Source organism: Salmo salar, chromosome ssa13 (genome assembly GCF_905237065.1).
Source record: "Salmo salar chromosome ssa13, Ssal_v3.1, whole genome shotgun sequence".
In the NCBI taxonomy this organism is placed as follows: Eukaryota; Metazoa; Chordata; class Actinopteri; order Salmoniformes; family Salmonidae; genus Salmo; species Salmo salar.
Window position 1 is genome coordinate 74,101,899 of NC_059454.1, and position 144,179 is coordinate 74,246,077.

General features: G+C 43.5%; 3 protein-coding genes across 4 annotated transcripts in view; 2 read left to right on the forward strand and 1 right to left on the reverse strand.

The window, feature by feature from the left end:
• The first annotated feature begins 2,462 nt into the window (after positions 1-2,462).
• LOC100380745 (AP-2 complex subunit beta) lies at positions 2,463-75,374 on the forward strand. 2 transcript variants are annotated; one of them, XM_045693533.1, is made up of 22 exons: positions 2,463-2,744; positions 3,310-3,361; positions 3,647-3,752; positions 4,260-4,395; positions 4,676-4,921; positions 6,725-6,915; positions 20,898-21,119; positions 23,337-23,457; positions 24,607-24,702; positions 24,876-24,991; positions 25,168-25,333; positions 25,814-25,912; positions 26,114-26,373; positions 27,043-27,238; positions 45,234-45,275; positions 45,828-45,974; positions 46,744-46,889; positions 50,931-51,060; positions 59,008-59,092; positions 59,262-59,348; positions 68,051-68,205; positions 73,363-75,374. In XM_045693533.1, the coding sequence occupies exons 2-22, from the start codon at positions 3,325-3,327 to the stop codon at positions 73,435-73,437; spliced, it is 2,859 nt and encodes a 952-aa protein (XP_045549489.1). In that variant the 5' UTR covers positions 2,463-2,744; positions 3,310-3,324; the 3' UTR covers positions 73,438-75,374. The 2 variants fall into 2 exon arrangements, with proteins under 2 accessions (XP_045549489.1, XP_045549490.1); XM_045693534.1 differs by lacking the exon at positions 45,234-45,275.
• A 4,411-nt stretch (positions 75,375-79,785) lies between these two features.
• LOC106567739 (ras-like protein family member 10B) lies at positions 79,786-97,667 on the forward strand. The gene is made up of 4 exons (XM_014137403.2): positions 79,786-80,034; positions 81,432-81,826; positions 87,465-87,589; positions 96,792-97,667. Exons 2-4 carry the CDS (start codon positions 81,605-81,607, stop codon positions 97,060-97,062), a joined length of 618 nt encoding a protein of 205 aa, XP_013992878.1. The 5' UTR covers positions 79,786-80,034; positions 81,432-81,604; the 3' UTR covers positions 97,063-97,667.
• A 39,433-nt stretch (positions 97,668-137,100) lies between these two features.
• Positions 137,101-144,179, reverse strand: part of LOC100194641 (malate dehydrogenase 2-2, NAD (mitochondrial)) — a 7,484-nt gene continuing 405 nt past the window's right edge. The window contains 8 exon segments of the mRNA NM_001139726.1: positions 137,101-137,599; positions 138,558-138,709; positions 139,578-139,677; positions 141,723-141,800; positions 142,056-142,181; positions 142,565-142,674; positions 142,781-142,864; positions 142,966-143,134. Of these exon segments, the coding sequence (NP_001133198.1) occupies positions 137,468-137,599; positions 138,558-138,709; positions 139,578-139,677; positions 141,723-141,800; positions 142,056-142,181; positions 142,565-142,674; positions 142,781-142,864; positions 142,966-143,134 (951 nt within the window). The 3' untranslated portion in view covers positions 137,101-137,467.

Here is a 144,179-nt window from a genome sequence, read left to right on the forward strand (position 1 = left end):
TCGTTAAAGAAAAAAATATTTGTCCAGTACGAGGTGAGTAATTGCTGTCCTGATATCTAGAAGCTTTTTTCGGTCATAAGAGATGGGGGCAGAAACATTATGTACAAAATAAGTTACATATAATGTGAAAAAACACTTACAATAGCACAATTGTTTAGGAGAACGTAAAACGGCAGCCATCTCCTCTGAAGCCACTCCTAAACTGTATTGGCTGTGTGCCTAGGGTTGTTGTTCTGTTGAAAGGTGAACCTTCGCCCCAGTCTGAGGTCCTGAGTGCTATGGAGCAGGTTTTCATCAAGGATCTCTGTGTACTTTGCTCCGTTCATCTATGCCTGGATCCTGACTAGTCTCCCAGTCCCTGCCGCTGAAAAACATCCCCACAGCATGATGCTGCCACCACCATGCTTCACCGTAGGGATGGTGCCAGGTTTCCTCCAGACATGATGCTTGTTATTCAGGCCAAAGCGTTCAATCTTGGTTTCATCAGACCAGAGAATCTTGTTTCTCATGGTCTGAGCGTCTTTAGGTGCCTTTTGCAAACTCCAAGCGGGCTGTTATGTGCCTTTTACTGAGGAGTGGCTTCCGTCTTGCCACTCTACCATAAAGGACTGATTGGTGGAGTGCTGCAGAGATGGTTGTCCTTTGGAAGGTTCTCCCATCTCCACAGAGGAACTCCAGAGCTCTGTCAGAGTGACCATCGAGTTCTTGGTCACCTCCCTGACCAAGGCCCTTCTCCCCCGACTGCTCAGTTTGGCCGGGCAGCCAGCTCTAGGAAGAATCTTGGTGGCTCCAAACTTCTTCCATTTAAGAATGATGGAGGCCACTGTATTCTTGTGGACCTTCAATGCTGCAGAACTGTTTTGGTACCCTTCCCCAGATCTGTGCCTCGACACAATCCTGTCTTGGAGTTCTACGGACAATTCCTTTGACCTCATGGATTGGTTTTTGCTCTGACATGCACTGTCGACTGTGGGACCTTATATAGACAGGTGTGTGCCTTTCCAAATCATGTCCAATCAATTGAATTTACCGCTGTTGGACTCCAATCATGTTGTAGAAACATCTCAACGATGATCAATGGAAACAGGATACACCTGAGCTCAATTTTGAGTCTCAGAGCAAAGGGTCTCAATACTTGTGTAAATAAGGTATTTCTGTTTCTTATATTTTTTTGATAAATTTGCAAAAATAAAAACAGTTTTTGCTTTGTCATTATGGGGTATTGTGTGTAGATTGCTGATAATTAATGTTTATTTAATCAATTTTAGAATAAGGCTGTAAAGTAGCAAAATGTGGAAAAAGTCAAGGGGTCTGAATACTTTCTAAAGGCACTGTATTTGCCACTATTTCATAAAAATTAAAAACCTCAAAACATCTTGTAAGTCTTCTGCAGCAAAATCTCGTACACAGAGGTACTTCTCTGCAGCTGCCTCCTCCTCGTTAAAACACACTGCACAAAACACACCCTGTAACTCTTCTGAAGTCAAATCTCGTATACCCAAATACTTCTCTGCAGCTGCCACCACATGTATTTTCTGTGATTTAAATTACATTTCTGCGGTACAGTTGATAACCATTGCTATGGACGCTAAGAAGTCAACCTTACTGAATATATCACTCGTTGGTCTATCCCTCTGTGCTGGCACAAATATACTGCTCATTGGGATCCTCTCAGGATCCCTCACCCTTAACCCATCCACCTCTACTTTTTTCACTGCCTCAGCATACGACACCTGCGCTACTCTGGCGACTTCAACCTGCTTCCACGTGTTGCCAACAAATTTTCAGGGCAAATTGCTAGAGGCAGGTTGATTTGTTGCTAAAAGTTGCTACATTACGTTGTGATGTCATTGCGTGATGACGTAAAACTGCGTCATTACGTAGAATACACAATAACGTTACTCAAATTGACTGGCCACCTCGGCAAAAAATATGATTTGACATTTGTTCAGGTACAGACTCCCAATCTTTTCTGTGCAATTTTCATTGAGACATGCTGATTGATGTTGTAAGTTCTGTTCAAGATCAAACATTCACGACCAACTATATTCATTGGGTTTGGCTCGTCGAACCGGTACTACTGCTGCTGCAGTAGTCAGCCAACTTGCAATTTACTGAAATTGCTGTGCACGAGCTGACCGCCTGCTGCCGACGTCACGCACAATGCACTTTTGCAGCCAGGCACGTGTGTTGTGACTGAGTGTGACAGAGAAAATCGTTTTTGTGTCATTTGGAGGGAAAATGCGTGCGTTTTAGCGTTTGAGTCACTTTTCAAAAGTTCCAAATAATTTTTTTAAAGTAGCTAAATGCTGTTTGAAAAAAACGTTGCTAAATCTAGCAACAAAATTGCTAAGTTGGCATCACTGCCTGCCTCTCTCTCACTGGACAGTTCCGGTCCCCAGCAACATGGGCATCCCTACAGTTGACACACAACTTTATCCACCGAAACTACACAGGCATAGCTAGTTATCGCCAATTATTTAATTAAAACGTCTGTGTGACCTACTCCGTGTCCCTCTGTAAACATAGTCCGGCTATTTCCGGTCGAAATGAACTGTTTTCCGGTGTTACGCCTTTCTGGCTCCGATACCCTTCACTCATTTTGTTTTTCCGGGAGTGCTCCATCTTTCCACGGCTAGCTATCGCTCTGCGGCAATCAAGGAGCAAAAACATCTTTCCAGATCTGGAATAGCTTCACTCACCCTAGCGACGCAGTTTCTTATTGAAATTACCTCTCAAAACAAGTTTGTACCTTTCAATTTGTAATGATGATTTGTTGTGGTTTTAACGTTAATGTTATCTAGCTAGCGCTAGTTAGCTGGAAGTACAGAGGCCTTACAATCATCCCTAGCCAGCTAACGTTAGCTAGCTTAGTAGGACAGATATTTTCCCTACTCCACGGGCCTGGGGTCACACCCAAGACAATAATTGCCTTGTAATTGGAAACACTTGGCTCTGTTGTGAGCTTTTAGCTAGCTAACTACATATGTAATAACAACTAGTCTGTTTACAAACCTCTTTTCCCAATGTAACGTTATTATAAAAGGAAGTAAACTGCCTTACAGACTAGCAAACTAGCTAACGTTAACTACCGACATTAGCCAGTGAAAGTGCTGCTGTTGTGACGTACAACTGATGTCTCGTAGTGGCATGGGATGCTGTTATAGTTCTGCTTAGCTTGTTCCCTTGCATTCAACTATATAAAACATATTTAGAAGCCAAGAGTAAAGATGTAGCTATAATTATTTGTATCATAGGCCAATGATGTGTCCTTTCTATCCTCTAATGCTGGATGTTTCCCTGTAACAGATTTGAAGAACAACAATGACTGACTCAAAATATTTTACAACAAATAAAAAAGGTGAGTCTTAAAACGTTTATTGGCATTGTCTTCTTCAATGACACATTGTCCCCTTGATCATAAGTGCATGCCTACCATTAGGAAAGTGCAACATAACTCTTAATGGAAATAGATTGGCTCCTACTCTCCTCACAGAAACAGGATGCATGAAATTACCACTAAGGCTGAACTGTTCATGCCAAAGCTGACAACTGAGCTGACGGTTCAACCAGTGTTGCTGAATGAGAGCATCATACTGTTGTCACACTGGACTCTTGCTAATGCTGCATCTGTGTCCTGTTACAGGGGAGATATTTGAGCTGAAGGCAGAGCTTAACAATGAGAAGAAAGAGAAGAGGAAGGAGGCGGTGAAGAAGGTCATTGCGGCTATGACTGTGGGCAAGGATGTCAGGTACCGTACAGCTGATTGCTTCCTGTGACACTTCTGTGTGTTGACCATTCATCCCTCTGACATTATCTAATGACCTTGGAATTGTTAGATTACTTGTTAGATATTGCTGCACTGTTGGAACTAGAAGCACAAACATTTCGCTTCACTCGCAATAACATCTGCTAACCATGTGTATGTGACCAATACGATTGATTTGATTTGACCTGCCTGCAGCTTCTGCTCTCCAAACACTTCTCAGCAATTATTTTTACTTTAATGTAAAAGGGATTGCCTACTTGTCTATAATTAGCAAGTTATGTATTATAATCTCTATTATTTACGTTATACTCCCTGATATGGCCTTAATGCACAACGTAAACAGCATTGTGGGTCAATTTCCGCAATAATTGAAGTGTTGAAGCGCGAAGCTAAACTTCTCTGTTTTGGTCCCATTGCTACCACGTTGTAACAGCGTGAAGTAAACCCGTGCACATGCGCAGTTATGACCTAAAATTGTCTGTCCTTTAGCTCTCTCTTCCCAGACGTGGTGAACTGCATGCAGACAGACAACCTGGAGCTGAAAAAGCTGGTCTACCTGTACCTGATGAACTATGCTAAGAGCCAGCCTGACATGGCCATCATGGCTGTCAACAGCTTTGTCAAGGCAAGGCCTTTTCTTTTTAAATATGTTTTTAAAGGTATTTTATGAGAGAGAGATATCAAAGGGTAGTAGGTTGGATTCAAACCTACGTTGGCACTAGACATGTGTGCCAGAGGCTGCAGCATTACCTACAGACCAGCCGGGAGGCAAGGCATTTTATTTGACATAAAAATACACATTTACATGGTTTTCCACTTACTTTGGCTGTTAACATATTACACAGCCTAGCCATTGCAATACTGCACTTCCCCAACCATAGATATCTCACCTCTCTCTCCCTCAGGACTGTGAGGACCCTAACCCCCTGATCCGGGCCCTGGCCGTGCGCACCATGGGCTGCATCCGCGTGGACAAGATCACAGAGTACCTGTGTGAGCCGCTGAGGAAGTGTCTAAAGGACGAGGACCCATACGTGAGGAAGACGGCAGCGGTGTGTGTGGCAAAGCTCCATGACATCAACGCCCAGATGGTGGAGGACCAGGGCTTCCTGGATTCCCTCAGGGACCTCATCGCCGACTCCAACCCCATGGTAGGATAGGCTGGCAGTAGGCCCCTAGGCACAGCCCAGACTATGTACACTACCGGTCAAAAGTTTGAGAACACTCAAGGGTTTTTCTTTATTTTGACTATTTTCTACGTTGTAGAGTAATAGTGAAGACATCAAAACTATGAAATCACACATATGGAATCATGTAGTAACCAAAAAAGTGTTAAACAAATCAAAATATATTTTATATTTGAGATTCTTCAAATAGCCACCCTTTGCCTTGATGACAGCTTTGTACACTCTTGGCATTCTCTCAACCAGCTTCACCTGGAATGCTTTTCCAACAGTCTTGAAGTAGTTCCAACATATGCTGAGCACTTTTTAGCTCCTTTTCCTTCACTCTGTGGTCCGACTCATCCCAAACCATCTCAATTTGGTTGAGGTCGGGGGATTGTGGAGGCCAGGTCATCTGATGCAGAACTCCATCACTCTCCTTCTTGTTAAAATAGCCCTTACACAGCCTGGAGGTGTGTTGGGTCATTGTCCTGTTGAAAAACAAATGATAGTCCCACTAAGCCCAAACCAAATGGGATGGCGTATCGCTGCAGAATGCTGTGGTAGCCATGCTGGTTAAGTGTGCCTTGAATTCTAAATAAATCACACAGTGTCACCAGCAAAGCACCCCCACACCATAACACCACCTCCATGCTTTACGGTGGGAAATACACATGTGGAGATCATCCGTTCACCCACACCGCGTCTCACAAAGGGACTGCGGTTGAAACCAAACATCTCCGATTTGGATTCCAGACCAAAGGACAAATTTCCACCTGTCTAATGTCCAGTGCTTGTGTTTCTTGGCCAAAGCAAGTCTCTTCTTATTAGTGTCCTTTTTAGTAGTGGTTTATTTGCTGCAATTCGACCATGAAGGCCTGATTCACGCAGTCTCCTCTGAACAGTTGATGTTGAGAAGTGTCTGTTACTTGAACTCTGTGAAGCATTTATTTGGGCTGCAATTTCTGAGGCTGGTAACTCCAATGAACTTATCTCTCTGCAGCAGAGGTAACTCTGGGTCTTCCATTCCTGTGTCGGTCCTCATGAGAGCCAGTTTCATCATAGCACTTGATGGTTTTTGTGACTGCACTTGAAGAAACGTTCAAGGTTCTTGAAATGTTCCATATCGACTTAACTTCATGTCTTAAAGTAATGACGGACTGTTGGTTCTCTTGCTTATTTGAGCTGTTCTTGTCATAATATGGACTTGGTCTTCTACCAAATAGGGCTATCTACTGTATTCCACCCCTACCTTGTCACAACACAACTGATTGGCTCAAACACATTAAGAAGGAAAGAAATTAACTTTTATGAAGGCACACCTGTTAATTAAAATGCGTTCCAGGTGACTACCTCATGAAGCTGGTTGAGAGAATGCCAAGAGTGTGCAAAGCTGTTTCAAGGCAAATGGTGGCTATTTGAAGGATCTCAAATATAAAATATATTTTGATTTAACACTTTGGTTACTACATGATTCCATATGTGTTATTTCATAGTTTTGATGTCTTCACTATTATTCTACAATGTAGAAAATAGTAAAACATAAAGAAAAACCCTTGAATGAGTAGGTGTTCTAAAACTTTTAACTGGTAGTGTAGATGTCAGGTGAATTTCTCAGACTTTGTTTACTTTTCTTGTATACTTCGGGGGCCTGGGGTAATTTTAAAAACAGCCTGTAAGGGTGTTGTTCCAGGACCTGTTTTAACAGTTTCTCATGATTGACCCTATTTCCCTGATGAAAGTCCATTGGCAGACAAGACAGACCACTGATCACTGTATCTGAACCTCCAGGTGGTGGCCAACGCGGTGGCAGCTCTGTCTGAGATCAGTGAGTCCCACCCCAACAGCAACCTGCTGGACCTCAACCCCCAGAACATCAACAAGCTTCTGACGGCCCTCAATGAGTGCACTGAGTGGGGCCAGATCTTCATCTTGGACTGCCTGTCCAACTACAACCCCAAAGATGAGCGCGAGGCCCAGAGGTACGCACACATCTTTTGTCGTCACCTCAAACAAAGTAGATTCATTGAGTTCTGTTATAATTCTGAAAACCTTTTTCCCGGTTTATATAGAAACTGCACTAAAACCTGATTTAGTTGTCAGAGTAACATATAATACTCATCTAAGTTTTTTTCTTGTGGGCCATATTTTGTATGTTAGTTTGCAAACTTCTAAATCTTGCTGCATGGTACTATGCTGCCCAAAAAGCTGTCTTGTGAAATTACATTTTCGTCTACTTTGTGCTTGCCATCCAAGAAATGTCTCATCTTGGACACACGAGTGACACATGCATACAAGGGAAACACACCGACATTGCTGTGCACCACTGTTTATTTACCCTCGCAGTGTATTTACATGTGGTTACAGAGTATCACGTCAATCATTCCAAATAGGTTATAGAAATGCACCAAATTTCATATATACATCCCAATATGTTTATACGCATACATACACTATATGACCAAATGTACAGTGGCTTGCGAAAGTATTGACCCCCTTGGCATTTTTCCTTTTTTGTTGCCTTACAACCTGGGATTAAAATACATTTTGGGGGGGTTTGTATCATTTGATTTACACAACATGCCTACCACTTTGAAGATGCTAAATATTTTTTGTGAAACAAACAAGAAATAAGACAAGAAAAACTGAACTTGAGCGTGCATAACTATTCACCCCACCAATGTCAATACCTTGTAGAGCCACCTTTTGCAGCAATTACAGCTGCAAGTCTCTTGGGGTATGTCTCTATAAGCTTGGCACATCTGGCCATTCTTGCCCATTCTTCAAGGCAAAACTGCTCCAGCTCCTTCAAGTTGGATGGGTTCTGCTGGTGTACAGCAATCTTCAAGTCATACCACAGATTCTCAATTGGATTGAGGTCTGGGCATTGACTAGGCCATTCCAAGACATTTAAATGTTTCCCTTTAAACCACTCGAGTGTTGCTTTAGCAGTATGCTTAGGGTCATTGTCCTGCTGGAAGGTGAACCTCCGTCCCAGTCTCAAATCTCTGGAAGACTGAAACAGATTTCCCTCAAGAATGTCCCTGTATTTAGCGCCATCTATCATTCCTTAAATTCTGACCAGTTTCAAAGTCCCTGCCGATGGGGGAAAACATCCCCACAGCATGATGCTGCCACCACCATGCTTCACTGTGGGGATGGTGTTCTCGGGGTGATGAGAGGTGTTGGGTTTACGCCAGACATAGTGTTTTCCTTGATGGCCAAAAAGCTAAATCTGAACAGAGTACCTTCTTCTTTTGGCGAACACCAAATGTGTTTGCTTCTTTTTTTCTTTAAGCGCTGGATTTTTTTCTGGCCACTCTCCCGTAAAGCCCGGTTCTGTGGAGTGTACGGGTTAAAGTGGTCTTATAGACAATTGCTCCAATCTCCGCTGTGGAGCTTTGCAGTTCCTTCAGGGTTATCTTTGGTCTCTTTGTTGCCTCTCTGAATAATGCCCTCCTTGCCTGGTCCGTGAGTTTTGGTGGGCAGCCCTCTCTTGGCAGGTTTATTGTGGTGCCATATTCTTTCCATTTTTTTAATAATGGATTTAATGGTGCTCCGTGGGATGTTCAAAGTTTGATATTTTTTTTAGCCCAACCTTGATCTGTACTTCTCCACAACTTTGTCCCTGACCTGTTTGGAGAGCTCCTTGGTCTTCATGGTGCCGCTTGCTTGGTGGTGCCCCTTGCTTAGTGGTGTTGCACACTCTGGGGCCTTTCAGTGTCATGACTCGTGTTTTGTCCTTAATTTTATTTTAAATCAAATGACCACAGGTCATAAACCTGAAATAAAACAAACAAATAATGACAATATATTATTAAGATATAATATATAATATATTATTCAAGTAATATAATAATAATGTAAATAATAAATCAAATAAGCCTGCAACACCATCAAAGATGTGGCAGATCTGGTTTAAAACAGCACCGACTACATCACCCAGAATGCCCAGCGCCAGAGGAGCATGCGCACAGTGACTCTGCCGTCACAGGTTGTTATGGACGCTGTCACAGGACACAGAACCCATGCCACCACATGCCTCGTCCAAAGGATTTACACACGCACAAACGCAACATAATGCGGCACTCCACCATGGATCACCGAAGCAAACCACCGCTATCGCCACCAGAAACCAGCAGAGTGCTCTGAACAATCAGCACAATTCAAATGGCTGATAATAATAGCCTAATGCTATATAGCATCTGGGTCGCTGAGCTACCGCACCCAGCGAGCTACAAGTTACTCCCGGCCAACTAACACTGACACAGTGAGGTAAACGTTCAGTGCACAAACATATAAGTGACTTAAACATTAACGCTAGACTGAGTAGTTCGCAGTTACATACCAACGGGCTGTGTGCTCCTGATGATTGTCTGCGGTCAAGTGATTACCAGGTGCTGTAGTTTAAGTCTCTAGTGAAGCTGCGCATGCGCACATAACGTAACATATCTGAGCATCTGAGAAACTTAAAGAAATCACTCGTTCCCCATTTAATTGAACACATCAGACGAATTTGCTCCTCTTTTATCTATATATATATATATATATGTGTATGTGTATATATATATATGTATTTTATTTCTTTTCCTGAGTGAGCTAGAAGTCTCAACAACGTGTGTGTGTGTGTGTATATATACTGAGATCATGTCACAAATCATGTGACACTTAGATTGTACATAGGAGGACTTTATTGAACTAATTATGTGACTTCTGAAGGTAATTGGTTGCGCCAAATCTTATTTAGGGGCTTCATAGCAAAGGGGGTGAATACATATGCATCCACTACTTTTCCATTTTTTTTTTTTAGAATTCTTTAGATTATTATTATTTATTTTTTCATTTCTCTTCACCAATTTTGACTTTTGTGTATGTCCATTACATGAAATCCAAATTAAAATCAATTTAAATTACAGGTTGTAATGCAACAAAAAAGGGAAAACGCCAAGTGGGATGAATACTTTTGTGGACACCTGCTCGTCGAACATCTCATTCCAAAATCATGGGCATTAATTTGGAGTTGGTCCTGCCTTTGCTGTTATAACAGCCTCCACTCTTCTGGGAAGGCTTTCCACTAGATGTTGGAACATTGCTGCGGGGACTTGCTTCCATTCAGCAACGAGCATTAGTGATGTTGGGTGATTAGGCCAGACTCGCAGTTGGCGTTCAATTCATCCCCAAGGTGTTCGATGGGTTTGAGGTCAATGCTCTGTGCAGGCCAGTCAAGTTCTTCCACACCAATCTCGACAAACCATGTCTGTATGGACCTCACTTTGTGCACAGGAGTATTGTCATGTTGAAACAGGAAAGGGCCTTCCCCAAACTGTTGCCGCAAATTTGGAAGCACAGAATCTTCTACAATGTCACTGTATGCTGTAGCATTAAGATTTCCCTTCACTGGAACTAAGGGTCCTAGCCTGAACCATGAAAACAGACCCAGACCATTATTCCTCCTCCACCAAACTTTACAGTTGGCTCTATGTGTTCGGGCAGGTAGCGTTTTCTTGGCATCCGCCAAACCCAGATTCGTCCGTCGGACTGCCAGATGGTGAAGAGTGATTCATCACTCCAGAGAACGCATTTCCACTGCTCTAGAGTCCAATGGAGTCAAGCTTGACACCACTCCAGCCGACACTTGGCATTGCGCACAGTGATCTTAGGCTTGTGTGGGGATGCTCGGCCATGGAAACCCATTTCATGAAGCTCCCGACGAACAGTTCTTGTACTGACGTTGCTTCCAGAGTCAGTTTGGAACTTTCTAGTAAGTGTTGCAACCACAGACAGATGATTTTTACACGCTTCAGCACTTGATGGTTCCGTTCTGTGAGCTTTTCAAATGAGATCAAATTTTACATTTACATTTTATATTTTAGTCATTTAGCAGACGCTCTTATCCAGAGCGACTTACAGCATACATTTCATACATTTTTTTTCTTCTTTTTTTCCCCCATACTGGTCCCCCGTGGGAATCGAACCCACAACCCTGGCGTTGCAAACACCATGCTCTACCAACTGAGCCACACGGGACCTCCTCCATTTTATTGGTCACATACACATGGTTAGCAGATGTTAATGTGAGTGTAGTGAAATGCTTGTGCTTCTAGTTCCGACCATGCAGTAATATCTAACAAATAATCTCACAACAACTACCTTATACACACGTGTAAAGGAATGAATAAGAATATGTTCATATAAATATATGGATGAGCGATGGCCGAACGGCATAGGCAAGATGCAGTATATGGTATAGAGTACTCATCTCATATGTGTATACTGTAATGTAGGGTATGTAAACATTATATAAAGTGGCATTGTTTAAAGTGACTAGTGATACATTTATTACATCCAATTTAATTATTAAAGTGGCTAGAGATTTGAGTCAGTATGTTGGCAACAGCCACTCAATGTTAGTGATGGCTGTTTAACAGTCTGATGGCCTTGAGATAGAAGCTGTTTTTCAGTCTCGGTCCCAGCTTTGATACACCTGTACTGACCTCGCCTTCTGTATGATAGCGGGGTGAACAGGCAATGGCTCGGGTGGTTGTTGTCCTTGATGATCTTTTTGGCCTTCCTGTGACATCGGGTGGTGTAGGTGTCCTGGAGGGCAGGTAGTTTGCCCCCGGTGATGCGTTGTGCAGACCTGGAGAGCCTTACGGTTGTGGGCGGAGCAGTTGCCGTACCAGGCAGTGATACAGCCCGACAGGATCCTCTCGATTGTGCATCTGTAAAAGTTTGAGTGTTTTTGGTGACAAGCCAAATTTCTTCAGCCTCCTGAGGTTGAAGAGGCGCTGTTGCGCCTTCTTCACCACGCTGTCTGTGTGGGTGGACCATTTCAGTTTGTCCGTGATGTGTACGCCGAGGAACTTAAAACTTTCCACCTTCTCCACTACTGTCCCGTCGATGTGGATAGGGGGGTGCTCCCTCTGCTGTTTCCTGAAGTCCACGATCATCTCCTTTGTTTTGTTGACGTTGAGTGTGAGGTTGTTTTCCTGACATCACACTCCGTGGGCCCTCACCTCCTCCCTGTAGGGCTTCGTCTTTGTCTTCGTCCTCCTCCAAGAGGAGGAGGACATGATAACAGAATTAGCAGAGGTCCTGCTTTTCTGAACAGTATGGTCTTGAGTTGTCCCTTAAAGGAGGACAGAGACTTTGCAGCCCTATTAGTGTCTGGAAGTGCGTTCCGGGGCCGCGCAACTGAAAGCCCTGTCACCGATAGTTTTTAGTTTGCTGCGGGGCTGCCGAAGGGAGACGAACCTGGAGGAGTGAAGGGTGCGTGTGGGGCAGGAGAGTAAAACGAGGTCAGACCGGTACTTGGGTCCAGAGTTGTGGATAGCTTGGTAGGATTGAACCAGGATTTTGTAGTCGATACGTGGGCATATTCGGAGCCAGTGGAGGTTGAACAGCACTGGAGTGAGGTGCTTGTGGGAGGAGGTGTGGGTGAGGACACGTGCATCACAGTTCTGGAGATATTGTTGCCTGATTAGGCACTTGGCATATGCGCCACCAAAAAGGCCATTACAATAGTCCAGACGGGATGAAATAAAGGTGCTCCAGTTTGTGATGGCATAGGTCGTAACCTGTCAATGTTCTGTTGATGGAAAAATTTGACTTTGGTCATACTGTTGATGTGGGCCTCAAACGAGAGGTGACTGTCAAATATCACACCCAGGTTGTGAACCTCACTGGAGGGGGGGACCTTGACACCAGCAATATTGAGGCTGTAGCTGCTGATGTTTATAATTGTGCCTGTGCCAGTCAGGACGTCCCCACTCTTTTTGCAGTTTAACTTTGGGAAACTTCACTGCATCCACGCTTTGATGTCCTGCAGGCTGCTGACCAGGAGTGCAGTGGCATTGTCAGTGTTTGTGGAGACGTACAGCTGAGTGGCGTTAGCATAAAAGTGAAACCCCAGTCCGTGTTTCCTCAAGATCTTTCCCAGTGGCAGCATGCCGATACAAATCAGTAGTGGCCCCAGGACCGAGTCTTGAGGGACCCCTGTCAGACCACAACTGTGTCTGCCCTACTAGGACAGATGGCTACAAACTGGTAGCGATCAGTGAGATAGTCCCAGACAGTGTCTGACAGGCCCAGGAGCTTCTCCATGCGATCCAGTAGGATGGCATGGCTGACCGTGTAATGCTGCACTGAGGTCCAGCAGTATGAGGATGCTGGCAGCACCAGAGTCAGCATTCATGAGGTCGTCATTGGTGACTTTTTTTATCAGGGCAGTCTTGGCACTGTGTCTAGCTCTGAAACCTGACTGGAAGGGCTCAAGTAGGTTAGTTATGTATCTCTTTTTTCCAAGATGGCGTAGCAGTTCAGACGTCCTCTACCCTCCTCTTGTCGTGTCCCGTGTATATATATATTTACATATTTTTTTTCTTCACTTATCTTTTTATATATATATATATATATATATATATATTTTTTTAATTCTAAAAACTCAACCTCAAAGCACTCTCCTGCAACCCGCCTCACCAATTTAAAAAGAAAGTATTATTTACCTCATCTGAATTCCACAACAGAAGCTAGCAAGTGTTTAGCCATTTTCACTGGCTAACCTTGAAGTTCAGCTAGCCACGGTTAGCTGTCCTCAGCTATCCATTAGCTCGAAAAGCTATCGCCAGTTTTTGTACAGCGCGACTCAGACCAGAGCATACCGGACCTATTCTCTCTCCTTTCCCCGATTTCTACCGCAGGCTCTGGACATTTACACCTGGATCTTGCAGCTAACTAGCTGCTACCTGAGTGACTATTGGCAACGTCGGTCACGGAATTAACACACATTATTACGGAGCTAGCCAGCTAGCCAGCTGAAGAGTTCCGTCAGCCACTCCTGGGCTATTCCTGAGCTAGCCAGCTGAAGTGTCTCCTGGGCTACAACTCACCTATCCTGACCCGTTTTACTGCCGATGCGGAGCCCCATCGGGTCTTCACGACTGGACCACCGACGTTATCTGCCCGAGGGAGTTATCCAACTGGCCCCTCCGTCGCGACGTAACCTGATCGCCCATCTGCGGCCCGCTAATCGTTAGCTGTCTTTTCGGCTGCGATCTGAATAGGTCTATCGGACACTTTTCTTGGGCCACTATAACTAACTATTTTGCCAACTTGGACTGGTCCCCCCTTCCACACGGAACCCCACTAACCCACAGACGGAAACGCACGAGGTGGCTAAAAACAGACCTCCCTCCCATCTTCCACCAGCTTGCTACCTATGGCCCGGCTAGCTGTCTGAATCTCACTGGACCCTTTGATCACTCGGCTAAGCATGCCTCTCCTTAATGTCAATATGCCTTCTCCATTGCTGTTCTGGTTAGTGTTTATTGGCTTATTTCACTGTAGAGCCTCTAGCCCTGCTCATTATACCTTATCCAACCTCTCAGTTCCTCCACCCACACATGCTATGACATCTTCTGGTTTCAATGATGTTTCTAGAGACAATATCTCTCTCATAATCACTAAATGCCTAGGTTTACCTCCTCTGTACTCACATCCCACCATACCTTTGTCTGTACATTATACCTTGAAGCTATTTTATCGCCCCCAGAAACCTGCTCCTTTTTCTCTCTATTCTGGACGTCACAGACGACCAATTCTTATAGCTTTTAGCCGTACCCTCATACTTATTCTTCTCTGCTCCTCTGGGGATGTAGAGGTGAATCCAGGCCCTGCAGTGCCTGGCTCCACTCCTACTCCCCAGGCGCTCTCTTTTGATGACTTCTGTAACCGTAATAACCTTGGTTTCATGCATGTTAACATTAGAAGCCTCCTCCCTAAGTTTGTTTTATTCACTGCTTTAGCACACTCTGCCAACCCGGATGTCCTAGCTGTGTCTGAATCTTGGCTTAGGAAGTCCACCAAAAACTCTGAAATCTTCATCCCTAACTACAACGTTTTCAGACAAGATAGAACGACCAAAGGGGGCGGTGTTGCAATCTACTGCAGAGATAGCCTGCAGAGTTCTGTCCTGCTATCCAGGTCTGTACCCAAACAATTTGAACTTCTACTTTTAAAAATCCACCTCTCCAAAAACAAGTCTCTCACCGTTGCCGCCTGCTATAGACCCCCCTCGGCCCCTAGTTGTGCTCTGGACACCATATGTGAACTGATTGCCCCCATCTATCTTCAGAGCTCGTGCTACTAGGTGACCTAAACTGGGACATGCTTAACACCCCAGCCATCCTACAATCCAAGCTTGATGCCCTCAATCTCACACAAATTATTAATGAACCCACCAGGTACAACCCCAAAGCCGCAAACACTGGCACCCTCATAGATATCATCCTAACCAACGTGCCCTCTAAATACACCTCTGCTGTTTTCAACCAAGATCTCAGCGATCACTGCCTCATTGCCTGCACCCGTAATGGGTCAGCGGTCAAACGACCTCCACTCATCACTGTCAAACGCTCCCTGAAACATTTCAACGAGCAAGCCTTTCTATTTGACCTGGCCCTGGTATCCTGGAAGGATATTGACCTCATCCCGTCAGTACAGGATGCCTGGTTATTTTTTTTAAATGCCTTCCTCTCCATCTTAAATAAGCATGCCCCTTTCAAGAAATTTAGAACCAGGAACAGATATACCCCTTGGTTCTCCCCAGACCTGACTGCCCTTAACCAACACAAAAATATCCTGTGGCGTTCTGCATTAGCATCGAACTGCCCCCGCGATATGCAACTTTTTAGGGAAGTTAGAAACCAATACACACAGGCAGTTAGAAACGCCAAGGCTAGCTTTTTCAAGCAGAAATTCGCTTCGTGCAACTCCAACTCTAAAAAGTTCTGGGACATTGTAAAGTCCATGGAGAATAAGAACACCTCCTCCCAACTGCCCACTGCACTGAGGATAGGAAACTCTGTCACCACCGATAAGCCCACTATAATTGAGAATTTCAATAAGCATTTTTCTACGGCTGGCCATGCTTTCCACCTAACTACCCCTACTGCATTCAACAGCACTGCACCCCCCCACAGCTACTCGCCCAAGCCTCCCCCATTTCTCCTTCTCCCAAATCCATTCAGCTGATGTTCTGAAAGAGCTGCAAAATCTGGACCCCTACAAATCAGCTGGGCTTGACAATCTGGACCCTTTCTTTCTAAAATTATCTGCCGAAATTATTGCAACCCCTATTACTAGCCTGTTCAACCTCTCTTTCGTGTCGTCTGAGATTCCCATAGATTGGAAAGCAGCTGCTGTCATCCCCCTCTTCAAAGGAGGTGACACTCTTGACCCAAATTGCTACAGACCTATATCCATCCTACCCTGCCTTTCTAAGGTCTTCGAAAGCCAAGTCAACAAACAGATTACGACCATTTCGAATCCCACCGCACCCTCTCCGCTATGCAATCTGGTTTCAGAGCTGGTCATGGGTGCACCTCAGCCACGCTCAAGGTCCTAAACGACATCGTAACCGCCATCGATAAGAAACAATACTGTGCTGCCGTATTCATTGACCTGGCCAAAGCTTTTGACTCTGTTAATCACCACATCCTCATCGGCAGACTCAGTAGCCTTGGTTTCTCAAATCGATTGCGTCGCCTGGTTCACCAACTACTTCTCTGACAGAGTTCAGTGTGTCAAATCGGAGGGCCTACTGTCTGGACCTCTGTCAGTCTCTATGGGGGTACCACAGGGTTCAATTCTTGGGCCAACTCTTTTCTCTGTATACATAAATGATGTCGCTCTTGCTGCTGGTGAATCTCTGATCCACCTCTACGCAGACGACACCATTCTGTACACTTCTGGCCCTTCTTTGGACACTGTGTTAACAACCCTCCAGACGAGCTTCAATGCCATTCAACTCTCCTTCCGTGGTCTCCAACTGCTCCTAAACACAAGTAAAACTAAATGCATGCTCTTCAACCGATCGCTGCCTGCACCTGCCCGCCTGTCCAGCATCACTTCTCTGGACGGTTCTAACTTAGAATTTGTGGACAACTACAAATACCTAGGTGTCTGGTTAGACTGTAAACTCTCCTTCCAGACTCACATCAATCATCTCCAATCCAAAGTGAAATCTCGAATTGGCTTCCTATTTCGCAACAAAGCATCCTTCACTCATGCTGCCAAACATACCCTCGTAAAACTGACCATCCTACCAATCCTCGACTTCGGCGATGTCATTTACAAAATAGCTTCCAATACCCTACTCAACAAGCTGGATGCAGTCTATCACAGTGCCATCCGTTTTGTCACCAAAGCCCCATATACTACCCACCACTGCGACCTGTACGCTCTCGTTGGCTGGCCTTCGCTTCATAATCGTCGCCAAACACATTGGCTCCAGGTCATCTACAAGACCCTGCTAGGTAAAGTCCCCCCTTATCTCCGCTCACTGGTCACCATAGCAGCACCCACCTGTAGCACGCGCTCCAGCAGGTATATCTCTCTGGTCACCCCTAAAGCCAACTCCTCCTTTGGTCGTCTCTCCTTCCAGTTCTCTGCTGCCAATGACTGGAACGAACTACAAAAATCTCTGAAACTGGAAACACTTATCTCCCTCACTAGCTTTAAGCACCAGCTGTCAGAGCAGCTCACAGATCACTGCACCTGTACATAGCCCATCTATAATTTAGCCCAAACTACTACCTCTTCCCCTACTGTATTTATTTATTTTATTTATTTTGCTCCTTTGCACCATATTATTTATATTTTATCTCTGAACTTTCTTCAAACTACAAATCTACCATTCCAGTGTTTTTCTTGCTATACTTTATTTATTTTGCCACCATGGCATTTTTTTGCCTTTACCTCCCTTATCTCACATCATTTGCTCACATTGTATATAGTCTTATTTTTTAATTTTTTTTCTTCTACTGCATCATTGATTGTATGTTGTTTTACTCCATGTGTAACTCTGTGTTTTTGTATGTTGTCGAACTGCTTTGCTTTATCTTGGCCAGGTCGCAATTGTAAATGAGAACTTGTTCTCAACTTGCCTACCTGGTTAAATAAAGGTGAAATAAATAAAATAAATAAAGGTTGTGAGTGGCCAGATGGTTTTTGAGTTAGAAACAGTATATCTGAGGAGCTTGGAAATAGGCCTTTAGTTCTTGAGGTTGTCAGGGTCAGATCCAGGCTTTTTAAGTACTGGTCTGACTGTGGCCAGTTTGAGCTGAGGAGGGACACATCCAGTGATGAGGTACTTGATCATTTCTGTGAAGAAATGCTCCAGAGCAGGTAAGCAGGTGGGGAGCAAGTGGTGGGCCTCATTGTCCTAACTAGCTTGGTTACATCAGCTGCAGTGACTGTGGTGAAGGTGGAGAACCTTGACTCAGGGAGCGTAGGACTGGATAGCTTAACTACTGGGGCTGGAGAGGACAGTATGGTGTTATTGATGTTTTCAATTTTGCTTTGGAAGATGCACAGGTATTGATTGCACCTTGGGGAGGCTGGGGTAGCAGAATTCACTATAGGTTGGAGGAGCTTGCTCACAGTAGAAAACAGGGCGTTACCAATGCCGTTGCTGATCAGTTAGGACCAGTAGGATGCCCGAGGTGCATTTAAGGCCTGTTTGTATTCTTGCTGATCTTGCTCATACGTCTACGCATGTACAGTTAGACCCAGTTTTCTTATACTGTTGCTCTAGACGACGGCCAGTTGCTTTCAAAGAGCGTTGCTCTGCTCCTCAGTGTACCAGGGAGAAGATTTGGAGAAAGACACCATTCGGGTTTCCGAAGGATCAACTTTATCCATTATGGAGGCCAATGCAGTGTTGTGTTGAGCCACTAGTCAGTAACTTGCATGTAGGAGATGGATTCAGTAAGCTGGCCAGTGTTTGTTTTTAGACTCCTGAACTGAATGGAGCGTTTCTTTGGCCGAGTGGGTAGAGGAATAGCTAGGGTGAAGATGATGAGTTTATGATCGGACATCCCTGACACGTTTCCTTCCAATTTGGCGAATTCCACGCCTGTAGTACAGACCAGGTCTAGTGCATGGCCTTTGTTGTGGCTGGCAAAGTCCACGTGCTGTTGGAGTCCAAAGATGTCCAGGACATCAGCCAGGCCGGTAGAGAGTCTGCAGTCGACATGTATGTTGAAATGACCAAGCACTAGCATAGCAGGGCACAAGGGGGTCAGGAGTATTAGTAGCTCAGATAGTTCATGCATTCATGAATTCAAAACATGAGACAGCTGGTACTGGAGTAGACTTCACAGTGCCGTCAGTCCTGCAGATTACATCCAATCCGCCACCATGTCCAGATGTGTGAGAACAGTCCAGGTAGGTGTAGCCAGATGGAGTGCATTGTTTGAGGGATATGTACTCATTGGGCTGATGCCAAGTCTTAGTGAGGCAGAGAAAGTATAGACCTCTATCAGTGATGTCATTCAGTAGTAACCCTTTGTTGTTTATGGATCTTGCATTTAAAAGGCCCAGTTGAATAACTTTGGAAGTTGCTGAATATTTCTGATTCAAAAGAGAGACTTTTAGATTTCTTCAAAACAATCAAACTTTATTATTAATTATTGCAATAACGGAGTGGTCAACGACCACCCTTAAGTGATTGCTGAGAGCCCAACGAGCAGATTTGGGTTACAGCTCTTTATAGCAAAGTACATCCTCCTGAATGTTCATGACAAACCACAGATGTATAGAATTATACAAAGGTACATTGTGATATCAAGCAACAGACAGCAAGATTTACATGGTGCCAAATGTCTGTCTCTAGGTCATTTACTACATGTTTATACAGAAATACTAATGCAACATAGGACACTAGGTCCTTCCCTCAAATTATGAAGACAAGTGTTTATCTGCAATGCGGGAGAAATAAACTGGAAGGAGGGTTTGCCTAGCACTGGCAGACAGGCCAACATTTCACACAGACACTAATCATGGAATGGAATGCAGTCTAGGTTTTATCACCAAGGCATTGTAAATCGTTAAGCCTCAGAGGCTCCTCTCAGAAGAACAGACAAACTGTGAAAGTACTAATACAAGAATACATTCTAATATAAAGTAATGTGAATAACATAATGTTGTAATTTCCACCACAGGATTCCATATTGCATAAGGCTGTTCTTTATCTCCCTGCACAGGGTTATTTTAACATGTCAAAAACTTCTGAGGAATCTTTGGGTGTAGTGAGTGATAGTTTCTGCCATTTCTGTATCTTTTGGTCCAGCCTTTGATCCAATAAATGGGAGATGAGATGAGGATCTTGGAGGATCTGAGCTGGTATTTGAATCCAAACAATTAGCTGTTTGGTTGGAGAAGTAGTCAAATATGTTAACTAATTTAATGCTGTTGAGGGGGAAAAAATACACTACTTGAGTAGCTATATAAAAAAATAAGTTGAGAAAAACAATGCACAAACACCGAAAACAAATTATTAAGGATAAGTTTGCAGGAGTGAACTACCAAGGTAATTCAGTATAGCATTGAGATCGATACAGGTAATTGCCAAAATAAAGGAACCACCAACATATATTGTCTTTATAGGGCATTGGGCCACCACAGCTTCAATGTGCCTTGGCATAGATTCTACAGGTGTCTGGAACTCTATTGAAGGGTTGCGACACCGTTCTTCCATGTGAAATTCCATCATTTGGTGTTTTGTTGATGGTGGTAGAAAACACTGTCTCAGGCTCCGCTCCAGAATCTCCCATAAGTGTTCAATTGGGTTGAGATCTGGTGACACACACACGCACACACTTTAAACCCCCCCATTCTCCTTTGAGACCCATCTTTCAAAGTCACTGAGTTCTCTTCTAGCCATGGTAGCCTAAATAAAAAATATCTGAGCTATTTGTTATGTACCAATTAGTTATGTCCTTTAAAGGGAGTTGTGATAAATCTCCACAATAAGTCCTGTGTACTAAATCTCTACCAGACGTTTATTGCATCTAAAGTAAACTGCTGCGTTTGTGCACTAAAATCACTTATGGTGTTGTCAACTTTTAAATCCTTTGTAATATAGATTGCACTAATAAATCCACCTGTTCTCTTTCTTTTCCAGCATCTGCGAGCGGGTCACTCCCCGTCTCTCCCATGCCAACTCGGCGGTGGTGCTGTCGGCCGTTAAGGTGCTGATGAAGTTCCTGGAGCTTCTGCCCAAGGAGTCGGACTACTACAACACACTGCTGAAGAAGCTGTCCCCACCGCTGGTCACCCTGCTCTCTGGGGAGCCAGAGGTCCAGTATGTGGCCCTCAGGAACATCAACCTCATCGTCCAGAAAAGGTCAGTGGGAAATTTACACTCAACATTAATGCAAGGTTATTGCTAGCCTCCAAGGGATCAGGGCTGGAACAGAGCAATCCATCAAAATGTGTTTAGTTCATCACTTTCTAAATGAATCCTCAGTGATGTGGAATGTTTGGTGTTGGATAAGGCCCAGTGAAGTAAAAAATATGATTTTTCTGTGTTTTATATACACAGTGCAAGTTTTCAGACCCCATTGACTTTTTCCACATTTTGTTAGGTTGCAGCCTTATTGTAAAATGAATTAAATTGTTTTTTTTCTCTTCTCATCAATCAAATTTTTATTCCAAACTCATAGTGTGGTAATATTTGTATTTATTTATTTAACCTTTATTTAACTAGGCAAGTCAGTTAAGAACAAATTGGCCCAGTGTCATCCGGGTTAGGTTTTGGCTGGGGTAGGCCGTCATTGTAAATAAGAATTTGTTCTTAACTGATTTGCATAGTTAACTTCTCAGGGCTACGTGGGACACTAGCATCCCACCTGCGGGACACAGCCAGTGAAATATCAGGGCGGCAAATTCAAAAACAACAAAATGTCATAATTCAACTTTCTCAAACATACGACTATTTTACACCATTTTAAAGATACACTTCTCCTTGATGTAACCACATTGTCCAATTTCAAAAAGGCTTTACAGCGAAAGCAAAACATTAGATTATGTTAGGAGAGTACATAGACAAAAATAATCACACAGCCATTTTCCAAGCAAGGACATGTGTCAATAAAACCCAAAACACAGCGAAATGAAGCACTAACCTTTGACGATCTTCATCAGATGACACTCCTAGGACATTATTTTACACAATACATGTATGTTTTGTTCGATAAAGTTCATATTTATATCCAAAAACAGCATTTTACATTGGCGCGTGATATTCAGAAAATGTATTCCCACCAAAACGTCCAGTGAATGTGCACATCAATTTACAAAAATACTCATCGTAAACATTGACAAAATACATAACAATTATTTTAAGAATTATAGATAGACTACTCCTTTATGCAACCGCTGTGTCAGATTTTAAAATAGCTTTACGGAGAAAGCACATTTTTCAATATTCTGAGTACATAGCTCAGCCATCACGGCGAGCTATTCAGACACCCGCCAAATTCGGGGTAACCTAAACTCAGAATTAGTATTAGAAATATTTTATTACCTTTGCTGATCTTCGTCAGAATGCACTCCCAGGACTGCTACTTCAACAACAAATGTTGTTTTTGTTCCAAATAATCCATATTTATGTCCAAATACCTCCGATTTAATTTCTTCAGAAGGGGTTTCACCATAGTAGTTTTGAGTGCAGTGGGAAAAGTGCCTGTGAACAGGGAGTGGTTAACAATAGCTGGCACTTCAGATATGCAATTAAAAACAGTTTTGAAAAAGGTGGTGGGGATAGGATCTAGAAGGCTTGTGTTATCACTTTCCTGAGCATGTTGGTGTCAACAATGGAAAATAAATCCATAGTGCCTTTGCGTGGTATGCTAAGGCACATATCATCAAACTTCTCATCAGGTCTTGCTTACTGACCCAGCCTAGTGTTTGTTATCTTGTCTCTGAAATATGCCGCAAACTCATCACGTTTGGAAAGTTCACATAGGTTTGCGGGGGTAGGATTTATCAGGCCATCAATGGTGGAGAAGAGCACTCTTGAATTATTCTGATTATTAGTGATCAATTTAGAAAAATGAGCCCGTCTGGCATTTCTAATTGCCTTGTTATATATGCTAAGTTGCTCTCTCAGAACATCATAATGGACCTGCAACTTTGACTTAATAGACCAATAACCAAGTTAGTTCCAAACTTCTCTGCCAATAACAGCAAGTTATTGGTTTTCCCCTCCCACTCAGACCACTCCCAGACAGTCCTAGCAAAATTCTTGCTTGCTCTATGCTAAGAAGCACTTTGTATAGCTTTTTTTACAAATGTATTTAAGGCAGTCACAGTAAGTTACTTAATTTTTTACAGAGAAATTATTTGATGTTGAGATAAAAGCGGCTGCATTGGACCATTTTATGTCTTGGCACCATGTTTTCGTTTTGTGTCCTCCTCACTTCCTAGCCACTAGATGACAGCATTTCTCTTCCTATGTACCTTTCCCATCTCTCAGCTCTGTGGGTTCAGATCAGGACTCTTATAGATAGACATATAGAGTTGTTCTGTTCCCATTATAAATGTCATCTCTATTATTTAGGCCTGAGATCCTGAAGCAGGAGATCAAGGTGTTCTTTGTCAAGTACAACGACCCCATCTACGTCAAATTGGAGAAACTGGATATCATGATTCGCCTGGCCTCCCAGGCCAACATAGCCCAGGTACTGCTCATGGAACCCCATACCTCAGTGAATGGAAGTCTATATTAGGGTGTTCATTTCTTATGATTTGCTGTACATCATTTTATACTTAGTCACTCTACACAGAAAACCATCTTTGGGGAAGATAGCTCCGTACTGTATATGTTTTGTTTGTTTTTCATACTGTATCCGTTTGACTTATAATAATGTTATTGGCCCACAAAAATATACAGTTTTGTTAACATAAGAACATGGCCCTTAGAAAACAACAGGGGCTAGCCCAGATTTGCATTCATCTGTTCAGCTGCACCAAAACACTGAGTATACCAAACATTAGGTACACCTTCCTAATATTAAGTCCCCCCGTCCCCGTCTGGGCATGGACTCTACAAGGTGTCAAAAGCGTTTCCAAAGGGATGCTGGCCCATGTTGACTCCAATGCTTCCCACAGTTCTGTCAAGTTGGCTGGATGTCCTTTGGGTGGTGGACCATTCTTGATACACCCAGGAAACCGTTAAGCGTGTAAAACCCAGCAGAGCTGCAGTTGTTGACACAAACCGGTGCGCCTGGCACCTACTACCATACACTGTTTAAAGGCACTTACATTTTTTTGTCTTGCCCATTCACCCTCTGAATGGCACAAATATACAGTCCATGTCTCACTTGTCTCAAGGCTTAAAAATCCTTATTTAACCTGTCTCCTCCATTTACACTGAAGTGGATTTAACAAGTGACATCAATAAGGGATCATAGCTTTCACCTCGATTCACCTGGTCAGTCTATGTCATGGAAAGAGCAGGTGTTCTTAACGTTTTATACTTAGTGTATATTGAAGACTTATTTCGCCAGACTTATTTCGACAGACATGTTCACATCCCAATGCGTCACTCCTAATCAGTCTTAGCTGGTACTCTGACAGGCATGCTGTCAGATGATGCCTTAATGAACACACATTTTGGACAGTGGATGTGCTTCCTTCCTTTGCTGTTAAAAGACGAGCTTTGCCTTGGGTAGTTTAGCCTTGGATGCATGCATAATTCACCAACCTTAACCATGTCTCCTCAAATCATTCTCTTACAATGTCAATACGCTTGCTTGTCCTCCCACTGTGACTGTGTGTGTAAATGTGTGTGTCATGTTTTTCACTCATATGCCCTGCTCTCTCCCCAGGTGTTGGCTGAGCTGAAGGAGTACGCCACCGAGGTGGATGTTGACTTTGTGCGTAAGGCAGTGAGAGCCATCGGACGCTGTGCCATCAAAGTAGAGGTAGGAATCTGAGACCCCATCATAGATGGACACAGCGAGGGTCTCTGATCAGATTTGATAGCTGTTCCATAAAAGTGCCATCCAATCCTATGAAGTTGTTTGAAGGAGTTTAAACGAGGTACTTTGGCCACTTTGGGTCAGTGTTGACTTTGTTCCTGTTGTCTCTCTGTTAGCAATCTGCTGAGCGCTGTGTGAGCACCCTGCTGGACCTCATCCAGACCAAAGTCAACTATGTGGTGCAGGAGGCCATCGTGGTCATCAGGGACATCTTCCGCAAATACCCCAACAAGTAGGTGTCCTTTTCCCTCCATCCCCGATAATTATCAATGAAGATGGAGATTTATTTTCCTCAATAGGACCTATACCGCCACTGTCTGTGTATATACATGACCTGTGTATAGCCCAAGGCCCAGACAGACACTAGTATATTCCCTGACCCTTTGTGTTCTCTCTCTATCTCCTCAGGTATGAGAGCATCATCGCCACGCTGTGTGAGAACCTGGACTCTCTGGATGAGCCGGATGCTCGCGCTGCCATGATCTGGATTGTGGGCGAGTACGCTGAGAGGATCGACAACGCTGACGAGTTGCTGGAGAGCTTCCTGGAGGGCTTCCACGACGAGAGCACCCAGGTCAGTTGTCCCAGAGCAGAGCACCCAGGTCAGTTGTCCCAGAGCAGAGCACCCAGGTCAGTTGTCCCAGAGCAGAGCACCCAGGTCAGTTGTCCCAGAGCAGAGCACCCAGGTCAGTTGTCCCAGAGCAGAGCACCCAGGTCAGTTGAGGTCTGCAATTTATAATCTAATTCTACCCCGCAAGACCATTAATATAAATCTGAAAAGATTGGATCAATGTTTCACCTTGTTGGTTTCATTTGACAACCTTAATGTCAGATGGCCTCGTTGTTGCCTTTGGGACTATTACGCCCTGCTTGGAAATGAAACTAGGGCAAATATTGGATTGAATATGGTAAGAGCTCCACCTTGCCCTCATCTGTAATTTCTGCTATATTGTTTTCATTAAAGCCATCCTTTCAGATCTACACGCGCCTTGTGGCTAGGAGTTGATTTGGCCATTCAGACCATTCACAGTCTTTGGGGTGTGTTGTGTTTCAGGTCCAGCTCACTCTTCTGACGGCCATCGTCAAACTATTCCTGAAGAAACCCTCTGAGACTCAGGAGCTGGTGCAGCAGGTCCTTAGTCTGGCCACACAGGTGACATTCTCACACACACACACACACACACACACACACACACACACACACACACACACACACACACACACACACACACAGAGAGACACACAAAGAGACACACACACCAATATATCTCCCTCTTTTGCTTCAAACTGTCTCAAACTTCAACTCAACGCTGTCTATTCACCACTGTGATTCCTTCCCCTTGTGTCCTCCTAGGACTCCGACAACCCTGACCTACGTGACAGGGGTTACATCTACTGGCGCCTGCTGTCCACCGATCCGGTGACTGCCAAGGAGGTGGTCTTGTCTGAGAAGCCCCTGATCTCGGAGGAGACGGACCTGATTGAGCCCACCCTGCTGGATGAACTCATCTGCCACATTGGCTCCCTGGCCTCCGTCTACCACAAGCCCCCCAACGCCTTCGTGGAGGGTAGCCACGGCATCCACCGCAAGCACCTGCCCATCCAGCACGGCAGGTAAGACACAGTTATGAGGAAGTTACTCGGTTACCTAAGTCCCAGGAAGACAGACACTCACCTAACCCCCAAATAAAGCTTCCCTCCCACTCTAGCACAACACAAAGGCTTTCATTGCTTACACACAAATACCAACATCTGTTCTCCCATAGTGGGTGTGGCAATGGGGCTGTCTCCGACCTAAATTTAGAGGCCCTCCTCTTGGATGCAGATACATAATGTTTCTGTTTTAAAGCCAATTTCCTGCAATTCTTCACGTTTTGCCATGGGGCGGAGAGAAAATTAGTTTAAAGCTAGTTTCCTACAATTCTACACATTTCGACGTAGGGCCGAGAGAACATTTATGCCGTCTTCTTATGCTTTCTGAGTGACTCAAACATAACAAAATCAACGGGGGCCCCATGCTATGACATTTTTTACATTTTAGATTCTCCCTGACGGTCTAGTTTTTATTTTGGTGATTGTTAGTTCTAAAAAAATCTTATTAAAGCATGTATATCTCCAGTATATTTTCTCCTATACTTTATATCTGGTTTGAGTCGTTCCCCGGGGGTGTGTATCATATTTCTGGGGGTGGCGGCAACTATTTAGAAGTGCTGCTAAATGAATATAGGGGAAACACTGACATGCATGCATCTCTCTGTGTCCTCCTCTCTTCCCACCTCTCAGCATTGATACAGGCGAGAGCCCGGTGAGCGCAGGGCCAGCGGCCCCCATTGAACAGGCCCAGTCAGTCATCCCCTCCCAGGGAGACCTGCTGGGAGACCTGCTCAACCTGGACCTGGGTCCCCCCGTCAACGTGCCCCAGCAGTCCTCCATGCAGATGGGCGCCGTCGACCTGCTGGGCGGAGGCCTCGACAGCCTGGTGAGTGACGGACACTCACACACAATTGCAAACAACTGAGTTTATTTATTTGGGTTGGAATGGTGGGGATTGTCAATGTAGTCCATGAGGGATCAATAGGACCGCACTCTCCAGATTGTTTCATTGTGCCATGAACAATAAAACGTAGTATGATGTTGTGTGGAGATTGTGGTCTCATTGATGGTTTCCTAAGCAGGGTAGGCTTTTCTTAGGCTTTTCACCTGAGATGTTGTAGGCACGCAGAGGAATTCTAGAGGGCATTTTAATTGCATCTGCGTATTACTAGGATAACTGCAGGTTTTGGAATGCATCAGTGACAGTGGTACATGGTGTTCCTGTCAAATATTATGAAGTTGTAGGCCTAAGCTTTAGTGTGGAGTGAAAAGGCATAGTTTGTTTGCTGTGGTGGGTCAGTGTTGTCAGATGTCAATGCTCTGGTCAGGCTGTTGGAAGTCTCCTTGGCGACGTCAAACTCGTCGATGTACAGTGCCGTGAAAAAGTGTTTCTCCCCTTTTTGATTTTCCCTATTTTGCATATTTTTGATACTGAATGATATCAGATCTTCAACCAAAACCTAATATTAGATTAAAGGAACCTGAGTTTACAAATAACAAAAACATTTATACTTATTTTGTTAATTAAATAATTTTATGCAACACCTAATTCCCCTGTGTGAAAAAGTAACTGCCCCCTTACGCTCAATAACTGGTTGTGCCACCTTTAGCTGCAATGACTGCAACCAAATACTTCCTGTAGTAGTTGTTCAGTCTCTCACATCACTGTGGAGTAATTCTGGCCCACTTTTGTATGCAGAACTGCTTCAACTCAGCGACATTTGTGGATTTTCAAGCATGAACTGCTCGTTTCACATCCTGCCACAACATCTCAATTGGGATTAGGTCTGGACTTTGACTAGGCCATTCCAAAACTTCAAATGTATATGTAAACTTGATTGTGTGTTTTGGATCATTGTCTTGCTGCATGACCCAGCTGCGCTTCAGCTCACAGACGGATGGCCTGACATTGTCCTGTAGAATTCTACAGGAGAAGTGTAAGGGGGTGGACCTTTTCACACAGGGGCATTGGGTGTTGCATAACTTTGTTTATAAAATAAGTATGTAATTGTTTTGTTACAGTTGAAGTCGGAAGTTTACATACACCTTAGCCTAATACATTTAAACTCAGTTTTTCACAAATTCCCTGTCAGTTAGGATCACCACTTTATTTTAAGAATGTGAAATGTCAGAATAATAGTTGACAGAATTATTTATTTCAGCTTTTATTTCTTTCATCACATTCCCAGTGGGTCAGAAGTTTACATAGACACAATTAGTATTTGGTAGCGTAGCCTTTATATTGTTTAACTTGGGTCAAATGTTTTGTGTAGCCTTTCACAACCTTCCCACAATAAGTTGGGTCAATTTTGGCCCATTCCTCCTGACAGAGCTGGTGTAACTGAGTCAGGTTTGTAGGCCTCCTTTCTCTCACAAGCTTTTTCAGTTCTGCCCTCAAATGTTCTATAGGGTTGAGGTCAGGGCTTTGTAATGGCCACTCCAATACCTTGACTTTGTTGTCCTTAAGCCATTTTGCTTGGGGTCATTGTCCATTTGGAAGACCCATTTGCGACCAAGCTTTAACTTCCTGACTGATGTCTTGATGTTGCTTCAATATATCCACGTAATTTTCCATCTTCATGATGCCATCTTTTTTGTGAAGTGCACCAGTCCCTCCTGCAGCAAAGCACGCCCACAACATGATGCTGCCACCCCCGTGCTTCACGGTTGGGATGGTGTTCTTCGGCTTGCAAGCCTCCGCCTTTTTTCCTCCAAACATAACGATGGTCATTATGGCCAAACAGTTCTATTTTTGTTTCATCAAACCAGAGGACATTTCTTCAAAAAGTACGATCTTTGTCCCCATGTGCAGTTGCAAACCGTAGTCTGGCTTTTTTATGGTGGTTTTGGAGCAGTGGCTTCTTCCTTGCTGAGCGGCCTTTCAGGTTATGTCGATATAGGACTCATTTTACTGTGGATATAGATACTTTCGTACCTGTTTCCTCCAGCATCTTCACAAGGTCCTTTGCTGCTGTTCTGGGATTGATTTGCACTTTTTGCACCATAGTACGTTCATCTCTAGGAGACAGAACGCGTCTCATTCCTGAGCGGTATGATGGCTCCGTGGTCCCATGGTATTTATACTTGCGTACTATTGTTTGTACAGATGAACGTGGTACCTTCAGGCGTTTGGAAATTGCTCCCAAGGATGAACCAAACTTGTGGAGGTCTACAAACAAATTCTGAGGTCTTGGCTGATTTCCTTTGATTTTCCCATGATGTCAAGCAAAGAGGCACTGAGTTTGAAGGTAGGCCTTGAATACATCCACAGGTACACCTCCAATTCACTCAAATTATGTAAATTAGCGTATCAGAAGCTTTAAAGCATTTTCTGGAATTTTCCAAGCTGTTTAAAGGCACAGTCAACTTAGTGTATGTAAACTTCTGGCCCACTGGAATTGTGATACAGTGAGTTATAAGTGAAATAATCTGTCTGTAAACAATTGTTGGAAAAATTACTTGTCATGCACAAAGTAGATGTCCTAACCGACTTGCCAAAACTATAGTTTGTTCACAAGAAATTTGTGGAGTGGTTGAAAAATGTGTTTAATGACTCCAACCTAAGTGTATGTAAACTTCCGACTTCAACTGTATGTTCACTCAGGTTCCCTTTATCTAATATTAGGTTTTAGTTGAAGATCTGATAACATTCAGTATAAAAAATATGCAAAAGTAGAAGAAATTAGAAAGAGGGTAAATATTTTTTCACAGCACTGTATGACTGATTTAGTATCTTCATGTATGGTGCAAGGGAACTCTGATTAGCTTTTTGACAAAGTATCTGCTAAATTTGGAAGCTAAGTTTATTACATTGTCAGGATAGCTATGTTATCATCATATCCACATTAAACATATTGGCTTATCGATTCAGCTCTTGTCATACTGTATGCATCAACAGTTCAAATAGTGTACGCACATTCTGGCTGACACATCAAGGGTGATGTATGCTGGGCTGCGGCAACAGAGAGACACTCTGTCTGTCAGTGAGAAGCCTGCCTCCCTGTCCCTGATTTCATCTGCCAGACACTAGTACAAAGAGGCATGCAGGCCAGGGATGTCACGATGTGGCTTCACTCTGAAATCTCAATACAGAAGAGACACGAGGCGGAGGCTTGGCATGCCATGGTGGCTCTGGCACACACACAGGACCCCGAAGTTTGATCCTAATGGTGGACGGTGGATACTGATAGCGTCTTATCAGGTTGTTTGCTGCTAATATTATTGCACTGTCAAGATTGTTTTAGTCTTCATGCAGATGAGTTGTTTTGTTTGACAAGACGGTGCATACTAATTAACATTTCAGTTTTGCATCTAAAACGTCCTAGTTAGCTAGCTCTACACAGCACATTTGAATCTCTAGTGTAACAATGTGATAATGAAGGCTCATTTGCTCATAGGTCTTGTTGTTTTGTGGCTGCTCATCTGGATAACCATTATAGTCCGTGCTTAGCACGTGAAATGAGCAGCAGCTTTATCTTATGTTATCTTGTGTTTTAGGGAGACTTTCTCCTCTTGACAGACAGTAATAATAACTTTTTAATGATACAGTGCATTCGGAAAGTATTCAGACCCCTTGACTTTTTCCACATTACAGTACTATTCTAAAATTTATTAAATCATAATCATCCCCCTCCTCAATCTGCACACAATACCCAGTAATGGCAAAGCAAAAACAGTTTTTTTGACATTTTTGCAAATTTCTTAAAATGAAAAATGGAAACATCACATTTCCATAAGTTTGCAGATCCTTTACTTAGTACTTTGTTGAAGTACCTTTGGCAGCGATTACAGCCTCGAGTCTTCTTGGGTATGACGCTACAAGCTTGGCACACCTGTATTTGGGAAGTTTCTCCCATTCTTCTCTGCAGATCATTTTAAGCTCTGTCAGGTTGGATGGGGAGCGTGTCTGCATAGCTATTTTCAGGTCTTTCCAGCGATTTTCTATCAGGTTCAAGTCCGGGCCCTGGCTGGGCCACTCAAGGACATTCAGATACTTATCCCGGAGCCGCTCCTGCGTTGTCTTGGCTGTGTGCTTAGGGTTGTTGTCCTGTTGGAAGGTGAACCTTCGCCCCAGTCTGAGGTCCTAAGCACTCTGGAGCAGGTTTTCATCAAGGATCTCTCTGTACTTTGCACCATTTGTCATTCTCTCAATCCTGACTAGTCTCCCAGTCCCTGCTGTTGAAAAACATCCCCACAGCATGATGCTGCCACCACTGTGCTTCACCGTAGGGATGGTGCCATGTTTCCTCCAGACGTGACACTTGGCATTCCGGCCAAAGAGTTCAATCTTGGTTTCATCACACCAGAGAATCTTGTTTCTCATGGTCTGAAATTCCTTTAACCTGTTTAGGATAGGGGGCAGTATTGACACGGCTGGATAAAAAACGTACCCGATTTAATCTGGTTACCACTCCTACCCAGTAACTAGAATATGCATATACTTATTACATGTGGATAGAAAACACCCTAAAGTTTCTAAAACTGTTTGAATGGTGTCTGTGAGTATAACAGAACTCATTTGGCAGGCAAAAACCTGACAAGGTTTCAGGCAGGAAGTGGCCTGTCTGACAAGGTGTCGTTCTTCTTGTCTCTGTTTATTGAAGAGTGAGGATCTTAGCTGTCCCGTGACACTTCCTACGGCTGCCATAGGGTCTCAGAAGGCGGCAAAAAGCTGAATCGTGGCTTTGCAGGCTCTGGCTGAAACAAAGTAGCGCGTTTGGGTAGTGGCTGGTTACAGTACTGTGAGACTCAGGCGCGTGCCCTCGTCGACCGAAAGCTTTGTTTACTTTCCTCAGTTTAGCTAAATGGACATTCCTGGTCGGAATATTATCGCTTTTTTACGAGAAAAATGGCATTAAAATGGATTTTAAACAGCGGTTGACATGCCTCGAAGTACGGTAATGGAATATTTAGATTTTTTTTGTCACGAATTGCGCGCCCCTGATTGCGCGACCCTGATTTACCATTTCGGATAGTTTCTAGAACGCACGAACAAAACGCCGCTATTCGGATATAACGATGGATTATTTTGGACCAAACCAACATTTGTTATTGAAGTAGCAGTCCTGGGAGTGCATTCTGACGAAGACAACAAAAGGTAATCAAACTTTTATAATAGTAAATATGATTATGGTGACTGCTAAACTTGCCGGGTGTCTAAATAGCTAGCCCGTGATGCCTGGGCTATGTACTTAGAATATTGCAAAATGTGCTTTCACCAAAAAGCTATTTTAAAATCGGACATATCGAGTGCATAGAGGAGGTCTGTATCTATAATTCTTAAAATAATTGTTATGCTTTTTGTGAACGTTTATCGTGAGTAATTTAGTAAAATGTTAGCGAATTCCTCCAGAAGTTTGGGTATGCTAGTTCTGAACGTCACATGCTAATGTAAAAAGCTGTTTTTTGATATAAATATGAACTTGGTTGAACAAAACATGCATGTATTGTATAACATAATGTCCTAGGGTTGTCATCTGATGAAGATCATCAAAGGTTAGTACTGCATTTAGCTGTCTTCTGGGTTTATGTGACATTATATGCTAGCTTGAAAAATGGGTGTCTGATTATTTCTGGCTGGGTACTCTGCTGACATAATCTAATGTTTTGCTTTCGTTGTAAAGCCTTTTTGAAATCGGACAGTGTGGTTAGATTAACGAGAGTCTTGTCTTTAAATAGCTGTAAAATAGTCATATGTTTGAGAAATTGAAGTAATAGGATTTTTAAGGTTTTGAAAATCGCGCCACAGGCTTCAAGTGGCTGTTACGTAGGTGGGACGAATTCGTCCCGCCTAGCCCATAGAGGTTAAGTGCCTTTTGGCAAACTCCAAGCGGGCTGTCATGTGCCTTTTACTGAGGAGTGGCTTCCGTCTGGCCACTCTACCATAAAGGCCTGATTAGTGGAGTGTTGTAGAGATGGTTGTCTTGGATCGTTCTCACATCTTCACAGAGGGACTCTAGAGCTCTGTCAGTGACCATCGGGTTCTTGGTCACCTCCCTGACCAAGGCCCTTCTCCCCCGATTGCTCAGTTTGGCCGGGCGGCCAGCTCTAGGAAGAGTCTTGTTAGTTCCAAACTTCTTCCATTTAAGAATGATGGCGGCCACTGTGTTCTTGGGGACCTTCAATGCTGCAGACATTTTTTGGTATTCTTCCCCAGATCTGTGCCTCGACACAATCCTGTCTCGGAGCTCTACGGACAATTCCTTAGATCTCATGGTTGGTTTTTGCTCTGACATGCACTGTCAGCACCACTATAAGGTCCCACGACCTTATATAGACAGGTTTGTGCCTTTCCAAATCATGTCCAATCAGTTGAATTTACCACAGGTGGACTCCAATCAAGTTGTAGAAACATCTCAAGGATGATTAATGGAAACAGGATACACCTGAGCTCAATTGAGTCTCATAGCAAAGTGTCTGAATACTTGTGTAAATAAGGTATTTCTGTTTTTTATTTTTAACACATTTGCAAACATAATAAACCTATTTCCGCTTTGTCATTATGGGGTATTGTGTGTAGATTGATGAGGAAAAAATTTAATTCAATCAATTTTAGAATAAGGCTGTACCGTAACAAAATGTGGAAAAAGGGAAGTGGTGTGAAGACTTTCTGAATATGCTGTATTAGCTGGTGATTGTGTTCTCAACTCTAGCCTGAAGGGACAGCCACAGCTGTTGTTCTACTATACTGATAGTGTTGTAGCTTGTAGTGTTGTAGGCACCATATGTGGTTAATAATAATAAGTCATAGAGTAAATGGACTACATCTTCAAGTAAATGGAGAGCTTGTGTGGAAGCACTTCATCTATTAGTTCATCCAACCCACCTTAGCCTATAATTAAATGTTCTGCTCTGCTTTAGTGAAGTGAACACTTGGGAGGCAGACTATCGTATAGTCATCAACCAATAATAATAATCATTGTATCTTACCACTATATCCTTTCTGCTAAGCAAGTCGCCTCGTCAGTGAGATGGGAGAGGAGAGCACCAGGGGCTAACTGGGTCCTGTACATGCCTGCTGCTGTTTACCATTCCACTACCTTACTAGTCCAGACACTATGCCACAGGAGAAGGAGGGTTCAGAAGGTAGTGATTGGCACTGAGTTGGGAAGTCCCTGCCCCAGATGTTAATTTGATTTAATTTGTTAGGTGACATTTTCAAGAGACTACACCTTCGACTGAGTTAAAATGAAGTGTAATCTCAACCATGAGAGATCATATTGCCCTAGATACACCACCTCATTCCATAGCTTTTTCCAATGAACAGCACATTTGTCAATTGGTATTCTCCAGGCCAGGGCTTCTGAGGTTGGGGCGGGGAGTTCAGTGTAGCGAATTAGGGGTTGTGTCTTGTCGGCCGTGTAGAGCGTGGCCTCCTTGTGATAAGTGTTATTCCGACTGTCTCGATGTGCTCCTCGTCCCTTTTTGGTTGGCGCTCCCAGATTATAAAATGCTTTAATCAAATCTTAATTAGGCGGTCATTAAAACTACAGTGACTCCAATCCAAGTCGGAGAGTCCAATCGAGGACATCTTACCGTTGTGCTGCTACACAGAATGTTTAAACAGATCTGCTGAGTAATTACAGTGGGGAGTGAAAGCTACTTTCTTACCAATTATGATCAGCCATTCTGCAGGCCTACTTACTCTAAGCCCATTCGACCAATTAAAGGAATCGATATGGGTTTTAATGAAAGGCAAAGAGCCGTGAACTGAAACAGCCCTCAGTCGGTAGTAACAGTTTAGCACTGATAAATTCTAAGGGTACCCTGACCTTCTCGCAGTCTGGGTTCAAATACTACTGATATTGTGGCTCCTCCAGATTGAACACAGAGAGCAATGCTAGTTTTATTTGCTATATATTACTAAAATAAAAAGCAGGCCTAAGCTTAATGTTGGGAGACCAAGATTTAACGTTGTTATAGCCTTTGATGATAATGGAATATGACATTTGAGTGCGGAGTCTGTCTGCACTGAATTCTCCTCTGGGCTTGTTCCTCAAAATATACCATTTGTAAATCACCATCAAGAGATTATGTGGAAATACTCATCCAGAAATTGTATTGCAATGTAAAATTAGTAGTCTTTCATTTAGACTCTAATCGTTTTCCCTGTGTATTTACTAACCGGTTGTCATCCACCTTCAGAAACTGGGAGAGTGAGTAAGATGCCGATATTCTGAAGTAATTGGATTTAGGATCCCACTGCTGGGCACTTCTGGGGAATGGAAGGCTGCCCTCGTTGGGGAAGTAGAATGGTATCAGGGAACTGCCTAGGCTTCTGTTCACACCTGAACCCAGGAGGACTTCGTTAGTGAGAGACTCGAGAGTCATCATGGCTTTAGATATTTCTACTTGGACCCTTGTAAAGGGCTATAAAGTGTGACCAATTTGGTATTTATTTTGACACCAGGAGTTTTATTTTGGGAGCAGATAACTGTTCTAATGAAAAGGCTTCTGATTGCCCTAGAGAAAAAGGTGAGTCAATAGCATCATGGTTGCACCATTACTACAGCGAAAACGGCTTGCTTCTAGCGCAACCAAGTCAAAAGATCTGACCCATTATTACCGGAGCAACATTTGTATCTTCCTATAGGGGATCACCGGACCGCATTTTACATTCATAAATCATGTCGTGGGCAGTTTTAAAACTGCTCAGTGGTGTAAAGTACTAAAGTAAAAGTACTTGAAAGTACTACTTAAGTAGTTTTTTGGGGTATCTGTACTTTACTATTTATATTTTTTCCAACTTTTACTTATACTCCACTACATTCCTAAACAAAATAATGTACTTTCTACTCCTTACATTTTCCCTGACACCCAAAAGTACTACTTACATTTTGAATGCTTAGCTGTCTAATTCACGCACTTATCAAGAGAACATCCCCGGTCTTCCCTACTGCCTCTGATCTGGCAGACTCACTAAACACAAATGCTTCGTTTGTAATTGACGTCTGAGTGTTGAAGTGTGCCCCTGGCTATCCGTTAATTTAAAAATCGAGAACATTGTGCGATCTGGTTTGCTTCTATGGGCTAGGTGGGATGTGACCGTCCCACCTGCTGGACACACTATTCAACAGCCAGTGAAATAGCTTGGCGCAAAATACAAAACAGCAAAAATCTCAATTTCATTTTCTCAAACAATCAACTATTTTACACCATTTTAAAGATAAACTTCTCGTTAATCTAACCACATTGTCCGAAAGCATAAAATTAGATTATGTTAGGACATAAACTCCACAAGAAAAACCACACAGCCATTTTCCAAGCAAGGACATGCATCACAAAAACCAAAAATACAGCTAACATATTCACTAACCTTTGATGATCTTCATCAGATGGCACTCATAGGACTTCATGTTACACAATACATGTATGTTTTGCTCGATAAAGTTCATATTTATATCCAAAAACCCCATTTTACATTGGCGCGTGATGTTCAGAAAATGTATTCCCACCAAAACTTCCTGTGAATGTGCACATCAATTTACAAAAATACTCATAAACGTTAATAAAATTTACAACAGATATTGAAAGAATTATAGATATACTTCTTCTTAATGCAACCGCTGTGTCAGATTTTAAAATAGCTTTACGGAGAAAGCACATTTTTCAATATTCTGAGTACATAGCTCAACCATCAAAGCAAGCTATACAGATACCCGCCAAGTTCTGGGGTCAACTAAACTCAGAATTAGTATTATAAATATTCTCTTACCTTTGTTGATCTTCGTCAGAATGCACTACTAGGACTCCTACTTCCACAAGAAATGTTATTTTTGTTGGAAATACTCCATATTTATGTCCAAATACCTCCGTTTTGTTCGTGCGTTCAGATCACTATCCAAAGGCATAACACGCAAGCGTATATCCAGACACGAAAAGTCAAATCGTTCCATTACCGTTCGTAGAAACATGTCAAACGTTGTTTACAATCAATCCTTATGGTATTTTTAACATAAAACGTTGATAATATTCCAACCGGACAATAGCGTATTCATTCAAGAAGAAAAAGGAGGGGCGCGCGCGCTGGCGGGCTCGCGCATCACCAAGTCCTTTGTCCTCAGGCAGTCCACTCATTGACTGAGCCCCTATTTTCTGCCCAGTAACAGGAGAAGGATGAAACACGTTTCTAAAGGCTGTTGACAGCCAATGGAAGCCTTAGAAAGTGCAACATGACCCCACAGACACTGTAGTTTCGGTACGGATTCAAAAGAACTACAATTCTCAGATTTCCCACTTCCTGGTTGGATTTTTCTCAGGTTTTTGCCTGCCATATGAGTTCTGTTATACTCACAGACATCATTTAAACAGTTTTAGAAACTTCAGAGTGTTTTCTATCCAAATCTACTAATAATATGCAAATATTTGACTCTGGGCCCGAGTATTAGGCAGTTTACTCTGGGCACGCTTTTAATCCGAAAATGAAAATACTGCCCCCTATACCTTAAGTTAATATAAGGAATTTGAAATTATTTATACTTTTACTTTTGATACTGAAGTATATTTTAGCGATTACATTTACTTTTGATACTTAAGTACATTTAAAACCAAATACTTTTAGACTTTTACTCAAGTAGTATTTTACTGAGTGACTTTTACTTGAGTAATTTTCTTTTAAGGTATCTTTACATTTACTCAAATATGACAATTGGGTACTTTTTCCACTACAGAAACTGCTTGGGCGTCATTAACCATTTGTTTACATTTGTTCGGTAATGTTACATCATTGGCTAGCTAGCTAACTTTACCAGTATATCCAAACATTTGAGGGCACATAAAGAAAATAATAGCTTCTTCGGGAGATCAATGATCATAGCATAGCAATGAAGGAATGACAGCTCGCTTGCACGTCATCATATATTTCACATTTTTAAAGCGATGGTGTACAATTTTCAGTGTAATGCACCAGATAACTAGCCTGTTCATCCTCATGTCATTCCGTATTACAGCTTTCTGGGCCACTGTAAAAGGAGCTCAGCCAGTTGATTTAACATATAAGCTGCTTCACAGGACATTGCCTTTGTCCACCGTCTTAACAGTGTTAATGAAGTGTAAACTACTCAATTCACACCATCCAAGCAAGGGTTGGGATTATGCCAGGTAAAGCACCCTGCCTTTTAAGTGTACTTGCTCAATGTCCATAGAAATAGAATCGCATTGATTCTAGTTCTATGTCCCATACCTTGGAACATGCTCCCAGACACCCTGCAGAGAGACAGTGTTGCTGGAGGTTTGAGGCTGCATCACCAGATCAGATAGACAATGACCTGCTGTCATCAGAAGGGCAAAATCTGTGAATGATTAATGCAATAGAAAGGGCTGAGTCAGCGCCCCAAAACTGAATATTAAAGCTGACCTTCTAGATGAGGAGGCCGAGCCAAGTTAACCTGACCAAGCTGTCAAAGCTCTGTGTGCTAGCCATTTTTCAATGCAAATAGACTGGGTTCTTCTCTTAAACCTGCCAATAGCAGACCGCTCTAAAACTGAATGACATATTTGGTCAGGCTTTATTTCTCATTGGTCATAGTCATTCACTCATCTATATGGATGGAATTTTGAACACTCGCTGAAATTGCGAAGGACTCTACGTCCGTCTCCCAATAAAAATATAATGTGACCGTTAACTGCCCCATTAAGGTTTTATTATTGAAGAGCCTGAAACTTCCCTCTCCAGCAGTATGTAAATGAGCTGTCCTGTTTATATTTTGCATTCCTGAAAGGCCCTTGTATCATCAGTATAAAACTTTGGCAGTATTTCCAGACACTTCCCTCCCACTTTAAGACTTCTCCAACTTTGTGACTTGCATCTCTTGCCGCTGGTCAAAAGCTGGTACTTCAACCCTGTGTAAATATCAAGAATATTCATATGCTTGAAGAAGAAAAATGTTCCGCTAGCGGAACACCGCTCCAATATCCAATGATAGGGCGTGGCGCGAAATACAAATACCTCAAAAATGCTATAACTTCAATTTCTCAAACATATGACTATTTTACACCATTTGAAAGATAAGACTCTCGTTAATCCAACTACATTGTCCGATTTCAAAAAGGCTTTACAGCGAAAGCAAAACATTAGATTATGTCAGGAGAGTACCTAGCCAAAAATAATAACACAGCCGTTTTCAAAGCAAGCATTTATGTCACAAAAACCAAAACCACAGCTAAATGCAGCACTAACCTTTTGATGATCTTCTGACACTCCTAGGACATTATGTTATACAATACATGCATGTTTTGTTCAATCAAGTTCATATTTATATCAAAAAACAGCTTTTTACATTAGCATTTGATGTTCAGAACTAGCATACCCACCGAAAACCTCCGGTGAATTTACTAAATTACTCATCATAAACGTTGACAAAATACATAACAATTATTTTAAGAATTATAGATACAGAACTCCTTTATGTAATCGCTATGTCAGATTTTAAAATAGCTTTTTGGCGAAAGCACATTTTGCAATATTCTGAGTACATAGCTCAGCCATCACGGCTAGCTAATTTGACACCCACCAAGTTTGGGGCAACCTAAATTCAGAATTACTATTAGAAAAATTGGATTACCTTTGCTGTTCTTCGTCAGAATGCACTCCCAGGACTTCTACTTCAACAACAAATGATGTTTTGGTTCCAAATAATCCATAGTTATATCCAAATACCTCCGTTTTGTTCGTGCGTTCAGGTCACTATCCAAAGTGTAACGCGCGAGCGCATTTCGTGACACAAAAATTCGAAATATGCCATTACCGTACTTAGAAGCATGGCAAACGCTGTTTAAAATACATTTTTATGCTATTTTTCTCGTAAAATAGAGCTAATATTCCAACTGGACAACGTTGTATTCATTCAAAGAGGGAAAGAAAAAAAATGGCGAGGTCTCGTGAACGCGCATCTCCAGTCTCACTGTCCCCAGGCAGACCACTTACAAACTCTGCTCCTGTTATCTGCCCAGAGACAGGAGACGCGTCATTCCGCTTTCTGAAGGCTTTAGAGAGCCAATGGAAGCCTTAGAAAGTGTCACGTAACAGCACAGATACTGTAATTTCGATAGAGATGCAACAGAAGGACTACAAATTGTCAGACAGGCCACTTCCTGCTTGTAATTTTCTCAGGTTTTTGCCTGCCATATGAGTTCTGTTATACTCACAGACACCATTCAAACAGTTTTAGAAACTTCAGTGTTTTCTATCCAAATCTACTAATAATATGCATATTCTCGTTTCTGGGCAAGAGTAGTAACCAGTTTAAATCGGGTACGTTTTTTTATCCGGCCGTGAAAATACTGCCCCCTATCCCAGACAGGTTAATAACTTCTTTGGAATAGGTGGGACATTAGCGTCCCACCTGGCCAACATCCGGTGAAATTGCAGAGCGCAAAATTCAAGTTAAATTACTATAAATATTAAACTTTCATGAAATCACAAGTGCAATACATCAAAATATAGCTTAGCTTGTTGTTAATCCAGCCAAGGTGTCAGATTTCAAAAAGGCTTTATGGCGAAAGCAAACCATGCGATTATCTGAGGACCGCGTCCAGCACACAAATGCATAACAGATCATTTTCAACCAGGGAGTTGCGACACGAAAGTCAGAAATAGCCATATAATATATGCCTTACCTTTGAAGATCTTCTTCTGTTGGGACTCCAAAATGTCCCAGAAACATCACAAATGGTCCTTTTGTTCGATAATGTCCTTTTTTATGTCCCAAAAATGTCCATTTATTTGGCGCGTTTAATTCAGAAATACAACGGTTTCAACTCGCCCAACATGCCTACAAAGTATCTAAGTTACATGTAAACTTGGTCCAAACATTTCAAACAACGTTCCTAATCCTTCCTCAGGTATCCTACAACGTAAATAATCGATAAAATTTAAGACGGGATAATCTGTTTTCAATACCGACGAAAAATACCACGCAGTGCGCTCCTGTGTACGCGCAATAAAATACTTCAGCCCTTCACAGTGACACGAACAATTTACAGCCGTACTTCTTCATTCCTCAAAAGAAAAACATCAACCAATTTCTAAAGACTATTGACATCTAGTGGAAGCCATAGGAACTGCAACCAGGGCCCATATAAATCAGGATTCCCAATGAAAATTAGTGGAAAACACAATGAGCTCCAAAAATGTTTGCCCTGGATGGATTGTGCTCGGGTCTGTTCTGTTATACTCACAGACATTATTCTAACAGTTTTAGAAACTTCAGTGTTTTCTATCCAAATCTACTAATTACATGCATATCCTAGCTTCTGGGCCTGAGAAACAGGCAGTTTACTTTGGGCACGCTTTTCATCTGGATGGGAAAATACCGCCCCTATCCCAAAGAATCTCTTAACATAACACTGTGAAAAGGCCACAGCATTCAGCCATTTTGTTCTGAGTGGCTCACCTTCAACATAAACCACATCATCAAGGGAGGGCGGAACACAATGCACTTTTGTGCAAGCTCGCAAAACTAGGTATATCTTGTGGTAAACACTATCGAACAGTTCTATCAAAGTTTGTCAAACCTAAGCATTATTGACCTGTGGTACATGAGTGGCACAGCGGTCTAAGGCACCGCACCACTTCTGCAAGAGGCGGCACTACAGTCCCTCGTTCGAATCCAGGCTGAATCACATCCGGCCGTGATTGGGGGTCCCATAGGGCGGCTCACAATTGGCCCAGGGTCGTCTGGGATAGGTCGTCATTGTAAATAAGAATTTGTTCTTAACCTCCCTGGGCAAGGCGGGACGCTTGCATCCCACCTAGTCAACAGCCAGTGGAATCGTGTGGCGCAAAATACAAATACCTCATAAATGCTACAACTTCAATTTCTCAAACATATGACTATTTTACACCATTTTAAAGACAAGACTCTCGTTAATCTAACCACACTGTCCAATTTCAAAAAGGCTTTACAGCGAAAGCAAAACATTAGATTATGTCAGGAGAGTACCCTGCCAAAAATAATCACACAGCCATTTTCAAAGCATGCATATATGTCACAAAAACCAAAACCACAGCTAAATGCAGCACTAACCTTTTGATGATCTTCATCAGATGACACTCCTAGCACATTATGTTATACAATACATGCATGTTTTGTTCAATCAAGTTCATATTTATATCAAAAACCAGCTTTTTACATTAGCATGTTTTGTTCAGAACTAGCATACCCACTAGCAAACTTCCGGTGAATTTACTAAATTACTCACGATAAACGTTTACAAAAAACATTACAATTATTTTAAGAATTATAGATACAGAAATCCTTTATGCAATCGCGGTGTCAGATTTTAAAATAGCATTTCGGCGAAAGCACATTTTGCAATATTCTGAGTAGATAGCCTGGCCATCACGGCTAGCTAATTTGACACCCACCAAGTTTGGCCCTCACCAAACTCAGATTTACTATAAGAAAAATGTGATTACCTTTGCTGTTCTTCGTCAGAATGCACTCCCAGGACTTCTACTTCAACAACAAATGTTGTTTTGGTTCGAAATAATCCATAGTTATATTGAAATAGCTCTGTTTTGTTCATGCTTTCAGGTAACTATCCGAAGGGTGACGCCCGGGCGCATTTCGTGACAAAAAATGTCAAAATATTCCATTAGCGTACTTCGACGCATGTCAAACGCTGTTTAAAATAAATGTTTATGCAATATTTTTCTCGTAAAATAGCGATAATATTCCAACCGGGCGACTTTGTATTCGTTCAAAGACTAAAAGAACAAAATGAAGAATTCCCCAGGCAGGCCAGTAAGAAACAGAGCTGCTGTACTTAGCCCAGAGACTGCAGAGCTCTCATTCCACTTTCTGGCGCCTTCTGAGAGCCAATGGAAGCCTTAGAAAATGTCACGTTACAGCAGAGATAACCTAGAAAAGGACAACAAATTGTCAGACAGGGCACTTCCTGCATGGAAATCTTCTCAGGTTTTGGCCTGCCATATGAGTTCTGTTATACTCACAGACACCATTCAAACAGTTTTAGAAACTTTAGAGTGTTTTCTATCCAAATCTACTAATTATATGCATATTTTAGTTTCTGGGCAGGAGTAGTAACCAGATTAAATCAGGTACGTTTTTTATCCGGCCGTGCAAATACTGCCCCCTAGCCCTAATAGGTTACTGACTTGCCTAGTTTTAAATTAAGGTAAAATAAAAAAATAAATGTTGGGTTCAAACATTAAGACAGCTAATTGATTACACTTCATTACAATGATAGATATACAGTGCCTTCAGAAAGTATTCAAACCTCTTGACTTTTTCCACATTTTGTTGTTTTAGATCCTGAATAAAAAATGTATTACATTTATTTTTTTGTCACCGTCCTACACACAATTGCCCATAATGTCAAAGTGGTATTAGGTTTTACATTTTTTATTACAAATTCATTACAAATGAAAGGCTGAAATGTCTTGAGTCAGTAAGTATTCAACCCCTTTGTTAATCCTAAATAAGTTCAGGAGTAAAAATGTGTTTAACAAGTCACATAATAAGTTGCATGGACTCTGTGTGCAATAATGGTGTATAATAATAATAATGTAACATGATTTTTGAATGAGTACCTTATCTCTCTACCCTGTGCGATACATTCACCTTTCAGCAGGACAATAACCTAAAACACAAGGCCAAATATACACTGGAGTTGCTTACCAAGACGACATTGAAAGTTTGCAAAAATGACTGTTTCATAATGATCAACAATCAACTTGACAGAACTTGAAGAATTTAAAAAAGAATAATGGGCAAATATTGTACAATCCAAGTGTGCCAAGCTCTTAGAGACTTACCCGGAAAGATTCAGCTGTAATCGCTGCCAAAGGTGATTCTAACATGTATTGACTCGGGTGTGAATAGTTATGTAAATTAGATATTTCTGTTTTAAATTTTCGATAGATTAGCAAAAAATCCTGAAAACATGTTTTCACTTTGTTATTGTGGGGTATTGTGTATAGATGGTTGAGTGGAAAAAAATGTAATTCATTTTGAATTCAGGTTGTAACACAACACAATGTGGAATAAGGGTATGAATACTTTCTGAAGGCACTGTATGTTTGAAAGTAAGAGAATTTGATACATTTAAATTCCCCAAGGTCAAATATCCTCAAGATGTCTTGAACATTGCTTCTAACGTTGCTTGCGCCAATGCTTTTCTATCTGCCTTTTAACAGCCAAATACGAGCGTGTGATTTGTGCCTTGCTGGGTCTTAGGCTATAAAATAGTTTTATGTTATTCCAGTCTCACTAAGTGGCTGTCAAGGTGACTTCGCACTTCTCACAGTCACAATGCATTTAACTAAGAGTGCCAGGTCTCAAAGGAAGTTTTGTCCTGAATATCACAATGGTTATCATTACATACATAATTACATTTTTTCATCCAGCCTCTGAGATGGATATTTTGCATCTCAAATACAAAATGCTTTTAGAGATTCTAATGAGGATGCGTCTTTGAATCTTTTGTGTAGACCTAGACTTGATTTCTTTAATTACTTTATCTTCCCCTTACACCCCTGTAAAAATTCAACTGGAGAGATGAAAGGAGCCCAATACATTTAAAGCTATTATAGTATCATTTTTGTGAATTCTCAAATAGATGTATCGAATGAATTTCGCAATGAGCTATTCTTCCATCTCAATGTTTATGTTTTGGCAAGGTTTTCTGGTCTCCTGACTGACTGACGCTTCTTCCTGGTAACCATTTCACTGTCAAATTGACTATCTTCATAATAACCTTTGCCATTTTCTAGGCAGTATATGGGTTGTATTGCTTTTGGGGGGGTTGGGGATGGGTTGCTATTGCTAAGTACCTCTGTCTCTCTAACTCTCTCTCTCTGTCTATCTGTTGTTTGGATGCGGGTGCTGGATATGGGTCCTCTCTTCTCTCACCTGTAGTTGGGGGGAGACCTGGGAGGAGGTGTTGGGGGAAGTCCAGCAGTAAGTGAGCCCTTCCGTTTCTCCATCTGCCTGCCCCCATCTGCATGCTGCATGCTCTTAGAGGTTCCAGCTGGGGTCAAAACTTCACTGCCACACAGTTCAAAGCTGGACAAACTATTTTTTTCCCCGCACACTCACGCCTCACCTTTTGACCTTGCTTGCCACTGATGGGGAAAAAATATCACGTATTCCAGTGGAGGATTGCTCAAATTGCGAAATCATAGGCTGAAATTCTGACTGAAGATATACTAACTAGTTTCGACCTATGCAAATCAGAGCATTAGAGAATGTATTTCTCGTGTCAGGATTTCAGCTTTAGTGAATGTACGAAATCACATTTGTCGATCATGACATTGTCTTTAAAAATAAATCATTAAAGGTGCCACCATTGTTATTTGAAACCCACTCTGAGCACTTGTCAACAAAAATGAGTTTGGAACCTGTCTCTTCATCGAAGGTTGCTAGAGAACCGTCGATGATGTACATTCTGGATTCATAGTTGTGCTGATGTCCTGTATGATGTTTTTGTGTGTGCATGTGTGTGTGACTCAGGTGGGACAGAACTTTATCCCCTCGTCAGTTCCCAACACATTCGCCCCATCGCCCACTCCTGCAGTGCTCAGCAGTGGCCTCAACGACCTGTTTGAGCTCTCCACAGGCATGGCCATCACCACAGGAGGCTATGTCACCCCAAAGTCTGTGAGTACCCACAGCTCGATGCTTATGTTGATGTTCAATGCTAATGCTATCCAGAGCTTAATGTTAATGTTAGCACTGTGTTGGGATAAAGTCGATTTTCATTGCTGAGTTAGCACACCAGCAAGGGCAGAGAATAAAGCTCAGATAATGCTAACTCATTAGGACCTAGCAAGCAGTGAAATGCATAATGAAAGGGGAAAGGGGGATACCTAGTCAGTTGTACAACTGAATGCCTTCAACTGAAATGTGTCTTCCGCATTTAACCCAAACCCTCTGAATCAGAACCTTGAGCCCTGCAGCAAAGTCATTCTTCATGTCGGACAGTGCATAAATATAGTTATGACATTGTTTGGCAGGGGCGGAAGGAGGGGTGTGTTAAGTCCATGTTGGCATCAACAGGCTCCACCCTAGATTCCTGTTCAAAATGGTTAATTTAGATGTATCATACAGTTGAGTCATGCAGAAGAGGCTCACAAAGTCCTGTGTGCTGTTGATTGGTACGTGTTGCTATGTAGCAGCAGGACATAGCATCCTGTCCTAGGCATCCATCTTAATTTACAGGTTCCATTCTCCATCTCCCTTTGTGTCTGACTCAATCAAATGAGTGGGCTACACAGCACAGACACGTAGTTCAGCACTTGTTGTGCAAATCCTGTATGACTCAGGTTGCCATTTTCAAATTACCTTGTGTGCTCTCTCTGCTCCCAGGTATTGGTGAAGTAGTTTGCATGTTCATATTTCTTTATTTACTGTCTATCTCTTCCCCCAGATATGGCTGCCTGCAGTGAAAGCTAAAGGGCTAGAGATCTCGGGCACATTCTCCCGCCGACAGGGCCAAATGTACATGGACATGACCTTCACCAACAAGGCCCTGCAGCACATGACTGACTTTGCTATCCAGTTCAACAAGAACAGGTGAGAGAGGGTGCAACTGGTATCAAATCCTATATACCATCTCTTGCTCTTGCCTTAGTCACAGTGCGGTCTAAGAGGTTGACACAGTGTCTCAGGGTCTTACAATAACTCATCTGTACCAGCATTCAAGGTCCTCTGTGGCCTCACTGTAAAACACTTCTCTCTGCCTTTTGTTCACACCAACCTTGTATTTAGTTGCTCATCGCGACTCTCCATTCACTATAATCATGGCCATTCACTAAACACATTGTTAATAGATAATAGGTTAGTTCTCAGAAACTATCCACTGAGTGAAAGGGATATGGCTATTTATTGTCATGTACTTCACAAAAATAGTACAATGAGTGTAAATGTGAGTCTTAGTCCCTGGGCATACATGGAAAGGTATGTACAGTTGAAGTCTGAAGTTTACATACACTTAGGTTGGAGTCATTAAAACTCGTTTTTCAACCACTCCACAAATGTCTTGTTAACAAACTACAGTTTTGGCAAGTTTGTGCATGACACAAGTAATTTTTCCAACAATTGTTTACAGACAGATTATTTCACTTATAATTCACTGTATCACAATTCCAGTGGTTCAGAGGTTAACATACAGTAAATTGACTGTGCCTTTAACCTCTCTAGGGTAGGTGGCACCAAATCGTCCCACCTACGCAACAGCCAGTCTAATCCCGTGGCGCGATATTCAAATACCTTAAAAATGCTATTACTTCAATTTCTCAAACATATAACTATTTTACACCATTTTAAAGACAAGACTCTCCTTTATCTAACCACACTGTCCGATTTCAAAAAGGCTTTACAACGAAAGCAAAACATTAGATTATGTCAGCAGAGTACCCAGCCAGAAATAATCAGACACCCATTTTTCAAGCTAGCATATAATGTCACATAAACCCAAACCACAGCTAAATGCAGCACTAACCTTTGATGATCTTCATCAGATGACAACCCTAGGACATTATGTTATACAATACATGCATGTTTTGTTCAATCAAGTTCAAAGGCGATAATGTGTTTCAGCCTGGGGCTGGAATGACGACATTCAGCTTTTTCCCGGGCGCTGAGAGCCTATGGGAGCCGTGGGAAGTGTCACGTTACCGCAGAGATCCTTTGTTTTGGAAAGAGATGTCAAAGAAAGCCAATAAATGGTCAGACAGGCCACTTCCTGTAAAGGAATCTCTCAGGTTTTTGCCTGCCATATGAGTTCTGTTATACTCACAGACACCATTCAAACAGTTTTAGAAACTTTAGAGTGTTTTCTATCCATATCTAATAAGTATATGCATATTCTAGTTACTGGGTAGGCGTAGTAACCAGATTAAATCGGGTACGTTTTTTATCCGGCGGTGTAAATACTGCCCCCTAGCCCTAAGAGGTTAAACAGCTTGGAAAATTCCAGAAATGATGTCATGTCTTTAGAAGCTTCTGATAGGCTAATTGACATCATTTGAGTCAATTGGAGGTGTTCCTGTGCCTACCTCCAAACTTTGTGTGACATCAGAAAAAAAAATTGTAGATCTCCAGAAGTCTTGTTCATCCTTGGGAGCAATTTCCAAACGCCTGAAGGTACCACGTTCATCTGTACAAACGATAGTACGCAAGTACAAACACCATGGGACCACGCAGCTGTCATACCGATCAGGAATGAGACGCGTTCTGTCTCCTAGAGATGAACATACTTTGGTGCGAAAAGTGCAAATCAATCCCAGAACAACAGCAAAGGACCTTGTGAAGATGCTGGAGGAAACAGGTACAAAAGTATCTATACCCACAGTGAAACGAGTCCTATCGACATAACCTGAAAGGCTGCTCAGCAAGGAAGACGCCACTGCTCCAAAACCGCCATTAAAAAAAACACTACTTTGCAACTGCACATGAGGACAATGATCGTACTTTTTGGAGAAATGTCCTCTGGTTTGATTAAACAAAAATATAACTGTTTGGCCATAATGACTATCGTTATGTTTGGAGGAAAATGGGGGAGGCTTGCAAGCCAAAGAACACCATCCCAACCGTGAAGCATGGGAGTGGCAGCATCATGTTGTGGGGGTGCTTTGCTGCGGAAGGGACTCGTGCACTTCACAAAATAGATTGCTATTTGAGGAAGGAAAATGATGTGGATATATTGAAGCAACATCTCAAGACATCAGCCAGGAAGTTAAAGCTTGGTCGCAAATGGGTCTTCCAAATGGACAATGACCCCAAGCATACTGCCAATGTTGTGGCAAAATGGCTTAAGGACTACAAAGTTAAGGTATTGGAGTGGCCATCACAAAGCACTGACCTCAATCCCATAGAAAATATGTGGGCAGAACTGAAAAAGTGTGTGCGAGCAAGGCCTACAATCCTGACTCAGTTACACCAGCTCAGTTTAGGAGGAATGGGCCAAAATTCACCCAACTTATTGTGGGAAGCTTGTGGAAGGCTACCTGAAATGTTTGACCCAAGTTAAACAATTTAAAGACAATGCTACCAAATACTAATTGAGTGTATGTAAACTTCTGACCCACTGGGAATGTGATGAAAGAAATAAAAGCTGAAATAAATCATTCTCTCTACTATTATTCTGACATTTCACATTCTTAAAATAAAGTGGTGACCCTAACTGACCTAAGACAGGGAATTTTTACTAGGATTAAATGTCAGGAATTGTGAACCTGAGTTTAATTGTATTTGGCTAAGGTGTATGTAAACTTCCGACTTCAACTGTATGTTATGTGCACTCGACTCCTTATGTTGGTACAGTATGGGAGCATACTGTATGATAACTAAACACGACCACTACTCTGGAATACAAGGAATTGTGAAGAGCAGACTTATACACTGTATATACAAAAGTATGTGGACACCCCTTCAAATTAGTCGATTCAGCTATTTCAGCCACACCCATTGTTGACAAGGCCATGCAATCTCCATAGACAACGATTGGCAGTAGAATGGCTTTACTGAAGAGCTCAGTAACTTTCAACGTGGCACCGTCATAGGATGTGCTACTATTCCAACAAGTCAGTTCGTCAAATTTCTGCCCTGCTAGCGCTGCTCCGGTCAAGTGTAAGTGCTGTTATTGTGAAATCAAAAAGTGAAAGTGGTAGGTCACACAAGCTCACAGAATGGGACCGCTGAAGCACTTAGCACGTAGTAAGTCATCTGTTCTCTGTTGCAACACTCACTACTGAGTTCCAAACTGCCTCTGGAAGCAACATCAGCACAAGGAACTGTTCGTCAGGAGCAAGATGAAATGTGTTTCCATGGCCTCACACAAGCCTAAGATCACAATGCCAATCGTCGGCTGGAGTTGTGTAAAGCTCGCCGCCTTTGGACTTTAGAGCAGTGCAAATGCATTCTCTGGAGTGATGAATCATGCTTCACCATCTGGCAGTCCCACGGATGAATCTGGGTTTGGCTGATGCCAGGAGAATGCTACCTGCCCCAATACATAGTGCCAACTGTAAAGTTTGGTGGAGGAGGAATAATGGTCTGGGGCTGTTTGTCATGGTTCGGGCTAGGCCCCTTAGCTCCAACGAAGGGTAATCTTATTTCTACAGCATACAATGGCATTCTAGATGATTCTGTCCTTCCAACTTTGTGGCAACAGTTTGGGGAAGGCCCTTTCCTGTTTCAACATGACAATACTCCTGTGCACAAAGTGAGGTCCATCTAGAAATGGTTTGTCGAGATCGGTGTAGAAGAACTTGACTGGCCTGCACAGTGCCCTGACCTCAACCCCATCGAACACCTTTGAATCTTAACGCCGACTGCAGGCCTAATCGCCCAACATCAGTGCCGACCTCACTAATGCTCTTGTGGCTGAATGGAAGCAAGTCCTTGCAGCAATATTCTAACATCTAGTGGAAAGCATTCCCAGAAGAGTGGAGGCTGTTATAGCAGCAAAGGGGGGACCAACTCCATATTAATGCCCATGATTTTGGAATGAGATGTTCAACGAGCAGATGTTCATACTTTTTCTCATGTGGTGTATTTAGCTCCAGTCACCTGAAGCACTTAAGACCCTGTTATGCAATTTATGTTGTCTAGTTTCGGAGTGATCCCCACCACCCCTCTGCCCATCCACACTCCACTGATGCCCAGCCAGAGTATCGAAGTTTCCCTGCCTCTCAACACCATTGGGCCAGTCATGAAGATGGACCCACTGAACAACCTACAGGTAAACTCCTACATGTATTTTCTGGTTAAGTAAAGCATGCTAGGCAACAGCAGCCTACCTGGTCTACAAAATATATCATGATTAAACACTCTCAGGGATATTTCTGCCATTTTAATCCTTGGGTTGGGCAGCCAAAGCTTTTTTCGGATTACCGAAGTCCAAACAGTGTACATTTATTTCAATACATTTTCTGGATTGGAAAAACACTTTCAGTGTAAACTTAAACCAGATGTAAAGTAAGTAGAAAAGATAATGGGCCTACAGTGCCTTCAGAAAGTATTCACACCCCTTGACTTATTCCACATTTTGTTGTTACAGCCTGAATTCAAAATGGATTACATTTTTTTGTCACCCATTTACACACAATACCCCATAATGACAAAGTGAAAACATGTTTCTATATTTTTTAGCAAATGTATTTATATAAGGATTTACACCCCTGAGTCAATACTTTGTAGAAGCACCCTTGGCAGTGATACCAGCTGTGAGTCTTTCTGTGTAAGTCTCTAAGAGATTTTCCACACCTGGATTGTGCAACATTTGCCCATTATTCTTTTCAAATGTCTTCAAGCTTTGTCAAGTTGGTTGTTGATAATTGCTAGACAACCATTTTCAAGTCTTTCCATATATTTTCAAGTAGCTTAAAGTTAAAACTGTAACTCTGCCACTCAGGAACATTCACTGTTTTCTTGGTAAGCAACTCCAGTGTTTTAGGTCATTGTCCTGCTGAAAGGTGAATTCATCTCCCAGTGTCTGGTGGAAAGCAGACTGAACCAAATTTTCCTCTAGGATTTTGCTTGTGCTTAGCTCTATTCCGTAAAAAAATGTATCCTGAAAAACTCCCCAGTCCTTAACGATTACAAGCATACCCAAAACATGATGCAGCCACCGCTATGCTTGAAAATATGGAGAGTGTTACTCCGTAATGTGTTGTGTTGGATTTGCCCCAAACATAACACTTTGTACTCGGGACAAAAAGCGAATTGCTTTGCCACATTTTCTTGCAGTATTATATTACTAATTTCACCAATGAACCAATGATTGACAAGTACGAAAGGAACGAACCCTAACACGTGTCAATACTGATAGGATTGAAAGAAAGGCTGTGCTGCTCTCGGATCAGCTTTCTCAATTCAAATCTTACCTTAACATTATAATTATTTCACAATACTGACGACGGATCAGCTCCTAGAGATATATTACCACTTACGGATGCAAATATTGAGGCATCTTATTCTAACGCTTACCCAATAAATCAGATTGTGGCACGTTAGGCTACACATCATGAAATATATTGAGACAAATTACATATGCCTACAGTATAGAAGTAGTGAATTAGAACTACATTTATTGAACATGAAATGTATTTCAATATGATTTGATATAGGCCTATATAGCCTACAGTGTTTATATTTTAATGCAGTCATCTGAGTTTTCATTTAAAGCATATTTTTATAGGTAGCTAGCTTGTTTGTATCAATTGCAAAGACATTTGTATTTGCATTTGTATTTATTGTGAATCCCCAGCAGCTACTCTTCCAGGAGTCCAGCAAAATTAAGGCAGTTTATACAATTTTAAAAACAGTACAATACATTCACAGATTACACAACACACTGTGTGCCCTCAGGCCCCTACTCCATCACTACCGCATATCTACAGTACTAAATCCATGTGTATGTATAGTGCGTATGTTATCGTGTGTGTGTGTGTGTTGTGTATGCATGTGTCTGTGACAATGTTTGTGTTGCTTCACAGTCCCCACTGTTCCATAAGGTGTTTTTTAATCTGTTTTTTTTTTGTATCTAATTTTACTGCTTGCGTCAGTTACTTGATGTGGAATAGAGTTCCATGTACTCATGGCTCTATGTAGTACTGTGTCCATCCCATAGTCTGTTCTGGACTTGGGGACTGTGAAGAGACCTCTTGTGGCATGTCTTGTGGGTTATGCAGTGGTGTCCGAGCTGTGTGCCAGTAGTTTAAACAGACAGCTCGGTGCATTCAACATGTTAATACCTCTCATAAATAAAAGTAGTGATGATGTCAATCTGTCCTCCACTTTCAGCCAGGAGAGATTGACATTAATATTAGCTCTCTGTGTACATCCAAGGGCCAGCCGTGCTGCCCTGTTCTGAGCCAATTGCAATTTTCCTAAGTCCTTTTTTGTGGCACCTGACCACACGACTGAACAGTAATCAAGTTGTGACAAAACTAGGGCCTGTAGGACCTGCCTTGTTGATAGTGTTGTTAATAACCTCTTACATCTACATGTTCCGCTAGCGGAACACCGCTCCAATATCCAATGATAGGGCGTGGCGCGAATTACAAATTCCTCAAAAATCCCAAAACTTCCATTTTTCAAACATATTACTATTTTACACCATTTTAAAGACAAGACTCTCCTTTATCTAACCAGTTTGTCTGATTTAAAAAAAGGCTTTACAACGAAAGCAAAACATTAGATTATGTCAGGAGAGTACCCAGCCAGAAATAATCACACACCCATTTTTCAAGCTAGCATATAATGTCACAAAAACCAAAACCACAGCTAAATGCAGCACTAACCTTTGATGATCTTCATCAGATGACACTCCTAGGACATTATGTTATACAATACATGCATGTTTTGTTCAATCAAGTTCATATTTATATAAAAAAACAGCTTTTTACATTAGCATGTGACGTTCAGAACTAGCATACCCACCGAACACTTCCGGTGAATTTACTAAATTACTCACGATAAACGTTCACAAAAAACATAACAATTATTTAAAGAATTATAGATACAGAACTCCTTTATGCAATCGCGGTGTCCGATTTTAAAATAGCTTTTCGGTGAAAGCACATTTTGCAATATTCTGAGTAGATAGCTAGCCTGTGATGGCCGGGCTATTTTGACACCCACCAAGTTTGGCACTCACCAAACTCAGATTTACTATAAGAAAAATTGGATTACCTTTGCTGTTCTTCATCAGAATTCACTCCCAGGACTTCTACTTCCACACCAATGTTGTTTTTGTTCCAAATAATCCATAGTTATATCCAAATAGCGGCGTTTTGTTCTTGCGTTCAAGACACTATCCGAAGGGTGACGCGCCGGCGCGTATCTTGACAAAAAAATGTCAAAATATTCCATTACCGTACTTCGAAGCATGTCAAACGCTGTTTAAAATAAATTTGTATGCAATTTTTCTCGTAAAATAGCGATAATATTCCGACCGGGAGACGTCGTTTTCGTTCAAAGACTGAAAATGTAAAATGGACTCTTCACGCGCACGCGTGCGCCCGTTTCATTGTTCTCAGATCGACCACTATCCAAATGCGCTACTGTTTTTCGCCCAGGGACTGCAGAGTCATCATTCCCCGTTCTGGCGCCTTCTGAGAGCCTATGGGAGCCTTAGAAAGTGTCACGTTACAGCAGAGATCCTCTGTTTTCGATAAAGATGCCCTAGAAGGCCAAGAAATGGTCAGAGAGTGCACTTCCTGTATGCAATCGTCTCAGGTTTTGGCCTGCCATATAAGTTCTGTTATACTCACAGACACCATTCAAACAGTTTTAGAAACTTTATGGTGTTTTCTATCCAAATCAAACAATTATATGCATATTCTAGTTTCTGGGCAGGAGTAATAACCAGATTAAATCGGGTACGTTTTTTTATCCGGCCGTGAAAATACTGCCCCCTATCCTAAACAGGTTAAGAAGGCAGAGCATCGCTTTATTATAGATAGACTTCTCCCCATCATAGCTACTACTCCCTCAATGTTTTGACCATGACAGTTTACAATCTAGGCTTACTCCAAGCAGTTTAGTTATCTCAACTTGCTCAATTTCCACATTATTTATTACAAGATTTAGTTGAGGTTTAGGGTTTAGTGAGTGTTTTGTTCCAAACAATGCTTTTCATTTTAGAAATATTTAGTGCTAACTTGTTCCTTGCCACCCACTCTGAAACTAACTGCAGCTCTTTGTTGAGTGTTGCAGTCATTTCAGTTGCTGTAGTAGCTGACGTGTATAGTGTTGAGTCATCCTCATACATAGACACTCTGGCTTAACTTAAAGTCAGTGGCTTGTCATTAGTAAAATGTTAAAAAGCAAGGGGCCTAAACAGCTACCCTGGGGAATTCCTGATTCTAACGGGATTATATTTGAGAGGCTTCCATTAAAGAACACCCTCTGTGTTCTGTTAGACAAGTAACTCTTTATCCACATTATAACAGGGGGTGTAAAGCCATAACACATACGTTTTTCCAGCAGCAGATCATGATCGATAATGTCAAAAGCTGCACTGAAGTCTAACAAGACAGCCCCCACAATAATTTTATCATCAATTTCTCTCAGCCAGTCATCAGTCATTTTTGTAAGTGATGTGCTTGTTGAGTGTCCTTCCCTATAAGCATGCTGAAATTCTGTTGTTAATTTTACTGTGGAATAGCATTGGATCTGGTCAAACACCATTTTTTCCAGAAGTTTACTAAGGGTTGGTAACAGGCTGATTGGTTGGCTATTTGTGTCAGTAAAGGGGGCTTTAATATTCTTGGGTAGCGGAATGACTTTAGCTTCCCTCCAGGCCTGAGGGAACACACTTTCTAGTAGGCTTACATTTAAGATGTGGCAATATCGTCTGTTTGGATACTCTTGGCATTCTCTCAACCAGCTTCATGAGGTAGTCACCTGGAATACATGTCATTTAACAGGTGTGTCTTGTTAAAAGTTAATTTGTGGAATTTCTTTCCTTTATGAGTTTGAGCCAATCAGTTGTGTTGTGACAAGGTAGGGGTGGTATACAGAAGATATCCCTATTTGGTAAAAGACCAAGTCCATATTATGGCAAGAACAGCTCAAATAAGCAAAGGGAAACGCAGTCCATCATTACTTTAAGTCATGAAGGTCAGTCAATTCAGAAAATTTCAAGAACTTTGAAACTTTCTTCAAGTACAGTCGCAAAAACCATCAATCGTTATGATGAAACTGGCTCTCTTGAGGCAGAGAGCCAGTTTGACCAAGAAGGAGAGTGATGGAGTGCTGCATCAAATGACCTGGCCTCCACAATCACCTGACGTCAACCCAATTGAGATGGTTTGGGATGAGTTGGACCGCAGAGTGAAGGAAAAGCAGTCAACAAGTGCTCAGCATATATGGGAACTCCGTCAAGACTGTTGGAAAAGCATTCCAGGTAAAGCTGGTTGAGAGAATGCCAAGCGTGTGCAAAGCTGTCAAGGGAAATGGTGGCTACTTTGAAGAATCTAAAATATATTTTGATTTAACACTTTTTTGGTTACTACATGATTCCATATGTGTTTTTTTATTTATAGTTTTGATGTCTTCACTATTATTCTACAATGTAGAAAATAGTAAAAATAAAGAAAGTCTTGAATGAGTGGCACTGTAGTTTTTTCCCTCCTGGAACAACGTACGGTGTGCAAACTCCTCTTCCAAGCCCGAGACCTATTACAATGGAAAACAAAAAAACAAGATATATGCATTTTATAATATAAATTAATTTCAAACTTCAAGATATCCTCAATGTATGTCATTTGTTTATATGCTTTTGAGCCTGTCTTTTTTACGGCCTCGTTGAAGCGTATGTAAAACTAGAGAAAGCAGCATTCTAAATGCTGTTTATGAAACTATAATCTACAGAATTGGGTGCTTCTGTCTTGCGTCCAAATAGATTTCAATTCTTGCCTCTCTGAATCAATATTTGTTGATGCTGAGATTCTGATGGAAGGGGTTAGGTCTAACCGAGAGATGAGCTGGAGGGTTCGGTCTTCAGCCCACACATGGCTGTCAAGTCGAGGACAGTAAAGCGTGTTAGTAGTTTGAGCCCACAGTGTTGGATCTAATGTGCTCCACCACCACAGGACAGCCACCAACTGGACAATGGACTCCAGCTTTCAGTGCCCCCGCACAAACTCTCATTTCATAAGCTCACATTTTTATGGAGGTAAGGCAATTCACTGGAATAGCTTTCTGTAAATCCAGTCTCAGAAATTGAATACATAGCCCTTTTTTAAAGCTCTGTATATTCTTTGGTAATATGCATAAGAGCACATAGGCCTATATAATGGCAATATATAACAGCTACTCAGCTATCCTGGAAAGCAGCCCATCCATCAGCAGACTTTATTAGTTCCAGTCATCTCATTTTCACTGTTCAGTGGCTGAGAGAGATGGCACTGGAAACTATTCAGCCAAAATAACACTACTTTACAGGGCTCTCCAGCTGAGACGGCTACTTTCTTTGTGCCTATATCCCAGGCTAGCCTCCATCCTATAATGATTCCTCCTTTTCTGTTCTTGCCTTCCCGGCATGGGTATTGTGTGTGCGCGGGAAAATATCTGTCTGTCTGAAGGCCCGGTGGTAAGCAGACCACCTTTAGCGTGTTTGAGCTCACCACACCACAGCTGTTCATCTGGGTTGGATCCACTCACTGCTCAAATGAACACTGCTCATATAGTATCTACTTACTCATAAATGCAGAATGACATTCAATAGTGAATATTCAACCGCTTGTGTCCGTTTATTCAGAAGACTTGCTCATGGGGCTCCCGAGTGGCGCAGCATCTCAGTGCTAGAGGCGTCACTACAGACCCTGGTTCGCTTTCAGGCTGTATCACAACCGGCTGTGATTGGGAGTCCGTAAGGCGGTGCACAATTGGCACAGCGTCGTCTGTGTTAGGGTTCGGCCGGTAGGCCGTCATTGGAAATAAGAATTTGTTCTTAACTGACTTGCCTAGTTAAATAAAAAAAATGTTTGGCGCCTGTAGTGACACATTTTGTTAATCACATTTGTCCTTAGGCCATTCTATAAGAAAACAGCAGATTGAGTAATTGATAATAATGACTATAAATATCTACCAATCCCACCATTCAGCAGCTTCTATTCCTAGCTGCTGGAAGGGACACTACTGACCCTGATTCACCTAAGTGTTCATTCTAATAATTACCTCAGAGACCCTAAGTTGTAATGAAGACTTCTAAGTACTAACAAAGATAATAGTTATTGGCAGCTTTGGTACTTAATCACAACACAGCCTAGGGATATTTACCATGTGATTCCGACACCTCTCCCACACTCCCCATTGTGATGCGTCTTGTGTGTTGATATACTTTATTGGTATGTCTATGACTCCGATCATGTGACACTAAACAAATCAAAAGGCCTCTGTAATGAGCTTGGGTGTTTTATCATGGGGATTTTTTGAAGCCCAGACAGGACGTCAGTTTGGTTCAGATGTGTAGGTGGAGACGATTGTCCTTTTGTGGATTAATAGATTTTCTGACAGGGCTCTAATTCCATGTTGTGTCACGATGCGAGTTGCGTCGTGAGCTAATGAGGGAAAGTTTTTCCACGGAATCGACAACTCCGTCATACTAGATGAGGTTTGTGTGTTTTTGTATTTATGTCTCTCTGTGTGCGTGTCCTCGGTGCTTAGCATTGCGCAACTTTCACACAGTGTTCCTGTCAAGTACAGGTGAGGCCGGGCCAGGGTCTGGTCTTCTGATAATGTCTATTTGTGAACAGATTAAGGACAGGACTGCCTGCCGGAGGGTCACTCCATGAAGCCAGAAATATTAATAAAGTTCAGAGAGAGAGCTCAGAGTGCCCATGAGGGCTGTATACTGCATTAGTTGCAGAGTCCAACAGACCACACACTCAGCTTTAAGCCCTCGCCACCCACACTCACAAATAAACACCGCTCCAGTCTCACTTCTGTCTAGCCATGACAGACACTGCATGGACATTTTCAAGAGCACTTTTTCTTATTTAGAGCAATTCTATATTTACAGTTGTCTGCCTCATCTTTCTCATGCTCCTAAGTGCTCAGAAGTGTTTGAGGACTTATTTGAATTCTATATGTCTAAATCAGCCACCTCTAGTGCATGGCACTAAGGCACTGACTGATGTCATATTAACTTTGTGTTGATATTGTCTTTTGTCCACAGGTGGCTGTGAAGAACAACATTGACGTTTTCTACTTCAGCGGGCTTATCCCACTCAACATTTTCTTTGTGGAGGATGGTAAAATGGGTACGTGTGTCTGGAAGCAACACTCAATATCCAGCTCATTACCATAGCAGTAGAGTCATTATCACCAAAGAGTTTGAAGAGTTTATTTTATACCAAAACGAGGACCTTTGTAGCTCCCTGCTCAGTTCAGGTGTCATTCTCATTTCCCCCCCTTCTTCACCTGCCTCAGAGCGACAGGTGTTCCTGGCAACCTGGAAAGACATCCCCAATGAGAACGAGCTGCAGTACCAGATCAAGGAGTGCCACTTAAACGCAGGTAGGCTTCTTTACCTCTATGGATGAAAGCTATATGTACCTTTGAACACTAACTTATGTTTTATGCACCATGTGAAAAAAAAAAAAACATTTCTGACCATGATATGTACTCTAAGGGCTGTCGCTATTTTTATCTGTGGGTTTTCCTCCTTCTACTGCTCAATGGTATAAAAGCACTAATACAGATCTAGAATGAAAATGTACACTGTTTCTGTTGGAGAGGGTCATCTTTCACCCTCCTAACCCTGACTGTACTGAAACCCAGCCAATCGAGAAACACAAGGCTTTCAAGCAGTACAGCTCAAATGTCCATCATCGGAGCTGTTCACGCTATGCTTTAAAAATATAACCTTGCGTGATTCAGTCTTAAAGCGTGAGGACATGACAGCCGATCCACAATTCTGCTAATATTTATGGATGAAATACACACCACATAGTCATCTACAGTAACCAGGCACAAACACAAATGATAAAAAGGCAATTGAGTCTCATCAACAATCTAGCTTCCTGTATTCCTCTATCTTTTTTATGTCAGAGGACCTTTGTTAGGTGATGTTGAAATTGCAGCTTAGTGTGGTTTTGAACACTTCATTGTGTTTAAGTTACCAAGAGTACAATGGGATAAGATCTTTGTCCTTTTTTTTTTTACTGCTTCGAGCACAAGTGAAGGACGGTGTCACTTCGAGTTGGCATTGTTTCCTATCGATTGAGTGCTGGTGATTCAGTGGAAGGAGATGTAATTTGATGAGGAGAAAGCATGCAGAGAAGGATGAAATGCATGAAGAGCGCTCTGTGCATCTGTCTAGCTGTCAAAAGTTCAACTTATTTCAACATTTGACGCATGTAAAATGGACAAATGACATCCATTAACCTATGAGGCCAATAGAAAAACCTTTTGCTCATGATATGCTCAGTCAGTTTTGGAAAGATATGACATCTCTGGGTGTGCTTGTGTTTGGTGACTTGTTGGTGTTTTTGTCATCCTAAAATATGATTTGGTAATATATCAGGCCTATTGTCCTCACAGAGCTCATGTCTGAATCACACTTACTACTACCCTCTCCTTTCACAGATCTAACACGTTGAGCCAACTACAGGGCAGATAGGGGGCCGTCCTTGTTTTGGGAAAGTTATATTGGAGGGAAGGAGCTTTAGTTATTGTTTAGTCTATATGCAGGGTTTAATTTACCAACCTGGACAGGTGGTACCGCAGTTGACCTTTTGAAACCATCAAACCACAGTCATCAAATCCTTTCCTCACTTGTGTTCACCAGACTGAAGCCAGTTAAGCACTGGGAGCTGAGGGCATTGGTTTAAAAGAGATGCTACAGATTAACTGGAGAACTAGATAACATGAATGGGGGTTTAAAGTGGTAACATTTAAATGGTGGAATTGGCCTTTTCCTCTAACCCTCTGGCTTTGTTGCAGTGACACAACATCACAGCCTTAGGTTCCAGCGTTACACACCTGCCTGCAATTCATGTGCAGATGTCTTCCCACACACACCTACAGGAACACACGTGCACACAGACAGTACAGATTCATACACACGACACTGTCATAGTCCATGTGGAGTCAAACGACATTAGGACGGCTAGCTCGGGAACTGCTGAAAATGTGATTTTAAAGAACTGATTTTAGCTCTGGAAGATTCCAAAAAGCGGTACCATCGCTGGGCCACGGCTGTGAAAGATTCATCAGGCTACTGGCATTACACACCTGGCTAAAAGACTACTGTAGCTCTGTTGGCATACATTGTATAGATAACTTTTACACCTTTTGGAAACAGAGGATGCTCTACATGATTGACGGAGTCCATCCAAATCTTCTTTGCTCCTGAACCCTGTCCACGCATTTCAAGGCTGTGTTGAGACAATGATTTATCAGGGACTCAGAAAATCCCTACCATTGTCGCTGAGTTGTGATAGTGCTGCTGCAAATGTACAGTACCAGTCAAAAGTTCGGACATACAGTTGAAGTCGGAAGTTTACATACACCTTAGCCAAATACATTTAAACTCAGTTTTTCATAATTCCTGACATTTAATCCTAGTAAAAATTCCCTGTCTTAGGTCAGTTAGGATCACCATTTTATTTTAAGAATGTGAAATGTCAGAATAATAGTAGAGAGAATGATTTATTTTATATTTTATTTATTTCACTTTCCCAGTGGGTCAGTCATTTACATACACTCAATTAGTATTTGGTAGAATTGCCTTTAAATTGTTTAAATTGAGTCAAAAGTTTTGGGTAGCCTTCCACAAGCGTCCCACAATAAGTTGGGTGAATTTTTGACCATTCCTCCTGACAGAGCTGGTGTAACTGAGTCAGGTTTGTAGGCCTCCTTGCTCGCACACGCTTTTTCAGTTCTGCTCATAAATTTTCTATAGAATTGAGGTCCGTGCGTTGTGCCACGCCAATACCTTGACGTTGTTGTCTTTAAGACGTTTTGCCACAACTTTGGAAGTATTTATTTCATCAGACCAGAGGACATTTCTCCTAAATGTACGATCTTTGTCTCCATGTGCAGTTGCAAACCGTAGTCTGGCTTTTTTATGGCGGTTTGGAGCAGTCGATATAGGACTCGTTTTACTGTGGCTATAGATACTTTTGTACCTGTTTCCTCCAGCATCTTCACAAGGTCCTTTGCTGCTGTTCTGGGATTGATTTGCGCTTTTCGCACCAAAGTACATTCATCTCTAGGAGACAGAATGCGTCTCCTTCCTGTGCGGTATGACGGCTGCGTGGTCCCATGGTGTTTATACTTGCGTACTATTGTTTGTACAGATGAACGTGGTACCTTCAGGTGTTTAGAAATTGCACCCAAGGATGAACCAGACTTGTGGAGGTCTACACATTTTTTTCTGAGGTCTTGGCTGATTTCCTTTGATTTTCCCATGATGTCAAGCAAAGAGGCACTGAGTTTGAAGGTAGTCCTTGAAATACATCCACAGGTACCCCTCCAATTGACTCAAATGATGTCAATTAGCCTATCAGAAGCTTCTAAAGTCATGACATAATTTTCTGGAATTTTCCAAGCTGTTTAAAGGCACACTCAACTTAGTGCATGTAAACATCTGACCCACTGGAATTGTGATACAGTGAATTATAAGTGAAATAATCATTATTTTTTTTTTATTATTATTTAAATTATTTTTATTTTTTTTTTTACCAGGTAGGCCAGTTGAGAACAAGTTCTCATTTACAAATGCGACCTGGCCATGATAAAGCAAAGCAGTGTGATAAAAAACAATAACACAGAGTTACACGTGGGATAAACAAACCGTCAATAGCACTATAGAAAAGTCTATATACAGTGTGTGCAAATGGAGTAAGGAGGTAAGGCAATAAATAGGCCAAAGTAGCGAAGTAATTACAATTTAGCAAATTAATACTGGAGTGATAGATGTGAAATAAAATAAATAAAAAATCTGTCTGTAAACATTTGTTGGAAAAATTACCTGTGTCATGCACAAAATAGAAGTCCTAACCGACTTTCCAAAACTATAGTTTGTTAACAAGAGATTTGTGGAGTGGTTGAAAAACAAGTTTTAATGACTCCAACCTAGGTGTATTTAAACTTCTGACTTCAACTTTACCTACTCATTCAAGGGTTTTTCTTTATTTTCACTATTTTCTACATTGTAAAATAATAGTGAAGACATTAAAAATATGAAATAACACATATGGAATCATAGTAAACAAAAAAGTGTTAAACAAATCAAAATATATTTTAGGTTCTTCAAAGTAGCCACCCATTGCCTTGATGACAGCGTTGCACACTCTTGGACTTCTCTCAACCAGCTTCTGCTTTTCCAACAGTCTTGAAGGAGTTCCAACATATGCAGTCCTACTCATCCCAAAACCATCTCAATTGGGTTGAGGTTGGATGATTGTGGAGGCCAGGTCATCTGATGCAGCACTCCTTCACTCTTCTTCTTGGTCAAATAGCCCTTACACAGCCTGGAGTTGTGTTGGGTCATTGTCCTGTTGAAAAACAAAATGCTTCACGGTGGGAACAAAATATATTTTAGATTCTTCAAAGTAGCCACCATTTGCCTTGACAGCTTTGCACACTCTTGGCATTCTCTCAATCAGCTTTACCTGGAATGCTTTTCCAACAGTCTTGACGGAGTTCCCATATATGCTGAGCACTTGTTGGCTGCTTTTCCTTCACTCAGCGGTCCAACTCATCCCAAACCATCTCAATTGGATTGATGCCGGGTGATTGTGGAGGCCAGGTCATTTGATGCAGCACTCCATCACTCTCCTTCTTGGTCAAATAGCCCTTACACAGCCTGGAGGTGTGTTGGGTCATTGTCCTGTTGAAAAACAAATGATAGTCCCACTAAGCGCAAACCAGATGGTATGGCTTATCACTGCAGAATGCTGTGGTAGCCATGCTGGTTAAGTGTACCTTGAAATCTAAATAAATCACACAGTGTCACCAAAAAAGCAGACCCACACCATCACACCTCCTCCTCCATTCTTCACGGTGGGAACCACACATGTGGAGATCATCTGTTCACCTACTCTGCGTCTCACAAAGACACGGTGGTTAGAACCAAAAATCTCAAATCTGGACTCACCAGACCAAAGAACAGATTTCCACTGATCTAATGTCCATTGCTCATGTTTCTTGGCCCAAGCAAGTCTCTTCTTCTTATTGGTGTCCTTTAGTAGTGGTTTCTTTGTAGCAATTCTACCATGAAGGCCTGATTCACGCAGTCTCTTCTGAACAGTTGATGTTAAGATGTGTCTTTTACTTGAACTCAGTGAAGCATTTATTTGGGCTGCAATCTGAGGTGCAGTAAACTCTAATAAACTTATCCTCTGCAGCAGAGTTAACTCTGGGTCTTTCTTTCCTGTGGCGGCCTCATGAGAGACAATTTCATCATAGTGCTTGATGATTTTTGCGACTGCACTTGAAGAAACTTTCAAAGATCTTGAAGTAATGATGGACTATTGTTTCTCTTTGCTTATTTGAGCTGTTCTTGCCATAATATGGACTTGGTCTTTTCCCAAATAGGGCTATCTTCTGTATACCAGCCCCTACCTTGTCACCACACAACTGATTGGCTCAAACGCATTAAGAAGGAAAGAAATTCCACAAATTAATTTTTAAGAAGGCACACCTGTTAATTGAAATGCATTTCAGGTGACTACCTCATGAAAGTGGTTGAGAGAATGTCAAGAGTGTGCAAAGCTGTTTTCAAGGCAAATGGTGGCTACTTTGAAGAATCTCAAATATAAAATATTTTGTTATTTGTTTGCTTGCTACATGATTCCATATGTGTGATTTCATAGTTTTGATGTCTTCACTATTATTCTACAATGTAGAAAATAGTAAAAAAAATTATAATATTTAAAACACCCCTGAATGAGTACGTGTCCAAACTTTTGACTGGTACTATATATATATATATATATATATATATATATAAATAAATAAATAATCTGGTTAAAGATTTACGTTTGACGTCTGTTCATGTACTCAATTACTCATGCCCATCCCTATGAAGCTCCGGGCCAAACTCCCACACTGTTTTGGGCTCTAGCAGCGTGAAGCAGATACTGTGTGGGAGTGAAGACTTGCATCTCGCTCATCGCAATAGCTGCGGTGCTGCTCAAGGCAACGTAATTTCGCTGAATCTACTTTTAATTGAAAATTGTGAGTTTGTTGATTTTAGATGCTTTTTTCATTTATTAGGCTTTTTTCCTCTGTTCAGTGTCTGTTCTTTTGTCCATCTTAATCTTTTATTTTTATTGGCCAGTCTGAGACATGGCTTTTTCTTTGCAACTCTGCCTAGAAGACCAGCATCCTCGAGTCGCCTCTTCACTGTTAATGTTGAGACTGGTGTTTTGCGGGTACTATTTAATGAAGCTGCCAGTTGAGGACTTGTGAGGCATTTGTTTCTCAAACTAGAGACACTAATGTACTTGTCCTCTTGCTCAGTTCTGCACCGGGGCCTCCCACTCCTCTTTCTATTCTGGCTAGAGCCAGTTTGTGCTGTTCTGAGAAGGGAGTAGTACACAGCGTTGTATGAGATCTTCAGTTTCTTGGCAATTTCTCACATGGAATAGCCTTAATTTTTCAGAACAAGAATAGACTGATGAGTTTCAGAAGAAAGTTCTTTGTTTCTGGCCATTTTGAGCCTGTAATCGAACCCACAAATGCTGATGCTCCAGATACTCAACTAGTCTAAAGAACGCCAGTTTTATTGCTTCTTTAATCAGCACAACCATTTTCAGCTGTGCTAACATAATTGCAAAAGGGTTTTCTAATGATCAATTAGCCTTTTCAAATTATAAACTTGAATAACTAACACAACGTGCCATTGGAACACAGGAGTGATGGTTGCCGATAATTAATGGGCCTCTGTACACCTATGTAGATATTCCATTAAAAATCAGCAGTTTCCAGCTACAATAGCCATTTACAACATTGACAACGTCTACACTGTATTTCTGATCAATTTTATGTTGTTTAATGGACAAAAAATATGCTTTTCTTTCAAAAACAAGGACATTTCTAAGTGACCCTAAACTTTTGAACGGTAGTGTACATTTTTGGAAGATGATATCTCTGGAAGATGTGTATTTATGATAATGAAAATGTATTTTCTTTTGCTGCCTACATTTTCCCTCAGTCAAATATGGAGATTCTTATTATGTTACCACCTCTGTTTTTAGATGCTTTCTTTGTAGCGTGACAAGCAATACTCCAGTAGCCTAATTTAAAACAAGGCTCTTTCGACAGCCACAGTAGAGCCATGAGTCATGCAAGCGAGAATAATAGCATAGCAAATACAAAATGTTTGCCACCAAGTAGGCAACATACTAGCTAGCTAATTAAGGTAATCTTTCAACATATTAAATGGTCTTGAATCCTACTTTTCATTTAATGGATATAACATTTTCCCAGTAATCAATGTTTGTTTCCCTTGTTCATCTGAGGACATAGAATGTCATTGTGATAAAGTGGTTGGATGGTTTCAAAGGCTGTTATTAAAACACAACTGACATCCTTTCTGCCCTGAAAAAGACAAAACGACAATTCACTTTTTGCCCTGAAAATTACAAGGCACCGATTGGCCACACAAAAATACAAACACCACTTAAGTTGCGTCTCACATTCAAACAAAGTAGGGTAACAAAAAGCAGCCATTTGCCATCTATGACTGACAAGTGTTGCTCAAAGGTAAATGGTTAGAGCAGTATGGAGTTGGGAGCCTTGACCACTAGAAGCTTCCCTGCAGACTGTAACATAATAGAGACTAGTCATACAGGAAGCTGTTCCACTGCGCTTTCGGAGCGATGAAATTAATTCCCCCACTGTCACTTGTCCTGCTTCTTTCTTTTTTTGACACTTCTCCTTCTCTCCATCTACCACCTACCTTTCAGGACTCCTTTCAAGGCATTTCGCCTCCCCCCTCTTTCCCTGAAGGAGACTTCACACAACCTCTTTAATGATAACCCACACCATGCCTGGTTGCCCCAGACAACAGAGTGACTGAGGGCTGAGGGCAGTGGTACTGACGAGTGCTCAGGGCAGGACCTACAATGGGACATGGGCCTCAGGGTCAGAGTTTATGGTAGTGGTAGTTTGTCTATTGACCTATGGTTTTAAGCCCGTTAGACATAGTGTCTATAGTGACATCCCCACCTCTAGATGTGAGATCTGGAAGTTGTAGTAGCTACTCCCTGTAGTGACAGTCCACATAAGAGTGCAGCTTACAGGCTAGGTTACATCCATGACGTTCAATGTATTGCTTCAACGTTCACAGCACTGTTAGAAGTTACCCTAGCTCTGTTCCTCTTCCTCAAAGTCTGACTTGGATCAGGATACATTTTTTTTCACTTAGAGGCACAAAGGAGGGACTAAGCTCCAGCAGTTGTTTCAAGAAGCTAATGTAGATATATATTATCTGAGCTGCTCCCCACTGCCAGTAGTTAGCCAGGCTCACATAGAAACCATTAGAGTTGCCTTAAGGGTACAGATTGACTGGGACAGAGGAATAGGCAGCTGATGTAGGTCATGGAAATGGAATGATTTATCAGGCCATGTGTGTAGTCTAATATGACTCAGAAAGCAGCTAATGGCCTAGTTGTTGGTTTTTCACATACTGTTATTATGAATTTTGTCTTACATGAAATCAATCTCCTTCTCTCTTGTTGTATTGAGTACCTCAGTCCTTTTTTTATATGACGCTGCAAATCAACAATGGAAACTGTAGAAACCACTGCATATATAGCCCAATACCTATTAATAAAGCAAAAACCTCATGTTCCTAGACTAGAGAATGCAGTTCCCAAAAATGAAGCTACTACTGTACAATACAATGCCTTAGTCTATAGATAACTCCCCTCTCAGATGTGTATGTCTGAATGAGTACTGTCAGTAAAAAAAATATTAATTACAACTGCTGAACTGCACTACAATGGAGAATGCACTTATCCAATGTGCACTTATCAGTAGTCGACCGTAGAATAGCCTACAGCCCATGAGGCTGAGCTTTGCCTGTGTAGCGCTGATCTCCACATAAAGTTGTGTTGAAAAATTCCTGAAATCTTCCCAAAATTCCCATTTTAAGTATTCCCTCGCAGCCTATTCTCGCATGACTCCAGAAATCCTGAAAAAACTGAGAATTTATATCCACACTTCTAGTATATACCTTACTCATATGTAATGTGACCTTGCAGACACTGTGTCGGGGAAGCTGCAGAACGACAACATTTACACCATTGCCAAGAGGAACGTGGAGGGCCAGGACATGCTCTACCAGTCACTCAAGCTCACCAATGGCATCTGGATCCTGGCTGAGCTCCGCATCCAACCCGGCAACCCCAACTACACGGTAAAACACCCGCCTAACCTCAACTCTCCTAATTCTGAACTCAGAAGTCACTCATTGTTTTTGTCAGTAGAAGTCTGAAGTGCCAAGCAGAAGGCTCTTTATATTTCCACCCTACCCTCACTAGAGTACCAGGCAAATAAACACTTTTGTGTTTTGTAAACACTGTAGTCATTGCATGACCTTCATGAGTAGACTTAGTCTTTAATGGAATGTTTGAACCCAGGAAATAATTGATAGCCCTTCTCACTGAGACAGCACCTTCGCTACACTCCCCTATAATGAAGTGCATGTTACATCCAGGAAGTGGTACCTAGAGATGGTTTATGGAAGTAATACAAGTTATCAACCTTCTTTGTTTTATACACACCCAGCTATATCCTGTTCCCTTATCATATGTTTGAAGGAACCTGTTCATCATTGAGGACTCATTGGGAATGACATGTCCTCTGGCAGAGTAATGGGTGACATCGGCAGCAGACCTGCTGCTTGGTTAACTTTTGCTCCTCTAGATTGGCCATGAACAAGGTCAAAAGACCCATATAGCACTGCAAAATAGCTCCTAAATACAGGCATGGTCAGGTCTAGGTCTGTTGCATTGACCGTATTACCGCCATACTGGCGGTCACGAGTCATGAAGGCAGTAAAATTCCAGGTCACCATTTAGTCACAGTAAAAGTCTGAAGGGAAATTGCTATTTAGGATATGTAAAGACAAGATTAAAGCAAGAATAGTCTGATGGGTGACAATATTAGCCTATAACTTGTGAATTATATATTATCACTTGTGAATGATGCCCAGCATTAGAAACAATGCCAATACTGATTAATCGGCCACATTTTTTTTTTTTTGTCTTTCTTTTTTATATATATATATATATATATATATATATATATATATATATATATATATATATATATATATATATATATATATATAGAGAGAGAGAGAGAGAGAGAGAGAGAGAGAGAGAGAGAGAGAGAGAGAGAGAGAGAGAGAGAGAGAGAGAGAGAGAGAGAGAGAGAGAGAGAGAGAGAGAGAGAGAGAGAGAGAGAGAGAGAGAGAGAGAGAGAGAGAGAGAGAGAGAGAGAGAGAGAGAGAGAGAGAGAGAGAGAGAGAGAGAGAGAGAGAGAGAGAGAGAGAGAGAGAGATCGATCTATATATGACAATTACAACAATACTGAATGAACGCTTTTTTATTTTAACTTAATATAATACATCAATCAAATCAATTGTGTATGTTGACCTGTTTAAAGGTCTTACTCATGTCGGCTACGGAGAGCGTGATCACATAGTCGTCCGGAACAGCTGATACTTCATACTATAAAATAATGCCATAGAATTCTAAGCAAATCTTGTCTGCTGAATGAACTAGTGTAGCCCACAGCCATAGCCAGATCAGGACCTAACATAAGGACAACTCAGTATGCTATTCTGTTCTTCGGAAATAGACTATATTTTCTTCATATCATGCTTCTTTAGACCCGTCTAAAATAAATAATGGCTTGTGTTAGCCCATCAAAGCCGTTGAGAACAAACACTTATCCTATGACATCAGGGGCAGTGGAAGACTGTTAATATAAAGTGAGCTATGGGGATGGCTATGGCTATTGTTTTTTGTGTGTGCTCCATAGACAATGCCCAGGGGTTATTTCATTTGACCCTTGCACAATAACTGTGGTAGTACAGTTCAGGTAACAACAGTTCATATCAACCTTTCAAAATGGTCAAGGGCAGCTGTGTAGGGGCCAATTTATTGGCAGAAGCATCTCAGACAAATACCTTTTGGGCAACATCATGGCCTGTCATGGAACAGGTAGAACATATGGACCAGGCCATAATAACAGGAGAGTGTACAGTTTATTAGGTACACCCATCTATTACCGGGTTGGAACCCCCTTTGCCTCCAGAACAGCCTGAATTCATTGGGGCATGGAAACGTTGCTCAGTTGGTATCAAGGGACCTAACATGTGTCAAGACAACATTCCCCACACCATTACACCACTGCCACCAGCCTGTACTGTTGACACCAGGCAGGAAGGGGCCATGGTTTAATGCTTCTTACGCCAAAACCTGATGCTACAGGAACAGGGATTCGTCGGACCAGGCAATGTTTTTCCACTCCTCAATTGTCCAATGTTGGTGATTGCGTGCCCACTTGAACCATATCTTGTTGTTTTTAGCTAATAGGAGTGGAACTTGGTGTGGTCGTCTGCTGCAATAGCCCATCCGTGACAAGAACTGACAAGATGTGCGTTCCGAGATGCTGTTCTGCACACCAATGTTGTACTGCGCCGTTATTGGCTATTTTTGGCCCACCTGATAGCTCGCATAATTAATGCCATTCTCCTTCGATCTCTCATCAACAAACTAATTTCACCCACAGGACTGCCCCCTACTGCATGTTTTTTGTTTGTCGCACCCATTCTCGGTAAACCCTAGACACTGTTGTGCGTGAAAAGCCCAGGAGGCCGGCCGTTTCTGAGATACTGGAACCGGCGCGCCTGGCACCGACGATCATACTACGTTCAAGTTCACTTAGGTCACTCGTTTTGCCCATTCCTAACGTTCAATCGAACAGTAACTGAATGCCTCGATGCCTGTCTGCCTGCTTTATATAGCAAGCCACGTCCACATGACCACTGTCTGTTGGCGTGAACCCTTTTCGTGAAAAAGGGATGGTGTATCTAATAAACTGGTCACTGAGTCGACATGCTAGTACGCATTAATGTTGTAGAGTTTTTAAAGCGGTAGTATGGATGTACCCCCGCACATTGACTCGGTACCGGTACCCCCTGTATATAGCCTCATTATTCTTATTGTTTTATTTTTTTTTTTACTTATTTAGTAAATATTTTCTAAACGCTTTTTCTTGAACTGCTTTGTTGGTTAAGGGCTAAAATGTGATTTGATAGAAAGTGAGACTTAAAAAAAACATCTGTGGAAGACAAAAAAAAGAAGTAAGTAGTGGCGTTGAGATTTTTTAATTAGTCTGAGACCTAATTAGGCCACTGGGTCGTTCCATTTGATTTCAATCACTTTTGACCACTACCATTTTGATTTGAAAGAAGCTTTCCATACATATTTGCCCATGGTAGAAGTGGTCAGAAAGTTACTTTTTGGACCTGAATTACAAAACATTTAGAAGATACAGGTGCTCATAGTTGACCCATTTTGCAAACCCCACCCTACCATGAGACATCCATTTCTTCATCGCTGGAAAATATAAACAGTTGAATTTGATATCATTTTAAAAGCTTACAAACACGGTTGTCAAATGATTTGATAATTTGTCTTTTTTTTTTACGTCAATGATCTAAAAATGCATAAACTCAGATTTTTTTGGGGACATTTTTGCATACAGTATGTAATAGCTCAGGCCCTATTTTACATGTTAGGGTTGGACGGTATCCAAATTTCCATACCTTCATACCGTTCCTGTACAATACCAGTATATGCTATTACTGGCAGTGCACACAAGGGACGCTATTTCTTTCTATTTCTATTTATTTCCAAACTGTATTTTTATTTTTAAACAAGGTATGCTAACAAAATACTAGGGAATTCCCATAGCAGACGCTAACTAAATGCTAAAAAGAGCAAGCGAACATAAACTAAATGCAAGGGCAGATAACCCAGCTCATAAAGTTATACAACTTCTACAAATCTCAAAAGGCTACTCACACTTGATCCAGAAGGGGATTGGTTGCCTCTGTTGTAACCAAGAAGCTATTATTAAAACATGGACAGAATATGGCACCACAACAAACCTGCCAAAAAAAAGAGGGCCGCCCACCAAAACTCACGGACCAGGCAAGGAGGGCATTAATCAGAGAGGCAAAAAAGAGACCAAAGATAACCCTGAAGGAGCTGCAAAGCTCCACAGCGGAGATTGAAGTATCTATCCATAGGACCACTTTAAGCCATATACTCCACAGAGCTGGGCTTTACAGAAGAGTGGCCAGAAAAAAGACACTGCTTAAAGAAAAAATAAGCAAACATGTTTGGTGTTCGCCAAAAGGCATGTGGGAGACTCCCCAAACATATGGAAGAAGGTACTCTGGTCAGATGAGACTAAAATGGAGCTTTTTGGCCATCAAGGAAAACGCTGTCTGGCGCAAACCCAACACCTTTCATCACCCTGAGAACACCACAGTGAAGCATGGTGGTGGCAGCATCATGCCGTGGGGGATGTTTTTCATCAGCAGGGACTGGGAAACTGGTCAGAATTGAAGGAATGATGGATGACGCTAAATACAGGTAAATTCTTGAGGGAAACCTGTGAACGGAGGTTCACCTTCCAGCAGGACAATGACCCTAAGCATACTGCTAAAGCAACACTCGAGTGGTTTAAGGGGAAACATTTAAATGTCTTGGAATGGCCTAGTCAAAACCCAGACCTCAGTCCAATTGAGAACCTGTGTTATGACTTAAAGATTGCTGTACACCAGCGGAACCCATCCAACTTGAAGGCGCTGGAGCAGTTTTGCCTTGAAGAATGGGCAAAAATCCCAGTGGCTAGATGTGCCAAGCTTATAGAGACATACCCCAAGAGACTTGCAGCTGTAATTGTTGCAAAAGGTGGCTATACAAAGTATTGACTTTGGTGGGGTGAATAGTTATGCACGCTCAAGTTCTGTTTTTCTTGTCTTATTTCTTATTTTGCTTCGTGTTATGTTATTTCTTATTTTGCATTGTGTAAATCAAATGATACAAACCCCCAAAAATCAATTTTAATTCCAGGTTGTAAGGCAACAAAATAGGAAAAATGCCAAGGGTGGTGAATACTTTCGCAAGCCACTGTATAGTGTATGTATAGAATGTTTTGTTCAAATCAAAAGGGGTGGGTCAAAAAGTGATTGAAATCAAATGGAACGACCCCACTGTGAATAGAAACTGATCAATGCTGTTGTTAAATCCGGTCGAAGGAAAATGTATAATACTGAGATGGATGAATTGAATATAATATGCTTTGTAGGGATACTCAATAACGCTATCATATATTATGGTCTTCACAATAATTGTTAGAATCAAAAGAGTGGCGAAAAGCAATTCAACTGTTGTGCAGTAGAGAAGGTGAAATGTACTCAGACTTATTGAGCTGTAATGTAACCTATAGTTATACCTGAATCAATAGTTTTTCCTATCCTCTCTTCCAGCTGTCCTTGAAGTGCCGGGCTCCTGAGGTGACCCAGTATGTCTACCAGGTGTACGACTCAGTCCTGAAGAACTGAACCTTCCGTCCGTCCACTCACCACCCTCCACTCCACACCTCGCCCCAAGAACAAACAGCAGCTGTTAGCGTTATAGTCATGTATTATTCCTTTCCCTCATTCCTCTCCACCATCTTTACCTCCATGGGAGAATGCGACATCCCCAGTCCATCCTAAACTAAATGTCTTAATGTCGTAAAACGTGGTTGAAGGTGAAGCTCTCCAAAAAGAAGAAGAAATCTTTCATATTCACTAAGCCATTGGTCCCACCTCTTTGTACTGTATTGCCAATATTGGAAAGTGTAATATCATATGTTTTGTCTATTTTTTATGCTTGTTCTGCTTCCGTGGTACTTTTCCTACTGTCCCAACCGTTCCACAAGAGATACTCGATTTGGTGCCATCTTCCAGGCCTTACTGGGGCGGACGTTTCCAGTTGAACCAGTTGCTACAGTATGTCTCCATGATGCAACAAGTACCATTCTGGGCCAAGATGGCAGTAGTGAGAGGCAAGCGCAGGAACAGGGAACATGAAATTGTCAGGCTGCCATGATTTTAATGCATTAGTGGACGTCATTCTCTACTCATTTTAGTAACCACTATGCTGACCACTATTTATGATGGCTATTATTACTTGTTTGCTCCAGTCTGTGCCATTGTTCTTTTTTATTGATACTTGCAGGCAGCTGATAATTTCAAGCTTCTCAATGCTTTTCTGATTGCTCGACCTGCAGCAGCCATCAAACACAGTTATATTCATTCCTAGATGTCCAATAATTCATGCCCCTTTGCTGATTTTGTGTTGCAGTATTAATTATTATGCCAATTGTGAGTGTGGCATGAGTTGTCCATTCTGTTATACTGTAATCATCTTATGTTGATTCCAATGAGATATTATGCGTTATTCTTTATATGTAAGATTGTTATTGATATTCCATTTGCAGCTGTTCCTCCAAACAAAACTAAACCCTAAACCTTGGGTCAAACCCAAAGCCAGGGTCAATATCAGTTGCTATTTTCATAGTAGATAACAACCCCATACTGTCATCAATTACATGCCTAGTGTACGTGTTTGTGGTGTTCTGCAGTTAAAATCACCTCCCTGGCATTGCTTTATCCTAAACATGGAGGCTATGTAGTGCTTGCAGGCCACCTAATGACCAGGGTCCCCCCTCTATGATTATACTGTGCAGTGATGTGGTGTAGTTTGTAGACCTAAAGTTCTGTACGACTAATGAAAGATGATTATTATATTACTACCTTGTAACCCAGAATTAGTGTGCTTGTATTCCATAACAGAAAAACGTTGGCGCTATATTCCAGTTATGTACCAAGTCCTCGTGGAAGTTGTATTAATAAATGTATACAAACTGATGTGATTTTAATATGCCATATCTCTATGACTAACCATGCTTGCTAGACCTCTGGTAGTTGAGCTCAAACATTGCTAATCATTTTATTAATTATTTTATTGAAGCCAATGTAAAGTGCAGTCTGAAGGGTACCAATTGTGTTTGTGACTTCAGCTTTCTAATTTTATTGTTGCCACATGCTGATGTGCCTGTAAACCTGCATGGAAGCGGTGTCCATTGTTCCCCCAAAAATCTTTGCTGTCTGTTTTCCTCATTCTCAAAACAACACTTGGCTACAGGGGATGGTCTTATCTTTGCCCAGAATTTGACTGCATGTATCCCAAGCAAGATGTTATGAAGGTGTATTTGGGTGTAACTTTCCCATCCAGAACTTGTTTGAGAAAAAAGATTTAATGTACTTATAAGCCCAGCAACCAGGAATAGGCCTACAGAACGGCTGTAGTAAGAAGTAATATGAAAACTGAAATGTCCATTTTTTTTTTTGCTTCTTCTCCTCAAGCTAACCTATTGATACTGCATCACTCCTCGTCATCAAGGTGGCACTGTATCTTCTATTATTTCAATAAAATGTCCGGTATAAACGTATGCGGTGCCTGATGTTTAACTCATTTGTTCACAATCCATAATCAGACCAGAGGTAATATGACCAGTGTGTGACGCACAGCCAAAGGCCAGCCACAGCAGTGTGTAGTCCACAGATGCTCAGAATACAGAGTGACTCGCTCAGAATCAAAGCTTATTTCCCTTGAGATGCTACTGATGTTTTAGGTGTTTTTTCCTTTGGAGGGTAGGCATTTTCACACTGACAAGGTCAGTCTGAATCAGCATGTTGGTTTTGTTACAGTTGTGTGTCTGGGAGAAATGCAAGCACAATGGAAGTTACACAGTCTAGAGACCAGCGATATCAGTGTTGGAAAAAGGGTTTCACACTGGACTGCCAACTCTTTACATCATCTTCATTGTGGGGATCGGGAAGAAGTCTGACTTAAACTAAAGGAATTAGCAGAGCTATAGGCCTAGAGAATCTAGCTCTGATAATTAGTTGCTCTATTTATCTTCACAATATACAATATACAGTATCTCACAAAAGTGAGTACACCTCTCACATTTTTGTAAATATTTGAGTATATCTTTTCATGTGACAACACTGAAGAAATGACACTTTGCTACAATGTAAAGTAGTGAGTGTACAGCTTGTATAAGTGTAAATTTGCTGTCCCCTCAAAATAACTCAACACACAGCCATTAATGTCTAACCCGCTGACAACAACAGTGAGTACACCCCTAAGTGAAAATGTCAATTGTTAGAGTGGTCACTTGACTATCTTGTCAATATAATAGACGATCTTTGGTTCACATTAACTGGCTGGCTACATCACATGAAATTGCACCTGCGTGCGCACTGCGTAATGTGGTGTGGAGTCGACTCCTTACCCGTGGACTCGGAATCGACTCCTAAGGTTCAGTATTTCTGCAACTGAGGAAACTATTTTCCGTAGTCTACTTGGAGACCACAAACTGTCGCATCTTTCACAGCAAATAAAGAGCGAGCTAGCGAGGGATAGAGAGAGAGAGATGGGAGGAGCACAGCAAGGCATGTCGGCCACCAGACAGGCACTCAGAACTGTGCATCGGTAATCAAAATATATAGGCTATAGGCTATCGCAATTTATTGGCTTGCAATGTCTAGCGCCAGTTCACTAAAGTAGGGGCTATCAGTGAGTAGGCTGAGCTATTCAACACAACAGACCGAAGCCCAAACACACACAAGCGTTTTTCATAGCGAAGAGAAAGAGGAGCAGGAGAGGGAGAGAGAGGATCGGGGCAGGCAGAGAGACAGTCAACCGTGCGCATAGGCAATATATTGGTCATCTGTATCTAGCAATGCCTCGTACATTCACCAAAAGTATATTAAAGTATATATTAGGTTATCAATGAGTATGGCTAAGCTCTTCTTCATAGTGCCAGTGAATTGACCTTGAACATCGCCAAATGCATCAGTTTAATTAGGCCTAAATGTGCATTGTCAAAGTATTGCCTATAGCTTATTTAATGGGTGGCTGTTGATGGCCTAGGTCAGAACTCTCCTACCCTGTTCCCAGAGAGCTACCTTCCTGTAGGTTCTCTCTTCAACCCCAGTTGTAACTAACCTGATTCAGTTTATCAACCAGCTAATTGTTGAATCAGATACGCTAGATTAGGGTTGGAGTGAAAACCTACATGATGGTTGATCTCCGCGAACAGGGTGGGAGAGCCCTGTCCTAGGCAATAGATCATCCCCACTAAACTTTTTGGAAATGGCAAATTCACTTTCTCATCCATAAACACAGTCAAGTTCAGCAGCTCAAATCAGCAGGATGAGGGGCATTGTTATTAGGAATGACGTCTAACATGGATGGATCGCTAAAATAATGATTAAGATCACTCTTCATCCATTTAACTATTATGGGGAGACCTAAGCATTTGGCAGCCAAGCACGAGTTATCAGTGTAGCCTATTATTCTGTATACCTCTGGCCCTTATTTGGACACTGTGTTAACTAACCTCCAGACGAGCTTCAATGCCATACAACTCTCCTTGCGTGGCCTCCAACTGCTCTTAAATACAAGTAAAACTAAATGCATGCTCTTCAACCGATCGCTGCCCACATCTGCCCGCCCATCCAGCATCACCACTCTGGACGGTTCTGACTTAGAATATGTTGACAACTACAAATACCTAGGTGTCTGGTTAGACTGTAAACTCTCCTTCCAGACTCACATGAAATATCTCCAATCCAAAATTACATCTAGAATCGGCTTCCTATTTCGCAACAAAACATCCTTCTCTCATGCTGCCAAACACACCCTCGTAAAACTGACCATCCTACTGATCCTCGACTTCGGCGATGTCATTTACAAAATAGCCTCCAACACTCTACTCAACAAAATTGGATGCAGTCTATCACAGTGCCATCCGTTTTGTCACCAACGTCCCATATACTACCCACCACTGCGACCTGTATGATCTCGTTGGCTGGCCCTCTCTTCACACTAGTCGCCAAACCCACTGGCTCCAGGTCATCTACAAGTCTCTGCTAGGTAAAGCCCAGCCTTATCTCAGCACACTGGTCACCATAGCAACACTTACCCGTAGCACATGCTCCAGCAGGTATATTTTACTGGTCACTCCCAAAGCCAATTCTTCCTTTGGCCGCCTTTCCTTCCAGTTCTCTGCTGCCAATGACTGGAACGAACTGCAAAAATCTCTTAAGCTGGAGACTTACCTCCCTCACTAGCTTTAAGCACCAGCTGTCAGAGCAGCTCACAGATCACTGCACCTGTACTTAGCTCATCTGTAAATAGACCATCCAATCTACCTCATCCCCATACTGTATTTATTTATTTATCTTGCTCCTTTGCACCCCAGTATCTCAACTTGCACATTCATCTTCTGCACATCTACCATTCCAGTGTTTAATTGCTATATTGTAATTACTTCGCCACCATGGCCTATTTATTGCCTTACCTCTCTTATCCTACCTCATTTGCTCATACTGTATTTAGATTTTTCTACTGTATTATTGATTGTATGTTTGTTTATTCCATGTGTAACTCTGTGTTGTTGTATGTGTCGAACTGCTTTGCTTATTCTTGGCCAGGTCGCAGTTGCAAATGAGAACTTGTTCTCAACTAGCCTACCTGGTTAAATAAAGGTGAAATGAAAAAAATATCACCTAGACATTACGTTGAAATATCTTCAGGCCTACAAAAACCTCCAGGCTTCCGTAATTTAAAAAAATAATTACAGGGGGCAGTTTGGAAAAACGAATCCTGTTTCAATCGTCTCTGGAATAATGAACATGCTTGATAATAGTTAGGCTACAAAACCCTAATACCCGTCCGAATAGGGCTAAAACATGGCAAAGAATAGGGTTATCAGCGTAGAGTGCACGGCATCATCCCATGGAATATGTCAAGGCTGCACACAGCCGAAATATCACTGAAATATTATAGTACCTACACATCACCTTCTATATTCAAACAAAGTAGACATTTTATAGACAAATGGGCAGCATCATGCGCATGTCAGCCCTCTAGAACGTAAATGTAGTCTTCCTAGTCGGACTGCAATAATGAGGTGGAGTGTATGTGTGCGCGCATCCGTTTTAGGAATCGAGCAAGAGTCGACTCATATGACTCCCACCACAGGAGTCTGAGTCGAGCAAGAGTCGACTTTTTTCGACTCCAAAATCCAGGAGTTGTGCACCACTAAGTAAAAGATTGTGAAAGGTGACTTGGGCCAGACAGGTATGTGGCACGTGGTTACTTAGCAACAATGTCAAAATATACTGTTGCTAAGAAACAGCCTCCTTACTGCCCATCGGGTTCACATGTTTCTCAACACACTTGAGTCAATACTAAGTTAGTCTAGTGGTTAGAGCGTTGGGCCAGTAACCATAAAGCTTGCTAGATCGAATCCCTGAGCTGACAAGGTAAAAATCTGTCGTTCTGCCCCTGGACAAGACAGTTAACGCACTGTTCCTAGGCGGTCATTGTAAATAAGAATTTGTTCTTAACTGACTTGCCTAGTTAAATAAATAAAAAATACTTTAGATCAAAGACCTAGGCTATTCAGATGGAAAATCAATGCATGTCGGCAACTTCTGATGTAAGAACACCAGGCACTGTGTAGAAACCACATGGATATTTTTAATAGTCAAAAAGCAAAGCGCGCTGGTTTAGGTGCGTCGCACGCACAGGGTCACTAAAAATTCCTCAAAACTCCCAAGTGTTCTGGAAATGTTAACAAGAGATAGGACTATAACTCAAATTTCAGTTAGCCGACCTTTATCTGACACATCTCTGGCAGTGGCAACCCTTTTCATTCTCGTGCGGACCGACCTTTCCCTAAAAGGCTAGATTATCCACTACATGTCGGCTGTCGGTTGTTAACACCTCATCTGACTATTAAGCTACAGCAGACGTGATGTGATAGCCCTACATTAGCCTATACACTTTAAGGTCTCACCCCTTTTTGCTGCCTGCAATATCTGACAGGCGTTTAGACCGCGTGCCGCCTCTCCACTATCGAGAGAGGAGGTTTTATCTTTAGGACTCTTCACTGTATCCACCTGAGCCACTTATCTTTCAGTGGGAAGCCAACGAATGAGGTTATACACACATCAGCATCACCGCAGGTGTATCCGCAGCAGCACTTTGGAATCTACACATTTCACCGCATCGGCACCATACTTGTGCGCACGGTAAGATTGTAGTAGCCTATAATTTCTAATCATTTTTACGGATATGGAGTTGTTTAGAGATGCAGCTAAGGTGGTCTATTTAGATACATTTTATCCTTAATTTTTACAGATCTACTTCCTTTTATTCTCACAAAGTTGGGATGTAATTATGATGCCTAAATGTATTTTTGCATTTCATGAAAACCTATTAGCTAACCATAAAGCCTATCAAAAGATGGTGTCAACATGTTTTTGTTTTTTAATTTGTGATTGTGCTATTTTGCCTGATCAAATAGCATACCAGGCTACTGGAATTCTTTCACCCAATATTTATTCATTTTGTGCATTTAGTTTCTACGTTGGTGAGTATGTCTTTGCGCAGTTACTCATGTCGGTTCCGTGTAGTTTTTGGATGATAGTGTTATTAGATATGAGTCTACTAATTCGGGTAGGCCTATATATTTGGGTTCTGATGGTGTAAGACAGTTGAACTAAGCTCGTGAGGCATACAGTATACTAAGTGTTATTCTTCAAGAATCAATGCTTATATATCATTAATAAAAAAATCTTAGAATGGATGTAGCAACTGCAGATTCTCCATTTAATTTGTTGGAATTGTTTGGATGGTGATTGTTGTCTTCTAAAGAATTAAGTTAATGATGATGGTGCAGCTTCAGATATAGTATTGGTGGGAATTGTATGAAGCATAGAGAGATTATTGTAGTTGTGTTAGTTTCCTAAATTATTCATTCAACGTTTTTTCAAGTGGTAATGATGTGATGCTTTATTAATACTGCATCTGTCCTTAATAGGATCAGTGCATGTAGCTGTTCTAAAATAAATCTTAGTCTCTTAACACTCTACTGGCTCCAAAACTACAAGGGAGAGTTGTAGCATCTCCAATAAACCACCTGGAAGACAATACACTGATTTAAGTGTCAAAATAAATATTTTGTCGCATTTCATTCGAGTTTACAGTTTAGTCAATCTCATTTAGACTGCACAGTGACGTCTTTGGTTTTCATTGAATATCTTATTTAATCTTCCCAGAGTGTCCTTGTGTATAGGATTTCTATTTTTAGTTGGTTGCTTAGCAGCATAGTGCTTTTGTTTCCCTTTTGTAGATGAATGAAAGGCATGCAGTGGTAAAAATAATGCACTTTCCAAAATAACCTCTACTTTCATGTACAAGTACAGAGTGATCCAGGAAATGGCAGAGCGATTTCTGCATAGTGCATCTTTAAGCTCCAAATAACCCATACCTGTTTGGTGTGTTCCCCTTTTCTGTCTTCCTCCTACTCTCTCTCTCTCCAATCTCGCTCTTCCAATCTCTTCAATCCTGCTACCTCCCCCTCGCTCTCTTTACCTCTCACTCCCCAATTCCCTTTTCTACCCTCTCTCCTCCCCCGATCCTCTAGTGTGATAGGGGGTGTTGGTGGCCTATGAATGGGGCTGAGCGTGCCCCCCACCACCACACCTGCCTCTGCACCCGTGGGGACTATGCATTGCACAACCCTGAATGCACTAGCCGGTGGTTTGCGAGAACAGGGAAGGGGGCGGAACGTCGGCAGGGGGTCAAGGGGGGTGCAGCATGCCCCCTCCCTTCCGCATCGCTGTGCTGGGGGCGCAGGGCGTGGGCAAGACTGCCATCGTGCAGCGCTTCCTCCACGATGACTACAGCGAGGCGCCTGTCCAGGGAACCAGCCGTGCCCGCCAGGTCCACCTGTCGGCTGCCGTGCTCAATGGCCACGTGCACAACTTGCAGATCACCGACTATCCTGCAATCACCAGCTTCCCCTGCAGCTCACTGCAGGTACTGTCCCATTGAAGCACAATAGTGATGGGAACTGATGTGTTTGCCAGGTTAGACATTGTAGCAAGGTGAAAGGTCCAGTTTAATGTCAAGACATGAGGAGATGAGGAGAGGAAGCCACTGTCAGTGGGTTCATCTTAATAGAGTGGTTTCCTTCTGCTTTGATGCTATCTGTGCCCTGCTATCTAAATGTATCTACATTTGCATAACATACACACACACACATAGATCTGACAGGGGTAGATAAGAGGACAACCTGCTCTCTGTATTCACCTGGAATGTCATTTCTCCTCAAGTTTAAATACACTATATATACAACAGTATGTGGACACCTCTTTCAATTAGTGGATTCGGCTATTTCAGCCACACCCGTTGCTGACATGTGTATAAAATCAAGCACACAGCCATGCAATCTCCATAGACAAACATTGGCAGTAGAATGGCCTTACTGAAGAGCTCAGTGACTTTCAATGTGGCACGGTCATAGGATGCCACCTTTCCAACAAGTCAGTTCGTCAAATTTCTGCCCTGCTAGAGCTGCCCCGGTCAACTGTAAGTGCTGTTATTGTGAAGTGGAAATGTCTAGGCGCAACAGCGGCTCAGCCGCGAAGTGATAGGCCACAAAAGCTCACAGAATGGGACGGCCAAGTGCTGAAGCATGTAGCCCATAAAAATCACCTGTCCTTGGTTGCAACACTTACTACCGAGTTCCAATCTACCTCTGGAAGCAACGTCAGCACAATAACTGTTTGTTCAGAGCTTCATGAAATTAGTTTCCATGGCCAAACAGCCTTACATAAGCCTAAGATCACCATGCACAATGCCACGCCTCGGCTGGAGTGGTGTAAAGCTTTCCGCCATTGGACTCTGGAGCAGTGGAAAGGTGTTCTCTGGAGTGATGAATCACACTTCACCATCTGGCAGTCCCACGGATGAATCTGGTTGTTTGGTGACACCCTGTACACAGAGGTTGGGCAAAAAACCAACCCTGGATGTCTCTCATCCTCAGATGGCGAAGAGGTACTACTGAGATAATGGATGCCATCAACCCCAGCACTCGGAGGCATGTCTTGAACGTGACCGAGCGCCTCCTGTTGAACAAGGAGAGGCACTATCAGAAGGGCGTGATGCAGTCCTCCGAGGGTGTTCGAGAGAGAATCCATCATTATGCCTTGGTACTATCTCTGTTGGCAACAAAAGCTCCTTTTCTGATAGATCTTGAACCATACGTCGTGTTTGGTACCACTTGCAAAGTAGGTAATCATCTGTATAGGACTCTCAGCCCCTTGATTCTCAGTGGTGTGAATGTTGCCTCTGCACACTTTCTGAACGTTCAGGGAGCTAGCACAAGCCCAAATGGTATTCATAGACTGTGCCTTCAAAACAAAACCTTAATATCCTCCTGTCCTGCAGGTCGACTGAGGTGAACCAGTCACCTCGTTGAAAAGACAGAGACAGCATGTTGAATGTAAGCATACGCAACGTTGTCAGATAGCTGTTTAACACCCATTGGTCCAGAATTGAGGCAAACCATTTCCATTTTTTGTGAACAAGGAAGTACCGGGTGTAGAAGCCAAGGCGGCTCTCTGCCGCTTGTATAGCCCGATCGTTTCTTTGCATAATTAAGGGGAGATTTTCTGCTTTAGTATGTGTGCCGAATCGCCAGTCGCTGCTAAGTCCAAAATTCTGCTTGAACTTGTGCCGGGGGGAGAGCCGTGGCATGGTGGGCACTCGGGGGTAGAGTAGATTCCCTCCGTCTTCCTTGAGAGTGAACGCATTAGAATGGGTTGCGGCACAAAGGGAAGGGTTCTACCCGACATTCTGTGCTCTGCCCGAGAGGTGGCAGGCCAGAACTTGGGGTGAACTGTTGGCTGCCCCTCTCTGCATCAAGGGGCATACCCCTAGGTCCGGCACCCCTTCTTCCCTGTAGGGGAATCAAATAGGCGGGACCTCGATGTGGCTGCAGAAAAGGACTGTTTTCCCCATCGGCGGTGCCTGTTTGGGAATCCGAACTGTGGGGTCGGTGCATGCTGTGTCGCTGGAAGCCTCCTGCGGAAAGCCCTGGTGCCAGCGAATTGGTCTGGGTTAGGCTTGCTGATAGCTAGGAGATTATGCATCTCTAGCATCAAATCGGCCTGATAAACCAGCAGTATGGATGTAACATTCAACTCCCATATAGGACGTACGGCAGACATGTAAACCTTTTGGTAGATGGACATGGAGAAGTGTTCCGTCTTACCAGAGAGAAGTGCCTGTAGTGACGAGGAACTGTGTTTGAGGTGGTTGGCCAGTGATGGCTTGCCGAGGCCCAGCTCCTCCATGTCCTTGACATTCATGCTGGCAAAAAGTCTGGTTTGGACCTTGTCGGTCGAGGGTTTGTCCCAAGCGTTTGGCTTCCGCCATGCAAGCTGGGATAGCTGGGAGGAGTTGCTTGCTTGGGGCGGTGCGAGAGGGGAGTTTCCGTCCATCGTACCAGTCCATCTCTGCGCTGCCACTCTCCATGGGTTCGGGCCACTGAGTCTGGTCGCTGCCTGTTTGCAGACATCAAGGAGCGAATATCTATCATCCGCCATCGATGCCCTGCTAAGGGTGAAATAGGGACTAGAGGTAACAGCTTGCACCTCCTCGTGCTCTTCTTCCTCTGCTGCTTAGAGGAGGTCGGTCATGCCCTCGCCATCGCCGTGGGTCTGTGAAGTAGTCTCCCTGCTTGAAGGCAGTGTGTGAGATGAGCCACATAGGGCTGCTCAGCACACTCTCCGGCAGCAAAAAAACTGCCTGAGAGTGTTAGCGGCAAAAAAAAAACTATGGATGCATGACTGGGGATTATTGAACACTGCTTCTGCGTGTTCGAGACCTAGGCAGAAGACACACAGGGGTGAGTGTCCTTGCCAGATATGGTTGCTCCGTATGGGCACGGTTGTGCTGGGGCAGGGGCCGGGTCCTTGCTCGGTACCCATTGGGCTGAGCTAGCAGGTTCCATGGCTCCAAAAAACGTCTATCAAAGGGAAACGTAGAACAAAGGGAAACGTAACTCACGTTCGCCACTTGGGCTAGTAGCATAGCTAATTACCATAGTGCTAACCAGATAACCTAATTCTTTAAAGGGATACTTCAGGATTTTGTCACTAAAGCCCTTGATCTACTTCCCCAGACTCAGATGAACTTGTGGATTCCATGTTTATGTCTCTGCATCCAGTATAAAGGAAGTTAGCGATAGTTTCACACACCAATGCCAACTAGTGTTAGCGTAATGATTGGAAATCTACAGGAACAGCTAGCATTCCCACAAGCTTCCAGTTATTGCGCTAATGATAGTTAGCAACTTGCTTTAAACTGCACACAGACATACATTTTTTGATCCACGAGTTCATCTGACTCTGTGGAAGTAGATAAAATCATTGCCAAAATTACAAAGTATTCCTTTTACAATGTGAATGTAGCTAGCTTTCGCCTCGTGTTAGCCAAAGAAAGCTAGCTCTATGTTGATCTTGAGACGAATAAAACATGTCTCTCATTCGGTAAGCAGAGAGCGAGCTAGTAATTCTACCCTTCCAGGTAAAAAAGCTAGTCGGTAGGCTAGCTATCCAGGTTAGCTAAGCCCTGCAGCTAAGTTAGCCAAGTCTCAGCAACTAGCTGTGTGATGCTACAGTAGCTACCTAAGGAGACAAAGGAAGAAAAATCAACAAAGCTAATGGTTACCCGAAGTGAAAACTTTCCTTTCTGTAAAGTCACCCAACACAGAAGAGGAGAGCTAGCTAGAGTATAACTCTTCTGTGAGGAGAGAATGATCAGAGGGCGGGCGAGTGGCTCTTTAGTATTAGGGGAGGAGCTCCCTCATTTGCCACTTGACCTGTTTGGGTCAGACAGATGTGTATGATTGGTTCTTCCAGCTACTTAGAGTTTCTGGTGAATCCCACTGTGAGATATTGAAACAAATAATTCAAAGAGAACCACTGTTTGGGGTAAAACTTCAATCACTTCACATTTCACACTACTGATAATTTATACAACCTGGTCTCAGAGCATTTTGCATTATTCTGTATGTAAATCTGATACACTCCATTTACAGTGAACAAAAATATAAACGTAGTACATCCAACAAGCCTCACAATTGCAGACCACGTGTAACTACGCCATCCAGGTCCTCCACGTCCGGCTTCTTCACCTGCGGGATCGTCTGAGACTAGCCACCCAGACAGATGATGAAACTGTGGATTTTCACGACCAAAGAATCTCTGCACAAACTGACTGCAGTTTGACATCGTAACCGACTTCAGTGGGCAAATACTCACCTTCAATGGCCACTGGTATGCTGGCGAAGTGTGCTCTTCACCGATGAATCCCGGTTTCAACTGTACCGGGCAGATGGCAGACAGCGTGTATGGAGTCGTGTGGGCGAGCAAACAGAGTGCCCGTTGTTGGCGGTGGGGTTATGGTATGGGCAGACATAAGCTACGGACAATGAACACAATTGCATTTTATCGATGGCAATTTGAATGCCCAGATATACCGTGATGAGATCCTGAGGCACACTGTCGTGCCATTCATCCACCATCACCACCTCATATTTCAGCATGATAATGCACGGCCCCATGTCACAATGATCTGTACACAATTCCTGAAAGCGTAAAATGCCTCAGTTCTTCCATAGCCTGCATACTCACTAGACATGTCACCCATTGAGCATGTTTGGGATGCTCTGGATTGACATGTATGATGTCGTGTTCCAGTTCCCGCCAATATCCAGCAACTTTGCACAGCCATTGATGAGGAGTGGGACAACATTCCACAGGCCACAATCAACAGCCTGATCAACACACACACACAGCTAACATTAGCAAGCTAGCTAACGTTAGTCACATAGCTATAATTTGTAACATCTCATATGTTTAGCACATTTGTTACAGATTGTATGTTTTGCAAATTCGTCAAATTCGTAACTTATAACACATTTTGAAAATGTGTAACTTATTGTATGTTTTGCAATTTCGTAACATATAATATGAATTGTAATTCGTAAACATATCATACAAAATGGAGTGTCTTGGATTTACGTACAGAATAATACGATATGCTCTGAGACCAGGTTGATTTATATAGTAATCAGTGTTTCATTTGCACTGTGGAGGTGCTTTAGGTGTTTTTGAAAACCTATCCAAGGCAAGCCCTAACTTGCAAACAATATTTCTCACAGCGAGGAGCCAATTATAAAGCAGAAATTAAATTACAAAAAGTTTGAATTCAATAAGAGAGCAGATTGTGTTCTGGTCATATTGATCAGACAGTAAGCTATGTTGCAAGTCATTTAAACAAATGAACTAGACTAATATCGTTCTCAAAAGCTGTGTGTGTGTGTGCGTGCATGAGTGTGTACAGAATAGGTGAAAACTATTGGTCTCCATGCATCTATTTAAAATAAAATTCTCTGCCAAATTAAACATTTATAAAACAGTGCTATCAGAGTTTTACCGGACAAAAGGAAGGTTCATTTGTGTTGCTTCTTAATGAGAGATCTCCCTATGTCTTCTCTCCTCCCTCCTGTCTCCTTTCCTCCCCTTTCTATTCTTGCTAAAATGTTATTTTAGCAATTTTTCTTCTCCTTTCTTCACTTTTCTATCTTCTTCCCTCCCTCCTCCAGGAGTGGACAGACACCTGCTGCAGAGGAATCCGCAGCGCTCACGTCTACATCCTGGTCTATGACATCTGCTGCTTCGACAGCTTCGAATACGTCAAGACTATGCGCCAGCAGATCCTAGAGACCAGGTGAGGACACGGCCTGCATGACAAATAGGGACCAGCTCCAGCTGGCACCGGTTCTTTGAACAGACGTAATTACGGCTCGCTATGCAATCAGGAGCCCCCACCGCCACACGCACAGAGAACATTTGTTTAACATTTGGACTGAAATCAACATGAGTGGCTCAGACTGCCATGGTCAAGTGTCTTCATAATCACTTTGGTTTCTCTTCACAATTCCTCTATTGTCTTTCCGTTCTTTTGTGTGTTCTTTTGAATTCGGTATCCTATGGATGTTGCTGGAAGCGAATGGCAGTGTGGAGTGGTGTGATGAAAACAGTTTTAACAACACCCACTCTACAGACACTCACAATATACACTAGACACTCAGCAGACATTCACTCACTTGTTACAACAATAGTCTTTCACAGTGGTTATCTTACCATAATAAAATAAGTTGAGTCACAGTCTGAAAGAACCATTTTATTTCACCTTTATTTAACCAGGTAGGCTAGTTGAGAACAAGTTCTCATTTACAACTATGACCTAAAGCAAAGCAGTGCGACACAGACAACAACACAGAGTTACTCATGGAATAAACAAACATACAGTCAATAATACAATAGAAAAAGCCTATATACAGTGTGTGCAAATGAGGTAGGATAAGGAAGGTAATAGTGGCGAAATAATTACAATATAGCAATTAAACACTGGAGTGATAGCTGTGCATAAGATGAGTGTGCAAGTAGAGATACTGGGGTGCAAAGGAGCAAAATAAATAACACTATGGGGATGAGGTAGTTGGATGGACTATTTACAGATGGGCTATGTACAGGTACAGTGATCTGTGAGCTGCCCTGACAGCTGGTGCTTAAAGTTAGTGAGGGAGATATGAGTCTCCAGCTTCAGAGATTTTTGCAGGTCGTTCCAGTCATTGGCAGCAGAGAACTGGAAGGAAAGGCGGCCAAAGTAGGAATTGGCTTTGGGGGTGACCAGTGAAATATACCTGCTGGAGCGCGTGCTACGGCTGGGTGCTGCTATGGTGACCAGTGAGCTGAGATAAGGCGTGGCATTACCCAGCAAAGACTTATAGATAACCTGGAGCCAGTGGGTTTGGCGACGAATATGAAGCGAGGGCCAGCCAACGAGAGCATACAGGTCGCAGTGGTGGGTAGTATATGGGGCTTTGGTGACAAAACGGATGGCACTGTGATAGACTGCATCCAATTTGCTGAGTAGAGTGTTAGAGGCTGTTTTGTAAATTACATCGCCGAAGTCGAGGATCGGTAGGATAGTCAGTTTTCCGAGGGTATGTTTGGCAGCATGAGTGAAGGATGCTTTGTTGCGAAATAGGAAGCCGATTCTAGATTGAATTTTGGATTGGAGATGCTTAATGTGAGTCTGGAAGGAGAGTTTACAGTCTAACCAGACCCCTAGGTATTTGTAGATGTTCCGGATAGCGTCGAACAACAAATTGATGTATACGATGATTCGGTGAGCGAGTTTATTAGCAAGTGCTTCGGTGATGTTGTACCCACAGCGACAATTTAAACCTTCACCAACTAGAAACTGTGGATTGATGGCAGCATTTGTGCAAAACTGAAAGCGCGAACCACTGCTTTTAATCAGGGCAAGGGGACCGGAAACATGACCGAATACAAACAGTGTAGCTATTCCCTCCGCAAGGCAATCAAACAAGCTAAGTGTCAGTATAGAGACAAAGTAGAGTCGCAGTTAAACGGCTCAGACATGAGAGGTATGTGGCAGGGTCTACAGTCAATCACAGACTACAAAAAGAAAACCAGCCTCGTTGTGGACCCCGATGTCTTGCTCCCAGACAAACTAAACAACATCTTTGCTCGCTTTGAGGACAATACAGTGCCACCGACACAGCCCGCTACCAAAACCTGCGGACTCTCCTTCACCGCAGCCAATGTGAGTAAAACATTTAAACGTGTTAAGCCTCGCAAGGCTGCCGGCCCAGACGGCATCCCTAGCCGAGTCCTCAGAGCATGCGCAGACCAGCTGGCTGGTGTGTTTACGGACATATTCGATCAATCCCTATCCCAGTCTGCTGTTCCCACATGCTTCAAGAGGGCCACCATTGTTCCTGTTCCCAAGAAGCTAAGGTAAATGAGCTAAAGGACTTTCGCCCTGTAGCACTCACTTCCGTCATCATGAAGTGCTTTGAGAGACTAGTTAAGGATCATATCACCTCCACCCTACCTGACACCCTAGACCCACTCCAATTTGCTTACCGCCCCAATAGGTCAACAGACGATGCAATCACATTGCACACTGCCCTAACCCATCTGGACAAGAGGAATACCTATATAAGAATGCTGTTCATTGACTACAGCTCAGCATTTAACACCATAGTACCCTCCAAACTCGTCATTAAGCTCGAGACCCTGGGTCTCGACCCCGCCCTGTGCAACTGGGTTCTGGATTTTCTGACGGGCCTCCCCCAGGTGGTGAGGGTAGGAAACAACATCTCCACCCGCTGATCCTCAACACTGGGGCCCATCAAGGGTGAGGGCCCTCGGAGTGTGGTGTCAGGAAAATAACCTCACACTCAACGTCAACAAAACAAAGGAGATGATCGTGGACTTCAGGAAACAGCAGAGGGAGCACCTCCCTATCCACATCGTCGGGACAGTAGTGGAGAAGGTGGAAAGTTTGAAGTACCTCGGCGTACACATCACGGACAAACTGAAAGGGTCCACCCACACAGACAGCATGGTGAAGAAGGCGCAACAGCGCCTCTTCAACCTCAGGAAGCTGAAGAAATGTGTCTTGTCACCAAAAACACTCACAAACTTTTACAGATGCACCATCGAGAGCATCCTGTCGGGCTGTATCACCGCCTGGTATGGCAACTGCTCCGCCTACAACTGCAAGGCTCTCCAGAGGGTAGTGAGGTCTGCACAACGCATCACCGGGGGCAAATTACCTGCCCTCCAGGACACCTACACCACCCGATGTCACAGGAAGGCCAAAAAGATCATCAAGAACAACAACCACCCGAGCCACTGCCTGTTCACCCCGATATCATCCAGAAGGTGAGGTCAGTACAGGTGCATCAAAGCTGGGACCGAGGGACTGGCCTTCTATCTCAAGGCCATCAGACCGTTAAACAGCCATCACTAACAATGAGTGGCTGCTGCCAACCTACTGACTCAAATTTCTAGCCACTTTAATTATTAAAAATTGGATGTAATAAATGTATCACTAGTCACTTTAAACAATGCCACTTTATATAATGTTTACATACCCTACATTACTCATTTCATATTTATATACTGTACTCTATACCATCTACTGCATCTTGCCTATGCCGTTCGGCCATCGCTCATCCATACATTTATATGTACATATTCTTATTCATTCCTTTACACTTGTGTGTGTAAGGTAGTTGTTGTGAAATTGTTAGAATGCTTGTTAGATATTACTGCATGGTCGGAACTAGAAGCACAAGCATTTTGCTACACTCGCATTAACATCTGCTAACCATGTGTATGTGACTAATAAAATTTGATTTGATGTCCACATATTCTAAGTCAAAACCGTCCAGAGTAGTGATGCTGGATGGGCGGGCAGGTGCTGGTAGCGATCAGTTGAAGAGCATGCATTTAGTTTTACTTGCATTTGAAGCTCGTCTGGAGGTTAGTTAACACAGTGTCCAAAGAAGGGCCAGAAGTATACAGAATGTTGACGTCTGCGTAGAGGTGGATCAGAGAATCACCAGCAGCAAGAGCGACATCATTGATGTATACAGAGAAGAGTCGGCCCGAGAATTTAACCTTGTGGCACCCCCATGGAGACTGCCAGAGGTCCGGACAACAGGCCCTCCGATTTGACACACTGAACTCTATCTGAGAAGTAGTTGGTGAACCAGGCGAGGCAGTCAATTGAGAAACCAAGGCTTGACAGAGTTGAAAGCCTTGGCCCGGTCTATAAATACGGCTGCACAGTATTGTCTCTTATCGATGGAGGTTATGATATTATTTAGGACCTTGAGCGTGGCTGAGGTGCACCCATGACCAGCACAGAACCAGATTGCATAGCGGAGAAGGTACGGTGGGATTCGAAATGGTTGGTGATCTGTTTGTTAACTTGGCTTTCGAAGACCTTAGAAAGGCAGGGTAGAATAGATATAGGTCTGTAGCAGTTTGGGTCTAGAGTGTCTCCCCCTTTGAAGAGGGGGATGACCGTGGCAGCTTTCCAATCTTTGGGAATCTCAGACGATACGAAAGAGAGGTTGAACAGGCTAGTAATAGGGGTTGCAACAATTTCGGCATATCATTTTAGAAAGAGAGGGTCCAGATTGTCTAGCCCGGCTGATTTGTAGGGATCCAGAATTTGCAGCTCTTTCAGAACATCAGCTATTTGGATTTGGGTGAAGGAGAAATAGTGGAGGCTTGGGCAAGTTGCAGTGGGAGGGTGCAGTGCTGTTGACCAGGGTAGGGGTGGCCAGGTGGGAAGCATGGCCAGTCGTAGAAAAATGCTTATTGACATTCTCAATTATTGTGGATTTATCAGTGGTGACAGTGTTTCCTAGCCTCAGTGCATTGGTCAGCTGGGAGGAGGTGCTCTTATTCTCCATGGATTTTACAGTGTCCCAGAACTTTTTGGAGTTTGTGCTGCGGGATGCAAATTTCTATTTGAAAAAGCTCGCCTTTGCTTTCCTAACTGCCTGTGTATATTGGTTCCTAACTTCCCTGAAAAGTTGCATATCACGGGGGCTATTCAATACTAATGCAGTACGCCACAGGATATTTTTGTGCTGGTCAAGGGCAGTCAGGTCTGGAGTCAACTACTGGCTATATCTGTTCCTGGTTCTACATTTTTTGAATGGGGCATGCTTATTTAAGATTGTGAGGAAAGTACTTTTAAAGAATAACCAGGCATCTTCTACTGACGGAATGAGGTCAATATCCTTCCAGGTTACCTGGGCCAGGTCGATTAGAAAGGCCTGCTCGCTGAAGTGTTTTAGGGAGCGTTTGTGTCACGACTTCCGCCGAAGTCGGTTCCTCTTCTTGTTCGAGCGGCGCTCGGCGGTCGGCGTCGCCGGTCTTCTAGCCATCATCGATCCACTTTTCATTTTCCATTTGTTTTGTCTTGTCTTCTCACACACCTGGTCTCAATTATAGGTTACAGCTTCCCCCCGATTACCGTATTAACCCCTCGTTCCATGTGTCTCTCCTCAGGCCGGTGGCTGGCCCGATCCAGGAGTCTGAGGTGCGGGAGGTTCCTCTGCCCCCTCTAGACATCGAGGGGGCCCCGGCGTACTCCGTTCGCTCAATCCTGGATTCGAGGCGTCGGGCGAGGGGCCTTCAGTACCTCGTGGAGTGGGAGGGGTACGGTCCGTAGGAGAGGTGCTGGGTTCCGGTCGAGGACGCGTTGGACCCTTCAATGCTGCAGGAGTTTCAGCGTCTCCGTCCGGATCGCCCTGCACCTCGCCCTCCGGGTCTTCCCCAAGGCCGGTGTCGGCGCACTACTGGAGCCGCGCGTCATGGGGGTGTACTGTCACGACTTCCGCCGAAATCGGTTCCTCTCCTTGTTCGGGCGGCGCTCGGCGGTCGGCGTCGCCGGACTTCTAGCCATCATCGATCCACTTTTCATTTTCCATTTGTTTTGTCTTGTCTTCTCACACACCTGGTCTGAATTTCCCTCATTACATGTTGTGTATTTAACCCTCTGTTCCCCCCATGTCTTTGTGCGGAATTGTTTATTGTAAGTGCATGTGCACGTTTTCTCTGGTGCGCGACGGGTTTTGTACCTATTTGTTTGTGGTTCTGGTTACCGGTGGTTTTATGAATAAAGCTGCTCCGTTGATTACCAAGTTTTGCTCTCGTGCGCCTGACTTCCCTGCCGCCAGTTACGCACTCCCTTACAGTTTGACAGTGATGAGGGGTGGTCGTTTGACAGCAGACCCATTATGGATGCAAGCAATGATGCAGTGATCGCTGAGATCCTGGTTGAAGACAGCAGAGGTGTATTTGGAGGGCAGGTTGGTTAGGATGATATCTATGAGGTTGCCTGTGTTTACAGATTTGGGGTTGTACCTGGTAGGTTCATTGATAATTTGTGTGAGATCGAGGGCATCAAGCTTAGATTGTAGGATGGCCGGGATGTTAAGCATGTCCCAGTTTAGGTCACCTAACAGCACAAACTTTGAAGGTAGATGGGCGGCAATCAAGTCACATATGGTGTCCAGGGCACAGCTGGGGGCAGAATGTGGTCTATAGCACGCGGTAATGGTGAGAGACTTGTTTCTGGAAAGGTGGATTTTTAAAAGTAGAAGCTCAAATTGTTTGGGCACAGACCTGGATAATAAGACAGAACTCTGCAGGCTATCTCTGCAGTAGATTGCAACTGCGCCCACTTTGGCAGTTCTATCTTGTCGGAAAATGTTATAGTTAGAGATGGAAATTTCAGTGTTTTTGGTGGCCTTCCTAAGCCAGGATTCAGACACGTCTAAGACACCCAGGTTGGCAGGGTGTGCTAAAGCAGTGAATAAAACAAACTTAGGAAGGAGGCTTTTAATGTTAACATGCATGAAACCAAGGCTTTTACGGTTACAGAAGTCAACAAATGAGAGCACTTGGGGAATGGGAGTGGAGCTAGGCACTGCAGGGCCTGGATTAACCTCCACATCATCAGAGGATCAGAGGAGGAGTAGGATACGGCTAAACGCTATAAGAACTGGTATGTTCGGAACAGAGAGTAAAAGGAGCAGGTTTCTGGGCGCGGTAGAATAGATTCAATGCATAATGTACAGACAAAGGTATGGTAGGATGTGAATACAGTGGAGGTAAACCTAGGCATTGAGTAACGTCAATAAACCAGGTGAGGTCACCGCATGTGTGGGAGGTGGGACAAGAGGGTTAACTGAGGCATATTGAGCAGGGCTGGAGACTCTACAGTGAAATATGACAATAATCTCTAACCAAAACAGCAATGGACAAGGCATGTTGACATTAGGGAGAGGCATGTGTTGCCGATTGATCATAGGGTCCAGTGAGTAGCTGGGCGGGCTGGAGACACGGCGATTCAGACAGCTAGCGGGCCGGGGCTAGCAGAAGGGCCTTAGAGGGACGTTGCGATGGAAGAAGTCTGTTGTAGCCCCCTCGTGTGGTTATGTCGGCAGACCAGTCGTGATGGATAAGCAGGGGTCCGTGTAGTAAAAGGGTCCAGGCCAATTGGAAAAATAGGTATAGTAGCCCAAGAAATTGGCTGATGAACCTCTTCAGCAAACAGTCCGGTATGCTCTAGATAGCTAGCGGGCCGCGGCTAGCAGGCTAGCAGATTCAGGGGACGTCGTGACCGAGGAACCTGTTGAAAAAAACCCTCGGGCGGATAACGTCGGTAGTCCAGTCGTGATGGATCGGCGGGGCTCCATATCGGCAATAAAAGGGGTCCAGGCCAATTGGCAAAATAGGTATTGTAGCTAGTTAGCTGGCTAGCTTCTGTTGGGGGTTCTGGTTCTGAAGTAAAGAAAATAGCAGAACCATACCACATTGGGTGAGGCGGGTTGCAGGAGAGTATGTTGAAGTTGGGGTTAAGAAAAACATAAAAAATGTATGCGAAGAAAAAAAGATATATAAAGATATATACACGGGACACGACAAGACGAAAACAAAGACGCCTGACTGCTACGCCATCTTGGATTTTAAACTGCTATTGTAATAAAGACCTTGTAATATCTAACGTAGTATAAATTAGTTGTAATTCTTCATAACACACCATGGTGAAAATGTATCAAGGCATATGAGTTATTGTAGATTTGACCTAACCAATCCTCTCAGCCTCAGTTATTGGAAAGTCAATAACGCTTCCTTTTGAATTTGCAAATCGTGTCACCTTCGTGGCACTGGGATGTCAAAGTGGACGTCACAGCTGTTCCAGAGGTGACCGTAGGGTCAGGGTGACGGTTACCTGTCATTGGCAGCAGTGATGGATGTGAGGTGTAGTTGTCCCATCAGCCTTGTTGGCTGCTGTCACATGGTGTGTGAGCATGAGGCCTTCAGTTAGCCCCCACTCTGACAGTGCCACGTTGCCAAGGCTACACAGAGGCTAATGGTGTCAGTGACAGCTCCTGTCACAGCCATTCATCTCCCAGTCATCCATTTATTTTGTGTGGGCTCACCCAGTTATTATTATTATTACGCACAAATCATTTGATTTGTTCGATTTTTGTACTTAAAGGTTATAGCAGTGCATGCTTGTAAAATCAACGTTTGGAGCAGTAGGCTATATTCTTTTGAAATCAATACGAGAAGCAGAGTGGACAATCTCCCTCTATTGTCCTTTGCACATATTGTTGTCCCACACCCTCTTGTTGTTCATAGTGTTAAAATTGTGCCATTTGCTTTTAAGGAACTGACAGCTTAGGAAAAGGTATTTATTTCCTAGAAAAGAGGGAACTATCATCATACGGAAGAGATAAAAGCTGAATGCAAAGGCTTAGGGATAGGGAGAGGAGAGTGACACCCTGGGTTTTACTCACGTTTATCTGACGAGGAGTCCCGGGATAGCAGGGAGAGCCCGGTGACAGCTTGTCAGTAAGATTCCAGACAAAGCCAGGCGCTATAGACAGAACAAATGCATTAACCAAGCCCAGTGGAGCAGTGAAGGAGAGACGGGGAATTATAGTCAGCCACAACAGAGACTAGAGAAAAAAACACATAATTTACACTCACCTCAGAAACCCAAGGTTTCAAACTTGCTCTGTAGGAGCTACCAGCATATTACTTTGACAAGATGGGGATCTGTGGGATTTTAAACCTTCCCTCGACTATAACTCAAGGTTTCTGTCAAGGTGTACTTTTGTTAGTAGTGCGGAGTTAAGAAAAGCCCTTGTTGAAAATGTCTGGGTTTTTGGTCATGAATATGTCCAAACAGAAACAGCTCTCCTTACGAAGAGTCCATTTTGCCCAGGGTTAACAGGGCAGGGGATTTGATAACTCTGCTTTAATAGCATCAACTATAACATCATAAAAACCCCTCAGGATATTTTTCTCATATTTCTCTAGACTGGGTGTGAAGGTTAAAATCTTGGGGTACAAACCTGTGTCAGTCATAGCTAAGCCTTGCTTTTATGTTATGCTGTGTTTCTGTTTAAATGACTACAGAAAAGGAACCAGTGTGTGTGCCTGGCATTAGCTGACCACAGGTGTCTAACCTCTCATTCTCACTGTTTTTGTCTCTCTTTTCCTTTCTCCAGGGTGGTGGGCACAGGTGACACGCCCATCCTGATTGTGGGAAACAAGCGGGACCTGCAGTGGGGGCGTGTCATCCCCCGCCATAACGTGTCCGACCTGGTTAGGAAGAACTGGAAGTGCGGCTACGTGGAGTGTTCAGCTAAGTACAACTGGCACGTGCTGCTGCTGTTCGGGGAGGCTATGCGCAGTGTGGTCTGTGCCCGCTGCAAACACGTCCATGCCACCATTCGCTTTCAACGGGCACTGAGGAACGAACGCTGCGCCCTCATGTGATTTACTCAGTGACGGTGGATGGGCACCGGAGTGGCATTGAGGGCCATTGGTACAGTAAACCTCCTTAGGAACAGCTGAGAACTATTGATGATCACTGTGACTGACTACCATGACTGACCACGTTTCTGCCCCATGTGAAACTACAATATTAAACACCCCTATGTTTTGCTGCTGATATATGACATACTTGATCAGATGGAGAGTACTACCCTATCCATTTTTGTAAAGTGTCTTTGATCTTTTCTTGACTTGGAGGCAGTTAAACCAACCAAAACCCGTAGCTGTACAATTATGAACTCATCCAAGTGCACTAAAGAAACTTTCCAGCATCTGTTGTTTGACTAGCCTGGGCGTTGATCAATGTATGACATTGCTAATGTCAAAGCCCCCTTTGGATTGGGACTGAGGCTGGCATCTGCTGATGCAGGGGCAGGCAGATGGATCCTTCCGTTCCTGGGGCTCAGTGCGTTCTCTTTCTCTGCTCTGATATGTCTTGAAGGTGCACACTTGAGTGTAAAATCCTTAAAGGTAGCATAACGAATTCCATACCCAACCACTCAAACAAAACAAGCACAAATAAAAAACCCAACTGTCATTCAATTTAAGCCAATCGCAAAAGACCCTCTCCTTCACACCTTCTGGAACCAAAACAAACAACCATAGGGACACAGTGTCCCACACAGTGTTTAATCTCCTAATAGCTTACAAAACACTGACCATCCTTACCAGACAACTGTCTGTTTCATTTACTGAGGACACATCACTTTTTACCTCACGGTTTCTAGTCCTTGGCGAAGGTTTAAACAAGCCTAGTGAATTTGAAAGAGGATGGTGAAATTATGATATTTGGAGTAATATCACCAAATCCAATCTGACCTTTACACTCCAACCGCAAACACAACCTTTTACATCGTAAATCTACAATTGTAGATGCACATGATAAGGGTTTTTAACACAATCTAATGTGACAAAATACTTTTGCAAGGCACTGGATGTATTGTATATAAAGTGATATTAATTGTTTTGTCAACAATCTACACAACATACTCTATTGCCAAAGTGGAAGAAGATAAAGATAAATAAAAATGTATAACGAAAATATAGTCATTGCATAAGTATTCAGCCCCTTTGTTTAGGCAAGCCTAAACTATTTCAGGAGTAACATTTGGCTTAACAAATCACATAAGAAGTTACATGGACTCACTCTGTGTGAAATAATAGGGGTTGACATGATTTTTTAATGACTAACCATTTGTCTGTCCTCCATATATACAACATCTGTAAGGTCCCTCAGTCAAATGGGTAACAATAACAAATCAGACATTGAATATCTCGTTAAGCATGGTCAAGTTAATAATTATGCTGTGGATTATGTATTAAACCACCCAGACTCATCAAAGACACAGTTATCCTTCTGAACTGAGCCACAGGACAGGAATGAAACTGCTCAGGGATGTCACCATGAGGCCATTGGGGATTTTAAAACAGCTACAGAGATCAATGGCTGTCATGGGAGAACACTAAGGATGGATCAACAACAATATGACCTAAATGACAGTGAAAAGAAGAATTCAAATATACAGAATAAAAATATTCCAAAACATGCATTTTGTATGCAACAAGGCACTAAAGCAATACTGCAAAAAAACAGGAAAGGAATACACTTTTTGCCCTAAATGCAAAGCTTTATGTTTGGGTCAAATCCATCACAACACATCACTAAGTAACTCCCTTCTTATTTTCAAGCATGGTGATGGCTGCAACATGGTATGGGTATGCTTAACATCAGCAAATACTGGGGAGTTTTTCAGGATAAAAAGAAATGGGATGGAGTGTGTTTGCACAGGCAAAATCCTAGACAAAAACCTGCTTCAGGGCCTCCCGAGTGGCGCAGCGGTCTAAGGCACTGCATTGCAGTGTTGCGGCGTCACCACAGCCTGGGGTTCGATCGCGCTCTAGCGACCCCTTGTGGTGGGCCAGGCGCCTGCAGACTGACTTCGGTCGTCAGTTGAACGGTGTTTCCTCCGACACATTGGTGCAGCTGGCTTTGGGTTAAGCAAGCGGATGTTATGAAGTGCGGCTTGGTGGATCATGTTCCGGAGGACGCATGACTCAACCTTCGCCTCTCCCGAGCCCGTTGGGGAGTTGACGCGATGAGACAAGATCACCATCACGAAATTGGTAGAAATTACAAAAACAAAAAAGAGAGAAAAATAATTCTACCTGCTTCAGTCTGCTTTACACCAGACATTAGGAGAGGAATTCCCCTTTCAGTGGGACAATAACCTACAACACAGGGCCAAATCTACACTGGAGTTGCTTACCAAGAAGACAGTGAATATTCCTGAGTGACCAAGTTCCAGTTTTAACTTAGGGCCTAGATTCAATCAGATCAAGCCTTAACCGGTGATAGCAGACACCTGCATAGCGGATGTTTTGGCGATGTCAGAGGTGGAACTACTTTGGAGCCTTCAAATCTGACTAGCTGCTCTTGCAATCATTGTCACTGAAGACACATCCTCCGAGAAAGTGTAGGCTATATAGACATTTTTATGATCAAATTGAAAAATCATTAAACAAAATAATGAGGATTAATATTATCCTAATTGAGGTGTAGATTGCATCTCACATAACAGTGTTCCAACTTGTAAACAAGGCTGCATGGGACTTCTGTTAATGCCACTCCATGCAGCCAATGGCAATGTCCGCTTTAGGTATAATGCAGAGAGCCACTTGTGGATCTGACATCTCTAACGCAGTTCCACCACCAACACTGTCAAAACAACCGCTATGTGGATGTTGGCTAAAGGGGATCTGATTGAATAGAACCCTAAATCTACTTGAAAATCTATGGCAAAACTTGAAAATTGCTGTCTAGACAGAATTTTAAAAAAAGAATAATGGGCAAATATTGCATAATCCAGGTGTGCAAAGCTCTTATAGACTTACCCAAGAAGACTCACAGCTGTAATCGATGCCAAAGGTGTTTCTAACATGTAATGAATCAGGGAGTTGAATACTTATGCAACGACTATATTTTAGTTATTCCATTTTTATAAATCAATTTTAATGCCACTTTTAATGTCACTTTTCTGAACTGCTAAATACAGCAATAAATAAACATTCCCTGCTTGAATCCTGGCAACCTTTGCTAGAACAGTAAGCTAGAATTTGTTTTGGAATAAGGGGGAAATATAGGATACAATTGTTCCTAGAAGGTTGCATTCAATGAAAGGAGAATACTGTTATGAAGAATACAATGCAGATACTAGCCTACCTGACTAGAACCACTTGTGTATAAGACAGAGAGCGTTTGAGTGGAACAAGATTTGTGTAACACTATAAGAAGATTGCTTCATGATATTGACAAACTGCCAGTTGCAGGTGGCATAAGTGTTTGATCTGTGTCTGAGCAATCACATTGCATAAGGAGCAGCCCTCGAAATCAGAACAGCACTGAACTACTGTCATGTCCTGTGATTTTAACGATCCTCTTCCTAAATATAAAATGACTTTATATACTGTATGATGATGAGGTACCTGACTGTGTATGATTACAAAGATGAATGTGAAATAGCACTGTGTCGATGTGAAGCTATAATTACGAAGTGCACAGACATCCTATTCGCTGGTCTGTTTCATGATTATGTCATAATAATTTGATACTCCACAGGTAGGTCTGTCTGTGTAACAACTGTCTTCAAAAATGGACCAAGGCGCAGCAGGTATGTGGATACTCATATTTTAATTCCAAAAAGGAGTAAAGCATCCACCGGACAAAAACAATACACCAGACAGGAACAGTCTTGCAGGCGGACAAAACACAATGCAAGAACAACTACCCACAACCCCAAAGAAAAACACACACTACTATATAGGACTCCCAATCAAAGGCAACTCAACACACCTGCCTTCAATTGGGAGTCCAATCACCCACACAACATTTAACACACACAAACCCCTGCCACATCCTGACCAAAACAAACACAATTACGCCCTCTGCTGGTCAGGACGTGACAGTCTGGTTTATAATACATGCTAGAGAAACTCAACCGACTCTATAAGAGTCTCATAAAGACCACTGCCTTGAATTTACCCCACAGGTCATATTGACTTAGATACCTTTCCCTCCTCCACTGCCTGTATCATATCTTACCGTTTCAATAAAATAATTTATTTTCAGGATACCTGTTGAATTTCCCAAGGTCTCAATGAATGCCCCTTCCCATGAGAACCATTATGCTGGTATTGTGAGGTGTCTAAAATATCCGTATTTTTATTTAATCTTTATTTAATTAACTAGGTCAGTAATTTCTTATTTACAATGACGGCCTATGGGACTCCCAATCATGGCCGGTTGTGATACAACCTGGAGTCAAACCAGGGTCTGTAGTGACGCCTCTACCACTGAGATGCAGTGCCTTAGAACGCTGCACCACTAGGGAGCCCTGGAGTATTGTGATCTACTGGAGGGGTATATTGAACCTGGGGGTGTCACAAGGAAATAACCAGTAGTTGGGAATTAGAGGATGTTTTAATGGTGTTTTCAAATTAATCAATTGTTCAACAAACTCAACACGTGCCTGTTTTGAGAAATTAAGTTGCTGAAAAAACGACTGCATTTGAGTTCAAGGATACTGGATGCTGATCCCTGGTATGTCCCAGTATGTATTGTTCTTCCTTAGTACAGTTCATCCCAGTGTGTGTGTGTCTCGCTGGCCGGCCCCACAGACAGTGGCGGTAATTGAAGGAGTATTCCTAGTCGACTCAGAGCGAGGAGCGTGACGCGAGAGCGAGCGGATGAGGAACAAGCACAGCTGCTGTAGTGCGACGTGCTGCAGCTTTTGTTCAAATATTTTTTATTGAACACACAACAATGGTGTATAGGTATAAAAGACAAGTATACAATTCTTATCTAAACATAAAAGAGCAGACAGGAACAACGACCCAGAGTTCTGGGTACAAAACAAATATTACAAAACAAGACATACAGAACAAGGACAGGTAGAAAGAGGGTAGATGTCACCCCCCCACTGATTCCCCCCCTTATTCCCCCCTATTCCCCTCCCGACTGCTCAGGTGGCGGAGCCAGCACATGCTGCCCAAAGGTGGATTACAATATTACAATTGAGAGTGCGTTAAAAAGTACAAATTCACAGCGCCGACTGGTCCAAGTAAGAAAGGCTGCCAGATTTGATCAAATGTTGATAATTTATTGTTCAGAATATATCTAATTCTTTCTAAGTGTACAGTGTTTGCCAATTCGCTGAACAATAATTTGGTAGAGGGCGCTTCCCTCCTTTTCCAAAACAACAAGATTCATTTTTTTGCCGAAATGAGACTGTAAGAGATTAGTTGTTTTTGGGAGTTGGTTAATCCATTTAGGGAATCAGACACTCCCAGGATTATCAGAAGCGGGTCTGGGTTTATTGAAGTCTCCAGAACTTCAGAGATTATCCTAAAAATTCCACACCAATAACCATACAAGCTAGAGCATAGGGCAAAGCAGTGGAGTAGTGTACCCTGCTCAGCCTGACATTTATCACACATAGGGGATGTATCAGGAAATATCCTATGCAGTTTGGTTTTGGAATAGTGTAATCTGTGTAATACCTTGAATTGTATGAGACGATGTCTGGAGTTAATGGAGCATGTGTGGATATACTCCAAGCTATCTTCCCAGTCTGCCACAGAAATGTCAGTCCCTAGTTCTTCCTCCCATTTTGCCTTAATGGCATCTGTAGAAGGTGCGCTAACAGATTGAAAAGCGTCATATAGACAAGATATCAGTTTGTCTGAGGTGGGGCATATTTTTATGCATCCGTCAAACATGGAAGGTTTAGCATTCCCAAACGTTGGGAGGTGTTTTCTAACATAGTCTCTAATTTGTAGGTATCTGAAAAAGTTACTTCTGGGAAGATTATAAGTTTCCCTCAGCAACTCAAAGGAAGCAAAGGTCCCTTCTATATACACTGCTCAAAAAAATAAAGGGAACACTAAAATAACACATCCTAGATCTGAATGAATGAAATAATCTTGTTAAATACTTTTTTTCTTTACATAGTTGAATGTGCTGACAACAAAATTACACAAAAATAATCAATGGAAATCCAATTTATCAACCCATGGAGGTCTGGATTTGGAGTCACACTCAAAATTAAAGTGGAAAACCACACTACAGGCTGATCCAACTTTGATGTAATGTCCTTAAAACAAGTCAAAATGAGGCTCAGTAGTGTGTGTGGCCTCCACGTGCCTGTATGACCTCCCTACAACGCCTGGGCATGCTCCTGATGAGGTGGCGGATGGTCTCCTGAGGGATCTCCTCACAGACCTGGACTAAAGCATCCGCCAACTCCTGGACAGTCTGTGGTGCAACGTGGCGTTGGTGGATGGAGCGAGACATGATGTCCCAGATGTGCTCAATTGGATTCAGGTCTGGGGAACGGGCGGGCCAGTCCATAGCATCAATGCCTTCCTCTTGCAGGAACTGCTGACACACTCCAGCCACATGAGGTCTAGCATTGTCTTGCATTAGGAGGAACCCAGGGCCAACCGCACCAGCATATGGTCTCACAAGGGGTCTGAGGATCTCATCTCGGTACCTAATGGCAGTCAGGCTACCTCTGGCGAGCACATGGAGGGCTGTGCGGCCCCCAAAGAAATGCCACCCCACACCATGACTGACCCACCACCAAACCGGTCATGCTGGAGGATGTTGCAGGCAACAGAACGTTCTCCACGGCGTCTCCAGACTCTGTCACGTCTGTCACATGTGCTCAGTGTGAACCTGCTTTCATCTGTGAAGAGCACAGGGCGCCAGTGGCGAATTTGCCAAGCTTGGTGTTCTCTGGCAAATGCCAAACGTCCTGCACGGTGTTGGGCTGTAAGCACAACCCCCACATGTGGACGTCGGCCCTCATACCACCCTCATGGAGTCTGTTTCTGACCGTTTGAGCAGACACATGCACATTTGTGGCCTGCTGGAAGTCATTTTGCAGGGCTCTGGCAGTGCTCCTCCTGCTCCTCCATGCACAAAGGCGGAGGTAGCGGTCCTGCTGCTGGGTTGTTGCCCTCCTATGGCCTCCTTCACGTCTCCTGATGTACTGGCCTGTCTCCTGGTAGCGCATCCATGCTCTGGACACTACGCTGACAGACACAGCAAACCTTCTTGCCACAGCTCGCATTGATGTGCCATCCTGGATGAGCTGCACTACCTGAGCCACTTGTGTGGGTTGTAGACTCCGTCTCATGCTACCACTAGAGTGAAAGCACCGCCAGCATTCAAAAGTGACCAAAACATTAGCCAGGAAGCATAGGAACTGAGAAGTGGTCTGTGGTCCCCACCTGCAGAACCACTCCTTTATTGGGGGTGTCTTGCTAATTGCCTATAATTTCCACCTGTTGTCTATTCCATTTGCACAACAGCATGTGAAATGTATTGTCAATCAGTGTTGCTTCCTAAGTGGACAGTTTGATTTCACAGAAGTGTGATTGACTTGGAGTTACATTGTGTTGTTTAAGTGTTCCCTTTATTTTTTTGAGCAGTATATAAATCCCCTATGGTACTTATCCCCAACTCTCCCCATCGCTCAAAGGTGTTATCAAGGTTAGAGGGGGCAAAGGAGGGATTCCTGGCAACAGGGAGCATGAATGACCTCCACTCATCACTGTCAAACGCTCCCTGAAACACTTCTGCGAGCAGGCCTTTCTAATCGACCTGGCCCGGGTATCCTGGAAGGATATTGACCTCATCCCGTCAGTAGAGGATGCCTGGTTATTTTCTTTTAAATGCCTTCCTCACCATCTTAAATAAGCATGCCCCATTCAAGAAATTTAGTATCAGGAACAGATATAGCCCTTGGTTCTCTCCAGACCTGACTGCCCTTAACCAACACAAAAACATCCTGTGCGTTCTGCATTAGCATCGAACAGCCCCCTTGATATACAACTTTTCAGGGAAGTTAGAAACCAACATACACAGGCAGTTAGAAAAGCCAAGGCTAGCTTTTTCAAGCAGAAATTTGCTTCCTGCAACACAAACTCAAAAAAGTTCTGGGACACTGTAAAGTCCATGGAGAATAAGAGCACCTCCTCCCAGCTACCCACTGCACTGAGGATAGGAAACTCTGTCACCACCGATAAATCCACTATAATTAAGAATTTCAACAAGCATTTTTCTACGGCTGGTCATGCTTTCCACCTGGCCATCCCTACCCCGGTCAACAGCACTGCACCCCCCACAGCAACTCGCCCAAGCCTTCCCCATTTCTCCTTCTCCCAAATGTAGTCAGCTGATGTTCTGAAAGAGCTGCAAAATCTGGACCCTACAAATCAGCCGGGCTAGACAATCTGGACCCTGTCTTTCTAAAATTATATGCCAAAATTGTTGCAACCCCTATTACTAGCCTGTTCAACCTCTCTTTCGTGTCGTCTGAGATTCCCAAAGACTGGAAAGCAGCTGCGGTCATCCCCCTCTTCAAAGGGGGGGGACACTCTTGACCCAAACTGCTACAGACCTATATCCATCCTACCCTGCCTTTCTAAGGTTTTCGAAAGCCAAGTCAACAAACAGATTACCGACCATTTCGAATCCCACCGCACCTTCTCAGCTATGCAATCTGGTTTCAGAGCTGGTCATGGGTGCACCTCAGCCACGCTCAAGGTCCTAAACGATATCTTAACCGCCATCGATAAGAAACAATACTGTGCAGCCGTATTCATTGACCTGGCCAAGGCTTTCGACTCTGTCAATCACCACATCCTCATCGGCAGACTCAATAGCCTTGGTTTCTCAAATGATTGCCTCGCCTGGTTCACCAACTACTTCTCTGATAGAGTTCAGTGTGTCAAATCGGAGGGCCTGTTGTCCGGACCTCTGGCAGTCTCTATGGGGGTGCCACAGGGTTCAATTCTTGGGCCGACTCTCTTCTCTGTATACATCAATGATGTCGCTCTTGCTGCTGGTGAGTCTCTGATCCACCTCTACGCAGACGACACCATTCTGTATACTTCTGGCCCTTCTTTGGACACTGTGTTAACAACCCTCCAGACGAGCTTCAATGCCATACAACTCTCCTTCTGTGGCCTCCTACTGCTTTTAAATACAATTAAAACTAAATGCATGCTCTTCAACCGATCGCTGCCTGCACCTGCCCGCCCGTCCAGCATCACTACTCTGGACGATTCTGACTTAGAATATGTAGACAACTACAAATACCTAGGTGTCTGGTTAGACTGTAAACTCTCCTTCCAGACTCGACGATAACGGGCTGCAGCTTTGACAGGGATATTAATAGCTCCATACTTGATCTTCCGAGCAGCATTTCACTAGAGGGTTACTTATAAGTCTGCAGCCACAAAACTCAATACACACAAGGTGACGAGGACAGCATCTGAGGTGAAGTTGTGTCACGCCCTGACCTTAGAGAGACTTTTTATTTCTCTATTTGGTTAGGTCAGGGTGTGATTTGGGTGGGCATTCTAGTTTTTCTATTTCTTTGTTTGCCGGGTATGGTTCCCATTCAGAGGCAGCTGTCTATCGTTGTCTCTGATTGGGGATCATACTTAGGCAGCCTTTTTCCCCACCTTAGTTTGTGGGATCTTGTTTTTGGTACTGTGCTGTTAGCCCTACTGAACGTTACGTTTCATTTGTATTTGTTTTGTTTTCGGTCCAATCCTTCCATCGACGAATGTAACAAGTGGGGCAATCAGAGGATGCTAAAGTAGCGACCCGCAGAACTGTTTAAGGAGAGGGTCACTCCTGGGAGGCAGAGGTCAATTAAAAAAAGAATGCCTTGAACGTTGATCCAAAAACAATTACATATTCAAAAATCTATTCAAAGTTAATTATCTGTGATTCAGCTCTTAAGACACACATACATCATGAATCTAAAACATTCAAATCTTGCATAAAAAATACATTAGCAAAAGAGTTTGTGGCTTCACCCACCATACAGTGGGGGGAAAAAGTATTTGATCCCCTGCTGATTTTGTACGTTTGCCCACTGACAAAGAAATGATCAGTCTATAATTTTAATAGTAGGTTTATTTGAACAGTGAGAGACAGGATAACAACAAAAAAATCCAGAAAAAAAGCATGTCAAAAATGTTATAAAATGATTTGTATTTTAATGAGGGAAATAAGTATTTGACCCCCTCTCAATGAGAAAGATTTCTGGCTCCCAGGTGTCTTTTATACAGGTAACGAGCTGAGATTAGGAGCACACTATTAAAGGGAGTGCTCCTTGTTACCTGTAAAAAAGACACCTGTCCACAGAAGCAATCAATCAATCAGATTCCAAACTCTCCACCATGGCCAAGACCAAAGAGCTCTCCAAGGATGTCAGGGACAAGATTGTAGACCTACACAAGGCTGGAATGGGCTACAAGACCATCGCCAAGCAGCTTGGTGAGAAGGTGACAACATTTGGTGTGATTATTCGCAAATGGAAGAAACACAAAAGAACTGTCAATATCCCTCGGCCTGGGGCTCCATGCAAGATTTCACCTCGTGGGGTTGCAATGATCATGAGAACGGTGAGGAATCAGCCCAGAACTACACGGGAGGATCTTGTCAATGATCTCAAGGCAGCTGGGACCATAGTCACCAAGAAAACAATTGGTAACACACTACGCCGTGAAGGACTGAAATCCTGCAGCGCCCACAAGGTCCCCCTGCTCAAGAATACATATACATGCCCGTCTAAAGTTTGCCGATGAACATCTGAATGATTCAGAGGACAACTGGTGAAAGTGTTGTGGTCAGATGAGACCAAAATGGAGCTCTTTGGGATCAACTCAACTCGCCGTGTTTGGAAGAGGAGGAATGCTGCCTATGACCCCAAGAACACAATCTCCACCTTCAAACATGGAGGTGGAAACATTATGCTTTGGGGGTGTTTTTCTGCTAAGGGACAACTTCACCGCATCATTTGACAGGGCCATGTACTGTCAAATCTTGGGTGAGAACCTCCTTCCCTCAGCCAGGGCATTGAAAATTGGTCGTGGATGGGTATTCCAGCATGACAATGACCCAAAACACACAGCCAAGGCAACAAAGGAGTGGCTCAAGAAGAAGCACATTAAGGTCATGGAGCACATGGAGTGGCCTAGCCAGTCTCCAGACCTTAATCCCATAGAAAATCTGTGGAGGGAGCTGAAGGTTCGAGTTGCCAAACGTCAGCCTCGAAACCTTAATGACTTGAAGAAGATCTGCAAAGAGGAGTGAGACAAAATCCCTCCTGAGATGTGTGCAAACCTGGTGGCCCACTACAAGAAACGTTTGACCTCTGTGATTGCCAACAAGGGTTTTGCCACCAAGTACTAAGTCATGTTTTGCAGAGGGGTCAAATAATTATTTCCCTCATTAAAATGCAAATCATTTTATAACATTTTTGACATGCGTTTTTCTGGATTTCTTTGTTGTTATTCTGTCTCTCACTGTTCAAATAAACCTACCATTAAAAGTATAGACTGATCATTTCTTTGTAAGTGGGCAAACGTACAAAATCAGCAGGGGATCAAATACTTTTTTCCCCCACTGTAGGTGTCCGATCTCATGCTGCGTGACTGTGTGCAAGGGTGTTAATGTCTATCTGTGTTTTTTAGAATGTGTGTGGATGTGTGTTTTCAGCCTTGTATCAATACTGGGTCTGTGGGTCTTGGTGAGATTCTCTGCTTATCTTCTGTGCTCTGATAGAACGGGTCCTGGAGTAATGCGGGCAGCAGCTGTGAGACTCCCGACTGTGTCTGCCCGCTGCCTCTGTTTGTGTTCCTCTGTGAGCGGAGAGCTACTGGGAGTCAACATTGAAGTGGAAATCTGACCTCCAAATTTCCCTTACATACAAAATCACAGGGAATTTAATACATTCAGCTTTCGGAGAATGGTGGGGGATAATTGCTATTTTCTTTTGGAATAAAGGCAAATATGATTACCAGAGCATTGAAGAAATATCAAATCAAATAAAAGTTTATTTGTCACGTGCGCCGAATACAACAGGTGTAGACCTTACAGTGAAACGCTTACTTACAGGCTCTAACCAATAGTGTGAAAAAAGGTGTGTGTGTGTGTGTGTGTGTGTGTAGGTAAGTAAAGAAATAAAACAGTAAAAATACATTTGAAAAATAAGAGTAGCAAGGCTATATACAGACACCGGTTAGTCAGGCTTATTGAGGTAGTATGTACATGTAGGTATGACTATGCATATATGATGAACAGAGAGTAGCAGTAGCGTAAAAAGAGGGGTTGGCGGGTGGTGGGACACAATGCAGATAGCCCGGTTAGCCAATGTGCGGGAGTGCTGGTTGGTCGGGCCAATTGAGGTAGTATGTACATGAATGTATAGTTAAAGTGACTATGCATATATGATAAACAGAGAGTAGCAGCAGCGTAAAAAGAGGGGTTGGGGGGGGCACACAATGCAAATAGTCCGGGTAACCATTTGGTTACCTGTTCAGGAGTCTTATAGCTTGGGGGTAAAAACTGTTGAGAAGCCTTTTTGTCCTAGACTTGGCACTCCGGTACCGCTTGCCATGCGGTAGTAGAGAGAACAGTCTATGACTGGGGTGGCTAGGGTCTTTGACAATTTTTAGGGCCTTCCTCTGACACCGCCTGGTGTAGAGGTCCTGGATGGCAGGCAGCTTTTCCCCAGTGATGGACTGGGCCGTACGCACTACTCTCTGAAGTGCCTTGCGGTCGGAGGCCAAGCAATTGCCGTACCAGGCAGTGATGCAACCAGTCAGGATGCTCTCGATGTTGCAGCTGTAGAACCTTTTGAGGATCTCAGGACCCATGCCAAATCTTTTTTATTTCCTGAGGGGGGAATAGGCTTTGTCGTGCCCTCTTCACGACTGTCTTGGTGTGTTTGGACCATTCTAGTTTGTTGTTGATGTGGACACCAAGGAATTTGAAGCTCTCAACCTGCTCCACTACAGCCCTGTCGATGAGAATGGGGACGTGCTCGGTACTCCTTTTCCTGTAGTCCACAATCATCTCCTTATTCTTGGTTACGTTGAGGGACAGGTTGTTATTCTGGCACCACCCGGCCAGGTCTCTGACCTCCTCCCTATAGGCTGTCTCGTCATTGTTGGTAATCAGGCCTACCACTGTTGTGTCGTCAGCAAACTTAATGATGGTGTTGGAGTCGTGCCTAGCCATGCAGTCGTGGGTGAACAGGGAGTACAGGAGGGGACTGAGCACGCACCCCTGGGGAGCTCCAGTGTTGAGGATCAGCGTGGCAGATGTGTTGCTACCTTCCCTCACCACCTGGGGGCGGCCCGTCAGGAAGTCCAGGATCCAGTTGCAGAGGGAGGTGTTTAGTCCCAGGTTCCTTAGCTTAGTGATGAGCTTTGAGGGTACTATGGTGTTGAACGCTGAGCTGTAGTCAATGAATAGCATTCTCACATAAGTGTTCCTTTTGTCCAGGTGGGAAAGGGCAGTGTGGAGTGCAATAGAGATTGCATCATCTGTGGATCTGTTTAGTGTTGAGTTTTGGGTTAAATTATTTTTATCACGCAATGGAGTGCAGTGCACACAAAACATTTCTATTTGTTGAGGTGAATGCTCCACTGAATGCTGATAACCTTTCACCACCACTCTGTGTGATCTGATGCATCAAAAATGATGAAGTATACTATAGTACCTGAGCATTACCATCCAAAACAAGTCATTTTCCCTTGAGTATTGCAATTGGCTATGGAAGTAAAATGTAAGGGGTTAGACCCAGGGCTCCTGCTCCGGGTCCACTGCTGTCTCCTGTTTAGGCATTTGGCACTGCCTTAGCCTCACTGTGGCCTCGTAGCCATGCTGCTTGTAGCTCTGATACCTTTCTGTGGAGCCCTGTCTGTCTGCCTGCAGTGGTGAGATGTGTGTGTTGCTTGTCTATGGGTGTGTCCCTTCTGGACCCTCTGTAGGAGATTGGGGTGGGGATCCACGTGGGCTTCCTGCCTAGTCTGTAGTTGTGCCTGGGATGGACTCAGGGCCGAAGCTTCAGCTTGTAGATGGAGGGCACCCTCTCTGGTTTCTTCAAGGTCCTGTTCTGCCTGAAATAGCCTGTTGAAACCAAAGAAAGGGTATCTGAGCCTGTTGCGATAGTGGCTCTGGAGTTCCTTGCAGGTGAAGTGGCTTCTGTCAACCTGCGCCTGCTGCTAATGCTAACTCCATTCCCAGAGTCAGGAGAGGTTGTAGAAATGGTGGACAGTGCTTTGGTCTCTACACTGGAGCCTAGAGAAGACCAGGAGCTGGTCACACAAGCTTTTGCCCACCACCTCTGCGTTGCTGCATGTCTCTCTACTGACTCTAGGGCTGCCACAGTGTTCACCCAGCTCTCCATACACACCTTCTCCAGCAGCCTCTTCCCTTTGGAGAGTTCAGCGATGACTACATCGAAGCTGGCCTCACCTGGATGTGTGACATTAGAGGCTGAGGTATGTGGAGATGGTTTGGACCCAGCTGGAACAGTAGCGAATCTACCATGGTCACTCTCAGGGACATTCTGAGTAGGTTCGTATTGACCGTTTTCCTCGCTGTCGTCTGGGAGGTTGTGGCTGTATTCTGAGTCGACGCTGAGCTGATCTCGTGCTCCAGACACTGGTACAGACTGGCTTCCCGGGATGATGGGGGAGGGGGGAAGAGGTAAACCCTGTCTACCGCGCCATCTCCTGCCCTAAAGATTTTGCCACATAGTTATGGATACTCAGGCTCTTCAAGGTTTGCCTCGGTGCTTTTGTGAGAAGCCTTGACTGGAAATGCATTCGGTCTCATCAGGTTCTGTATTCTCTTGTGGTTGAAGTTGCCGTTTATAGAGCTGTGTGAAGGGTTGGTTGTGAAGTTATAAGGGGTGGGTTTCTTATTTTGATCCCTCCTCAAGTTTCCCCCAATGGGTGTGAAGGACCTGACTGGGTTCCCCAGAGGATTGTTCACAGCATGTTTTGACTGGACAGAATGTGCAAATTATATCTGAGCTCTTTTGAGGAATATCACTTTCTTCAGGCTGCTGGATAGTGATGGTGGGTTGTTTGGGGCCGACGAGTACATCTGGTGGGCTGTAGCCTCTGACGGGTGTAGCGACCCTTGCCGTGTTGGGTCCTCCATGCATCTGGGGGGCAGAACTGGTTGGGGGTTCTGTGCTGTTGCCGCCCAATGTGGAGCTCTACCTGACCTTAGAGGAAAACTGAGACTATGTCCAGGTTGGAGTAAGCCTGTTTTCCGGTCTGGGCTGGGGCAGGGAGGATTTCTGCCCAAGGAGCCTATGGAAGACCAGGGTGTTTTTAGGCCTCTGAACATGGGGCTTAGACTTGGGCTGGGGTTGAGGTGTGGAAGAGCGCTGGATGGACCAAGGCAGGCTGAAGGTGAGGCAGGGGGGCTGGGGATGACCGTGTGACCCCTCTGCCTGTCCTTGTGGAAGAGTTGAGTGCTGAGTCATCCTTACTCTCAGACTGGTGATGGCGCTGGAGAGTGGGTGTGGAGGCACTCTGTCACAGTCTGAAATAGCACAATAACAAATCACACACACATACTGTCAAGTTATGATATGCATCTGGTTATCGGACCTCTCCAAGGTGACCTAGCTAGCTACATAACTTTACAATTATTGATTTGTTATTGCAAGTTTGCTCATGAACAAGTACTGAACGCAAATGGTTTCCAGGCTTCTCTACAATGTACCAAATCCACGATTGGGTAATCACAATCAAAAACAAAGACTGCACAATCTAAAGCTGCTTAACCCTTTACACTCGTGGGAATTGGCCTTTATGGATAGGGCTAAATTGAAATGTTTAATACAGAAGAAATATGAAATGCATAAGCATGGTAGCAAGGAACAGTTTGAGATTATGGGGAAATTATTAGACCAAAGTTGAAGACACAACAGTTCACCTGACAAAACTGAATCCAAACATTTACTGTACTTTTCACCGCATTTGTTGATTACGAAATCTGAAAATACTCTGGATACGTTCAGTAACATGAGAAGAATATTCCTGGAAAATGTGGGGAAGGTGAATGTCACGACTTCCGCCGAAGTTGGTCCCTCTCCTTGTTCGGGCGGCTTTCGGCAGTCGACGTTGCCGGTTTTCTAGCCGCCACCGATCCACTTTTCATTTTCCATTTGTTTTGTCTTCATTGTACACACCTGGTTTCCATTCCCATAATTATGTTCCTTATTTAACTCTCTGGTTCCCCCATGGTTTTGTGCGTGTTTGTTCATTGTAAGTGGGTCTGTATTTGTGAGCTTGATTATTTTCCTACTTATTATTCTTAATATTTGTTGTTTTGAGTAAAGTTACGTGAATTACTCATCTCTGTGTCCTGCGACTGACTCCGCCTTACCTAGACGCCTTACAGAAACACGCACCACGAAATGGAGTCAGCAGGTGCGCACACAGCCCTCCTTTGCTAGTAGAGGAGCGCGTCCAGCAGCACGCGACCATGTTGCAAAGTCCCGGCACAGCCATGGATCACGTGCTGCAAACAATGGAGCGATGGGAGAGAGGAGGTTGTCCAGCGCCCCCATCATCATCACAACAACCCACACCGCTGTCCACCCCTCCTTCACCTGGTCCCAGTGGGATTCGGCTTGCGCTCCCGAGGGAATATGATGGGATGGCTGCCGGGTGCCAGGGGTTCCTACTCCAGCTGGAGCTCTACCTGGCGACCGTCCACCCGCCTCCTTCGGAACGCTAGAGCGTGTCCTCCCTCATCTCCTGTCTATCCGGGAAAGCCCTTGAGTGGGCCACTATGAGGATTTCACCCGCGCGCACAGGACTTTGCTTTGGACTTCCGAACCCTGGCCGCTGGCGCGGGATGGAATGACAGGGCCCTGATCGACCATTACCGGTGCAGTCTGCGCGAGGACGTCCGTCGGGAGCTGGCCTGCAGGGATACCACCCTTACATTTGACCAGCTGGTGGACCTGTCCATCCGGCTGGATAACCTGTTGGCCACCCGCGGACGTCCGGATCGGGGTCCGTCAGTTCCATCCCGCAGCACCTCCGCTCCGACACCTAAGAAGCTAGGAGGTGCTGCTCTTAGGGTGACCGGAGGGGGGGCCATTCCCTGCACCATCTGTAGCCGCAGAAGGCACACTGCTGGTCGGTGCTGGGGAGGTTCCCCAGGGAGTCGAGGCAGCAGGCAGGGCACTGTCGTGTCACCCCAGGTGAGTAGGCACCAGACTCACCCAGAGCTCCCTGTTGCTCACATGTTTGTGTTTATAGAATTTCCTGAGTTTTCCCCACATTCCCAGCATAAGGCGCTAGTAGATTCAGGCACAGCTGGGAACTTTATTGACCGTTCATTTGCACATAGTTTAGGGATCCCATTGTTCCTGTTGATATGCCCTTCCCTGTGCACGCCTTAGATAGTCGACCATTAGGGTCAGGGCTGATTAGGGAGGCCACCGCTCCACTATGCATGGTTATGTAGGAGGGTCATGAGGAGAAAAATAGTCTCTCCCTTATTGATTCTCCTGCATTTCCCGTGGTGCTGGGCCCACCCTGGTTGGCCTATCATAACCCCACTATTTCGTGGCAACAGAGGGCTCTCAAGGGATGGTCACGTAAATGCTCAGGGAGGTGTGAAGGTGTTTCCATCGGTGCGACTATGGTGGAAAGTCCAGACCAGGTCTCCACCGTGCACATCCCCTCAGAATATGACGATTTGGCTCTCGCCTTCTGTAAGAAGAAGGCGACTCAACTACCACCCCATCGACGGGGAGATTGTGCGATAAATCTCCTGGTAGACGCAGCACTTCCCAGGAGTCACGTGTCTCCTCTGTCACAGGAGGAGACGGCGGCTATGGAAACATATGTCTCCGAATCTCTGGGGCAGGGATACATTCGGCCTTCCACTTCACCTGCCTCCTCAAGTTTCTTTTTTGTGAAGAAGAAGGATGGAGGTCTGCGCCGTGTACTGACTATCGAGGTATCAATCAGATCACTGTGAGGTACAGCTACCAGCTGCCTCTCATAGCCAGTGCGATCGAGTCAATGCACGGGGCACGCTTCTTCACAAAATTGGATCTCAGGAGCGCTTACAATCTGGTGCATATCCGGGAGGGGGACGAGTGGAAGACGGCATTTAGCACCACCTCTGGGCACTATGAGTACCTCGTCATGCCGCACGGGTTGATGAATGCTCCATCAGTCTTCCAGGCATTTGTAGACGAGATTTTCTGGGACCTGCACGGGCAGGGTGTAGTGGTGTATATCGACGACATTCTGATATACTCCGCTGCACACGCCGAGCATGTGTCGTTGGTGCACAAGGTGCTTGGTCGACTGTTGGAGCATGACCTGTACATCAAGGCTGAGAAATGTCTGTTCTTCCAACAGTCCGTCTCCTTCTTAGGGTACCGCATTTCCACGTCAGGGGTGGAGATGGAAAGTGACCGTATTTCAGCCGTGCGTAATTGGCCGACTCCAACCACGGTAAAGGAGGTGCAGCGGTTCTTAGGGTTTGCCAACTACTACCGGAGGTTTATCCGGGGCTTTGGTCAGGTAGCGGCTCCCATTACCTCACTGCTGAAGGGGGGACCGGTGCGACTGCAGTGGTCAGCTGAGGCGGACAGGGCTTTTGGTCACCTGAGGGCTCTGTTTACCTCGGCTCCCGTGCTGGCTCATCCGGATCCCGCCTTGGCATTCATAGTGGAGGTGGACGTGTCTGAGGCTGGGATAGGAGCCGTGCTGTCTCAGCGCTCGGGTACGCCACCAAAGCTCCGCCCCTGTGCCTTGTTTTCGAAGAAGCTCAGCTCGGCGCAGCGAAACTATGATGTGGGGGACCGGGAGCTGTTGGCTGTCGTAAAGGCTCTGAAGGCTTGGAGGCATTGGCTTGAGGGGGCTAAACACCCTTTTCTCATCTGGACTGACCACCTCAATCTGGAGTACATCCGGGCGGCGAGGAGACTGAACCCTCGCCAGGCAAGGTGGGCCATGTTTTTCAACCGTTTTGTTTTCATCCTATCCTACAGCCCAGGTTCCCAAAATGCTAAGGCAGATGCACTGTCCCGGATGTATGACACAGAGGAGCGGCCCATGGATCCCACTCCCATACTTACTGGTGTAGTACTGGTGGTCCACCTTGGCTAAGGACATGAAGGTTTATGTTTCCTCCTGCTCGGTGTGCGCCCAGTGCAAGGCACCTAGACACCTGCCCAGAGGGAAATTACAACCCCTACCCGTTCCACAACGGCCGTGGTCACACCTGTCGGTGGATTTCTTGACGGATCTTCCTCCATCACAAGGAAACACCACGATCCTGGTCGTTGTGGATCGGTTTTCTAAGTCCTGCTGTCTCCTTCCTTTGCCCGGTCTCCTTACGGACTGCAGAGGCCCTGTTCACCCACGTCTTCCGGCACTACGGGGTACCTGAGGACATCGTTTCTGATCGGGGTCCCCAGTTCACGTCCAGGGTCTGGAGGGTGTTCATGGAACGTCTGGGGGTCTCGGTCAGCCTCACCTCAGGTTTTCCCCCCCGAGAGTAACGGGCAGGTGGAAAGAGTTAACCAGGATGTGGGTAGGTTTCTGCGGTCCTATTGCCAGGACCGGCCGGGGGAGTGGGCAGCTTTCATCCCCTGGGCAGAGATGGCCCAAAACTCACTCGGCCACTCCTCCACTAACCTATCTCCCTTCCAGTGTGTACTAGATTATCAGCCGGTTCTGGCACCATGGCATCAGAGCCAGATCGAGGCACCTGCGGTGGATGAATGGTTTTGGCGCTCAGAAGAGACCTGGAACGCCACCCATGTGCACCTGCAATGGGCCATAAGGCGGCAGAAGGCGGGCGCCGACCGCCACCGCAGTGAGGCCCCGGTGTTCGCACCGGGGGACCGGGTCTGGCTCTTGACCTGAAACCTGCCCCTCCGCCTGCCCTGCTGGAAGCTGGGTCTGCGGTTTGTGGGGCCATTTAAAGTCCTGAGGAGACTGAACGAGGTTTGTTATAATTAACCCCTCGTTCCATGTGTCTCTCCTCAGGCCGGTGGTGGCTGGTCCACTCCAGGAATCTGATGTGCGGCAGGTTCCTCCGCACCCTCTGGACATCGAGGGGGCCCCGGCGTATGCTGTTCGAGCCATCATGTACTCAAGGCGTCGGGCGAGAGGCCTTCAGTACCTCGTGGAGCGGGAGGGGTATGGTCCGGAGGAGAGATGCTGGGTGCCGGGGGAGGACATCCTGGACCCTTCGTTACTGCGGGAGTTTCATCGTCTCCACGCGGATCAACCTGCACCTCGTCCTCCGGGTCGTCCCCGAGGTCGGTGTCGGCGCGCTGCTGGAGCCGCGCGACAAGGGGGGAAGGGTACTGTCACGACTTCCGCCGAAGTTGGTTCTTCTCCTTGTTCGTTCGGCGGTCGACGTCGCCGGTTTTCTAGCCGCCACCGATCCACTTTTCATTTTCCATTTGTTTTGACTTCATTGTACACACCTGGTTTCCATTCCCATAATTATGTTTATTATTTAACCCTCTGGTTCCCCCATGGTTTTGTGCATGTTTATTCATTGTAAGTGGGTCTGTATTTGTGTGCTTGATTATTTTCCTTCTTGGAATATTTGTTGTTTTGAGTAAAATTACGTGATTTACTCATCTCTATGTCCTGGGCCTGACTCCGCTTTACCTGCTACACCTAGACTCCTTACAGTGAAACATAATACAAAAAAATACAAGGATTTGAGTGAAAGGACTTACTGGTGTCTCCAAGTGGCCACACAAGTGGCCACACCTCAAAGTCATGCACTTTTATGACTCAAATAATCTTCAACTATAAGGTGCATTTTTGAGCTCTCCTAGCATTATAAATCGCAATCTGGGTCGGGTGGGCATAATTTAAAAGCTTGTTCTATTGTCAACATGACTAGTAGTTAAGATACAAAAAACGATCTTACAGTGTTAGGCAATTCAGAGAAACAGATCATAATTTGAGTGCGCATAGAAAAGGAGTCATCCCACTAGGCACAAACTGGTTAAACCAATGTTGTTTCAACGTAATTTGTCAACATATTGTGATATGGACAAATAGTTAAATAGGACTAAATCAAAAAAATATATACAAAATCACCCGCGGACTGCCAGTTGGGGAACCCTGGTATCTGACATGAGTTTTATGATATGGAAATGTGAAGTGCACATTTGGACTCATGTATGTATGCCTTGGTTCTGCATGTTGATGTGATGTCATGCAATACAAAAATAGGAGCAGTGAAAATAAGATGTCTATGATATCACTGAAAATATGAGAATAGACAGACAGTCCGGACCGGATCAAATCTGAATCCATCATAAACATCTATTTTTGGGCCAAATTGAGGCAGGTACAGACCTCTGTGGATGTTGATATCAAGGCTGGTCCGAACCAAACCAAATTTGAACCAAATAGACATCTACAAGGTGGTCCGGAGGGGACCAGAAAATGACTTTTGTGGACATTGAAATTAAGGCCAGGGCAGACGGACAAAATTTCAAGATCCATGGACATTGGAGTTGGACGGTGCTCACTGGGTGTTATTGTGTTTTTCAGGCAATGGAAGATTTAACACAGGTCATGCATGATAGCGTACGTTGCTAACTATACAGCACAGATATAGAGGAAATAGATTGGACATGAAGGCTCAACAGAAGAAAAAAAAAAATCACAGAGCTTAGTTATGGGCCCCTTGTACGATTGTGATATCTATGATAGTGACCGGGAGACCCATGAGTGTGCAGCTGGGCGTATTGTGAAGAGATTTGTTTTTGAATATGATGCGATATCCCCAGGTTGGGCCTGATCTGCTCTTGAGGAGACTGACTAATGGTGAGAGGAAACGTTAGGGATTTTTTCATTAGGAATTAGCAACTTGTTGACACGTCAATCAAATGTTATTTATAAAGCCCTTTTTACATCAGCCGATGTCACAAAGTGCTATACAGAAACCCAGCGTAAAACCCCAAACAGCAAGCAATGCAGATGTAGAAGCACGATGGCTAAAAAAACTCCCTAGAAAGGCAGGAACCTAGGAAGAAACCTATAGAGGAACCAGGCTCTGAGGGGTGGCCAGTCCTCTTCTGGCTGTGCTGGGTTGAGATTATAAGAGCACATGGCCAAGATGTTCAAATGTTCATAGATGACCAGCAGGGTCAAAAAATTATAATAATCACAGTGGTTCTAGAGGGTGTAACAGGTCAGCACCTCAGGAGTAAATGTCAGTTGGCTTTTCATAACCAAGCATTCAGAGTTAGAGACAGCAGTTGCGGTAGAGAGAGAGTCGAAAACAGCAGATCCAGGACAAGGTAGCACGTCCGGTGAACAGGTCAGGGTTCTATAGCCGCAGGCAGAACACTTGAAACTGGAGCAGCAGCACAACCAAGTGGACTGGGGACAGCAAGGAGTCATCATGCCAGGTAGTCCTGATGCATGGTCCCAGGGCTCAGGTCCTCCGGGAGGGGAGGGAGAGGGAGAGGGAGAGAGAATTAGAGGGAGCATACTTAAATTCCCACAGGACACCAGATAAGACAGTAGAAATAGCTCCCCGACAAACTATTGCAGCATAAATACTGAAGGCTGAGACAGGAGGGGTCAGGAGACACTGTGGCCCCATCCGACGATACAGGCAGGATATAACCCCACAGGGCCAACCAGGCAGGATATAACACCACCCACTTTGCCAAAGCCCGGCCCCCACACCACTAGAGGGATATCTTCAACCACCAACTTACTACCCTGAGACAAGGCTGAGTATAGCCCACTAAGATCTCCCCCATGGCACGAACCCGAGGTGGGGTTCGTGCCAAACCTGGACAGGAAGACTACATCAGTGACTCAACCCACTCAAGTGACGCACCCCTCCTAGGGACGGGATGGAAGAGTACCAGTAAGCCAGTGACTCAGCTCCCGTAATAGGGTTAGAGGCAGAAAATCCCGGTGGAGAGAGGGGAACCGGCCAGGCAAAGACAGCAAGGGCGGTTTGTTGCTCCAGTGCCTTTCCGTTCACCTTCACACCCCTGGGCCAGACTACACTCAATCATAGGACCTACTGAAGAGATGAGTCTTCAATAAAGACTTAAAGGTTCGAGACCGAGAACCATGTCCAGATAATGAGTACGAGGTGAAAAAGTTGAATGAAAAAAGTTGTTTGAGGGAAAAATTAAAATATAAAAACGGTTAGTAAATGTAGAAAGTAAAAACCGTAAAGTTTGCAGGTAGCAAAGTAGCAACAAACCACACATCATCACGTAAACAAGTCCACAAGTTGTGACCGGAAGTCACATGTCACGATGAGACCAACATCCACAGCTGAAATAAAGACAGTTGAATCAGTGGATACTGTTCCTATAGTAGGCTCACCAAACCCACATGCAGCTCTGTACGCCCTCTATCCACAAAATCAAAAGACAGTCATGTAGATTTGACTGGACATCTACCTCTGCACTTCTGGTTCTACAGAGCTGCCCATTGAACAGCTCCCTATTTCAAGATGTTCTAACCTCACCACAACCTGCTCACGATCTGCAGGCTTGGTGTGAACTCAATCCACATAATTAAAAGCCAGTCATGTAGATTTGGCTGAAGCTCTACCTCTGCCTGGCACTACTGTTCCTACAGAGTTGCCTGTTGAACATCTCCCCATTGTAAGATGTTCCATGGTAGATATGAGTGATGCTGTAGTTGTGGAATAATCTGGTAACAAAGTCAAAAAAGTTCTCTGTCATACACGACACCATTGTGAGAAGAGGAATAGCACAGCAGGAGGCAGGCAAGATTACCTCTGCTGAAATAAGATTGTAGAACCTCATCTCTGGAGGGAGCGTATGGCATTTGCACATGAGCTCACAGATAACGTCCTCCAGGGAATGGACATCAACTCCCAGTTTAAAGCTCCAGCTGACAGAGCAGCCTCTGACTCAGTTCTCCAGATGTTTGGATGCAGGCAAAATACATAGTGTAGAAAGGTCTGGTGAATTTGCCTCTGATCTGGTGTATTTCTATATGTAAGAGGCAGTGAAGTGCTTTCTGAAGGACCGGATGACAGACCAGTACCAAAATACAGTCACTGATTTTCCCTCTCTGAGCTCCTCCCCTGTCAACAAAGGCGATGCAGTGAACCTGTTCACCAGAGTTATGGTCACTCAGCTGGTTCAGGAGCAGGATGTTTCTAGCATTGGCCAGTTGACAGTGTCCCCCACTACTTCACCAACTGACAGCAAAGCTACTGGAGACACACCTAAGCCAAAAATCAGTTTCCTGAAGATCTGCGTTATGGTACAGTAGACTTTCAAATACAGACTAGATATTTCGCAGTATAACTTTATTACTAATGGGTTTGACAATCGTCAGTAGCTAAATATAGTACATGGACTTTCTCTTAATTGCGATGGTTGCTTAATTTGGAGGCTTTCTCACCAGGGACCTTTGATTTAAATCATGGTTAATTTTTTCAAATATTTTAGATTCCCAAGAGGAACAAAAGGAAGAAGCTCACCCAGCAACCCAGCCAAAGCAATGCTGCCAATAGCAGTGATCATCAGGGCTCCCAAGTGGGCTCCTGAGTGGCGCAGCGGTCTAAGGCACTGCATCTCAGTGCTTGAGGCGTTACTACAGACACCCTGGTTCAATTCCAGGCTGTATCACAACTGGCCATCATTGGGAGTCCCATAGGGCGGCGCACAATTGGCCCAGCATCGTCCAGGTTTGGCCGGTGTAGGCCGTCACTATAAATAAGAATTTGTTCTTAACTGACTTGCCTGGTTAAAAAAAAAATTAAATCAGAGTGAGTTAATCTACATTTACTAACTTTATTATACTGTAGTGGTTATAGTTCATGTAGATAATACATATGGATTGCAGAATTTCAGATTGTTCAGGCAATTCTCACATAGTAACTTCATTGACAGGAAGGGTGTTTAACAAGCTTTTTAAATTTGTATCACTAAACATTTTTTAGAAAATCATGATGAAAGTGGCCATTTTAGGCCCTTTTTATACCTATTCATGCCTCCTGTAAGACCCTATGATCTGTGAACAGTACATGATACAGACAACATCTTGGTGTCATTATACTCCTTATAGTGTGCTTTCAAATTTGGAGTATGTTTAGATTCTGAAATACACATTACTACATAAATGTACTCAACATTTAAATTTTTTTGATGAATATCTCAAAACTACTCTTTTTGATTTAGCTTATTTTTTTAACATTTTGTTTGGAACAATATAGTCTTCAAACACATCAAATTTCCAGAGTGGGCTTGAGGCGTCACTACAGAGCCGGGTTCGATCCCAGGCTGTCTCACAACCAGCTGTGACCGGGAGTCCCATAGGGCGGCGCACATTGGCCCAGCGTCGTCCGCTTTAGGGGAGGGTTTGGCCGGGGGGGCTTTACTTGGCTCATCGCGCTCTAGCGACCCCTTGTGGCGGGCCAGGCGCCTGCAGACTGACTTCGGTCGTCAGTTGAATGGTGTTTCCTTGAGACACATTGGTGGAGCTGGCTTCCGGGTTAAGCATTCGGGTGTTAAGAAGCGCGGTTTGGCAGGTCATGTTTCGGAGGATGCATGACTCGACCTTCGCCTCTTCCGAGCCCGTTGGGGAGTTGCAGCAATGAGAGAAGATCGCCATCACGAAATTGGTGAGAAAATGCGAGTAAAATACATAATAAAATGTTAAAAAGTAGTGACGGAGTCAGTCTTTCCTCAACTCTTAGCTGAAGGAGACTGGCATGCATAGTATTAATATTAGCCCTCTGATTACAATGAGCAAGATGCGCGACTCTGTTCTGGGCCAGCTAGAGCTGACTAGGTCTTTCTTTGCAGCACTTTACTATATGACTGGACAATAATCAAGACTAGATTAAACTAGAGCCTGCAGGACTTGCTTTGTGGAGAATTTCTTTATTATGGACAGACCTCTCCCCATCTTTACAACCATTGAATCTATATGTTTTGACCATGACAGTTTACAATCTAAGGTAACACCAAGTAATTTAGTCTCCTCAACTTGTTCAATAGCCACACCATTCATTACCAGATTCAGCTGAAGTCTAGAACTTAGAGAATGATTTGTACTAAATACAATGCTCAGGACCAGTTTATTACAGGCCATCCATTCCAAAACAGACTGCAATTCTTTGTTAAGGGTTTCAGCGACTTAATTAGCTGTGTTTGCTGATGTGTATATGGTTGAATCATCAGCATACATGGACACACACATGCTTTGTTTAATGCCAGTGGCAGGTTATTGGTAAAAATAGAAAAGAGTAGAGGGCCTAGAGAGCTACCCTGCAGTACACCACACCCTACATGTTGGACATTAGAGAAGCTTCCATTAAAGAAAACCCTCCGAGTTCTCTTAGATATCTCTGAATCCATGATATGGCACTGGTTGAAAAGCCATAACACATACGTTTTCTCATCAGGTTATGGTCAATAATGTAGGCCGTCATTGCCGGCCGTCATTGTAAAGAAGAATTTGTTATTAATTGACTTGCATAGCTAAATAAAAGGTTACATTTAAAAATAATAATAATAATATCAAAAACACTGAAATCTAAGAGTACAGAGTCCCACAATCTTTTTATTATCAATTTCTTTCAACCAAGCATCAGTCATTTGTGTCAGTGCAGTACATGTTGTACATGTTGAGTTTTAATGGTAGGTTTATTTGAACAGTGAGAGACAGAATAACAACAAAAAAATCCAGAAAAACGCATGTCAAAAATGTTATAAATTGATTTGCATTTTAATGAGGGAAATAAGTATTTGACCCCTCTGCAAAACATGACTTAGTACTTGGTGGCAAAACCCTTGTTGGCAATCACAGAGGTCAGACGTTTCTTGTAGTTGGCCACCAGGTTTGCACACATCTCAGGAGGGACTTTGTCCCACTCCTCTTTGCAGATCTTCTCCAAGTAATTAAGGTTTTAAGGCAGACGTTTGGCAACTCGAACCTTCAGCTCCCTCCACAGATTTTCTATGGGATTAAGGTCTGGAGACTGGCTAGGCCACTCCAGGACTGTAATGTGCTTCTTCTTGAGCCACTCCTTTGTTGCCTTGGCCATGTGTTTTGGGTCATTGTCATGCTTGAATACCCATCCACGACCCATTTTCAATGCCCTGGCTGAGGGAAGGAGGTTCTCACCCAAGATTTGACGGTACATGGCCCCGTCCATCGTCCCTTTGATGCTGTGAAGTTGTCCTGTCCCTTTAGCAGAAAAACACCCCCAAAGCATAATGTTTCCACCTCCATGTTTGACGGTGGGGATGGTGTTCTTGGGGTCATAGGCAGCATTCCTCCTCCTCCAAACACGGCGAGTTGAGTTGATGCCAAAGAGCTCCATTTTGGTCTCATCTGACCACAACACGTTCACCCAGTTGTCCTCTGAATCATTCAGATGTTCATTGGCAAACTTCAGACGGACATGTATATGTGCTTTCTTGAGCAGGGGGACCTTGTGGGCGCTGCAGGATTTCAGTCCTTCACGGCGTAGTGTGTTACCAATTGTTTTCTTGGTGACTATGGTCCCAGCTGCCTTGAGATCATTGACAAGATCCTCCCGTGTAGTTCTGGGCTGATTCCTCACCGTTCTCATGATCATTGCAACTCCACGAGGTGAGGTCTTGCATGGAGCACCAAGCTGAGGGAGATTGACAGTTCTTTTGTGTTTCTTCCATTTGCGAATAATCGCACCAACTGTTGTCACCTTCTCACCAAGCTGCTTGGCGATGGTCTTGTAATCCATTCCAGCCTTGTGTAGGTCTACAATCTTGTCCCTGACATCCTTGGAGAGCTCTTTGGTCTTGGCCATAGTGGAGAGTTTGGAATCTGATTGATTGATTGCTTCTGTGGACAGGTGTCTTTTATAGAGGTAACAAACTGAGATTAGGAGAACTCCCTTTAAGAGTGTGCTCCTAATCTCAGCTCGTTACCTGTATAAAAGACACCTGGGAGCCAGAAATCTTTCTGATTGAGAGGGGGTCAAATACTTATTTCCCTCAATAAAATGCAAATCAATTTATAACATTTTTGACATGCGTTTTTCTGGATTTTTTTGTTGTTATCCTGTCTCTCACTGTTCAAATAAACCTACCATTAAAATTATATACTGATAATTTCTTTGTCAGTGGGCAAACGTACAAAATCAGCAGGGGATCAAATACTTTTTTCCCTCACTGTAAACATTATTAAAGTGACTAGTGTTCCATTATTAAAGTGGCCAGTGATTTACAAGTCTATGTATATAGGGCAGCAGCCTCTAATGTGCTAGTGATGGCTATTTAACAGTCTGATGGCCTTGGGATAGAAGCTGTTTTTCAGTCTCTCGGTCCCAGCTTTGGTTGTCCTTGATTATCTTTTTGGCCCTCCTGTGACATCGAGTGCTGTAGGTGTCCTGGAGGGCAGGTAGTTTGCCCCCGGTGATGTGTTGGGCAGACCGCACCACCCTCTGCAGAGCCTTGCAGTTGCGGGCGGTGCAGTTGCCATACCAGGCGGTGATACAGCCCGACAGGATGCTCTCAATTGTGCATCTGTAAAGGTTTGAGGGTTTTAGGTGCCAAGCAATCAACTCCTTTGTTTTGTTGATGTTGAGAGAGGTTATGTTCTTGGCACCACACTCCCAGGGCCCTCACCTCCTCCCTGTAGGCTGTCTCGTCATTGTTGGTAATCCGGCCTACTACTGTTGTGTCGTCAGCAAACTTGATGATTGAGTTGGAGGCGTGCGTGGCCACGCAGTCATGGGTGAACAGGGTGTATAGGAGGGGGCTAAGCACACACCCTTGTGGGGCCTTAGTGTTGAGGATCAGCGAAGTGGAGGTTTTGTTTCCTACCTTCACCACCTGTGGGCGGCCCGTCAGGAAATCCAGGACCCAGTTGCACAGGGCAGGGTTCAGACCCAAGGCCTCGAGCTTAATGATGAGCTTGGAGGGTACTATGGTGTTTAATGCTGACCTATGAACAGCATTCTTACATAGGTATTCCTCTTGGCCAGATGGGATAGGGCAGTGTGCAGTGCGATGGCATTTCCATCATCTGTGGACCTATTTGGGTGGTAAGCAAATTGAAGTGAGTCTAGGATGTCAGGTAAGGTAGAGGTGATATGATCCTTGACTAGTCTCTCAAAGCACTTTATGATGACAGAAGTGAGTGCTACGGGGCGATATTCATTTAGTTCAGTTACCTTTGCTTTCTTGGGTACAGGAACAATGGTGGACATCTTGAAGCATGTGGCGACAGCAGACTGGGATATGGAGAGATTGAATATGTCCGTAAACACTCCAGCCAGCTGAACTGCTCATGCTCTGAGGATGGAAGCAAGACGTCGGTGTCTGCGACGTGGCTGGTTTTCCCTTTGTAATCCGTGATTGTCTGTAAACTCTGCCACAGACGTCTTGTGTCTGAGCCGTTGAATTGCGACTCCACTTTGTCTCTATATCGATGTTTTGCATGTTTGATTGCGTTACGGAGGGAATAACTACACTGTTTGTATTTGGCCATATTCCCAGTGACCTTGCCATGGTTAAATGCGGTGGTTTGCGCTTTCAGTTTTGCGCAAATGCTGCCATCTATTCACAGTTTCTGGTTAAGGTAGGTATTAATAGTTACAGTGGGTACAACATCTCCTATACACTTCCTGATAAACTCAGTCACCGTGTCAGTGTACTCGTCAATGTTATTCTCGGAGACTACCGGGAACATATCCCAATCCGCGTGATCAAAACAGTGTGGATTCCGATTGGTCAGACCAGCGTTGAATAGTCCTTAGCACAGGTACTTCCTGTTTGAGTTTCTGCCTATCGGAAGGGAGGAGCAAAATGGAGTCATGATCAGATTTGGTGAAGGGAGGGCGGGGAAGGGCCTTGCAGGCATCCCGGAAGTTGGAGTAGCACTGGTCGAGAGTTTTAGCAGCGCGAGTAATACAGTCGATGTGTTGATAGAACTTCGGTAGCATTTTCCTCAAATTTGCTTTGTTAAATCCCCAGCTACAATAAATGCGGCCTCAGGATATGTGGTTTCCAGTTTGCATAAAGTCCAGTGAAGTTCTTTGAGGGCCGTTGTGGTATTGGCTTGAGGGGGAATATACACGGCTGTGACTGTAACCAAAGTGAATTCTCTTAGGAGGTAATACAGTCGGCATTTGATTGTGAGGTGTTCTAGGTTGGGTGAACAAAAGGACTTGAGTATCTGTATGTTATCACAATCACACCATGAGTAGTTAATCATGAAACATACACCCTTGCACTTCTTCTTCCCGGAAAGATATTTATTCCCTTCTGCACAATGAACTGAGAACCCAACTGGCTGTACGGACTCAGACAGTATATCCAGAGAGAGCCATGTTTCTGTGAAACAGAGTATGTTACATTCCCTAATGTCTTTCTGGAAGGAATTCCTTGCCCTAAGCTCGTCAACTTCATTATCCAGAGACTCAGAAGCGGTGGGTGGTGTGCGTGCCTCCTGAGTCGGACTTGAAGTCCACTCCAATATATCTTCTCCGCCAGCGGTGTTTTGGATCAGTCTCTGGAATCAGTTCAATTGCCCTGGGGGGTACGAACAAACAAAGGATCCGATTCGGGAAAGTCGTATTCCTGATCGTAATGCTGGTGAGTTACCGCCGCTCTGATATCCAAAAGTTCTTCCGGGCAGTATGTATTAACACAAAAAAAAATTACTGGGCTAATAATGTAAAAGAAAACACACAAAACAAATAATGCAAATTTGCCTATGAGCTAGAAGTACGGCTGCCCTATCTTTTTTCTGATAAAAAACAGTCAATATTCAGGTCCCCAAGAAAGTAGACCTCGCTGTTTATATCACATGCACTATCAAGCATTTCACACATATTATTTAGATACTGACTGTTAGCCTATAGCAACACACCAAAATAAAAGGCTTTAGATGTGCCAAGTGAACCTGCAACCACAACCCTTCAATAACACTTGACATACAATATTCTCTAAGCATTACAGAGATATGGCTCTGAATATATACAGCAACACCTCCCCCATAAGCATTTCTGTATCTTTGATAGATGTAATATCCTTGTATTGCTACTGCTGTATCATCAAATTAATTAGAAATGGCTAATATATAAATGTTACCTGATGTTAGCAAGTTATTGATTTCATTAACCTTATTTCTAAGGCTACATATATTAATAGGGGCTATTTTCTGCCCTTTCCTGGGTTGTTTATCAGAGATAGACATAATATGGAAAAGAGCAAACAAAGCAAGAAAAAATATACATACATTCAGCAGTCCATTAATCAGTTAGTTTGTGGAAGTGTGTGTGTGTGTGTGATGCGGGGTTGAAGCTACAAACCCATAGGCTTGACTCTCTCATCCCTTCCAGGCTTTTGGGAGGGAGGGTGGACAAAGAGCCTGTCATAGCGGATGTAAGCAATGTCCCCACGCGCTCTGGCAGCTTTCATGGCTGGGATAAGTTCTTTACTTTCTGGTGCACAGCTTCAGGATAGTCCTCATTGAGGAAGATGTACGTTCCTCTCAAGTTCTTGGCTCTTTCCATAACATCTACCTTGTCCTTGAACCTCAGGAACTTGATTACTATCAGCCTGGGCCTGTCACCTGGGCCAGTGGTGGGTTTTCCAGTCCTGTGGGCGCGCTCCATCTCTATCTTCCTGTAGTCCATTTTCAGTTTCTCCAAGATCATTTCCCTCACTTTGTCCTCCGACTCTGTCCAGGTCTCATGTGGAGATTCTGCAATTCCGTCCACAACCATGTTGTTCCGCCTTGATTGTCCTTCGACATAATCTGATTTCTCTGTCATTGTTATCATGGATTCACATACAGAACTGATGGCCTCTCTCAATAACTTACAGATTGCTGTCATCTTGCCATTCTCCTGTTTATACTCATCGAGCTAACCCTAGGAGAACTGCAAACTGTTCTTCAGGTCCTGGACCTCTCTGGTCAGGTTGTCCATTCTTTTATTAGTTGACTACACCAGTATTTGGACACAACACTTGAAGCTATTTTCTGGTTATTGTAACAACTGCTTGTAGAACTATTTTTGTTAGTTTAAAAGATCATTCACCTGTGAAAGAGAGACAGCACTGTCCTCAATGGTACTCCCACCAGCTTTGGTCTTTGTCATGGTAGCAAAGCAGGTTATGCTGTTACTCCTCGCAGTTCCAGACAGGGCAGGTCACAGGGAAGATTGGAAAACAACAACAACAAACAGCAGGGATCTAGACAGCCACAATCCCGGGACAATCCGTGATCCCAGCCACGATGGCTAACTGCGTTGCGCCTGTGTTCAAGCCCTCAAGAAAACCCTGCTAGCTTGATAGGCTGCTAGGTAGCTCAGACCCAGCCTTGGTCGACAGGCCAGCCTTGGTCGACAGGATCACAAGACAGATAGTAGCGGTCCCAGCAACTGATGCCAAACCCGTTGCTGGATCCAAACTCAAAAGGTATCTAGCTAGTAACCAAACCTTTTCAATAGACTTCAAAAACTTTCCAAAACAATAAACGTTCCAAAACAACAGAGAGGCCATGTTCCGCGTTTAACAGGAAATTACGTGTTGTGCAGAGCGTTCAAGATGATTGTTTTCAACTTGTCTTTTATAGTATCATCATCTTTAATAGCATCATCATCAATATTACTAAAATCTTCATCAATACCATCACCATCATTCTTTCATTATCTTACCTGTTGGGAGAAGGAGTCTTCAAGACCCAGGGGGCCTGGATCAGGAGAGAGGGAGGATCTGATACTGCGGTTGGGGGAGAAAAAGCTCTGAGTCCTGGGTCTAGTGATAGGGAAACCCTGGTCCTGGCTGACTTTAGGCCCCTGGGGGAGGAAGTTGAGGTGGCTGTGGACAGGGTCCAGAGGACGGGCTGGAGGGGGGTCTGGGCGTGGCGACTCAGGAGCAGCGTGGTGGTCATGGTTGTACCCTGGCCATCTGGGCGCCCCGGCAACCTGCCTTTGATCTCGTGGACTGGCGTGCCCAGGCACTGGGCCAGCTTATGGGCTGAGAATGGATGGATGGAGGGATTAAAAACGTGAGAAGAAAACAAGGTCATCATCTGTCACCAGTGCTACAGCAAAGCTGTTAATATCCCAGTATCTGACCGAGGTGAAAATAAAATGGAAGGTACAATTGACAGGATTCAGCAGCACTCATTTAAATGTTAATCGTTACATAAAGCACTTAATTCCATTGTGGTGATCTTTTTAGGAATGAAGCACAATTTATATATACTGAACAAAAACATAAACGCAACATGTAAAGTTTTACTCCCATGTTTCATGAGCTGAAATAAAAGATCCCAGAAATCTTCCATATGCACAAAAAGTTAATTTCTCAAAAAATATTTGCACAAATTTGTTTACATCCCTGTTAGTGAGCATTTCTCCTTTGCCAAAATAATCCATCCCCCTGACAGGTGTGGCATATCAAGAGGCTGATTAAACAGCATGATCATTACACAGGTGCACCTTGTGCTGGGGACAATAATAGGTCACTCTAAAATGTGCAGTTCTTCACCTGCGTGATTGTCTGAGACCAGCCACCCGGACAGCTGATGAAACTGTGGGTTTGCACAACCAAAGAATTTATGCACAAACTGTCAGAAACCGTCTCATGGAAGCTCATCTGCATGCTCGTTGTCCTCACCAGGGTCTTGACCTGGCTGCAATTCGGAATCGTAACTGACTTCAGTGGGCAAATGCTCACCTTCGATGGCCACTGGCACGCTGAGAAGTGTGCTCTTCACAGATGAATCGTGGTTTCAACTGTATCGGGCAGATGGCAGACAGCATGTATGGTATTGTATGGGCAAGCGGTTTGCTGATGTTAACACTGTGAACAGAGTGCCCCATGGTGGCGGTCGGGTTATGTTATTGGCAGGCATAAGCTACGGACAACATACACAATTGCATTTTATCGATGGCAATTTGAATGCAGAGATACCGTGACGAGATCCTCATGTTTCATGTTGCACAGCCCCGTGTTGCAAGGATCTATGCACAATTCCTGGAAGCTGAAAATGGCCCAGTTCTACCATGGCCTGCATACTCACTAGACATGTCACCCATTGAGGATGTTTGGGATGCTCTTGATCAACATGTACAACTGCATATTCCAGTTCTTGCCAATATCCAACAACTTCACACATCGTGATCACACCAGATACTGACTGGTTTTCTGATACACCACTCCCCATACTTTTTTTTAAAGGTTTCTGTGACCAACAGGTACATATCTGTATTCCCAGTTGTAAAATCCATACATCAGGAACTATTTAATTTATTTCAATTGACTGATTTCCTCATATGAACTGTAACTCAGTAAAATCTTTGAAATTGTTAAATGTTGCATTTATATTTTTGTTCAGTGTAATTCATTTACCCACATCATTTTTAGCTGAAGTATTTAACATCTATGATAGATCTTATGAATAAATACCAATTAGGTTTATGCTTGCCATGTTAGTGCCTGTCACAATTCATATTCTTAGTCAACTTAAAAAAATAAAAAACATTGGGGAATGAATGATCATCTCTCATCAGCAGAAAGCATAGAGGTTATGCTAGGGGTTGCTCCCAATATAAATATGTGTCTCTATTCTATGACAAAACGACAACCACAGTCCACCGTTCTTCCTGTCCTTCCACTCTGTCCCTTTGGGACTTTATTGTATAAACCTGGTGAGCCAGGAGAGTGAGATGTTACATGCCTTTGGTTAGAAGCCATCCTTGGAGAGGACAGGCCAGCAATGATTCAGATACATAAGTCATTTATTACACCAGCATCTAGTGTGGAGCGGTGACGTAGGTGACAGAAGCTCTGTCACAGAGTGTGACTCAGCAGAGCAACGGGGACCAGCATGATCTATCCATTTTTCCTTTAGCAACACATTCTAGATCCGAATGAAATAAATAATCTTATTAAATACTTTTTTCTTTACATAGTTGAATGTGCTGACAACAAAATCACGCAAAAATAATCAATGGAAATCCAATTTATCAACCCATGGAGGTCTGGATTTGGAGTCACACTCAAAATTAAAGTGGAAAACCACACTACAGGCTGATCCAACTTTTATGTAATGTCCTTAAAACAAGTCAAAATGAGGCTCAGTAGTGTGTGTGGCCTCCACGTGCCTGTATGACCTCCCTACAACGCCTGGGCATGCTCCTGATGAGGTGGAGGATGGTCTCCTGAGGGATCTCCTCCCAGACCTGGACTAAAGCATCCGCCAACTCCTGGACAGTCTGTGGTGCAACGTGGCGTTGGTGGATGGAGCGAGACATGATGTCCCAAATGTGCTCAATTGGATTCAGGTCTGGGGAACGGGCGGTCCATAGCACCAATGCCTTCCTCTTGCAGGAACTGCTGACACTCCAGCCACATGAGGTCTAGCATTGTCTTGCATTAGGAGGAACCCAGGGCCAACCGCACCAGCATATGGTCTCACAAGGGGTCTGAGGATCTCATCTCGGTACCTAATGGCAATCAGGCTACCTCTGGCGAGCACATGGAGGGCTGTGCGGCCCCCCAAAGAAATGCCACCCCACACCATGACTGACCCACCGCCAAACCGGTCATGCTGGAGGATGTTGCAGGCAGCAGAACGTTCTCCACGGCGTCTCCAGACTCTGTCACGTCTGTCACGTGCTCAGTGTGAACCTGCTTTCATCTGTGAAGAGCACAGGGCGCCAGTGGCGAATTTGTCAATCTTGGTGTTCTCTGGCAAATGCCAAACGTCCTGCACGGTATTGGGCTGTAAGCACAACCCCCACCTGTGGACGTTGGGCCCTCATACCACCCTCATGGAGTCTGTTTCTGACCGTTTGAGCAGACACATGCACATTTGTGGCCTGCTGGAGGTCATTTTGCAGGGCTCTGGCAGTGCTCCTCCTGCTCCTCCTTGCACAAAGGCTGCTGGGTTGTTGCCCTCCTACGGCCTCCTCCACGTCTCCTGATGTACTGGCCTGTCTCCTGGTAGCACCTCCATGCTCTGGACACTACGCTGACAGACACAGCAAACCTTCTTGCCACAGCTCGCATTGATGTGACATCCTGGATGAGCTGCACTACCTGAGCCACTTGTGTGGGTTGTAGACTCCATCTCATGCTACCACTAGAGTGAAAGCACCGCCAGCATTCAAAAGTGACCAAAACATCAGCCAGGAAGCATAGGAACTGAGAAGTGGTCTGTGGTCCCCACCTGCAGAACCACTCCTTTATTGGGGGTGTCTTGCTAATTGCCTATAATTTCCACCTGTTGTCTATTCCATTTGCACAACAGCATGTGAAATGTATTGTCAATCAGTGTTGCTTCCTAAGTGGACAGTTTGATTTCACAGAAGTGTGATTGACTTGGGGTTACATTGTGTTGTTTAAGTGTTCCCTTTATTTTTTGGAGCTGTGTACTTTGTCAATGCACTGTAATACACAACGAGCAGCTCATTTGTCCAAACAAAACAAGTGTGCACTGCTGCCTAGTGTGCAGCATGCCCTATGCTGTATATGTCACGTCCTACCAGTATAAGGGGTTATTTGTCATTGTAGTTTGGTCAGGGCGTGGCAGGGGTGTTTGTTTTGTGTTGTCGGGGTTTTGTTCTATGTTTTGTATTTCTATGGTTTTTCTATGTTGTATATTTCTTTGTGTTGGCCTGGTATGGCTCTCAATAGGAACAGCTGTACATCGTTGTTGCTGATTGGGAGTCATACTTAGGTAGCTCTTTTTCACCTGTCGTTTGTGGGAAGTTGTTTTGCATTGCTGTGTGTAGCCTGCAAGACTGTTTGTCGTTCGTTTTCTTGTTATGTGTCTCAAATAAAAGTAAATATGAGCCCTCAACCCGCTGCACCTTGGTCTACTCCATACGACGGCCGTTACAGTATAGCAATATTGAGAATAGCTTTGAGTAATATTCCAGGTATTCCATTTCTTCTCCATCATACTGAAATAAAATAACACAAACATTAAATAGTATGTACTCGCTTGGATTCCTTCTAATCTAAATTGCCCCTGTGGGGGGTGGAACTCAATATTAGGAAGGTGTTCCTAATGTTTGGTATACTCAGTGTATATCTGTTTTCATCAACTGATTAAATTTGAGATGTTGTCCCGGGCAAGGACAGTGACAGGTTGGGCCAAACTTACAAACGTAACACCCATAGAGACACGAAAACCAGGTGACACCAGTTGTTGGCAACTGGACCCGTCACACCATCCCGTAATTCTCTGAATTAACTCTCCCACCCCTCGTTGTAAAATTATTGGCGTGGGAACAGAGAACTGTTCCAGTCTCGAGCGCATCCACATTGTTCAGTCAATAGCGTACAAGTCTCTCAACCATTCTGCTAAATCCTCCATCGCACACAGGTAGAAACCAATGCTGTACATAAACCCTGGATTGCTGATGCTATGTATTGGCCATAGAAAGGCTTTGAAGCCACAGGTCTTCATTATTAGCACTCCCCAGTAGGAGCAGTGCTCCATAGGAATTAATGGAATTCTCCAGTATTTCAATCAAATGTTTCAAAATTATATGAAGTATTTTTTCATAGTAGTGGGGACAGTAACATTAGTAATCAAAAAATTATACTTTAAGGAAAATGTTTGTATATATTTTTTCTTTGTTTAGCTCACATAATATAAAGTATGCATTAAGGTGTCTAATAGAATAAACGTGGCAAATACTAATGTAGACATTCATAAATGCATTTCTGTAGCTTCCCCTTTGTTCAGGCACACATTATTCCATTTATGTTAGTCACATGTCTGTGGAACTTGCTCAGTTTGTCTCAGTTGTTGAATCTTATGTTCCTACAAATATTTACACGTTAAGTTTGCTGAATATAAACGCAGTTGACAGTACGAGGACGTTTCTTTTTTTGCTGAGTTTATAACTCATTGACAGGTACTCGTCTTTGCTAGACTTGAAGGGCTTGATGCTTTGATTCTTGGCATGATAAATCCAGGTAGACATTATTTTGAGCAATAAACAATGGAGACTTCAAGCAGAGAAGTCATGATCAGGCAAAAGATACATTTTAAAGTATTACAGCAAATATCATATTTTGCCTCAGCCTGCACCTGGTTCCACTTATTTCATGTTGTTTAAGTAACATCACATGACAACGAACCTGCAATAAACACATACAGTTGAAGTCGGAAGTTTACATACACTTAGGTTGGAGTCATTAGAACTTGTTTTTCAACCACTCCATAAATTTGTTGTTGACAAACTATAGTTTTGGCAAGTCGGTTAGGACATCTACTTTGTGCATGACAAGTAATTTTTCCAACAACTGTTTACAGATTATTTCACTGTATCACAATTCCAGTGGGTCAGAAGTTCACATATACTAAATTGACTGTGCCTTTAAAAAGATTGGAGAATTCCAGAAAAATGTCATGGCTTTAGAAGCTTCTGATAGGCTAATTGACATAACTTGAGGTGTACCTGTGGATGTATTTCAAGGCCTACCTTCAAACTCAGTGCCTCTTTGCCTGACATCATGGGAAAATCAAAAGAAATCAGCCAAGACCTCAGAAACATCTGTACAAACAATAGTACGCAAGTATAAACACCATGGGTCCACGCAGCCGTCATACTGCTCAGGAAGGAGACGCTTTCTGTCTCCTAGAGATGAACGTACTTTGGTGCTAAAAGTGCAAATCAATCCCAGAACAGCAAAGGACCTTGTGAAGATGCTGGATGAAACAGGTACAAAAGTATATATCCACAGTAAAACAAGTCCTATATCGACATAACCTGAAAGGCTGCTCAGCAAGGAAGAAGCCACTGCTCCAAAACCGCCATAAAAAAGCCAGACTAAGGTTTGCAACTGCACATGAGGACAAAGATGGTACTTTTTGGAGAAATGTCCTCTGGTCTGATGAAACTAAAATAGAACTGTTTGGCCATAATGACCATCAATATGTTTCGAGGAAAAAGGGGGAGGCTTGCAAGCTGAAGAACACCATCCCAACCGTGAAGCACGGGATTGGCAGAGTCATGTTGTGGGTGCACTTCACAAAATAGATGACATCATGAGGTAGAAAAATTATGTGGATATATTGAAGCAACATCTCAAGACATCAGTCAGGAAGCTTGGCCGCAAATAGGTCTTCCAAATGGACAATGACCCCAAGCATACTTCCAAAGTTGTGGCAAAATGGCATAAGGACAACAAAGTCAAGGTATTGGAGTGGCCATCACAAAGCCCTGACCTCAATCCTATAGAAATTTTGTGGGCAGAACTGAGAAAGCGTGTGCGAACAAGGCCTACAAACCTGACTCAGTTACATCATTTCTGTCAGGAGGAATGGGCCAAAATTCACCCAACTTATTGTGGGAAGCTACACAAAATGTTTGACCCATGTTAAACAAATTAAAGGCAATGCTACCAAATACACTCAATTACTATGCAAACTTCTGACCCACTGGGAATGTGATTAAAGAAATAGAAGCTGAAATGAATCACTACTATTATTCTGACATATCACATTCTTAAAATAAAGTGGTGATCCTGACCTAAGACAGGGCATTTTTACTAGGATTAAATATCAGGAATTGTGAAAAACTGAGTTTAAATGTATTTGGCTAAGGTCTATGTAAACTTCCGACTTCAACTGTAGTCAGCTAGTTTAATTCTGTGTAAAATGCTTGAAAGGAAAAGGTATTGATCTCAGATGGTAATCAGCTACCGCCACCAACCATATATATGCAAAGGTTAGTCAATTTATCCGAAATATGTCTGCATATTTGATCTCTAGCTAGCAAGACAGTCTGTTTTGTAGTGCTATTTTGCTGTGGTACTCCTTGGTTACAAGGTAATGAGCTCATTCCAAATATTCCATTTCACGACCACACATTTTCCATAGCTCAACAGATCCAAATTAATTCTAAAACATGTTCAATGTCCTTCGACGTTTGAAACATTTTTGCAGCTGGATGCCACTTGTTACACATTTTGATGTCCAAATTAAAATGTATAACTGAATATCATTGACAGACTCAAGGTAATACATTTTGGAATACTGATTGATATTTCCATGGACTCCTTCCCCTAAAATATTAAAATACAAAACGCAAAATGTAAATGGGGTTGAGATTTCTTTATACATTTGAAAGAAGCCACAATAGTGGAGTTGATGGGCGAAGACAAAATACTACTATACACAATAAATAATCCATGCATAGTTACGTGGAGCCTACTTTGATATTCCAAATTGCAAACATAAGTGCCATACAAAATATACTGTCGGTCATGATTCTCTCAGAGATCCCTCTCAAACCTACATTGATCCAGCTCAAGATGGTGAAGTCAACTGTTTGAGTAAATATTTCTGATGAGTAACAAACTATTGCTTTGTCAGGCATGATGAAACTTTGATTTTGGAGAGGCCTGGCACCATTTATGTGACTGGACAATATAAATAACCGCAGATTTAGAGATTCAAACCCTGCTCACTTCATATTAGCAACAAAATCCTCGCCCTTCTTGATGGAGCCCTTCAGCTCACCAATGGCATCAGCCACCAGATTCTCCTCAAAGGCTGACAGCTTGCCCAGTCCAAGGTTCTTCTCAATTCCGTGTTTCTAAAAGAATAAAAATATTCCTACTGGTTACAACTTCAGATTATGAACTGTATTCAAGAAAGAAGTGTCCGTCATTCAAAGAGGAACTTGAAAGGGGCAATGCAGTTAAAAACGTGATTTTCCATTAACAAATATATTTATTTCCACACTACGATGTCAAAATAATACAGAAATTGTGAAAATGCCAGGAATTTCTCCTGGTTCAGGTAGGATGGAACTTTTGACCCACATCATGATGCCATAATGTGATCTGATTATAATAGACTAATGTCTGTTCATCTGGGTAAGCGGGTGGGGTCTAGCCCATCCTAACAGCCAATCAGGGCGGTGTATGTAAATATCTTCAAATTTGTTTCCTAACGCCCACAATTTGTTTCCTAACGCCCACAATTTGTTTCCTAACGCCCACAATTTGTTTCCTAACGCCCACAATTTGTTTCCTAACGCCCACAATTTGTTTCCTAACGCCCACAATTTGTTTCCTAACGCCCACAATTTGTTTCCTAACGCCCACAATTTGTTTCCTAACGCCCACAATTTGTTTCCTAACGCCCACAATTTGTTTCCTAACGCCCACAATTTGTTTCCTAACGCCCACATTTGTTTCCCTAACGCCCACAATTTGTTTCCTAACGCCCACAATTTGTTTCCTAACGCCCACAATTTGTTTCCTAACGCCCACAATTTGTTTCCTAACGCCCACAATTTGTTTCCTAACGCCCACAATTTGTTTCCTAACGCCCACACGATCAGACTGAGCATTAAGGGCCAAAAGAGGTTCAGGGATATAAACCATTCAAAATATATGTTTTAATTATTGTCATTAAATAAAAGTGATTAGGCATTGATTTAAAATAAAATTACATATTATGGGGCTTTAAGTACAACATTAATAAGCAAAAGGTGAAATTTCTGTCTCCAAGTTATAAACCTGTTAATAAGGTGGTGCAGGACTTACCCCAAGGAGGAGAGGTGTGGAGAAGTATTTGCATTCGGTCTCTTCTGACCTTACATACGCACACTCTACGACTCCCTCCTTTCCGTTCATGGCGTCCAGGACAGAGAAGGTGAACCTAGCCCCAGCATAGGCCATGGACAATGTAGCAGAGCCTGAACACAAATAGGTTAGCCAGTTAGAGCTCAGAGTGGTTCAAACACAGGATCCCCCCCATTATAGTGAATGAAAAAAATGAAGGGTGCTCAATCTTCGTAAAAATATATTTTTATTATGGTACCAATAACGGCTTCTAATATGTCCCTGAACTGATCTTTTTTTATTTTATGAATCACACACAATTTAGATAATTTAGTTGCCAACGGCAGCCTGCAGTACCCCGGTCAGCCTTCAACTTCAGTTAAAGGCTCTGCATGGTCAATCCATTATGTGCAGTGGCTGTACAGCATTTACTGTGATACGGCCTCTGCAGAAGTCATGGAATTCATAGTTCCTGCACTTCGCAGAGCAGATCTGTTGTGAAGATAGTTGTCAAGGTGTGTGTTTATACAGGACCTCCCACCCCCACCTACCGTCAACCAATCATATCAATGCGGAGCTATACGGAGCCCTCCGCATTGTTACAAAATTTGGGAGGCGCACGGTGATGTGGTACATTGCTCATTTTGGCCTCCTAGAGGCTCCACAATGGTGTCTAACCCTCCGTACGGAGCCTCCGGATCACATTTCCGAAGCAAGAAGAAATTGTCATTTAATCAATGAGGGGGCAGCACTGAGCTAGCCTGCAACATCACTTCCTGGAGTAGCTCAAACTGCGCATGTTGTTTCCATGAGATGCCATCTTAACCGACTTCAATGCGCTATGGAGTCTTCAAATAGGAATGAATGGTGTCACATGATTGATGGCTTTGTTCATTCATATATAAATACACACACACACACACACACACACACACACACACACACACACACACACACACACACAGTCATTGGTCAGTCCTCAGGGTAACAAACACTGCCTACCTGCTCCAGCCTTGGCCTTCACAACCTCAGTGCCAGCATCCTGGATCCTAGCAGTCAGAGCAGACAGCTGGTCGGCTGGGAACTCCACTTTGGGTGTTGCCTACAGAGAGACGTGTGGATATGTTATAATAACTCTACCTACATGTACATATTACCTCAACTAACCGGTGCCCCCGCACATTGACTCGTACCGGTACCCCCTGTATATAGCCTCGCTAGTTATTTTACTGCTGCTCTTTAATTGTTACTTATATTTCATATTTTTGGGGGTATTTTTCTTAACTGCATTGTTGGTTAAGGGCTTGTAAGTAAGCATTTCACTGTAAGGTCTACACCTGTTGTATTCGGCACATGTGACAAATCAAATCAATACGGAGTTCAGTGTGTCAAATCAGAGGGCCTGTTGTCCGGACCTCTGGCAGTCTCTATAGGGGTGCCACAGGGTTCAATCCTCAGGCCGACTCTTTCCTCTGTATACATCAATGATGTCGCTCTTGCGGCTGGTGATTCTCTGATCCACCTCTACGCAGACGACACCATTCTGTATACTTCTGGCCCTTCTTTGGACACTGTGTTAACTAACCTCCAGACGAGCTTCAATGCCATACAACTCTCCTTCTGCAGCCTCCAACTGCTCTGAAATGCAAGTAAAACTAAATGTATGCTATTCAATCGATCACTGCCCACACCTACCCACCCATCCAGCATCACTACTCTGGACAGTTCTGACTTTGAATATGTGAACTACTACAAATACCTAGGTGTCTGGTTAGACTGTAAACTCTCCTTCCAGACTCACATTAAGCATCTCCGACCCAAAATTAAATCTAGAATCGGCTTCCTATTTCGCAACAAAGCATCCTTCACTCATGCTGCCAAACATACCCTCGTAAAACTGACTATCCTACCGATCCTTGACTTCGGCGATGTCATTTACAAAATAGCCTCCAACACTCTACTCAGACTGCATCCAATTTTGCTATCACAGTGCCATCCGTTTTGTCACCAAAGCCCCATATACTACCCACCACTGCGACCTGTATGCTCTCGTTGGCTGGCCCTCGCTTCATATCCGTCGCCAAACCCACTGGCTCCAGGTCATCTATAAGTCTTTGCTAGGTAAAGCCCCGCCTTATCTCAGCTCACTGGTCACCATAGCAGCACCCACCCGCAGCACGCGCTCCAGCAGGTATATCTCACTGGTCACCCCCAAAGCCAATTCCTCCTCTGGCTGCCTTTCTTTCCAGTTCTCTGCTGCCAATGACTGGAACGAACTGCAAAAATCACTGAAGCTGGAGACTCATATCTCCCTCACTAGGTTTAAGCACCAGCTGTCAGAGCAGCGCACAGATCACTGCACATAGCCAATCTGTAAATAGCCCATCCAACTACCTCATCACCATATTATTTATTTTGCTCCTTCGCACCCCAGTTTTGCTACTTGCACAGTCATCTTCTGGACAGCTATCACCCCAGTATTTAATTTGCCATACTGTAATAATTTCACCACTATGGCCCATTTATTGCCTCACCCCCCCTTATCCTACCTCATTTGCACACACTGTATATAAACGTTCTATATTGTATTATTGACTGTATGTTTGTTTATTCCAAACATGTGTAACTCGGTGTTGTTTGTGTCGCACTGCGTTGCTTTATCTTGGCCAGGTCGCAGTTGTAAATGAGAACTTGTTCTAACTTGTTTAGCCTACCTGGTTAAATAAAGGTGAAATAAATACAAAATGTGATACGTGAATAGTTATTCACAGGGAAAGCATTGTTCAGTGAGAACCTTACACTTTTGCTTTTCCAACTGAATTTTTAAATGACCATGAATGAGGAATTTCTTAAAGCCACTGACTAATGACAAATACCTAATCAAGGCCTCCTACTGTAGAACCCTCATTTACTAAAATGAGGGTTGTTACACACTAGAGGGAGCCATAAACACATTTGTCTCCAATAGGGGGGTGGCATATCTGATAGCTCAAATACCAACCGAATGAAATTACATGAAACAGTAGAGAATTGCAAAAGTGTGTCATCTTTGTAATTAGATTAAGATGTAGGCCTATTGATGTCATTGCGAGACAATCATTCAGGTACTGGATTTTTTATTTCTGTGAAAAGGCCCTTAATTCTTACCTGTGAGATGAGAGGAATAATAGTCTTTCCTGCATGACCTCCAATCACTGGTACGTTGACACGTGCTGGGTCAAGGCCCTGCAATAAAAAACACCAAATAGTCAGCCATCTTGCATTGCCAATCATTATACAATGAGTGGATACTAGCTGACTAGCATTTGCTGCTGAACAAAAAAACATCTGTAAGATACAAACAAAACAAGCATTGTTCCGTTCAGGGTGATATCCCTGTGAACTTTGAGATCACTCCTGATGTGTCAAAGGTATAGAGGGTGTGTATAGGGAGCATGAGGAGTGAGGTCCTCAATCCTCTGCAGCTTGAAGATGGATTACTTTCAGCTCTGCAACGAAAGCGTTGGCTCTGACGATGTCCAATGTTGTGACTCCAAACACTCTATTGGGGTTGTAGACTCCATACTTCTTCATGACCTCTGATGTGATGGGAATAGTGGAGTTGACCTATGGATTGGAAACAAAAAACTGTTCCTATGTACACAACCATTATACAATCAATGGCATATTTAAGAATTTACCATTTAACATGCATTCAAACAAGATATTGTATCATTAAAGGGTTAAAGGGCATATTGACTGAAGCATCGAAAGACATTCAGTGAACTAAACAGAGCTGGCATGGAAAATAAATTCCCTTCCAAATGAAAGCCTTGACCTCTATTCCTGAAAGTAAGTATTATCTTCTCTTTGGCAACAACACAAAATGGCTTTTCTCCAACACTAAGGCCTCTAACTCTAGACATCTGAGCTGCTCTAGAGTAATGTGAGTCGTCAGGAGGGTGAGTTAATTTGTGAGGTGTCTGGAGAGGAGGAAGTGGTGTATTTACAGGGTTGGCGATGATGCAGATCATGGCCTCGGGGCAGTTGCGGGCGACGGCATCGGCCAGTGTGGCCACGATGGTGGCATTGGTGTTGAACAGATCATCACGGGTCATGCCTGGAAGAAGTTCACTTTAAAATGTCATGTGCACTTCTCAATTGAAAGAAAAGCATTACATGATGTTCTTCAATATGAATCACATTGTCACCTTGGGTGAACTCACCAGGTTTTCTTGGGACACCAGCAGGGATGACAACAACATCACAGCCTTTCAGTGCAGCGTTCAACTGGTCTGGACCCATGTAACCTAGTGAAGGAATCATGATAGTTAAATGACATCAACCAAACAGACATTTTCACACTCATTTCACTATAGCGTAGCTGATGTCCAGCAGGAAGGTGTCGTACCAGTGACGTGGGCCCTGGTCTCGATGTGGCTGAGGTCAGCTGCCACTCCAGGTGTGTGGGCAATGTCAAAGAGAGACAGTTCACCCACCAGAGGACTGTTCTTTAGGAGTAGTGAGAGAGGCTGGCCAATACCGCCGGATGCACCCAGCACCGCCACCTTCGCATTGTTCTGAGGGGAGAGGAGACAATTTCACTGACTGTCTGTCTATCTATCTATCTATCTATGTTAATGATACTGTTCTGCACATTTTAGAAATCCTGGCTACTAACTGTATTTCTGACATAAAATCACACAGAACCAACATATCTTCTGTGTTTCTGAAGATTTCCAGCACAAACTGTTTTAGATTAGATGTGCATCTATTACCAGCAATAAGATTAAATGAGACAGACTCATTGGTGGTTTTGTAGGATGGGTTCCATTAGATCAAGGGTTATAGTCCAAATTCCATGTAGAACTTTGCAATGCATCTTTGCACAATAAATCCTTGTCATTTGCTGATATCAAACAGGGGACAGACGAACCATTCACCGGAAAATGACGTCTGTATTTTGTAGGCCATAAACCACTTAGACCCACTTCCCGAGAAGCCAGTATTTCAGAGTGGGCGATTCACGGCTCATTAAGCTGTAGAAAGAATGTAAGCCACCCTTATACTTAAGCTCACAGATAATGGTAACGGATTATATTCAAAAGGTTACTTCTTGATCAATGTAAAAGGTTCTGGAATTATACCATTGTGTCCTTTTCAATGCCAACCTTAAGGAACATATTTAACATTGAGTTTGTGTCAAGGATAAAATAAACACACGATTGATGAAACACCTTGCACAGTTTTGCTCAAACAGGTGTAGAAAGGAAACATGGCAATATTTTTAAAGCTATTGTATTGCATATTATCAGTGGTTTTAGTTTATAATCACCTGGGCTAACCATGACTTAAATACCAGGCTACTGTTGTACCTTGTGTGTGTTAAATATGGATACATTAGCTGAAACCTGAATTTGAAAAAAGGGCCTAACTAATCCTAATATCATTCATAAAAACTTGAAATGGGCCATCAGTGATGGTTCACTACCATCATGTCATGAAGGACAAACTCGAGATGATAACTGACAAAACACATGCCTTGCGGACCTTAAAAGTGAAGGAAACGTTTGTTGACCTTATACAGTGCACGCAGCTTTCAACCGTGTACACATCCTTGCCAAC

Excerpts from the sequence above, each read along its gene's own strand:
- LOC100380745 (XM_045693533.1), top strand. The coding sequence starts at position 3,325 with ATGACTGACTCAAAATATTTTACAACAAATAAAAAAG. Across the intron at positions 4,922-6,724 it reads TCGCCGACTCCAACCCCATG|GTGGTGGCCAACGCGGTGGC; the intron begins GTAGGATAGGCT and ends CTGAACCTCCAG. Across the intron at positions 21,120-23,336 it reads AACCTCATCGTCCAGAAAAG|GCCTGAGATCCTGAAGCAGG; the intron begins GTCAGTGGGAAA and ends TCTATTATTTAG.
- LOC106567739 (XM_014137403.2), top strand. The coding sequence starts at position 81,605 with ATGCCCCCTCCCTTCCGCATCGCTGTGCTGGGGGCGCAGGGCGTGGGC. Across the intron at positions 81,827-87,464 it reads TCCCCTGCAGCTCACTGCAG|GAGTGGACAGACACCTGCTG; the intron begins GTACTGTCCCAT and ends TCCCTCCTCCAG. Across the intron at positions 87,590-96,791 it reads CAGCAGATCCTAGAGACCAG|GGTGGTGGGCACAGGTGACA; the intron begins GTGAGGACACGG and ends TCCTTTCTCCAG.